This window comes from Hakea prostrata, chromosome 4, assembly GCF_041222555.1.
Source record: "Hakea prostrata isolate BN-2017 chromosome 4, UWA_Hpros_2, whole genome shotgun sequence".
In the NCBI taxonomy this organism is placed as follows: Eukaryota; Viridiplantae; Streptophyta; class Magnoliopsida; order Proteales; family Proteaceae; genus Hakea; species Hakea prostrata.
The window spans coordinates 31,766,047-31,910,225 of NC_142603.1; the positions used below are offsets into that span (position 1 = coordinate 31,766,047).

At 39.5% G+C, this 144,179-nt stretch overlaps 1 protein-coding gene across 2 annotated transcripts; it reads left to right on the forward strand.

The window, feature by feature from the left end:
• The first annotated feature begins 17,448 nt into the window (after window positions 1-17,448).
• LOC149018692 (CemA-like proton extrusion protein-like protein) lies at window positions 17,449-98,428 on the forward strand. Of its 2 annotated transcripts, XM_089152848.1 has the most exons (9): window positions 17,449-17,565; window positions 17,669-17,719; window positions 17,973-18,600; window positions 22,265-22,350; window positions 28,033-28,206; window positions 64,786-64,900; window positions 87,382-87,479; window positions 95,495-95,630; window positions 97,922-98,428. In XM_089152848.1, exons 3-9 carry the CDS (start codon window positions 17,998-18,000, stop codon window positions 97,988-97,990), a joined length of 1,281 nt encoding a protein of 426 aa, XP_089008974.1. In that variant the 5' UTR covers window positions 17,449-17,565; window positions 17,669-17,719; window positions 17,973-17,997; the 3' UTR covers window positions 97,991-98,428. The 2 variants fall into 2 exon arrangements, with proteins under 2 accessions (XP_089008974.1, XP_089008973.1); XM_089152847.1 differs by lacking the exon at window positions 17,669-17,719.
• Window positions 98,429-144,179: the final 45,751 nt, after the last annotated feature.

Consider the following 144,179-nt stretch of genomic DNA (forward strand, 5'->3'; position numbering starts at 1 on the left):
GCAACCTCATATTTGGTCTATTTTGGATGTTTTGATATCTTTCCTTCTAGGTATTTTTCCTAATATGTTGTATATACTTGTTTAGGACTTTCTTCCCAAGTTTAGTCAAGGTCTTACTTGATTCCCTAAGATCCTTTGCGAGTTATATAGGTAAGGATGGTTATTTCCTTAACTACATAGATTGCATATCCTAGTTTCTATATTTAAATCTTGTTAGTTTATTTACTTAATTAGATTCTTACAATGATATACTACTGTTGCATAGTCTTGATTACAGTAGCATTACTCGTTTATGTTAACTTGACTCATGTATGATTTACTTACCAATTATATGCAAGTTGTATGTTATTATTGATTTCTTTCCATATAAGAAGTTACCATATATGTGATGTTATGGATTTATGTTTGTGAATGATTAAGTATGGTTTGGAAAGGGGAGGTGCCCTTTGGACACCTTCCTAAACTGTTGGATGACATATTTAGGATTGTCTAGTAGTGTTTGGCTAGGATGTCCTGTTATGTCAGACCCTAATCGGAGGGGGTATTGAGACCGAACGACCCGTGGTAGCAATGGGGATTCATGGGTGCTCAAGACTGGTAACCAACCCATGAGAGGACAGGAATCACATTGTGGGGACCATTTATTGGTAGGGTTGCATATGGATAAACTTGGGCTCACGGGCGCTCAAGACCAGTAACCAACCCGTGAGGGGATGTGAGAGCTTCCCGTTTACCATATGTGGATGACCTATAAGGTTGATGAGTCCGTAGTCAGGGACTATGAGGACTCTAGTGTGAAGGATCGCCAGGGGCGAGGAATGAACGTATCTGGATCTGACTTGATGTTGTCACGCCCTCCCAGCCGGTACCCTATCTGGCATACCCGAGAGTGTGATCCACAGCCCGAAGATCAGGTATCGAGTGATCAACCTCCCACATAAACAATAACATAATCATGAACAATCATAACAAGAGTGCGGAAGATAAATCATAGATCCAATAAAGAAAGAATGAATCATAAATGAATCAAAATACTAAATATAATCGAGTATCCAAACAGATAAGTAAAGCGAGGCAAAAATCCCACTTTACAACCAGCGGAAAAGTAGCTCTAAAAGAATAAACTAGACAAAACCTAATCCCAGTAACAAGTACATTGGGTAACTAAATTGTTCTCCACTTTATAGACAACATCCTTGTAAGTGTAAATCTCATAAATAGCACAAGGACGCTTCCACTCAATGGTCGGACTAAGCATCGTACGGAGCATAACCACCCGCGGAATCTTCGAGTAATTGTGGTAACCGCAATCACCTTCCTGGAGATATGCCTCTTCGCCTTGCGCTTCTTCATAGGGACCGTCATAGTACTCGACACGCAGGATAGTCTAACAAACATTGTACAATAAAGGAATGAGTTTCATAGAAACTCAGTAAGGCAGTTAAAAATCCATAATAACATAAATGGCAGAATTCCAGAACAAACATGAATGCAATATGATATGAGACAAACAATGAATGAATGAGCCTAACTCTATGTATCTGGTCTCTATTGGCGACATGCTTTAAGTCATAACACCGTACTTCTTTAGGAAAGTCCACTCGCATCCTCAACCATTTAAGATATCTTGGATTCTCTCACGGATCATTTCACCGGTCTCGAGCAGCCGATTGGTAATGGGTCCTTCATCCCTCGGGACAAACCTTGGCAGGGGGTTAAGTCAACACACTCTCTCACAACCATTTGGTATAAGTATCGGCGCATGTCGGGGTAAAACCTAGCCAAATGCAAGTCTTCTACTTAGTTACATCAAGTCGGATCCGGGATACTTCCATTCCTCGTCCCCGACGATCCTTTCCGGTATCCTTCACACTAGAGTCGGCGTATCCTATGGCACCGACCAACTCGGACTACGGACTCATCAACCCTATTGGTTATCCACATATGGTAAACGGGAAGCTCTCACGTCCTCTCACGGGTTGGTTACCGGTCTTAAGCGCCCGTGAGCCCAAGTCTAATCATATGCAACCCTACCAATAAATGGCCCCCACAATGTGATTCCCTGTCCTCTCACGGGTTGGTTACCGGTCTTGAGCGCCCATGAATCCCCATTGCTACCACGGGTCGTTCGGTCTCAATACCCCTCCGATTAGGGTCCGACATAACAGGACATCCTAGCCAAACACTACTAGACAATCCTAGATATGTCATCCAACGGTTTAGGAAGGTGTCCGGAGGGCATCTCCGGAAACATCCCATAATATTCCCGTAGTAGTCCAAGGACGAAGTGTCAAAAGGACACCTCTCCTTTCCAAACCATACTTAAGCATACACATGCATCAATTCATATCATCACATATATGGTAACTTCATATATGGAAAGAAATCAATAATTACAATCATTTGTATAACATTGGTAAGTAAATCATACATGAATCAATTTAATATGAATAAGTAATGCTACTGTAATCAAAGTTATGCAACAGTAGTATATCATTGTAAGAATCTATTTTAGGAATCATATCTATGATATTCAAATATAGAAACTAGATTCATGCTATCTATGTAATTAAGGAAATAACCATCCTTACCTTTTATAACTCGCAAAGGGATCCTAAGAAATCAAGTAAGATCTTGGCAAACTTGAGAAGAAGGTCCTAAACAAGTATATACAACATATTAGGAAAGATCCCTAACAGAGAAAAGATATCAAAACATCCGAAGCGGACCAAATCTGGAGTTCTTTGTACTCATTGGTCGAGTGGATTGGTCGAGTGATCCGGTCGACCAATCGCCGACCAATGCGATGAGATAGCCTATAAAATCAGAGTTTTAAGATATGAAATCCGAATTTGGTGGTTCAAAAGGGTACTAATCAAGGGGTAGACTACATCAGTAGTATTCTAACATATAGGGGACCTCAAAACACTAATCCAATCAAGATATCAAGATCCAAATTAGGAAACAAAAAGTTACCATAATTAAATCAATCATGGATCTTGATGAATTTGAAATAGAAAACAAAGACAAGAACAATAGGAGGATGGATCATTGCTTTCGGTAATGGTATCATGAAAACATACATAGATCTTCATGGAATAAGGCTTAGAAGCATAAATCTAAATAAGGAAACAAAACCTACCATATATGTAACTACCATGCATCATGAAGAACACATAGTATGGTAGAAGAGAACAACTAGAAATCTATAGATTATGGATCATGGAAAGAAAACACAGTAATTCACTACTAACATGATCAACATAGAAGATCCAAAGAGATCAGAATTCAGATTAGAAGTTTAATCAAAGATTAGATCATGGTTTGATCATGATTCCTTCAAAAGCTTGCAATGATCATGGTTAAGATCATTGTTCTAGCCTCAAATCCTTAGGATGATCATGAGAACATGTTCGGAGATGTTTGCAACGAGAGAATGCAGCATCTCTTCTACGTCTCAACTCAAAAAGGAAAGAAAAACAAAGATGGAGGAGAAGAAGAGAGAGTAGACATACCTTTTGATGCAAAAAGAAGAGTTTCGACGAAGATCCGTCAAGAAAACACCAAGGATGCAAGAGAGATGACTTGCGAGAGGTCTTTGGTTCGCTCCAGAGAGTTTGGAGGCAGCAAATACGAAGTGGACTCGAGATTGGACTTAAATAGAGCAAGAACACCCTAATTGCCAAAGACAGGACTCATTGGTCGAGTGGATTGGTCGATGGCCCGATCGACCAATCAGCGACCAATGTCGATCAAGAAGACCAAAACGGGGAATTGAAGGTCCGGATCAAATCCAATCTTAAAGGGGTTTTGCACACAAGTCAAGTGACTTACCTAATAGGTAGAAATGCCTTCAAACCAAGATAGAGAGCACTCCAAGTCTATCAACTAATTAGATCTTCATCGGAATTCAGTTTCCATAAATAGAACCTCATCATCAACTTTCATGGATTCAAAGCCGGACACCAAGTCTTCTCTACCTGGGATGGCCCAAAGCTGACTTCTTACTTTACTTCGGGTCATCGGACCACAAAAACAATTTCAAGGTTACTGGGTTTTACATTCTCCCCCCTAAAGAAACCCCGAAATTGAAAGCGTACGTGCTTCCAAAGAGGTAAGGAAACTTCTCCTCATATCTTCTTCCTTCTCCCAAGAAGCTTCTTCAGGGGTATGGTTCTTCCACGAATCTTCACCAAAGGAATGGGATTCGCACTGCTTGTCCTTCCTATCCAAGATTCGGGGTTCTTCATCATAGGTCAAACAGACTAAGTCCTGAGTGCTTGCTGCAAAATGTGTTCGGATTCTCTATGTATTCCGGAGCATCGAAATATGAAACACATTGTGAACGCCAAAGAGGCGGAGGTAATGCTAACGATACGCAACAGGTCCAACCTTTCAAAATCTCGAAAGGTCCAATGTAACGAGGGCTAAGCTTTCCCTTAACATTGAATCTCATCACACCCTTCATTGGTGAGACCTTCAGAAAGATTCTCTCCAACTGAAATTCCAAACGGTCCTTCTCTTATCGATAAGATTTCGCTGATGGGCAGACTTAATCCTTCTCTTATCATATCTACCATAGCACTTGTAGCTTCAATCATCTCAGGACCTAAGACTTTTCTTTCACCTGCTCCACCCAAGACAAAGGTGTCCTACAAGTCGCCATACAAAGCCTTGAATGGAGCCATGCCTATTGTCGCTTGATAACCGTTGTTATAGGCAAACTCAACCAAAGCTAGGTGTTCATCCCAATTACCACCCATATCCACCACACAAGATCGAGCATGTCTTCCAATGTCTGAATTGTCCGCTCGATTGTCCATCGACCGTGGATGATGAGCGACTCAAGTTCAATTGGGTTCCCAAGGCCTCGCAAACTATTCCAAAACCTGAGGTGAACCTAGGATCACGATCCGAGACAATACTCAATGGCACACCATGCAGACGAACCACATTATCCACATAAAGCCTTGCTAGCTTATCCAGAGTATGAGTGATCTTCATAGGAATGAAATGGGCTGATTTGGTCAACCTATCAACAATCACCCACACGGGTCATTGCCTTTACTGTCCGAGGCAAGCTAGTCACAAAGTCCATGGAGATATCCTCCCACTTCCAACTAGGAATAGGAAGAGGCTGAAGTAATCCAGATGGAGGTTGTCGAACGGCTCACACGTTGGCAAGTCTCACACTTGGCAACAAAATCATCAACATCCGCCTTTAGACCAATCCACCAAAAATGTTCCTTCAAGTCCTTGTACATCTTGGTGCTTCCGGGTGTACAAGAAAGAGACGGTGTGCTTCCTTCAATATTTCTTTCTTAACTTCTTCGTTTGGCACACACGGTCTTCCTCTAAACAACAAAGCACCATCCATGGATATACAAAGTCGGGTCCGATCAGATTCGAAGAAATCTTCTCAACTTTGATCGAAACTCTTGATCGAATCAGAGCAACAATCTTATCTCTAAGACGATCTTGCCGTCATGGCGAAAGAATAAGATCGAATTTCGGGGACGATTTCCAAATCAAAACTCTCAATAGAAGACCACAATGGTAAACTCAAAGCATTCAAATCCAAAGTCTTCTTGATCTTCCTACTAAGAGTATCAGCAACAACATTTGCTTTCCCAGGATGATACCGAATATCACAATCATAATCGGAGACTAGTTCCAACCATCTCCTTTGTCTCATGTTCAACTCCTTTTGGGTAAAGAAGTATTTCAAACTCTTATGATCCGTGAAAATGGCAATCTTCTCACCGTAAAGATAATGTCTCCAAATCTTCAAAGCAAAGACAACGGCGGCAAGTTCTAGATCGTGAGTGGGGTAATTCCGCCATAATCCTTCAATTGCCGAGAAGCATAGGCTACGACCTTGCCATGCGCATCAAGACACAACCCAAACCAATCTTTGACGATCGGTATAAATGTCATACCACCGGAACTATCGGTATAGTCAAAACCGGGGCACTTGTCAATCTATTTTTCAACTCTTGGAAATTCTTCTCACAAGCGTCGGACCAAACAAACTTTCTTCTTTCCTGGTCAACTTAGTCATAGGAGCAGCCAACCGAGAAAAATTCTCAATAAACCTTCGGTAGTAACCCGCCAATCCAAGAAAACTTTATTCCGATCGACCGGTCTTTCCCAATCAGCCACAGCTTGGACCTTTTCAGGATCGACACGAATACCTTCGGCTGAAACTACATGACCTAGGAATACCACTCTCTTAAGCCGAAATCACACTTGCTAAACTTAGCGAACAACTTTTTCTCGCAACCTTTGCAAAGTGAAACTTAGATGACTCGCATGCTCTTCTTCGCTCTTCGAATAGATCAAGATGTCATCAATGAAAACAATCACAAACTTATCAAGCACATCATGAAATACTCGGTTCATGAGGTCCATGAACACCGCAGAGCATTGGTCAATCCGAAGGGCATGACTCTAAACTCGAGTGACCATACCGCGTCGAAAGCGTCTTGAAGATATCACTAGACTTCACTTTCAATTGGTGATATCCGGACCTTAAGTCAATCTTTGAGAACACAACTGCACCCTTCAACTGATCGAAGAGATCATCGATTCGGGCAGCGGATATCTATTCTTGATAGTCAACTTATTCAACTCACGGTAGTCGATGCACAAGCGATACACCGTCTTTCTTCTTGACGAACAAGACCGGAGCTCCCCAAGGTGACACACTAGGCTGCACGAAACCTCTATCAATGAGCTCATTCAACTGATTTTGCAACTCTTTCAACTCAGAGGAGCCATCCCGTACGGAGCTTTAGATACCGGAGCAGCACCAGGGACGAGATCAATAGAGAATTCGACATCTCTCGTCGGAGGCACTCCCGATAGATCATCGGGGAAGACATCAACAAAGTCGCAACAACTCGACTCATCGACTTTTTCTCCACTATACCCTTGCCTTCGATGAAGCATCATCCACTAGGGCATAGACTTGCATCGGGCAGAAAGACCTTCTTACAAACCCTTCTCTTTTCACCCCGAAATTCAAAGACCGGACTTCCACAAATATGGAACTGAATCTTCTTTGAGGAACAAAGGAACACAGCTTTGTGGGGTCAACCAATCGATTCCCAAAATAACATCGAAGTCCTTCATGTCAAGAATCACAAAATTGGCTTCCAAGTTCTTCTCACCAATCAACACAGACATTTAGATAACCCCTTATCTAGTTTCACAACAGACCAAGAGGTGTACTAATCAATAAACAACTAGACAACTTCTCGGGGATTAGGTTAGTCTTCTTGATGAATGCAGATGACATGAACGAATGAGATGCACCCGTATCAAATAAGACAAATGCAGAAATAGAAGCGACTAACAATGTACCCGAATCACATCATGGCTTGGATCCCGCTCAAGACCGGAAATACCGAAAACTCTACCGGAGGGAGGAGCAGGAGCACTCTTCACCACGGGGAGGCGGGCCGCTTCGGACAGCAAGAGCGAAATGACCAGCTTGTTGCAGTAGAAGCAAACGGGATTGCTGGATCCAACAGGTGGCTGCAACAGAGGGCTTCGAACAAAAGGCCTTGCACTAGCACTTGCACTTGCACTTGCTGGTGGTCGATTTCCGCCATACCCGTCTAAACCGGCCGGGCTGCTGAAAACTCGTGTTCGACCTACACTCTTTGCCCGAAAGGTAGGAGTGGGGTAGGGTGTAGGTCTCACAAAACGACGGTCATTGCGATCCACCAAACCGAATTCCTTGATCGCCAAGGCTTTTGCACACGAGCACTTTCCTTCTCTCGTTTCTTCCAACTTCTTTGAGTTCGCACCACTTGAGCATAGCTCACTATAGGCTGGACCGTGAGGTAAGCTTTAATGGCAGGCGAGTCCTTTGAAGAACTTCTTTGCTTTGGCGAGGTCTTCCTTCAAAGAATCTGGAGCAAAGAAATGAAGCTCCTCGAACTTCGTTGGTACTCCAACACAGACGAGTTCCTTGAGTCGAATCATAAACTCAGCTTCCTTCGCATCTTTCACCGCCTCGGGAAAGTAGTTCATACAAAAAGCCTCTTTGAATAACTCCCAAGTTACAACTCCCGCATGCAAACCTTCCAAAACAGACGAGTGGAGATCCACCATGCATCAGCTTCTTGTTGCAACTCGCTCAAGAAACGAATCTTCCCGAGCTCCGAGCATTGCGGATGCCGGAAAGCCTTCTCCAACTCACGAAGCCACTTGTTAGGAAACAAGGGGTCCTTGGTAACTCCAAGAAAAGTGGGTACTTGCATCTTCGTAAAACTCTCCATCAAAGTAGTATGAGGAGTTCCAGCTAAACCTCCCGCATTCAGGATCATGCGGCATGAGGATTCACATTAGCACCAGCCCGGGTCTCATTATGCGAGTCATGAAACCCACCAACATCTGGTTGAACCGAGCCGCTTGTCGTCGCATCATATTGCCCATAATATTGGCAATATCTCCGAAACTTCCAACATTCGGGGCACCAGGGATCTCATGAGTACCCTGATCAACATTTGGTATTTCACCACCCCCATGAGGTACTTCACCACTTCCATGACCACTGGATTCACCACGCCCACTTCTCAAAGTAACCATTCCGAAAACCGAGAACATCAAAATACCGAATTTCAAGATTCAACATAAACCACAAGTCCAAATGATTTGAAAACTTAAATCATGCTCAAATATATCCATATAGTCATCAAACAATATTCCATAAGGCAAAAATCACATTTTCCAAAAATTCAACAGCAAATGAGGTCACCGTGACCATTGGTCGAGTGATTGGTCGAGTGACCCGCCGACCAATGAGTCGACCAATGCAGCACGAATGCGAAAATTCGCATTATAAGCCTCATTTCCACATTCCAACCTCATTCTAACTTCTTCCAAAGGTGAGAGAGCTCTAGGGAAAATCTCCAAGAGTTCCCACAAGTGTTCTTGAGGTGATTTAGTGCTTCAACAACAACACCACAACACACCATCTTCACAAACAAGGTAAACCTCTCAATCTTCCTTCCATTTTCATCTTCTCATGCTTGCATTTCAATAAAACCATGTTTTACTTGTATCCAATGCTAGAAATCATGCTTAGGAATGCTTAGAAACATATTCCCTAGGTTTTAAACACGATGCCATGCATAGACAACAAGTTTTAACACATTGGTGCTCATCTCGCAAAGTTTTATACCGAAATCGATATCTTTAGAAAAATTCCGTTTTCTCTCAAACCGCTTGGAATTTTCGCACGAGATCAAATGCTACATGCTCAAGATGACATTGTAGATAGGTCCATACAATTTGGTTTAACCAATTTCAACTTTTCAAAAATCCAATTTTGACCTAAATTGCAAAATCCTCAAATTTCCTTCTTGCTGAATTTTTCGCTTTAACCCAAGTTTTCGATCGATTTTCATCAAACAAACTTCATAGACATGAAATTCCAAGTATTGCGCACATGCTAGTATGTTCAAATCAAATTTCCCCCAAATTTGAAATTTTCCGAAAAATTATGAAAATACCCTTTTGGCTCAAATCTTAAAATAGCACTAATTGGAATTGTCTCTTGTCTCTTTCACGGATACACTATGCGAGGGAGGGCGAGGACGAGGTAGAGGTCGTGGTCGCATCGTAGGTGCTCTTAGGGGCGAGGTCGGTTCCTTCCGAGCCTAGACAGGAGGTTAGGAGACCGGACATGTTTGACACACCTCGAGCCGAGTTCGTACGAGGCCTACTTCGCATCGTAACATTGAGATGGGACGTCTACTTCACTTACGCCAGCTCGAGCTTTAGGATTCGGCGAGGTTCGACACATTACGGTGGACTCATCTCTTCACCGAGGATCTACCGGTATACCCGGAGCTAGTGAGGTTGTTCTTCAGAACCTTACCACGGAGGAGGCTCGAGGCCAAGGACATCCACTTAGACTTGTCCTCGGGAGCGGGGTCTTCCGGACTCGGATTCGCTTCTCTACCCGGACACCGGCTGAGATCTTGGGGTTCCTTACTATCCACGCAGGTGTGTGGATACCGCAGGAGCGACCGGACAGCCATCCGATGCCGTACGAGCCGCGAGATATGCTCTACGCTATGGGATAGCCGCGATGCTTCACACGTGGACTAGCGGACGGATGACGGTTTTGCACGTATTATCGGTCGCATAGTCGGCCGAAACATCATGCGAAGCCGGACATCACCATCGGGTCACGGTGATGGAGGCCTTAGTCATCTACCGCATCTACATGGGCTTCGAGATCGATCTCTCCTACATCATTCAGCAGGTCATGCCGGACTTAGTTCGCGGCCTAGCATGCGGAACCTTTGCTATGGGAGGCTACCGACTTTGATCTTCGGCATTTCGGGGTGAGTTTCGAGGATACACCGGTGGACACTAGATCACGGGGATACCCTATTGGGACTCGGACCATTTGTCGGATGAGACTACAGCGGGGAGAGATCTGGTCCGGAGGGTGAGGATGATGATGAATCGGAGGATGAGGATCGGGGATCGGAGGATGGAGGAGAGGATATCGGTCCCGATAGTGATGATCAGGCCGGAGATGATGCGATATGCACGAGGCTGAGCCGTGCATCACGAGTTTCCTTCATCACACTTCGAGGTAGGTGGCCCTTCGATGCGTCCGGAGACTTCGGATCTTGGTGCACAGATGAGATCGATGACTTCCATGCTGAGAGAATGGAGGTGACAGAGCAGATGTACGAGAGGATGGAGTCACGACGGATAGGATAGAGCATCGGTGACTCGCTAGCGAGAGGAGTTCGAGCATACGAGAGATCGGAGGATCACCTAGATAGACCGTACCTTAGGATTTCCATTTATGCATTTCGGATGTAATCGTTGTAAAAACTTTTGAAATTAATGAAGTTCATTTTGTTTCTCTTCAATTATTGTATGTTATGCAACTTTCTTTTCCTTGCATTAGTGACATTTGTTCGGGTATAATTATGGTATGTTATTCGAAATGTTCGTTATACCTCAAAGGTCAAGTTTCTAATTCAGTGTTCTATTATTCACTTTAAGAGTAGAAGAGTCATTTCGGATCAATGACTCAGGAATGTTCAGTTGTTGTCTTTTGTGGTTAGGATCTCCTCAACCTTGGGCTCGATACCAACGTCAGCCTCCCGCCGGTACCTATCGGCATACGAGAGTGTGATCCACGCCCAAGATCGGTATCGAGTGATCAACCTCCCACATAAACAATAACATAATCATGAACAATCATAACAAGAGTGCGGAAGATAAATCATAGATCCAATAAAGAAAGAATGAATCATAAATGAATCAAAATACTAAATATAATCGAGTATCAAAGAGATAAGTAAAGGAGGCAAAAATCCCACTTTACAACAGCGGAAAAGTAGCTCTAAAAGAATAAACTAGACAAAACCTAATCAAGAACAAGTACATTGGGTAACTAAATTGTTCTCCACTTTATAGACAACATCCTTGTAAGTGTAAATCTCATAAATAGCACAAGGACCTCCACTCAATGGTCGGACTAAGCATCGTACGGAGCATAACCACGGGAATCTTGAGTAATTGTGGTAACCGCAATCACCTTCCGGAGATATGCCTCTTCGCCTTGCGCTTCTTCATAGGGACCGTCATAGTACTCGGACTGCAGGATAGTCTAACAAACATTGTACAATAAAGGAATGAGTTTCATAGAAACTCGGAAGGCGTTAAAAATCCATAATAACATAAATGGAGATCGGAACAAACATGAATGCAATATGATATGAGACAAACAATGAATGAATGAGCCTAACCTATGTATACGGTCTCTATTGGCGGACATGCTTTAAGTCATAACACGTACTTCTTTAGGAAAGTCCACTGCATCCTCAACCATTTAAGATATCTTGGATTCTCTCACGGATCATTTCAGGTCTCGAGCAGCCGATTGGTAATGGGTCCTTCATCCCTGGGAAAACCTTGGCGGGGGTTAAGTCAACACACTCTCTCACAACCATTTGGTATAAGTAGGCGCATGTCGGGGTAAAACCTAGCCAAATGCAAGTCTTCTACTTAGTTACATCAAGTCGATCGGATACTTCCATTTCGTGACGATCCTTTGGTATCCTTACACTAGAGTTAGCGATTATGGCAGACAACTGGACTACGGACTCATCAACCCTATTGGTTATCCACATATGGTAAGCGGGAAGCTCTCACGTCCTTCACGGGTTGGTTACGGTCTTAGCGCCGTGAGCCCAAGTCTAATCATATGCAACCCTACCAAATGGCCCCCACAATGTGATTCCTGCCGTCTCACGGGTTGGTTACCGGTCTTGAGCGCCCATGAATCCCCATTGCTACCACGGGTCGTTCGGTCTCAATACCCCTCCGATTAGGGTGCATAACAGACATCTAGCCAAACACTACTAGACAATCCTAGATATGTCATCCAACAGTTTAGGAAGGTGTCCAGAGGGCATCTCCGGAAACATCCCATAATATTCCGAGTAGTCCAAGGGAGTGTCAAAAGGACACCTCTCCTTTCCAAACCATACTTAAGCATACACATGCATCAATTCATATCATCACATATATGGTAACTTCATATATGGAAAGAAATCAATAATTACAATCATTTGTATAACATTGGTAAGTAAATCATACATGAATCAATTTAATATGAATAAGTAATGCTACTGTAATCAAAGTTATGCAACAGTAGTATATCATTGTAAGAATCTATTTTAGGAATCATATCTATGATATTCAAATATAGAAACTAGATTCATGCTATCTATGTAATTAAGGAAATAACTATCCTTACCTTTTATAACTGCAAAGGGATCCTAAGAAATCAAGTAAGATCTTGGCAAACTTGAGAAGAAGGTCCTAAACAAGTATATACAACATATTAGGAAAGATCCCTAACGGAAAAGATATCAAAACATCCGAAACAGACCAAACGGAGTTGTTGACTCATTGGTGAGTGGATTGGTCGAGTGATCCGTCGACCAATCACGACCAATGCGATGTAGCCTATAAAATCGAGTTTTAAGATATGAAATCCGAATTTGGTGGTTCAAAAGGGTACTAATCAAGGGTAGACTACATCAGTAGTATTCTAACATATAGGGGACCTCAAAACACTAATCCAATCAAGATATCAAGATCCAAATTAGGAAACAAAAAGTTACCATAATTAAATCAATCATGGATCTTGATGAATTTGAAATAGAAAACAAAGACAAGAACAATAGGAGGATGGATCATTGCTTTTGGTAATGGTATCATGAAAACATACATAGATCTTCATGGAATAAGGCTTAGAAGCATAAATCTAAATAAGGAAACAAAACCTACCATATATGTAACTACCATGCATCATGAAGAACACATAGTATGGTAGAAGAGAACAACTAGAAATCTATAGATTATGGATCATGGAAAGAAAACACAGTAATTCACTACTAACATGATCAACATAGAAGATCCAAAGAGATCGAATTCAGATTAGAAGTTTAATCAAAGATTAGATCATGGTTTGATCATGATTCCTTCAAAAGCTTGCAATGATCATGGTTAAGATCATTGTTCTAGCCTCAAATCCTTAGGATGATCATGAGAACATGTTCGGAGATGTTTGCAACAGAGAATGCAGATTCTTCTACTGTCTCAACTCAAAAAGGAAAGAAAAACAAAGATGGAGGAGAAGAAGAGAGAGTAGACATACCTTTTGATGCAAAAAGAAGAGTTTCGACGAAGATCCGTCAAGAAAACACCAAGGATGCAAGAGAGATGACTTGCAGAGGTCTTTGGTTCGTTCCAGAGAGTTTGGAGGCAGCAAATACGAAGTGGACTCGAGATTGGACTTAAATAGAGCAAGAACACCCTAATTGCCAAAGACAACTCATTGGTCGAGTGGATTGGTCGATGGCCCAGTCACCAATCTCGACCAATGCGACATGAAGACCAAAACAGGAATTGAAGGTCCGGATCAAATCCAATCTTAAAGGGGTTTTGCACACAAGTCAAGTGACTTACCTAATAGGTAGAAATGCCTTCAAACCAAGATAGAGAGCACTCCAAGTCTATCAACTAATTAGATCTTCATCAGGATTCAGTTTCCATAAATAGAACCTCATCATCAACTTTCATGGATTCAAAGCCAGACACCAAGTCTTCTACTGGGATGGCCCAAAGCTGACTTCTTACTTTACTTCGGGTCATCGGACCTACAAATAACAAGGTTTCCGGGTCAAGGTTAGGGCTGGGTTTTACAGATGTAACTGAGTAGGAGACTTGCATTTGGCTAGGCTTTGACCCTGACATGCGCCAGTACTTAGACCAATGGTGATGTGAGAGAGTGGTGACTTAACCCCCAGCCATGGAATGTCTCGAGGGATGCCGGACCCACTACCAAAAGGCATTGTGTGATGAGACCTTCCTAAAGAAATACAATGCTATGACTTAAAGCATGTCTACCAATAGAGACCAGCATACATAGAGTTAGAATCATTTTGCATCATATGTTTCATATCATATAGCATTTTACTTTGCTTTGAAATCCTGCCATTTATGTTGTTATGGATTAACTGCCTTACTGAGTTTCTTTGAAACTCATTCCTTTTGTGTAATGTATTGTTAGACTACTCTACAGGTACTGATGACTATGAAGGTCAATTCGAGGAAGCGCAAACTGAAGAGGCGTACTTCACGCAAGGTGCTGGCAACCATGAAGATTACATTGAGGATTCCTCAAGTGGTTTTGCTTGTTACCAGGATTAGCCCTACTGTGGAGTGGGAACGTCTAAGCGTCATTAATGAAGTCTATGTTTATGAAGACGTTCTTTATAAGATAGAATAGACTTTAGTTTAGTTTGTTATTTCTTTCTTTCTTGTCTTAGAAACAGATGTAATCTTTCTTCTGACTTACGATCTACTTTCCGCTTGTTGTAGAGTGGGATTCCGCCTCACTTTACTTATTGATTTAGACATTCTAATGATATATGATTTAATCTTTCCTTATTTGGATCTTTTATTTATCTTTTGCACATTGATTATTATTGTTCATGATTATGTTATTGTCTATGTGGGAGGTTGATTACCTCGATACTTGATCTTCGAGGCTGTGGATCACACACTCGAGTATGCCAGGTAGGGTACCGGCTAGGTGGATGTGACATAGATGAAGTGGAGAGGTGCGTCCGGGGTCTTGTGTGATCAATGTATTCCATCAAAGCTTAAATGAAATTTCTATAGGATCATTGTTTAACTAACTATAATATATAGTGCAAAGTGTTGGGCTATTAAAATAATCATATTGATAAACTTAGTGTAGTAAAAATGAAGGTGCTAAGATGGATGAGTGGCAAAACTAGGAAGGATAAGATAAGAAATGATCGGTATTATAGTTGGTCTGGGAGTTGCTCCTATAAGTGATAAACTTCGAGAAAGTCTTTCAGGCGGCACAACCACGTTCAATAGAGACCTATAAATGCCCCTGTATGGAGAAGTGATATAATCCAGATTGAAAGAATTAAAATAACTAGGGGTAGACTTAAGATAACCTCATGAGAAGTGGTGAAAAAGGATATACATAGCTAGGGATGTCAACAATATGGTTTGGGGCAATTTCTAGCTAGGCTTAATGGTTTTGGGCTAAAAAACACCTAGCCCAAACATGGCCGGTTAATAAAATAACTGTTTCGGGCCAGTTTAGGTTTGGTGCGGTTTGGGTTTGGGTTTGGGTTTGAGTTAACTAATGGTTTGGGCTAACGGTTAATACTCGAGTTGGGGTAACAGTTAATACTCGGGTTAACTAACGGTTTGGGCTAACAATTTATGGTATGCAAAAAAAAAAAAAAAAAGAACAAAAAGAAATAATTGAACATCCTGCAACAAGAACCAAAATTCTATGGAAAACAAGATTGCATTTGATCAACTTTCATTAAAAAATGAAAAGTCATTCCACGTTGTAGAAATCCTACCCACCTGATAGAATCAAGAACTCAGATGGTAAGTAATACCATGGAAATTGCAAGTTCATTCCTCAGGCTCCACCAGATAGTCCTATTGAAACAAACCTTCATTCCCAAAACCCTTTTAAATTCCAACTTGAGTTATGATTAATGTTTGAAAATTGGGTTCTTGTTTTGTGAGAATGTTGATTTTCCCCCCTTCTATGAGATCCGTCTCTTTTTTGGGTTGGTATTTAGTTGATATGCGAAAGAAATACCTCTAGATTGGATAAATATTTTACTTAATTTAAACAAACTACCAAGTGGTAATATGATGATTCAAACAATATTTAATGTAAAATAATAAAACGGATTATAATGGTTGCGGTTTGGGTTCGGGCTAGTGCGGGCTTTGCACCGTTAGCCCAAACACAATCCATTAAAGTGCAATTCGGGTTTAACGGTTCGGATTGAAAATTGACACCCCTATGCATAATTTAGGCCTTATATCTAGCATGATCTCAAATAAAACTGATTGGAAGGCAAGAATACGTGTAGTTGACCCCATTGAGTTGAGATAAGGTTAATTGTTATTATTGTTGTAATATAACCCACCGAAGGCAAAAAGAGTTTCATCCCAAATTAAGTGACATATACCCATGGAACGAAAGTTCGTTTGTTTCGCTGGCGAACTGGGCGAAAGGGCGAAAAATCGTCGAAATTTCGGTGATATTTCGCCCCAAGTTGCAGTTCAAATTTTAAAAAATGTGAAGTTTGTACTTGTCGTTGTCAACCACTTTAAATAAATTAATGCAAAACATCACACTCAGTCAAATAAATTAATATAAAATTTGAAATATCCTGCAAAACATCCCAATCAGTTAAATAAATTAATATAAAATTTGAGTGGTGTGTCAGGCATTTAATGCTTTAACTATTTTACTCATATTTTATAAATAAAAAAATAAAATATCATCAAAATGTGTGTGGTTACAAACCAAGCAACTGTCAAAGTGTCAAATCACTTTTTAAATTTTACCAAAAAAATTATTTTTTAACGGTGATGGAACATTAGAACTCATTGACGACTGACATCGTCTTCTTCGCTTCTTCTTCTGTTCTTCAGTTCCTCTTCTGGATTTTGCCGGCGAGATTTCAAGTTTCATGAAGCGTCTCATCTTCACCCTTCACTTGGTTCTCCGTCTCAGAATCGCCGAGATATTGCTATATCACCAAGAAATCGCCGAGATTTCGGAAATCTCGGCGATATAATGTTAATCTCATTTTGTCCCGTGGTTTCGTTTTGCCAGGGGGCGAAACTGGCGAATATTCGCCGAAATAACTTTCCATGCATATACCTAAATAAATAAAAAAACTCTATAATTTAGGGGAAAAAAAAAACTAAGACGTGTTTGATTTGTTTTAATGGTGCGCAAATATTTATAATAATAAGGGGTATTTAAGTACATTAACCCGCAACGGATGATTTCGTACTTTACGGATAGCGATAACAGGTTTATCTAATTGCATAGACAGTTATCCCCTCCAGCTTCTGCTCATCTTCAGTCTCTCCAGTTGGTGTTGGCCGAGTGTTGAAGACTTGAAGAGGGATAAAGCAGCAGTTCGGGTAAGAGGAATTTTTTCTCAAGCATTCATTTCTAGGGTTCTTAAGATTCTAAGACCTCAAAGACGGATAATTCTGGTGCTTTTGTTTGTTCAACAAATTATAGAAGAGTTTCTAAAGCTTTCCATTCTTGGTTCGTACTTCGAGGGCGACATGCGTAAGTTATTTTCGATTTTTTTGCTCCCAAATGCATCAAGGGCTTTAATATTTTTGGAATTCAAGGACTTTTGATGTTGTCTTTTCTTCCTGGGCTGTTTGTGCTTCCTGTATTTTGTAAGCAATGGTTATTACAGTTTTGTGAGTTCGAATGATGCGGATTTTTTCTGCTGGTAGCAAGCCGTTCCATGGTTAATTTCGTGGTAGATGTGAAAGTTAGAGTGCATAATCTTAAGGGCTTTACCGTTTTGCAGAGCTGAAAAATGTGGCTTCTTATTCATGTTCTTAATGAGCACTTCCATTGTCCATTGTGAGAGCTTTATCCGCTTAAATCGTGGTGAGTTTCGACAGCGTATTCCTTGGCACAATACATCGAGCTCTTTGGTTTCATTGTGTTGTGGAAGGAGAAGGCTTTGTGTGTTTATTCCAAATGCAAACAAAGGAGATTCAAGGAAGCGAACTTGGTGGCAGAAGTTCTTTTTTGATGAGGAAGGTAATTGGCTTGGATTGAAGGAAGATGATATGCTTGAGGATTCTAATGACCCGAGCGAAGACGAACTCTCAGAAGGGGACAAGTTTGAAGCATGGAAGAGGAGAGCTGAGGCAATCACAGAACTGAGGCAGGCACAAGAAGAAATGACAGAAGGAGAGAGTCGACAGTGGGAAGATTGGCTAGTTGGTGGAACACAGGAAGTCAATGGTTCACCATGGAGTCAAGATTGGGCTGATGGAATTGAGGAATCAACAACCAATGAAAAATCTGATCCAGATAAGAAGATGCCTGAGAAGAGTTTGGTTCAATCTGTGACCGATTTGGTCCTTGGGAAGGAAGATGATTTGCTATATGAAGACCGTGTTTTTCGATATGCCTCTACAAATTCAGTGAGTCCATTTAGATCTGATTCACATCTCTGGACTATGATAGCTAGCATTTTCGTCTATTGTTTTGTATACCCCGCTCCATCTTTCCATTGTGAGGTTTGCAGCTCAGAGTTGCATTATACTTTTCTATTTTTTGGGGTAAATTACCGTATATTCACTCTTGGGTAATTATGATCAAGTGTTGATATCTGTACCAGTGACAACTTTTCCTTGAAATTTGATTAAAAGTGATTCATTGATTTGGTAGGACATTTTGGGGTATCACAGTTATGTTGTTTAATGTCTTTAATATCTGTAGCCATATTTTAAATATTCTTTCTTGAAAAGATAACACATGTTATCTTGAGTAAGTTAGTTTTTGTGTGTTACATCAGCCTGTGGTGAAAGAAAAATGTGATGAAATGAAAATCAGACCCTAACTGATTAAAGAAAGCATTGCAGTCTAACCTGTTCAGAAGAAAAAGTCATAAGTCATCATTTATCATTAGGTTCATAGTCTGGTAAGAAGCTAGTTTTTAATTTATAATTCACCTTCTTCAATGGGTATTGTTAGTCTAACTATATCTGCAAACAATCAAACTGTCTTGTACTATTTTGTTGATTGTATACTGTTGTGTTAAGTCCTATGGGTTGAGATGTAAACAGCTTGAATACGGATAGGATACAAACCATAGTTGGTCAGATCTAGATATTCTATAAGTGAATACCCATATCCCTAAATGGCTCATGATGCAACTTGAATAAGGTTTTTCGGCTATCCATTTTCACCCCTGACTTGTGTAACCAGATCTTCATGATTCATTCTCAATACGTGTCTCTTAGTCGTCGAAATCTCATGATTCTCATTTCCTCACTTCTTAGAACTTTGTTTAATCTTCAACTACCCTCTAGATCATTAGTTGTTTAAAATTTTATTTATAGGTCACTGTGTAAATGTCATGTACCCCCTTTTTAGATAGCAAAATATAGTGTATCCCATTAGTTGTGAAGGATTATGCCCAAATTTATGAAGTGGACTACCTGGATAGTTTTTTTCCTTCTGGCGAAGGTTACTTTTATTCGCCTCTTGATTTCTCTACCCACTACTTATTGGTGGACTTTGTCCCAACTTTATGCCAAAAATACTTTTTTGCATGATACCCTTCAAGAGGAGCTGTATATGGAGCAACATCTAGGGTTTGATGCTCAAGAAAGACTAGTGGGCTGGTATGCAAGTTCAGGAAATCCCTATATAGCCTTAAACATCTCCATGTGCATTGTTTGGCAGGTTCATGAGGTGGTACTTTGGGTTATTTTGATGCATTGGTGATCATTTAGTGTTCCATTGACACTCAAATGTAGTGAAGATTCTATTGATAGTATATGATAATGACACACTATTACAGGGGATGATTCTGTTGGGATAGATGCACTAAAAACATATTTCCAACAGGCTTTTCAAGCTAATGACTTGGGTGTGGAAGTTTGCCAAGTCCTCAAAGGGAGTGTTTTATTTCTCACTGGAGATATATTCTTGATTTACTCATTGAGACATGGATGCTTGGGTTGATACTTCTCGACTCTCCTATGGACCAGAATGTGAAACTTGTTCCTAAAAGAGGTGATCTACTTGATGATCCTTAAAAATATTGATGACTTGTGAATTACTTAACAGTTACTCGACCAGACATTGCTTTTTCAGTTAGTTTGGTAAGCCAATTCCTTTCCTCTCCTAGGACATCTCGATGGGAGGCAGTTATGCGTATCTTTGATATCTCAAGAAAGCATTGAGCAAAGGAAATGTTTATCAAAATCATGGGCATAACATGCTGGGAGGATCTTCTGATGCTGATCTCTAGTGGACAAAAGATTGACCATTAAGTAATGTGCTATAGGGGGAAATGTTGTTTTCTAGAAAAGTAAAAAGTGGGGCATTGTTGTTCATTTCAATGCTGAATCTGTCTATAGAGTTACGACACATCTAACTTGTGAAATGATGTGGTTGCAGCCAATGTTTGAAATTTCATTTCATTTCGCTATTTCCCTCTAGGGCGAAACTGGTGAAACACCGAAATTTTGGCAAATTGTGGTACAAAATTGTACCAGATTTCAATGGTAGATTTAAGTAGTTTTTGGTGTCTTTTTGGGCGGGTTTTCGGCGTACAGCCGAATTTATGGCAATAAACACAATGGAAGTGTTATTTTTGCCTAAAACCTAACCCAAAAATGGTGTTCTTGATCGGCACATGCCTGACTGTATGTAGGCAAACCAGAAAATTTGAAACATGTATTTAAAAAAATGTAAATATGGATTTTATGCAAGACAACACCAAGATTTTCATTAAGAAGCAGCAACAAATACAACAACTAGATATATCAATATACAAATAGTAGTGTCGAACACAATATGCGGTTAATAATTACAATGGATGATGTATAACATAACAGCAGATGAATGAATTCCAATTTTACAATGAATGAATGAGGAGGATATATATAAGAAGTCTACAATAACAATACACAATGAATGGGACCTACCATAATCTAATAAAAGCTACTGTGGTGGGCTGGATCCATCCCTAAGCCATGGAGGCTCTCTAGATATTGGATATGCTCAGGCCATCTCATGCTATGCCTATAGTTGTTGATGAAGTCATTCGTTTTCCCTTCTACAGCTAGCATCATCCACATAAAGTATAGCTTGTACAGTACAACCCTTTGAATTTTCAATGTTTCATCGAAATTTTTGAGATTTCGATAAAATTTCCTAAAATCACTGAAATTTCATTGATATTTTTGAAACTTTGTAGTTTCGGACTTTTACCTCTATTTCATTTTAGTGACTACTGAAACTACTGAAACTTGGCAAAATGTCTCCTAAATTTCGTGAAATCTTGAACTATGGTCTCAGTAGCTTCTTTCTGAGTTGGGCTTCAAGTTTCCAACTCTTATGCAGCTGTTGTGATAATCAGGTTGTGATTCATATTGCTTCTAATCCTATGCTTCATGATAGGACAAAGCATATTGAGATAGATTGTCACTTTATCTAGGAGAAGATACAGGGTGGATTGGTTGCTTGTAGTCACATTAAAACTGGTGAACAACTACCTAATATTTACACCAAGTCTTAGGGAACAAGCCGGGCATGTTTAATATATATGTTCCAGCTGGAGGAAGAGTATTTAGCAAATATTTCCGAAATCTGGGAAGTAGTGGAGAGACAAACAGTTGCATTACCTGACTGAACTAGAATAGCAGTGGAATAAGTAAGCTGTGAAACCTGAAACTGATTATACCTAGCTATTTCCTTTGTCATGTATATCATCTTTCCCATGGAAGTGTTAAACTTTGGAGTATCAGTACTAGTTACTGAATTGGCATACTGCTGCTGCCCAGGTTTCCCATGTAGAAATCTGAATATGGCCTGGCTTACCACAGTAATGTTACCATGCCAACTGAAAACAATTCCTTCAGTATCCATCCAAATAAAATAACTGCATCACTCTTCACCCTCCACAAAGTTGTATGTCAAATTTCTACTTGACAATTAGTTTGAATCATATCAAATGTGCTGGAAGGAAAGTCCAATTAGTGCAATTAAAATCAGCCTTTTGGATTCCCTTGTTAATGTTGAAATTCTAGGCCAGATTTGCTTCTTGCCTTATATCTTATGTGTTCTTTACAGGCCAAATTCTTGGCATTGTTGGTGATTATACCATGCACCTTGGATTTTGTGGTTCATGACTACGTCCTAATGCCATTTTTAGATAGGTAATCTTTCAACTTGTTGCTTTTTTAACAAATCACAAGTTTGTTTCAATTTAACAAATACCCTTGTAGCTTTTCTGAAATGATCCAATGTTTCTATTTTTTAAATTGTAAGAGTATTATATGGTATACTGTTCCCTTTTCTGATACAAATCGTAGGCATTTGAATCTTGTAATCATTCTTGAAGAGCCCAAGCTCATGGTACTAGTAGTGAATGAGCAGCAGTATTAGTTATCAAACTTGCATGATCCTTGCATGCTCGATTCCAAATGATCTAAAACCACTCTTCTCTTTCCCCATCTTTTGTCTGAATAGCATGTAAAATATTTCTAAAATCTTTTTTAGTCTAAGATTGTATTTGTCTGATCATTTCTCCTAGTTTAGTTTAAGAACAACAGGCTTCTAAAATCTATTCCACCAGGACCCAATGTTCATGCAATTTAGTAGGTTAGCAGGTTTAACCATATACAAAACTTAGTCAATGGTTTTCTGGGATGCTCTCTGTGGCAAGGAGCTAAATAATAAATAATAAATCAGAGAAAAGAAGATTGAGAAGAATAGGACAAAGAAAAGGGAAGGAGACATTGCTACTAGGAACCTATTGGTTATGCATCCCCTAGCAAATTAAGAACTTCCTAATCTGATTAGGTATACGAAGAAAATAGAATAACGATAAACTAAGCAACTAGTTTATGGTAGATATTCTGAGGACAAGAGAGTAAAGACAAAATCTGACTAAAACATATGCAATTATGCACGAAACATATATACCCCTATGTTACCTATGGGTTATGCACCCCCTAGCAAAATAAAGTTATACTCGCTAGGTACATAATTGACATTCCCCTCAAGCTCTAGCATGCAAATCACCCCTGTACACCCTAAAACACCCTTTTCTGAAAGTAGGGTTAAACTAAGGCTCGGTAAAGATATCACTAAGCTGATCAGAGGAGGGAATGGAGGGAGTGGCATTAAGCTTCTTTACAATAGTATCCCTGGCAAAATGAGAGTACACTTTAATATGCGTAGTATGCTCATAGTAGACTAGATTGTTTGCAATGATGACAACTGCTTGTTTATCACAGAACATCTACGCATGTACAGAAAGGCTTCAACCACTTTAATTTAGCTAAACTTTGTACCATGATTTGATACTCTACTTCCGCAGTTGAGTTTGCAACTGAAGTTTGTTTCTTGATCCGGCAAGTTAACATGTTACCTACCGAAAAAGTATGATATCTAGCAGTGGAATGTATGTTACCCACAACCTTGCTTAATCTACATTCAACTATTTCAATACTTTGATGCTAATGATATAAAAAGCCTTTTGCCTGGAGCTCCCTTGAAAGGCCTCAAGATATGACAAATAGCCTCCCAGTGGACTTTCTTAGGAAATGCATAAGTTCACTAAATAGCACAACAATGTAGGAAATATTGGTCTAGTGATAGTTATATGAGCAAGTTTTCCCACTAGTCGTCCATGCCGGTTTTGATTTTCAAAGCCTTCACTAATAGTAGAGACAAACTTTTAAAAGGATCCATCATATGTTCGAAAATGAACATTGTCGAATCCAAAATTAATTTTCTTTTAAACAATAGAATGTGAGGAACATAAGAACATTGAACGTATAAACAACAACAACAACAACCAGATACATGGATCTTTGCATTGGAGTCAGCTCTATTTGAGGCCATACTAGATACCATGCCTAAACATGCATATCCTTTCTCACCACTACCACTAAGGTTATCTTTTGGTCTGCCCCTAGCTGTCATGACCCTGTTTCCCTAGACCTAGTAAGGCCTGTAGCACTATAGTCTAACTAGACATGTACAGGTTATCCTTTAAGACATCATTTAACATAACATGCAGAAGCTTACAATATTAGGGCTAGCTATAAAATTTTTCTTTATTCATTAGGTCCATCATTAACTAAACATGCATTGTCTTATTCTGAACATTATGTAATCAATAACGTAGGTATAAGCCCTCATAAGGTGCATACTGAGTGACACTGTTGGCATCTAACATCACTTTAATTTCATTGAAGGTCATTCATTCTTACCTGCAACAGTGATCCATTTTCTCTCTATAAACTTTATAAACTTTATCACCGGTGTCTAGGACAATCAGAGACCTCTAATTAGCATTAGAGCTCGGTAAGTGAAATCATCCCTAGGCTAAGCACCCAACTACAAACACCATATCAAAGACGTTAAATCATCACAGAGGTTCAATTCATAGGGGATGATTTGCCATATAGAAGAGTTAAAGGTATTTCTAGTTTATAAGTTTTTGTACCTTGTTCCTTATTCTAACATTTTACCCTGGTTATCACAAGGGACATTCATCTAACCATATAACCCATTAGGGCATTTTTGGAGAAGGATCTCTACCCTTCCTACACTTTCCAGTATGACTCTATACAATCGTTTATTTTCGTATTGCTCTTATGACATCCATTGTTTTTTATTTATGCTGGAATGGAGTTTGTTGCATAAACATCCCCTTCCTATAGCGGAACGAATCACTGTCGTACCAAGAGGGTTGGAGATGCACTGTTTTATTTGTTCATCTTTCCGCTGTCCTCCTTTTCTCTTGGATTTTTCCCTTGTCTCAGTTCATGCCAGAAAGTACCCTATCGCATAAACATCCTCTTCTTGTGCTAGAACGAGTCACTGTTGTATCAATAGGGTTTAAGACTTTCTATCCATTCACTCTCCTCTATTTATCACCAACAACCCTTGTAAGCGTCCTACTATCTCAACTCGAGCCGGAACCTATCCCATCGCAAGGGTATGCCCTCTCACTGCACTAGAAAGTGTTGCCATCATGCAATGGAGGGTTAAGAGTCTTTAACCTTATTGGGGTTGATATTTTCCTTGCATCCCACATGGGGTCCTATTTTGGGGGTGAGGCTACATCATCTAAACCTTTCTTTGACTTCTAACCTTTCAGGTGTAATGTATGAAATTATCATTTAACCTCGAAGGACCCTATCAATCTTCCCTTCCTTGGTCCTTTTTAAGGTCTCTCCATTATTTCTACAGTGTACCTAGGGTTACATTCCTTTTGTAAATATATAAATGTTTTCTATGCGTTGAGCTTAATTAGGTCATAACCATATCGTTGTCGTTCTGTAAATATGGCCCTATTATATCCATGCCGTCAACATGGTCATATCATTCTCATTCTTATATCATGCCAATTTTTATTCACTAACATGGCATTTTTGTTTCCATTCCATTTACATAACCTTTTATCCATCACTCCATTAACCTAGCATATCATTGCATTTCATGAGCACATTCATATCATTACCATTACATATCATAGCCTTACCATTTCTACTTCATATGCACAACATATATACTCATTCCATGAGCATAACTGTAACATGTTCATGCCATAAGCACGGGTATTTCTATTCATTTTTATAGGGATGGCTTTTACATTTCCATTCTATGAAAATGCTAATTCTCTTTCCATATGTATACCATAACATTTCCATTTCATACACATGAACATACATACCATTACTGTCACATCCCCCCAGTTAGTACCCTAACAGCGATACCCGAAGGTGTGATCCACAAGTCCTATGGTCAATTTTAGAGAAAATACATATCCACATTACACAATAATCATGAGCAAGGAATATTCAATGTTCAACTTTATTAAGAAATCAACCAAAGAAATAATCTTGAAGTATAACTAAAGTATAATCAGAATGTAATCAGAGTGCGGAATAAAATGATACCAAACAGAGAATGTAACTGTAGAGTATATCGGCAAATAACTCTATAGATCATAATGCGGAGAAGTAGATCAAACTCTAAAGTAGCTCTAAAGTATTACGAGTTGAAATAAAAGTATTGAATAAAACTAAGGAATCAAAATCCAATCTACGTCTAATCATACGACTCTTTTAACTCAAATAAAGTATGATTATATTCGTAGACTCTCGTAATCACAACCGGACGCACTAGCTCCAAGATAGGACTAATCTTGGTATGATTCATAGCAACACAAGGAATCTTCACCGTTATCTTCGTAACAGCCAACACCTTGCATAGAGGGCCGGTCACTCGCTGTGGCTTCGTAGTCTTGGTTCTCGAAGTCATCGGTACCTGCAATAGAATCTAAAAACATATCCCCCGAAGGGTGAGCTCAAAAGAACTCAGCAAATAGTTCAATCACAATAAACAACTACAAGGAGTTCATAGAAAACATGATGCAATGATATAAGACAATGAATGCATGTATGCTTCTAACTCTAAGTATGCTGGCAGACATGCATTAAGATAAAACACCATACTCCTTTGGGTAGGTCCAGATCATTCTCCCTCACGGCTCTGATGCACGTCTTTTGGGTTCTCTAATGCTAGTTGGGTCTTGCATTCTTCTCGGACATTCCATGGCTGGGGTTTAGGGCAACACTATCGCTCAGGTCTGAGTATTGGCGCATGTCAGGGTTATACCTAGCCTAATGCAAGTCATCTTCCTTGTGTCACAGCATATCCCCTCCCCTACACTAAACAATTTCAGACCTAAATCCCCAAGTCCAGCCATCATTTGAGCCTTAGAACTACCCAAAACCCTTCGGTTATGCCATTTCCCTTGCTGGACTTTCCTGGGCTAACCCTAAGTCTAGGGAATTTATCTTATTGCCCCTAACGCTATACCCTGGTTACATTATCCCATCACCTAATCTTTTAACATCAATCACATCATTCTTTAAATCTTTATTTTTCTATTATGCCTCCTCACTTTTTTTACTTTTATCCCCAATGTACCAAAGTTTAAAGTTGGATCCTCCTTAGCTTTTTTACCTTTCCATCTAGTCTCTTGATTGCAACCTATATTAATTATTCTTTTGACTATTAAATAAAAGCTTTTTACAAAAATGTTCAGGAACAAAAAGAATGGGAGGAAAGTTTATGGATGAGGTGGGAGAGACTACTTCCATGACTTGTTAGCTTTGTAGCGGATCCATCAGCGAGCATACAAGAGAGGAGTTATTAATTTACGAGGAGAAGAAAATAAGTCAAGATTTGCAAGTGGTAGAAACTGCATACATAATTAACACTCTCCAGTCCAAAATCATTCTATTTCTAAATAATAATGTAAGGAACATAAGAACACTGAATGTATGAATACTAGAATATACCAATGGAATTACCAGCAAACTAATAGCATTATGCTTGTGACTAACTTGAAGCAAAAGGATAAATGTACAGAAACACACCTTCCGTCACCCCCCCCCGACCCCCAAAAAAAAAAAAAAGAGTTTGAATTTATATGCAGAGACAGGCTTTCTTGTCCCCATGTTAATGATTAGTTCTATTTGACAAGGCATAAAAGAAATTCTGATTTTTCATGGCAGCAAATTTTTATGCTATGTAAGGGTAGCTGAAGTCAAATTCCAATTTTTCATGTTGTCACCATCTTATGCTATGAAAATTAGTAATGCTTGTATTCAGGATTCCTAATATTTATGATTCGAGGAAGCCAGTTCTAGAAGTTGAATAGGATGCATCTCTATCTCTCTCTCTCTCTCTCTGCCCCCCTCCCTCCCCCCTTAGAAAGGCAACAGCAGAATAGTCGTCTCTTTTAAATGACAGAAGGCCGACTTTGTAGAAGTGCCACTACCTTCTGAGTGCCAAATCTATGCTATGAACAGGTATGTGAAGACAGTACCTCTTGCAGCTCAATTGCTTGATGTTAGAAGGCCCCAAAAGCTCGAGATGGTGAAGGCATTAAAATTGGAGAGGGCTAGATTCCGGTTTGAAGTGGAGATTGGTAAATCTCCTCCTCTTTCTGATGAGGAGGTTTGGTCAGAGTTGCGACATAAAGCGTAAGATGAAATTATCCGATTCAATTTTAGATTTTTTGTTTGGGTGATTCATCAGTTATGTTCTTACCCTTCTTCTCCAGCTGTCTTTTTGATATTTCTCTTAAGATGTTACAATTGCTTGGTGCTTAAATAAATCCTGTACTGAAAGAATTTTAACTTAAGAGTGTAGTTGACTAATCCTTCAGATATTTCTCCCTGTTGACATATAACAAAAGTTAATAGTCAAGTCTCTACTGAACTGTCTAATATGATCAACATATTGTCCAATTTCATTATGAAGTTCTCTGCATCTTGGGCTCTCTTGTATCATTTAAGGAAGAATCTAAGTTTTTCTAGAATAATCTTGGTATCTGTTGAAGTGTTTTTTCCTTACCTGTCACTTTTCCTTCCATTTTATTTAAATGATGTAAACTTCTTTTGGGTTATTAAGTGAAAATATCTGATTCATTTGATAGGGGAATGCTTCTGAAGACATGATAAATTAGTATATCATTCCTAGGTTCTTGTACTATACACCATAAACATAAGCTTAAAAATTATCAGTTATAATCAAATACAAGAGGGATTTCCCTTCTGTTTTTTTTTTTCTTTTTGGTTTAAAAGGGGGGGGGGGTTTGTTGGGGGTTGGTTTTGGGGGGTTGTAGATTATGCCATATTTCCTTGTACCCTCTATGTACTTGCTAAATTTTCCAAGATGTCATAGTTTTAGTTTATAATTTGGTTAATAATGTGCAATTAATTATTGTGGATTATATCTTGTGGCCTAATAACGAAGGAAGGTTCAATAATTACTAACGAGTGAACCTGCTTATATCTCTTGTTTTGGGGTGTAGTGTAATATATTTAGGCAGTTGTATTTGAGGATTTCAAGGCATTTCTGCTGAGTGAGAGTTGTGGTCTTTTGATTTTTCTAATCTTGCTTTCTATTGTAGAATTGAAGACTGGAAAGAATAAAACCATGGAACTTGGACCAAGTGGACTAGAAATGGACCAGGCCTACTCAAAGCCAGCCCATTGAGTCCAGATGGTCTTTTGAAAAGGCCAAAACAGGGTCCAAAAGATTATTCATCTTACTGTTCACGTGAACAGTGTAACAGACTCACAGCCCATTATTTGGCATATTGAAAATATTCATAGAGGATTTTGTGGGGCCAAAGTTCAGATTACAGGAAGATTTTGTTCCTGGGAAATTTAGGAACTTAGTTTTTTTTTTCTATTTTGGTAGTTTCTATTTCAGTATATGTCCATGTGGCTGAATCATAAAGCCTAGTAGTTTCTAATTTTAATTGGCTTTTATTTTCACAAGATAAGAAAATTCGACTGAAATTTCGACAATTTCGGTCGAAATGTCTTCATTTTTCAAAAATGAAACGAAATTCCGATTATTTCGGAGAAGTGTCAAATTTTGACAATTTCGGTGGTTTCGACTGAAATTTTGACCGAAATTTCAACCAGTTCAACATTCCAACTTGTTTTTCCTTAGTTTTTGTTGATTTCTATCCTATTTTCACCGAATTTCCACAACTCTTTTGCCTCCAAACACCTCCTAAGCCACAACAACTACAAAGGAAACTCCAGCAATAATAGAATGTGAAGCATGAGCCATACCCAACAGTTCCAAACTTCCCCTTTTTTTTTTTTTTATTTTTGTTTTGTTCATGCCTTAAATGATCTTGTATTGCCTTGAAATTAACATATGTTTACCCTAGGTCTATGATCTATGATTGTATTTTGTTAAACTTATCTTTTTATTATTTGCTACCATTTTTTCATTTTCTGATTTTAATAATTATTTTCTAAAATTATGTATTTTTATTTTATGTATATATGATATATAGGCTTCAACTTAATATATGTGAGACACCATTACTTGATCTAGTCGGTCATTTTATTTTGTTGACTTGTTGTATATGTAACCATATTACCAAACAATTCATGTATGCTGATGATTCTATGCTTGTATGCAGTACAATTTACACTTGTCGAAACCAATCATTTGTTATTATACTTGAATGATAAATTTTCAATGGTTTTATTTTTTTTTAGAAAATGCTAGTTCCATTATGTTTATTATGCTTGAAATAGGTAGTATGCAATAATCGAAATCATTTTTTGAGTCCATATGAGGTCTGAAATTAAAGTTCCAATTTCCAGAAAAAAGTGTTCAGTTTCGACCGAAATATTGAAATTTTGGCCTTTTGCAAGGTTGAAATTCTTGTTTCCGTTGAATTTTCTTCCTTGCTAGCTACTAGGTTATTACTTTCCTTTTTTTTTTTTTTTTTTTTTTTTTTGGGGGGGGGGGGTCTGAATTAGTTTTTATTTTTAGTTTACAGAGGTTCTATTCATTGTAAAGCTTTAGCTAACCTATAAATAGGCCTTTTAATTGCAATATAAGAGGAGATTTCGGGAGAAATTGATTTATGGCATAGTAGCCTCAGTGATGGAGTAAAATCCATGTTCAACAGCTGAGATAGCTTCGAGCGAGAGACCCAGAGCTGAGCTAGCCTATCCTCTACCCCCTCTATTCTATATATCCTTCTCCTGTATCTCCTTCTTCTTATCTTTTTAATGTGAAAAACAAAAAATAAAGTTCTAATTAGTAAATTTTCTCTTCATTATTGTGTTGATCCTGGTTGCAATTGATCTCATGTTGGTTTCACCGATTTGAGGTCGAGTTTTTGCATTACTTTCCAATATTCATGTAGTATAGAGTGTCTCTCTCTCTCTCTCTCTCTCTGTCTCTGTATCTTTATTTTTTAAAAGCAAATTATATTTACACCCCTTGTGTTTGCAAATAGTTACGTTTACACCCGTTGGAGTTCATTCTATTACAAACGTCCCCTTGTGCCTAACACCGCTAGTTTTAAATATTTAAAAAGACATATTTAAAGGTGAAATTTGAAATTTAGAATTTAAATGACCATAACACCATTGATATTGTGATCTACCCTTGATTAAATTACCCTTTTCCTTAGTCCCAGCCACATTAGCAGCCTCCTTTTACTAACCCTCGTAAGACAACAACTCAACCCTAACTTTTGTCTCATCTTCATTAGTTCGTATATCAGTGGCAGGATCTCAGTCTTTGCTGATAATGTCTTCACCTTCTCTGGTTGTAACCAGGAGAAATCTTTATCTTGGCAAAGGACACCCAAAAAAATCCGGTGTAAGGAACAATGAAGTTCACTTCCTGCAATGTGTTAAAAATCTAATGGAGTGCTTTTTCAAGAAAGAAAACACTACAAATACATCGCAACAATTCATAAAATAGGCAATTGGAAACAAAGATACAAAACATCACAGCCAGGGGAAAGAATTATAAAGAATGCCTAATGAAGCAAGATCTATGAAAACTTATTCAATAATGTTATTTTTCACAGAACTTAACTCAAACTGTGGGCTATCTTCATTGACGAAGATGTTGTGTTTGCTTCACACATTCATGGTTGTCTATGATGCAGAGGTTCTTAACAGAAGTATGACAGAAAGGCTGAATGTACTGTATGCACCGTTAAAGTGAAGGCCAGAAGTTCAAGACAATATGACATCATCATATGCAAGGTTGGGTTTACTTTCGGCTCAGAATAGAAATGGTCTGTTAGGAAGTCCAAGTGAGCAAAAAGAATTGAGCGGAGATATCCAAGTTGAAAATTTCTTATGCTAGGTCCTTCTGTATCAGAAGGAGACTTTATATTTTGTTGTTCCATTGACTGAGATTGCATGTGTTGTCATTGTTGGCAATCAAAATACAGTGTGTTCTAGAGTACATGGGTTCTATTGAAGTGAAGGTCCCATAGAAGGCTTTGGGCATTTTCTATGTTTTTAGAGGGTGATTAACACTATTACAATAGTCTTGAGTATTTGTGAGAAGATTTAAGTGTTTTGGGTGAAGCGAAGATTCCTTAGAATGGTGGATTTCATAGGTCACTGCACAAGGGTCATATTGGATAAATTTTTGGGTAGTCATCCAATTGTTTTATGGGTTCAACTTCAACTGCAACAATGTAGTTCATGAAGTCTTCTTTCCAACGCACTTTTCAGATTGTGCTTCTGATATCAAACAAGGAAGTTATGAGGTTTCTCATGAGAGTGTGATATAGAAGCAAATCTGGGCAGTATAGAAATAAGATGAAATTTGGCCTTTATGATGAAATTTGCTCTCTGTGATGTAATCTACATTCGGGGGTTCAAAAATAATTTTTAAAGAGTTTGGGGGTCTTTGTGAAAGAAGTTTTGTATCTTAGGGAGGAACATGTAATTTTGAAAGATTGAATGGTGCAAATCTAATGGTTATTAGAAGGACATGGATGAAGATCTGATTTTAAGGGACGAGATTGATGCACTTGGTTTTCAAGTGTCCATGACTGAAAAGATTCCATTGCGAGGTGTTTGGTTGGCTGGGGGTATGCATATATGGTACATTGCGAAGTTAAGTGATTAAAATGATCCAGTGTGTTGCATGTTTAAGATAGAATAAAAAATATTCTATTTGAAAAAATCTTGTAAGGTCTCATATAACTTGAGACATCCAACGGCCTAGATCTCCCCGCCATTTTAAGGTGGATGTCCAATGGTTGTGTGATTAGTTTTTCTTAAGGACTCATCTAGAAGATGAAATCCAACGGTTCCTGTACATCAACGTTTATCCTCTTTAAAAGACTGAATGTGAGCGAAACAAAAGCGGATTTTTGAGGTTTTTGTCTTGTGGAGACTAAGAAAATCAAGGAGAAGAAGTCCAGAAGCAAGATTGGTATGGAGAACAAGCTCGAATGCATATTTTGGTAAAAACGTTGAAGGAGGTGAGTAATCTATTGTAATCTCCCTCATTTGAAAAGTTTCACCTTTCAAGTTGTTGCTTGTTAGGGTTGAGTTGTTTGAGGTTGTGGCTTTATACTTTTGTGGGTGCTTTTTGATCATTGTATTGATCAAGATTTTAGTTGGAAAGTATTGAGTAAATACAATGCTCTGTTTAGGGCATTACTCTGTGGATGTAGGCAATTTGGCCGAACCACGTAAACTTGGTGTCTTGTGTTTCTAGTTTATTTTTCATTGTTTCGGACGATTACACTTTTCACCAAGGCACCAAGGTCCGAACTTATATACGTAGAATTTCGATGTCCGAAGTAAAAGAAGCTTTAAGGAGGATGAAACTCGGCAAGACACAAGGTCCTGATGAAATCCCAATTGAAGTATGGAAGAGCTTAGGAACCCATGGACTAGTTTGGTTGACTAAGTTGTTTAATAAGATTATGAGCACAGGGAAAATGCCAGATGATTGGAGGAGAAGTGTTGTGGTTCCAATTTACAAAAATAAAGGAGATATTCAAAGTTGTAATAACTATAGGGGCATTAAATTGATGAGCCATACGATGAAATTATGGGAGAGAATAATTGAAACCCGCTTGAGACACTTACGCGAGAACCAATGGGTTTATGCCGAAGATCTACAACGGAGGCTATTTACTTAATTAGGAGACTTATGGAAAGGTATAGAGAATGTAGGAAAGATCTTCATATGGTATTTATTGACCTAGAAAAAGCTATGATAGAGTCCCCAGAGCGTAATTTGGCAAGTACAGAGAAAAGAAGTGTTGCAAGTAAAATATAGATATAGTTAAGGATATGTATGATGGTTCGGTGACTAGTGTTAGAACAGTGGGGGACAAAGTAATGAATTCCCGATAACAGTGGGCTACATCAAGGGTCAACTTTAAGCCCATATCTATTTGCACCGGTAATGGATGAATTAACCAAAGACATTCAAGATGAGGTCCCCCGGTGTATGCTTGCGGATGATATTGTGTTGATTGATGAGACCCAAGTGGGGATTAATACCAAATTAGAATCATGGAGATTAGCTTTGGAATCAAAAGCTTAAACTAGTAGATCGAAGACAGAATATTTAGTTTGTAACTTAGTCATGATCGGCCAGATGATGAGGTGGTGATACTGACGATAAAGAGATTTCTCGAGTGATTGTTTTAGGTACCTAGGTTCAATCATAAGTAAAAGAGGTGATTTGGAAGATGAGGTTTCCCAAAGAATTAAAATAGGGTGGATGAAGTGGAGAGGTGCGTCCGGGGTCTTATGTGATCGGCGGTCCATTAAAGCTAAAGGAAAATTTTATAGAACCGTGTTCGACCAGCATGATGTACGGTGCGAGTGTTGGGCTGTTAAAAGAATCATATAGATAAACCGGGAGCAGAAATGAGGATGCTAAGATGGATGAGTGGCAAAACAGGATGGATAAGATAAGAAACGATCATATTAGGGGAGTTGCTCCCACAAGGATAAGCTTAGAGAAAGTCGTTGAGGTGGCACGCCACGCCAACGGAGACCTACGGAGAAGTGAATAATCCATATTGAAGGAACTAGAAGAGCTAGGGGTAGACCTAAGATAACCTTAGGAGAAGTGGTGAGAAAGGATATGTATAGCTTAGGCCTTGTATCTAGCATGGCCTCGAACAGAACTGATTGGAGGGCAAGAATCCATGTAGCCGACCCCATTTAGTTGGGACAAGGCTTATTGTTGTTGTTGTTGTTGTTGTTGTTGTATATATTGGAGTACTTTGATTGTAGAGTGGTGGTGGTGCACTATCTAGTAGACCTAGCCACATTGTGGTGTGTGGTGGACGTGCCTTTGTGTAATTGATAACTACATGGGTATCTTGACCAACCTTGTCTTGAGCTTAAACAACTATTACATCAAAGAGAATTTTATAAGACATGATTCACCCCCCCTTAGTATCAACTTGGGAATAACATATTTGGAATGGTGATAGTCGGAGGAGAACTTTGCTTGTGATGTATCATCGTTCTTGGGCGCCCTTTCTTTTTCAATCGGATGCTTTGAAGTGATGTGCTTTCTTCCTTTCAACACTCTTGAGTTTGGTTTTCTGGATTGAAAAAAGAGGAGGTTTTGTTTCTCAATGCAAAGTAATGTGCTTCTCCTTTTTGTCTCTCCGAGTCTAGTTTTCTGGATTGCATAGGAGGTTTTTTTATTTTTATTATATAATTAATTACTTTCTTTCTTTCTTTTCCTCTTTATTTGGGTGGTTATTTCTTGATGGAACTCCTGCATTAGAGACTTGAAATTAAGTTTAGAAATTTGTGGTCCATTGTTTCTCCCACTTATTTCAATTCTCATTTCCCTACTTCTGCTTCTTGTTGGGTTCTTAGCCCTTTCTTTTCTTTTTTCGCCCTCTTGTAATCTTAGTTGGCATACAGCTTGAGTCTTTCATTGATTATTAGCACCAAAGGAGTTCAACAATGGTCACATTTATGGATTTGAAGAAAAAACCAAGGAAGGATGTAGAAAAATGCATGCCAAGATTCTCGGCATGCCCGTGTGGGGGGAATGATTGACATTATGGTTGTCAAGGCGAGAAGCGATGCTAGGTGATAGAGGGCATAAAAAATTAAGGTGACACCAAGCAAGGCAATAAGGTGTTGCCTAGGTGGGAAGGCGGGGTTGCCTAGGTGGACGCTTTGAGAACATTGATTGAGATGCCTTTGGCTAACTTAATGGTCTTCTATTTTTCTTTGGTAGATGTGGAGCATGATCATGGGATTGTTGACATTGAGAATTAACCAAGGTTACTGCCATTTGGCAATGATGATGGGTCACTTAGGTTTTGCGGGGTATTTTGGATATGCCAATTTTCTTAATAATAAGTTACTTAGGTTTTGCGGGGTATTTTGCACTATTATTAATAGTGGCATTATGGGTATTACAGATTTCTTTCGTTACACTGTCAGTCAGGGGATGCAGGAGTCCAGATCCTCCGCCCACATGGAGAGGAAAAATTCCAATCCACATGGGTGGATGCCGGACAATTGTCTAATCTAAAAACATGATCCAACATTTTAGGAAATTAACTAAAATTGAATGTAACCCCATTAACCACCATTAAGATTTATTTATAATAAAATTTGTTATTTTTAATTTTCATATTAACTTAATTAAACCAAAACAACATCCCAAAAAATTAGCAATCAATCTTCTCTCTCCCTCACTCACCCGTCACGGGTCCTCATTGTCTCTCTCTCTCTCTCTCTCTCTCTGCTTGCATTCTTTGTCTCTCTTTCCTTCTCGTCCCTAATTCCATTAATTCTCTCTCTAGAAAAATTAGAATGTTATCCCCGTCTTATGAATATCACTTTGAACAGGACAAGACTACAATAGTACAAAATAGATTTCTATGGTTAAGCACATTGTGATGACTTCAGAATTTGTCTCTTATTCTGTTTTGATCCAGATATCCTTTTCCTCTTGGTATTGTTCAGAATCTTCGTTTTGTATTCTCATTACAATTTGAACGAGAGAGAGAGAGAGAGAGGGTTGTGACTCATGAATGAGGGGGAGAGAAGATTTGAGAAGGAGAGAGAAGATTGATTGCTAATTTTTGGGGATGTTGTTTTGTTTAATTAAGTTAATATGAAAATTAGAAATAAATCTTAATGGTGGTTAATAGGGTTATATTCTATTCTCGTAAATTTCCTAAAAAGCTGGATCATGTTTTTGAATTAGACACTTGTCAAGCATCCACCCATGTGGATTAAAATTCCTCTTCATGTGGTTGGAGAATCGAGACTCGGGATACAGTAGTAATTTTCTAAAACATAGAATATGGTCATGGGCTTGTAAGATAAGTGAGGGATGTCGTAGTAATGTACTCTATTTTAGTCTATTCTTTTCAAAATCTACTACACCCCACTCCATGGCAAAAAATAAAATAAAATGTTGTTTTTTTTTTTAAAGTTCTTCACTTGGACTTCCTGAGGTTTATCAAATTCAGGAAAGGTGCCTCAGTTTTGCAAACTTAGCAAATGTACCCTGAGGTTTGAAACTGTTAACAGAAATACTCATGCCATTAACTTGAGGTAGTAATTACTAATGGGGGAAAATTTTGAATCCTTTTATAACCATTTTCCCCTTGGTAGGATAGAATGACATCAATGCCCTCTTCTCACCTGCATCCCAAACCGTCTTCCTGCTGAAATAGAGGACAAAAATGCCGGCTGCGATGAATGTGCTGTCCTTTACAATCTGAATCTCATTACAAGTAAATCAGATCTCATCTCACACTCTACAATGCTTTTTCATGTAATCTAGAACATGGAACAAAATTCGAGCGATATGGTTGAAATATCGCTCGAAATGCCTGCAAAATTTGAAAACGAAACGAAATTAGTGGATAGGCATGAAAAGTGTCCTGTATCGTGTCGTATCAACCGATATACGACACGATATTTCGGCCCAATACCATATCGAGCCAAAACGACACACTTGTAGCCTTTAAAATGTCCAATTTCGAGCCATTTCGACCCCTATCACTAAATTTACATGTTTCGACCCCCATTGCTAGAGACATTTCGACCCTCTTTTGATTTTATTTTTTATTTTTCTTGCTTTCATCCCTCTTTTCACCTAATTTCTACAACTCCATGTCATTCAAACACTAGATTTGCTCCTGCATTTGTACATTTTCTCAAATCTTGCAAGGTGAGTAACCAACTTCCTCATTTTTTAATTTTTGTTTTGTTTGTGCCTTAAATTATCTTAGATTGCTTCCAAATTTAAGTATGTTTACTTTAGAGTGTTGATCTATAAATTTGTAGTGTCAAAATAATTTTTTTATTCTTCCTACTATTTTTTTATTTTATTTTTATATGTTATTAAAAATATATTTAGTATAAATTATGTATATTGTTAAAATATATATATATATATAGTACATGTATGAGCTTCAAATTAATGTATGTGAGAGTTGAGACACCATATTGCTGTTATGGTGTTGAATTAATTTTTTTTTCTTCTGTTAATTATGTAATTTTACTGTATTTAATATACATTTAAATAATTAAAAAAATAATTAATTTCTGGTTTAAACTTAAAAATAGGAGAGTATTAGTTGAAGCATGTATGCAATTTTTGGAGCATGTTGTGGATGTTTTTAAGATAGTGCATTTTATGTATTTTTAAATTATTTATTTATATATTAAAAAATGCTTTATATATATATTTAATATTTAAAAATAGGAGGCCAAGCACAAAGATGCAATTACTGACTACGTCCAAAACTATATGGGGCGAACGTCATGGGACTTATATTGTCATTTGTATGGGGTGCAGACGGAAGAGGGAGACATTGAATAGAATAGACTTGTAAAAACCAAACATTCTCGCTTCTTCTCATATGTAGTATATGCTTGGAAAGTTGGATGTTACATTTTCAATGGTTTTTTTAGTAAACTAGTAGTTCTATAGTGTTTATTATGCTTGAAATAGATAGTATGCAAGAATCCAAATCAATTTGAGTGCATATGAGGCCCGAAATTGAGGTTCCAAGTGTCTGAGAAAAAGTGTCCAGTTTCGGTCGAAATTTCGACCGAAACATGGGAATTTCGGCATTTTGCAAGGTCGAAATTCCCATTTCGACCGAAATTTGTTCCTTGCTCTAGAACCCATCAAGCTTTCCATATCATTACCATCTCTGTAGATGCTTTTATTTCTGCTGTCGAGTTCACATAAATCATAGATGAATAAACCAATTTCCTATTCTCAATATCCCTGAATGATTAATCTCAGAAAATTAGCATATTTGGCTCATTGTCTCCAAAAACTGAGGATTATTACAAGAATTACAAACACCACTAAAACTATGATATTCAGTATTAAAAGATATTATCAAAAAGTAGAGTTTACTTTTTACAGTTTCTTGGTTGTCAAGGCTAGGCATCCCAGGTACAGTGTTCTCACTTATTTGGTCCAAATTCTTATGGGTCTAACTTAGTAGAGATAGATATAGGACAGATGTGATTTGATTTGTTCCCAAATTCCTACAGATTTCCTAAACTGATGACTCTCCTGGTCTAATATATTCTATACGTGAGGCGGAGAACTGCAACTTTTGCAGCTCTCTCTCCTTTCTTCTTCTTATCGACTCTTCTGTCTCTCCTCACACCATCTCTTCTCTGATTTTTATTTCTTCTTTTCTTCAGACTGCTGTGTTACATTCGACATCAGATGAAGAACTTGAGCTCGTAAGGCTTACTTGCCCCTTCAAAAAGTGAGTTGGCTTGAGACATCGGCAAGATGATTTAAAGTTTTTCTTCTGAACTTGATATCCATCTTGAGGGGTATTATGTGCCATTTAGGGCTGATACTTGCTGTCCAGCCTATTAAGGGCCTTTTGACCATAGTGGTTCCCTTAGATAAAATGGAAAGTCTAGCATAAATGAGAGTTCCATTTCAGATCCCAAGTAGGAAAACTTTGCTGAAGTAAAACCTAAATGTTATTCTTACGCTCAGACAGAGCCCTTAACTCGTATATCAATGTGCAAACAAGACCATTTATTACAGTAAACATGTTCAAAGTTCAAATTACAGTACGAAGGGAAAAACTACCACTCGAGAGTTGAGACCCTATGTGCTAAGCACTAAGTAGCTCCACAGGCTCAGGTAATTGGTGTGCTCTACTTGCTGCACATTGTCAGGAACTTGGTACATGTAGATGTATCCACCTAAGCCCCAACCAAATGTTTCTTCAACCATGTTTTTACCTGTACTATTGAGCAACTTCCCACAATAGTGGAACACTGTCTCCCGTTTGTTTGCCAACATTGGCACTCCATGTTGCATGCAATGTCATTGTCCCTAATTATGTTGCAAGCAACCTAAGTAAAAAGTTGTGAACCATCACAATCAGACAATTATTTGATAAACAATAGAAGCTATACGCATAATATACTCATAAAAATTAGAAAGTAATGAAATCATACATTTAGGACCAAACAAATTTGTGTTCAAACCTCAAAATGGAAAACCGTGACTGGTTACTGGTGTGTACAACACTTGGCATTTCAAAATAACTAGTTTTTGGGTTTGTACAAAGTAGGTTTCCCATTTCATCATGTTGTTGTATTACTTCTCATGTGTATGTGTTGTATAAATATGGGCTATGTCCTGAATCAGCGGTCAAACCAGCCAGATTGAGCCAACTTGGTGAAAACAAGAGTTTGACCTCGTGTCCCTGAAGCAAAAAGGTGACATATGATTAAATGAATGGGGAAGGATTGGTAAAACCAGACTATCCAGATTCCTAAAGATACTCCATGGTAGTAAGCCGTTATCACTAGCTAAGCCAGCAGGGATGGCATCTCCATCAGGGTAAAGTACGATATGGATTGGAAAACTGTGGATATCAAGTTGCAACCAACCCAAGAATGGATTTGTATATGCCTGGATCAGGTTGATTTGTGGAAGACCTGACGACTAGGACTAAATCAGGTCAATACTGGTGCGTTCAACTCTTAGCTTTGTAACTCTTCAGTTTAGGGCTTGTAAACCCTATTTGTTGGGGAAAGGTGTTGCTTTGACTTACTGACTCCATCGTCAGAGGTGGCTTCTTGATCCTCAAGATCAGGCCGTTCTCACTCCTCCTTTGTGAATAGGTCTAGACTAGGTTCGTGGAGATTCACCCGCAATTTGCCCAGATTGTTTGTTTTGGACACAACATCTTTTGGTGTGGTTTGTGGGAAATAAACATCAACGGAAGCCATTGGCAAGGCGTGCAGGATCATCCCAACTATCACGTCATAGTGCATTATATGGAAGTGGAAAACATGATCCAAGGAGGGTCTCTGCAGTCCTCGAATCCCCATCTTAGTCTAAAGAAATTGACACGTGGAGAAAACAAAACCGAGCTTCTCCAGAGAGCTATCCTTCAAGGTCAAAGGCCCTTTTGGAGGAGTGATGTCAACCTGAGAAGTAGCCTAGGAGAGACGGCTTTGAATACCCCATGCGCCATCAACGTACCTGATGATATGGATGAGTAAAAGTTACAAAGAGGAGAGCCACTCGAGTAACTAGAGTGAGTGCAACTACACTCCAAAGTCTCCTCTCAGTGGTCTATGATTCGGTCCGAGCAAGGGTGTCACTTCAAAGCTCGCCAAATTCCTTAACAAGAATGCGTGTTTGCATGTTCGGCAATAGATATGCCAGGAATTGATCGACAAGTGTCAAAGCACAACTGTTGGACCTGAACCTTTACCATCATTCAAAGACCCCATAACTTGTCATTTGAGAAACATGTGACAATTTATGTAGAGGTCAAGAAGCTTGAACTCTCTAGGTTCATAAGACTAATCCAATGTCAAGGTTCATAAGACTAATACAATGTCTAATGTGGATAGCTAATCTAGTAATGATTAAGAAGGCAAACGACAAGTGGAGGATGTTACCGATTTAGATACTACTTGCTTGTAGGACTGCTGCCTTTTGCTGCGAATTGACCAACTCATTGATGCCACAATAGGGCTCAAGATATTGAATTTCATTTTTTTTCTGGTTCAAAAGATATTGAATTTCATAGATACATACTCATGGCATAATCAAATTTGAATGAAACCAAAGGATGAGAAGCATAGACCATCATGACGGATCGAGAGAGTTACCACTACAAGGGTGATGTTGTTCGTGCTCAACAATGCGGGGGGGGGGGGCTACATGCTAAAGGGTGGTCAACAAGATCTTCAAGGAATAGGTTGGCCGCAATATAGAGGTTTATGTAGACGGCATGCTCGTCAAAAGCACAGCCCGAAGAGACCACATCATTGACCTTGTGATGCCCTGAGAAAGTACTGGATGAAGCTTAGTCCTGAAAAGTGCACATTCGGTGTGTCATCGGTTAAGTTCTTAGAATTTGTGATTTCTTAGTGGGGCAGAGAAGCAAGTTTGAAGAAGATTAAGGTCCTTATAGAGATGGAGCCTCTGAAGACTATTTAAGATGTCCAATGCCTCACGGGACAGGTAGCAACTCTAAATCGGTTCTTTGCATGTTTTGGTGAGTAGTGATAGATGTTTGCTGATGAGCAGATTTATGTGTGAAATTTTAGGGCATAAAGCATACATTTTACACACTTAGAGTGGAATTACCTTGGGTTTTATGTTGTTTTTGTAGATTTTAGGATTTTTCAAGATTTAAATGAATATTTGGAGTTTTACGTAGGAAACATGCAATTTTACACGTAAAGAGGTCCGTTCAAATTCTCAAGTGCGAAAATGGGCTTGATTTGGAGCATGATGGGCTAGAGATGTGATTATGGGCCAACTTCAAAATATTTTAGAAATAAATAAAAACATGGAGAAAAAGAGTCCTTGCATACTTCAATATTTTATTTCCTATTTGGGATCTGATCAAAGACGGAAAAAGAGGAAAAAGAATTATATTTAGAGAAGGAAAAGGGAAAAATCCCGTTTTTTAGTGTCTTTGTCCAGTTTCAATCAAGCCCTTCATCGAATGGTCATCTGGTGTCCGATCAAGCTGATTTTTGGACGAGAGCTTCATGACTTCTTCATCCTCAAATCCAACGGTGAAATTGTGCATTTGATCTCTCTAAGTTAGTCCGATTAGTACGCCAAAACCCTCCTTGGTTGAGTCAGATTGGAACTCTGAGTTTGATTCAAACCTTGTCAAGAATCATATCCCATGTAAACTCTATAAAAGGAGAGCATAATCTAGCTAGGGAGAACATTTTTAGAGCTTAGGAGAAGCACACTTTCTTTTCTTTTTAGTTTATTTAGGCTTTCTCTAGTTTTCTTTGATTGCTTTTGTGAGATTCTAACTTCTAGATTGAATGTTTAGGTTTAATTTTTCTATGTAATGCAACTTAAATTTCAATTTCAAGTTCAAGTTTCAAGTTTGAGGATTCGTTTTTCTCTGGGTTTAGCAATTGCAGATCTAGATCATTCTAGATCTGGTTCTTAGGGTTGGTTGAGATTCGAATCGTTCGAAGATGCAAGTAAGTAACCTTCGTCAATAATCTTCTCTCCCCCTTCCATTCCTGCTTCTATCTACCCCTCAATATTCTCAGCTTAGAAGTTACTTTTCAGCATTTTTTTATTGTTCTCCCTTCCCCCTAGGTCTTGATCAAAGATACCTACAGTCGTGCCTCTATTTAGTTAAGGTTTCCCTTTTCCTTTATTGCTTTGTTATTTACTTTATGCAATTTATTTTTCAGCATTTATTTATTGTTCTCCTTCCCCCCTGGGTCCTTGATCAAAGATGTCTTCAGCCGTGCCTCTCTTTGGTTAAGGTTTCCCTTTTCCTTTTGTTGCTTTGTTATTTACTTTTTGCATTTCTTTCTCTAATATCCGTTCCCCCGATCAGTGGACTGTAAGCTATGGCAAAGGGTCCACGGTCAAAGTCATCCTAATTATACTCCCCTTCCCTTGATCTAGAGCTGACACTTAGATCACTTCCCACTTATTTATTTATTTATTGGTCGCATTTTTTGCCTGCCTTTTATTTATGCGTTGATTATATTTTTGTTATCTTTAGTCTCAATTTGGTTCGAATCAGCCTCTCTGCGAAGCAGGGGTAAGGCTGCCTAGAAAGTCCCTTCCCCAGACCCCACAGTGTGGGAGCTTCTGCACTGGGTACGCCCTTTTTTTTTTAGTCTCAATTCGATCGCATTAGATGTATGGATTAGGACCGCTCGTTTAGTTTTAATTAATTAGTTATGAAACTTGAATCATTGCACTCTCGAATTATTATTAAGAGGTTAAATTCTGAAGTGGCATATCTCCTTGAGATCGACCCGTTAGCTACACGATACCGTGCGTTTGTGGTTATTTTTATTTTGCAAACAAGTTTTTGGCGCCGTTGTTGGGGAGGGGTATTAGTCCATTTTATTTTTCTTATTCTTAGGTAAATCAGAGTGTTTTTTAAAAAAAAATTCAAGATATTACTCTTAACTAGAGTAGAAACAAAAACGTATAATAATCTCCACTCTCTGCCAGAATCTCTAGGATTCGATTGTAGGTGGCTCCAAAGACTATATGGATTCCTTTGCTGTCAAACCTATACAACGCTCAGCTATACGGCAACCTTACAGTTTTGGAATCATTGTTTTCATCTTTGTGGTCGGAAATTCACTACTTTCACTTCTGTTTTTGTTATTCTCTTTTCTTTTATTCTTTAGTTACTTTATTAAAAAAAAAAAAAAAACTCATTGTTTCATAAGAGCTTTTAATTGTATTAAGTGGTTAATACATGCATATCTGGACTCGTGATTCCACAAATCGAATTGTTCGAGTATCTACCTTGACCATGGAAGACATACCTCCACCTAAGAGTCTTAGAGATAAATTTTATCCAACTAGATTTGCACAACCCTCTTGTATACGTTTACCTGACGTGAGGAATAATAATTTTGAACTTAAACCTAATTATCTGTCTATGTTACCCTATTTTCATGGGTTACCTGATTAAGATGCATATTTGTTTCTTAGGGAGTTTGAGGAGGTTTGTGTCCTTATGAAGGTACAACAACTCACTCATGATGCCGTAAGACTGCAGTTTATAACATTTGCATTAAAGGACCAAGCCAAAAAGTGGCTTTATAGCTTACCTTTGGATAGCATTACCACATGGGAACAATTCACTGTCCTATTCTTGAAGGAAATTCTTTCCTTTTTCCAAGACGTATAAAATAAGAAATGACATTCTTCGATTTCGTCAAAAACCTAATGAGTCATTTGCTAAGTTAATGGAGAGGTTCCAAAGCCTTCTTCAAGAATGTCCTCACTACGGTATAGAATTATGGCATTTATGCCAAATAATATATGAGGGTATTGATTATCAAACTAAGCAACTTTTGGAATTTATGTGCCATACATGATTTACATCATTCATTGATGATTCCAAAGCTTGGGAATTTCTTTTAGACCTAGCCGATAAAACTAGAGAATGGGAGTCAACCCAAGAATCTGAAAGGACTAGTAGGGGATATTTTGTCGACAACCAAGTTCATAAGGATGCACAAATAGATTGTCTTTTGAAAAAGTTAGAAACTTTGGTAGTAAAAGCTGCACCACCACCACCACTAAGTCAAGCACATTTTATTGACAAATCTATTGCTCTGTGTGCATGGTGTCAGTCTCCTACACATGTAATTGAGGAATGCCTTAGCTATTCTGGAGGCCAACATGAAAATGTCAGTTTCCAAACCCGCGCTATAACACGTATAATCCTGGGTGGAAGAATCATCCTAATTTTTCATGGTCTCAAGGGCAAAACCAAATTGGATTAAACAATTATCTCGCACAAAATCAATTTGGTGCCCCTAAAAAACAAAGTGCACAATTTTCTCACAATCAAAATGTTCAGTTACCTAAAGCCCCAAATTTTCAGAATGTCAATTTAGCTAGGCCTGTCAATCTACCTATTGTGCCTCATATGCCTTTCATTGCACGAAATCAATCATGACTTGGTTTCAGCAAAGGTAATAATCCAGAGTCTTCTCGACTCTTTACATTAGAGAAGAATATGAAAGTACTTTCCAGCACCTTCATGACTTCTATGTATAATATGGAAAAACAAGTTTCCACTCTTGCAAATGCTTTGTCTGAGCGAGAAAAAGGTAAAATGCCTAGCCAACCTGAATTAAATCATAGGATTCAGATTCAACAAAAACCATCAAATTTATCAAATCAAGTCAACCAAGTTGAATCCTCCCTTTCTTCTTTAGCTTCAATTAATTATGTGTCTGCACTGAGAAGTGGGAAAGGGTATTTAACAAGTGAGTCACATATTAATGAAAATAGCAAGATTAGTGACCACTGTGATGAGGAGAATGTTTAAGTATCTCCTAATAAGTGTTTGTCTGAGAAACTCATAGAAGTTGAGGATGAGCCAATTGCTGTAGCGGTATCTAAGTTTGCTAAACCACTATCTAAAACTATGAGAAAAGAGAAAATTTCAAATGAGAGTCCTTATGTTCCTAAGGCCCCTTATCCCAACCGTCTAGTTAATAAGAAGAAGATTGCAACTATGGAGAAAATTTTTGATGTCTTCAAAAAGGTAGAAGTGAATATCCATCTTTTAGATGCCATATCCCAAATCCCCGCTTATATGTAAGTGTTGAAAGATTTATGCACTCATAAAAGAATTACTAGCGTTCCCAAAAAGGCATTCTTGGCAGGTAACTTCAGTTCCATAATTACTCAACCGATAGAAGCCAAGTATAAGGATCCAGGGAGCCCTACCATAGCTTGTGTCATAGGCAAAACATACATTGAGCATGCTTTACTTAATCTTGGTGTTAGTGTGAATCTTTTGCCTTACCATGTTTATAAGCAACTGGGATTGAGAGAATTGAAAGCAACTAGAACTACTATTCAGTTGACAGATAGGTCAATTAAGATTCCTAAAGGGATGGTTGAAGATGTTTTACTGAAGGTGGGAGAATTTATTTTTCCAGTTGTTTTCATTGTATTAATACTAAATCTTTTTCAATCAAAGATGAAATCCCAATAATTCCAGGAAGATCGTTTTTGGCTACTAGTAATGCATTAATCAATTGTCGAAATGGCCTCTTACGGGTGTCTTTCGAAATCGAACTGTGGAGTTTAATATGTTTAGGATAGGGAAGCAACCACATATAGAAGAAGAGATCAATATGCTTGAGGAGTCTTTGGATTTTCCTAATGATTTGATTACCAACTTTGAGATTGATTTTGATTATGAATTTAAAAATGTATGGATATGTTGGATGATGATAGTGAAACCTTCTTTTTTGAAGTCTTAAATTTTCACACACCTTTGGAGCCTATTAAACCCCTATCCATCTCCATCTCCATTCCCAAGCCTCAATAATTGAACCCCTCAAGCTAGAATTCAAAGAGTTGCCTTCTAACTTGAACTATGTTTTCTTAGGACAAGATAATACTCTTCCTATCATTGTTGCCTCTGATTTAACTTCTGACAAAGCAGAAGAGTTAATCACACTATTGAATGATAATAGAGAATAATTGAGTTGTTTTATGGCTAATATCAAAGGTATAAGCCCTTTTATTGTACAACATCATATTCATCTTATGGAGGATGCCAAACATTTTAGAAAACCTCAACGTATGATGAGTATTTTCTCTGACATTGTGAATGTTTTTGTTGAGATCTTTAGAGATGATTTTTCTATTCATGGTTTTTCTTATTTGGAGTGCCTTCCCCATCATACATTGATATTGAAGATAAGACTAAAGCTTCCCATGATAAGCACATCTTGACTGAAAGGTATACCCCTCTTTTGCATCATCCTTGTTTTGTTTTTCTTTTTATGCATGCATTGAGGACATTGCATTACTTAAGTGTGTGTGTGTGTGGTGGGGGGGGGGAATAACTTCTTTGTGGATTTTAATTTTGGCTTTTGGTTAGTATACATACCCTTTCAATTGTTATGATGTGTGAAATGAGATTGATTTTGGTACCCATCATGAACACATAAAAACCCTGTTGATAGGAAGGTAACTTGTATGTATGTTGAGATGAGACTTTCATTCAAAAAATAAAAAGGCCCTTAGCTTAAGGTGTTGGACCATCTATGGGTTTTGTGGGTCCTTGTTTCTTTGGCTAGGAGTTGAGATCAATTTTTTTCTGTATAGCATGACAAAAGAAAAAAAAAAAAAAAAAAAGAGTAGAAACAAAAAGTTGAATTCCTTGGAACTAGACAGGGCACTCCGACTCAGGAATCGAGGTGACTTGATCGAAACTCTTATGAATGAGATTATTGAAAAAAACTCTCGCATCACTGTCTATGTGGTCATATGCAAAGCAAAACTACAAAATAACTTGGGTTTCTGGTGTTTGCTCCACCATGTCATTCAAGCCAACCGTAGTGGAGGAAAGTAAAGTTCACTACTTAAAAGAACAAGGAAAAAAGAAGAAGAGAGAAATAAATGCAAGTGTCATCAATGCCTTGGTAGAAATGTTTTTGTCAAAAATACTTCAAAACCTTAGTCCTTGGTTCCCTTGCTCTATGAGTGGTTTTGCTTAAAGGAGAGGTGTACTTGAAAGATATAAGGTGAGTCTTTGATTGAGATATATGTCTAGTCTCAAGAATCAATATGGGGTAATATAGTTAAAGTGTGGGGGATCTTAAATCAATGGTGAGAAAAATTATCATAAGCTATTGATTCTGTATAAGTAATTACCAATTGTTAGAGTTGGAATTTGTAATGTTTTATTTTGAGCTAAATTGGAATTTTGGATGTATATTCTTTGCAAACATCAGTGAGGTAAAACTCGTCCTCTAGGGGTAATCTAGTGGTTTAAAGGCTTGTTGCACATGCCAAGTGTAACCGTGACTCCTACGAAAGTGAGTTAGGATTTTATTTTGTTGCATTAGTTTCTTACCTGCATTTGTATTCTTCTTTTATTCTTGTTTGAGGACAAGCTTAGTCTAAGTGTGGGGGAATCTGATAAGCACATTTATGTGTGAAATCTTAGGGCATAAAGCATACATTTTACACACTTAGAGTAGAGCTACCTTGGGTTTCATGTTGCTTTTGCAGATTTTAGGACTTTTCAAGATTTAAACAAACATTTGGAGTTTTGAGTATGAAACATGCAATTTTACACGTAAAGAGGCCCGTTCAAATTCTCAAGTGCGAAAATGGGCTTGATTTGGAGCATGATGGGTTAGAGATGTGATTATGGGCAAACTCCAAAATATTTTAGAAATAAAGAAAAACATGGAGAAAAAGAGTCTTTGCATACTTCAAGATTTTATTTCCTATTTGGGACTTGATCGAAGAAGGAAAAAGAGGAAAAAGAATAATATTCAGAGAAAGAAGAGGGAAAAATCCCATTTTTTAGTGTCTCTGTCTAGTTTCGATCAAGCCCTTCATCTAATGGTCATCCGGTGTCCAATCGAGCTGGTTTTTGGAGGAGAGCTTCATGACTTCTTTATCCTCAAATCCAACTGTGGAATTGTGCATTTGATCTCTCTAAGTCAGTCCGATTAGTACGCCAAAACCCTCCTTGGTTGAGTCAGATTGGAACTCCGAGTTTGATTCAAACTTTGTCAAGAATCATATCCCATGTAAACTCTATAAATGAGAGCATAATCTAGCAAGGGAGAACGTTTTTAGAGCTTAGGAAAAGCACACTTTCTTTTCTTTTTAGTTTATTTAGGCTTTCTTTAGTTTTCTTTGATTGCTTTTGTGAGATTCTAATTTCTAGATTGAATGTTTTGGTTTAATTTTTCTATATAATGCAACTTCAATTTCAATTTCAAGTTCAAGTTTCAAGTTTGAGGATTCGTTTTTCTCTGGGTTTAGCAATTGCAGATTTAGATCATTCTAGATCTAGTTGTTAGGGTTTGTTGAGATTCGAGTCGTTCATTCAAGTTTTTTTTATTATTTGAGATTCAAAGATGCAAGTAAGTGACCTTCGCCAATAATCTTCTCTCCCCCTTCCATTCCCGCTTCTATCTACCCCTCCATATTCTTAGCTTAGGATTTACTTTTCAGCGTTTATTTATTGTTCTCCCTTCCCCCTGGGTCCTTGATCAAAGATGCCTACAGTCATGCCTCTCTTTGGTTAAGGTTTTCCTTTTCCTTTATTGCTTTGTTATTTACTTTAAGCAATTTATTTTTCAGCATTTATTTATTGTTCTCCCTTCCCCTGGATCCTTGATCAAAGATGCCTACAGTCGTGCCTCTCTTTGGTTTAGGTTTCCTTTTTCCTTTTATTGCTTTGTTATTTACTTTCTGCATTTTTTCCCTAATATCCGTTCCTACAATTAGTGGACTGTAAGCTACGGCAATGTGTTCACGGTCAAAGTCATCCTAATTATACTCCCCTTCCCTCGATCTAAAGCTGACACTCAGATCACTTCCCACTTATTTATTTATTGTTCGCATTTTTTCCTGCCTTTTATTTATGTGTTGATTATATTTGTGTTATCTTTAGTCTCAATTCGATCGCATTAAATGTATGGATTAGGACCGCTCATTTAGTTTAATCAATTAGTTATGAAATTTGAATCATTGCACTTTCGCATTATCATTAGGAGGTTAAATTCTAAAGTGACATATCTCCTTGATATCAACTTGTTAGCTACACGATACCATGCGCTTGCGGTTATTTTTATTTTGCAAACACTTGCCTTCCTTTACTTAAAAAATCTTGGTGCAGGAATGGAGTTTGTTTGGTGTCTGGACTGAGGAGCGCTTGAAAGCTCTTGAAGACTTGAAAACAAATGGGAATCACCACTTCGTGTCAGATTGTTGCCAGGGGGCAACTTATACTTGTATTTGGTCCACATCTCCGCATCTTTAGCATAGTAATGGTGAAAGGAAGAGGGTTCCATTCAATGACCCATTTAATATGTGAGCCATTTGTTATTGAATGCCGAGACTGGATATCTTAAGGTCGAGAAGCAAGCCTTGGCTTTGTTGATAGTGGCCATAAAGATAAGACTGTACTTCCAATCCCACATCATCATAGTGTAACCAACTCCTTTGAGAAAGATTTAGCATCGTCTTGACCTTTTTAGGTAGGATAGTAATATGGGTGGTAGAATTGAGCGAATACCAATTAAAATTTCAGCACTAGACAATAATCAATAGGCATGCCCTAGCTAACTTTGTGGTTGAATCTTGCTTATCCACAGAAGGGCTAGGTCCTAGTAAATCAAATGAAGAAAAGTTTATCCTCTATGTGGATGAGTCTTAACTCATTTGGAAGCGGAGCAGGCAGTTGTGGAGCCTTGTAGGTTTCCATTTGACACTTCGAAAAACAAAGCGGAGTATGAGGCTCTACATGCATGACTCAGATTAGCGAAATCTTTGCGTGCTTGGAACTTAGAGGCACAAAGTGACTCATAGCTGGTCGTGACTAAGTGAGGTGAAGGGAAGAGCCAATGGAAAGGTATTTACCGAAAATCAATCAATATCGACCACATTTCAATCGGCTAGATGTGGTCTTAATCATGTGAAAAGAGAACGGCTTGGGCGATGTACTGTCATGACTAGTGTCAACGGGATACTTAAAACTAGAACCAGTGGTCTATGTGGAGGTATTAGCCAACCAAAGTACAGAGTGGGTAGAAGAAATGGAGGTCAATGCAGATTCATGCTGGATGGACCCGATCATAGCCTATCTTAAGGGTCATCCACTCCCAGATGAGAAGACAAAGGCTCAGACAGTAAAAAGGCGTGCAGCTGTGTACACTCGGAAGGATGAAGTTCTCTGCAGGAGGTCGGTGACAAGGTCACTACTTCGCTGCTTGTGTTAGATAGATGCACAATATGCAATCCAAGAAATACACGAAAGAATCTATGGAAGTGATATGGGCGGCCGAGTGTTAGCCTACAAAATCCTTTGATAAGGATTCTAGTAGGCAAAGATGCAACAAGACGCAGTTGAGTACATCAAAATTTACAACTCTAAGTCTCATGCATTCGTCCTGCACAATTCCCTTTGGGATGTGGGAATGGACATACTCAGGAAGTTCGCCATAGCACTAGGAGGACAAAAATTCTTTGTAGTGGCAATCGACTACTTCACAAAATAGTTTAGGCTGAATCACTGGCCACGATTACTAAAATGCAGATTGAAAACTTCTTCAAGAATAAGATTATCTGCTGGTTTGGCCTTCCAAAGTTGCTGGTTATTGACAACAGGAAGCAGTTCGGCAACCTTGCCATTAAAGAGGTCTGCTAGTTATACCACTTTGAGCATTGGACCAGCTCGGTAACTGACCTGCAAGGTGATGGGCTAGTGGATGTCACTAACCAAACATTGCTAGACGGGATTAAGAAGCGGCTCAAAGATGGTAAACCATTATGGGTGGAAGTGTTACCCCAACGTCCTTTAGTCGTATAGGACCATTGTTCGAACACCCACTAGAGAAACTTTGTTTAGGTTAGCATATGGGGTAGAAGCACTAGTACTAGTAGAGGTTCTAGTTAAATAAATTCAGATCGAGGAGTTCGACAAAACGGCTAACGAGGAAAGGGCTGTTATCCAACTTAGAGTATCTGAACGAGGTACGAAAGGCTGCGATATACAAATATATCAAGTTTTAGAGGAGAAGGCTACCTATTTCAATTCATGAGTGAGATCGATGACATTTTGACTCTGGGATATGGTATTACAACATGTGGAGGAGCATTGCAAAGCTATCACCTAACTGGGAAGGACTATTTGGTAACTGGAGCAGTAAGGAGTGGCTGAGTGGGGCCTGTAAGTTAGAAGACCAACGAAGGTGAAGGACCTCTTGATAACTTGAAACTCTGCCAATATGAAGAAATTTCATTAGTAGATCAATCGTGTAGCCTTACAAAGGCATTATTCTAAATAGTGTCCATTTTTGCTCTAGCTAACTAAGTTGATGCACTCGGGTAAAAAGCTCCTCATATAAGGACCCTTTATGCTCGATCTCAATCTTCGAGTTTGCGCCATTCTTACGGACATAGCAATTCACACAAGGACCCATTGAGCCCATTCACATGGTTTGGGATCGATCGTTCTTAAAGACTTGGCAACTTGAAAGATGACTCAACATACCCAACTTCATAATTGGAGTTTACACCATTGACGAGGACTTGGTGAGGAAAATGCTTTAATGAGACAAACAAAACAAGACTAGCACACGGAATTGAAAATGCAAATCACCAAGGAACCATGCTCGGGGCCCCCCAACTTATGAGCCGTGATAGATGACCATAGTCCCTTAGTTCATTTGTAACGTAAATTTGCACTTTTTTAAATGGTTAAATTTTCTCAAGCTTCAAAAGTTTACGGACAAGAGATGCGACAAGAAGAAACTACAGACACTTAGTAATAGACCACACACATAAGTATTTAAAGTTCAAAACTTATTTCCTCCAAAAGTTTTTTTTTTTTTTTTTTTTTTTTTTTTTTTTTTAATGTCCAACTAAATTCGTACAATGTCTCTACAAAATATTTAAAAGTGTACCAACCAAAAAGAATAACCATTTAAAAGGACACTACAACCAAGTAAAGGAAGTAGATACAAAGGAGTCAAGCTCGAAAGAGTGGTTAGAAATGCAAAAGCTAGGAGGCAGGTATCAATTTGAGGATGAGTCACATCCAACCCTGGAGGATTCATTAATGCATACTCTACCTCAAAGTACTAAGACTGAAAACAAAGCCTCCTGATTTACCACCATCTCGGTCTCTCCCTTAGTGTCAATAGTTCTCCTTTGTTTCTCATCAATTATGTTGCCGCTTTGTGTTTCCTCCTCAACCTGCACATCACTTGATGGGACTCTAGAGCACTAAGTAGGCTTGGACACACCAATCTCGTTGAAGATCTTAGGCCTAAGGATCTCTTTGAAGATCAAAGTGTCGAAGTCACGAACCTTGGCAAGAAGATGCCTTAGGAGACCCTTCATAGTGATGAAGAGGCTTTAGCCTCCACAACGCAACCTTGAGGTCTAGACCAACTTTATATTCACCAATGATTTCTGTGGAGGACTTTTAAGATTGCTTAAGGTAGTTAACTTCCTTGATGGTTATGTTAGTGACCTCCCAAAAATGCTAGACTTCCTCTCGAAGATCATTGTTCTCTTGCTAGTGGGTCTTGATCCAACCTGAGTTCCAGGTGATACCTTGGAGGCTTCATCCCTCACTCCTCGGAACTGATCCTTAGCTTTGACAGCCCTCTTCTCAACCTCATCCTAGAGTTTCCACACCACTTCAACCTATTGGTAAAGCTTCATTATCATCCACATATGCCGAGAGGCTTGCTTGGAGAGGTTGTTGTGATGGTAGAGAAGTTCGAAGCTATAATAGAAGTCCACACTCGACCTATGAAGACAAAAGAAGAGAAAGAAGGGTCAAGTAAGCAATCTATAGAGCACTAGAGAAAGGAGATGGAGAAAAAAGCAGCACTTAGCGCAATGGTGGGGGAAACACCAGCCATCACTTTGGAAATCTCCTCCCAATCTTTGGAAGGGATGCTCTCAAAGAAGTCTTAGGCCACCCTAGAATCATGATGAACCGAGGTGCCAGTGGTAATTTTCTTCTTTGTTATGAATACTATGGCCTCTGCTTTAGATGCTTCAATCTCAAATCAAAGGGGGAGGGGATTCAAGTCTCGCCCTCTTGGCAACATGGCTTGAAGACATTTCTCTGGCATCCTTCACCTGACCTACAACAACTATTTTTCTACCTAGAACCTCAAAAGCAGAAGTGCAAGGAAGATGGCCCTGTGGCCTACGGGAACACAAAGTCGCAGTTCCCTCTTTGTAATTCCAGGCTCCAGCAACAAAAAGTATGGATGATGGAGCCTTAAAGAAGTAACATGGGAAGGTTGTAGAATGGAGGCAAAAGGTCAACTTGAAGAAACACCCTCACCTTTTCTTCAATCAGAGAAGGATTAGGATTAACTCCTCCTTTGTCAATATGCTTGGAAGCAAAATTACATGTAGAGAGGGGAAGGAGTAGAACAAGCGAGTAAGGTAAAGGAACGAAGAAGCAAACTCCATGTGTAAGACAAAAATGTGTGGGATTCAAAAGAAATCAACAAGGGATGAGCCTGTACGAATGCCTTTGATTCTCTCGACTGTTCGTGTGATCGAGGTGATATATGAGAAGGTGCCATGTGGCATGGAGGGACAGTTATGAGGACTTAAAATGACATATTGAGAAGATCAATAGGCGCATCGTAATGATGGTAGTTGGCGTGACGTTTCTCGTGCAAATACCCTTAGCTAAGACCTTAGATCAAGACATTCACTTAAAAAGTGTATCATTCCATTGGCCGGACCCTTTGGAAGACGACCTAATGGATTGGGGGGCTCGTTGTTCTTATAATGATGTGAACAAGGCTCAAAACTCTTACCCAAAAGGCCCAATCCAGAGCTGGCTGAGTGCCTGAGTGGTAATTTGGTCATTTTCCTGCTCCTTTGGGGCTCAAGAATGGTCTGGCTGGTCATTGATCTATCTTCAGTTTTTGGATTGGAGTCCTCTAGTGTTAGTTATTTTTTTTTTGGGGTCAACACACTTGGTCAAATTTAGAGGGTCCCAATTGGAATATATTTTAAATTAAGATTCCTTTTGGATAATTAGGTGTTATTTTCCAAGATAGTTTCTTTTATTTGTGGTTGAGTCTTATGGGGAATCTTTTTTAAGGAGATTTCATTACATCTTTAATTATTTATTTGGACAGCTGAAATTATTTTTAAGGGGATCCTGATCTATAAAGGAAACCATCTTAGGATTGGAGTCTTTTGGTATGCTATAAATAGGCCTATTTTTTCTTTGTATTGCCTTAAATCTGATTACTTGAACAAGATTAATTGAGGTCAGGACTGTGGTCCCTGTTGAGGGGGCCATGGCGGAGTTAAGAGTTAAGCTTCTTCTTCAAAGATCAGCACCTTCTTCAAGCTTCTTCAAGTTCTTGCATCTTCCTACAGCATTCAACAATTTCCAGCAGCAGCCACAATCTTCAAATAAGTACAGCCCCTCCCCTACACTGCGATCAAACCAAGAACCCTTCCTCTTCCTTCCTCCTCCTTGCGCAAGCAGCCCTAACCCTTCCCCCATCCTAGCAGCAGACAAGAAACAGGTCCCTACCTTGTGGCAGCAAGGAAACTCTCCCTCAACCCTTGTTGCAAGGAAACCCTCCCCCCTTCCTAACTTGCAGTGCCCTCCCTCCCCCTTTCTTTCCTTTTCAGCCCCTCCGCTCTGTTTTATTTGAGTTGCGGCAGATCTGAAACGGAATACAGAAAAAAGAAAGAAGAAAATAAAATAAAGAAGAAAGAAAGAAAGATTCACCCAAGATCTTCAAACCCTTATCCTGTCTCATCCATGAGTTGAATTGTTTTCCATCCTAGAACCTTCTCCATACCCAACCGTCAGCTTTCCCAGGGAATCCTTGATACACCCCATATTTCTTTTTTTCCATATTGATTCTGGACATCTCAAATTCATCCCAGGGGAATTTGTTAACAATCTGAGGCGCTCTCTCTCTCTCTTCGCCCCCTCCCCTTCCCCATCATTCCATAGAACCCATAAATTGTTTCCTAGTGTTTTCCTCCAATTCTCATCTATTTCACAACGAACCATAGGCATCCCATAGAAATGTTGATTTATTTGCTGGAAGATTCTGGGCAAACCCTTAATTATAGGGGATTCTTCCAAGAAACCCTATGAAAGGACCCTCTCTAGCATGCCCTGAATCCTACCGAAACCTCACCGACAGCAATAGAGGACAACTGATTCAATATAGGCAGCAATAATATATAACCCTGTTCATTTATCCTTTACTTCTAAGAGACAAACAGGAGATAACACTAGAAAGTTATGAACTCAGATTGACATATTCATCAGGATAAACTTGAAGTAACAATCGATTTCATTTAAGAACTCTGATATGGAAATAGCTGCTGACTACAGATTGAGATTCTAAGAACTGATAACTCTACTGAAATTAAACAAACTAAATTGAAACACAGATAAACGAAAGCAACACCATGGCTAGGCCATTCCCAGAGGTCTTCCCTCTCCCCCGCAAGCTCTGCTTGCTACTCCTATTTTCTCCCCTTTCCTTCTCCCCCCTATCTCCTTTTTATACTCCCTTCATTCCCTAACAAACTCTAACCAATACTTACTCTTCTTTCCAATGTTCTTCTGCCAGCTGGAATGTCTGTCTGCAGCTCTGGTTACAGCAGACTCATGGGTGCTGTCTAATAGAGACTTGCCACCTGTCCCATCCCCTGCTTCAGATGCTAGGGGTGCTATGTTCTCTTTTGTCCCTGCTGTAAGTAATGCTGCTTTCCCTTGATTATCCTTGAGTTTGTATACCTGAATAACAAGGGGCTTATCACCCTAACCCTAAAATTGGGTTTTACATCATATAAATCTGGGCTTTACATCATATATATTTGGGCTCAGTCCTGAATCAGATATCAAATCGACTGGATCGAGCCATCCAGATGAAACAAGGGTTCGGCTTTGTGTCCCTAAAGGAAAAAGGGGGCATAAGATTAAGAATCTGACCCATAATGGGAAAGGATTCACAAGAGCAAAGTTGCTGATTCCTAAAGATACTGACATAACAGAAGCCGTAATCCACTAGCCAGCAGGGATGGCATCTCCACAAGGGAAAGTACAATATGAATTGGCAAACCAGATATCAAGCTGTAAGTCTGTACCCCAAAAAGGAAAGTTGCTGGGTTGGAATGATTTGTGGAAGATCTGATAACTAGGACTAAATAAGGTCAATCTAGAAGAACCTGAGACCAACCTCAAGGAAGGTAGCTCGCTATTCACTTCAATACTATTGCATTCAACTTTCAGGCTTTGCAACTCTTCAGTTCAGGTTCTGTAACCCCCATTCTTTGGGAAAAGGTGTTGGTTCAACTTACTGACTTGATTGTTGGAGGCAGCTTCCTGATCCTTGAGATCGGCTTGCTCTCACTCTTTTGTCTCTTTGAATAGGTCCAGATCAGGTTTTATGGAGATTCACCCATGTTTCGCTCAGTGTGTTGGTTTTGGATGCACCAGTACCCATTCTGTAAATGTGTGCTATCATTTGAATACCAGAGGAACAACAACCTAAGTAACCACATCAGAGACTCAATGCTACTAACACTAGGGTCTTGAGTAGGTGCATATGGAGCATTGAAGTAATCACTTAACAAAAGTCCTCCATCAGTGTATCGGATTGGAACTAGATTACCTTCATAATTGGATCTACTATATGTGTTTGCTAGATATCAATAGGGATATTGCATTCTATACTGTCTATAGCCTCAGCGCTTGGAACTGGTTCTCTGTTCACTGTAACCACTGCAGTACTACCCCCCAGGTGTATGCCTAGGCTATGATGCTTAGTGGTATTTATGCTCATGCTTCCCATGCTCTCGACCAAGTAATGCATACTTCGATCATCAAGTTGGGAACGATTCCAGCTCGGTCCTCACACAAGTAATCTGGTCACAATAGTCCTTTGTCTTGTTTGACATGCATAAGTTGAGTCTTTTACCTGAAAATCTCATCTACTTCTTCACCCTTTCACTTTTGACCAGACTAGCTCTTTGGACCTGATCCCAGACCACCTCTCGTTGATGTCCTCATCTAACCACCACCATTATTGACACGATTACCACCATCTCAGCAATACTACCACCATCATTGGCTCTAGGACTAGGGGCAAACTAGCGTCATCTTCACTTTATCCTTCTCCTCATCTTCAAGTTGGCTAGGTGGCTACTCAAAAGCCAGAGGTTACTGTAATGCACTGAAACCCCTATTTGATGAAATATGAGCTTCCACTTAAACGGGGTAGTTGCAGCAGTAATGGTGGGATCAAGCCTCCCCACTAGTTCATCCATCTTTGGTGCCCCTTAATATACCTCACCAACTGATATAGCACATTCTCTTCTTCATCAGAACATTGATGGAAAATGCCAACTCAAGTTATTCTTGTGTAGAAGCTTCCAGCTATTGATGGATGTGCTTTAGCCTTGATCTCATGTTTTATGTATATACACCAATTGCTCAACACTTCTAGTTCCTCACTTGTTAGGTCTTTTATTATGGATCGAAGTGAACGTGCTGTTGTGCTGCTCACATCTAGAGGATGAACAGGTCTGCAATAGCACATGAATGGCTATCCTTCTCAAGTCTGGTGTCCTTGTTCCATAGAAGACTCATCACTCAGCTGCTAAAAAGACACATGGAATTAGGAAACTGAAGTCCATGATTTGGTAAGTAGTTGGTTGTATTGAACTTACTAGGGTCTACCCTTTGTCTACCCTGTATGATAACCCCTCAACTGAAACTCATGTCATAGCTGAATGCCTTGCTTTGCAGACCCATCACTTGAATTAGTATTTACTAATATAACTAATGCATTACAAGATAATAATGAATATATAATTGAAACTCAGTGTGGCATCCCTGAATGCCTTGATTTATAGACCCGTCTTCCATTAGTACTTAATAATATGAACAATATATCGCATTGATAATAATGAATTCTCACTTGTTCATTCGCAATTCCTAGCTCCAACTTCGCAATCATGCTTGAAACACATTAATAGACCGATATCAAGGCCAAGATTTTGCTTGTATTTAATTTTGAGTCCAAATAGTAAGCTGGTGATGACGAAATGTAAATAAAGTTATATGACTTTATGCAATGAATGACTCAAGTGCTTCCTTGTGTGCTTATCAATGATTTAAGGTATACTTTGTACTTCTCAGGGCCAATAGGGAACGTGAGCTGGGTTTAGACCGTCGTGAGACAAGTTAGTTTTACCCTACTGATGACAGTGTCGCGATAGTAATTCAACCTAGTACAAGAGGAACCGTTGATTCACACAATTGGTCATCGCGCTTGGTTGAAAAGCCAATGGCACGACGCTACTATGTGCCAGATTATGACTGAACGCCTCTAAGTCAGAATCCAAGCTAAAGAGGCGACGCATGCGCACGTCGCCCTCTTGCCGACCTGCAGTAGGGGCCCTCCGACCCCTAGAGGCACATGTCATTGGCTAAGCGCCCATGACGGACAGGTTAGGGGGGCCACCTTGAAGCGTAATTTCTGTCGGGCGACGGGTAGAATCCGTTGCAAACGACTTAAATATGCGATGGGGTATTGTGAGTGGCAGAGTGGCCTTGCTGCCATGATCCATTGAGATTCAGCCCTGTGTTGATCGATTCGTCCCTCCCCCCCTCCAACCCTCCAATTCCATCGACCTCGTCCCCTGGAGGCTGTCCCCCCCATGTCACCATCCACGTGCCTCCCTCCCCCGGACCTGGATTGTCCTGGATTATGTAGCAACTCTGATCATTTCCCTCACCTTTAGAAAGCGGCATATATGACCAAGTTAGGATTTTTTCTATGTCAACTGTCTTTGTAACAGCCATCGCTAGCTTTAATTTAACTATGACTTTATTTAAGTCTTGCAAATGTGATCTCTTGAAATGGTTAGTTGGGCTGCCTCCTTTAATCAGTGTTTCACTCTCTCTGCTCTAACTATGATTCAGTGGTAAAAAAGGACTTCAAAGGTCAAACTCACCACACTAGCTTGGAGGCTCTTTAGTGCAATGTAGGTGGTACCAAATCTAGTGATACCAGACCTCCCTTTTTGCTGCCACACTTTACCCCCATAAGTTACAAGGCATAAACATTAGGGTCAGTGGCCTTGCTATTTGAATTGCACTTTGTATAGCCTTCTTCTTCCTCATGTCCTTCAACATAAGAACAATAGAGTGTGTTACACAGGATGTCCAAAACAAATGAATCCAACCACTCTTCTTATTCATCCACTTCCCCCTAACCTTCTTATAGTTTGAACCATTATCTATCAAAAGTTGGATAACATTGTTTGCCCCAATATCCAATACCACTTGTCTCAATTCTCAATTACGAAGATTCTGCATCCTTGGTCTCATTTGATGTATCTAACTTCAAGAGTTACTGTTTTCCAATTACAACTCACCGTGAAGTGGATGATGGACCATCTTGTATGTGTAGTCCACCCATCAGCCATAATGCTATCACAATTCTCCTACATTAGCTTCAAAGTGTGGATTTATTCTTCTAACTCCTGCTTTGGCAACTATACATTCATCAACTCCTATGGGGTGGGTATTTTCATTCTTGGACCGGCCTTCCCTTGTCACCTGAGCTACATTGAAGGGATGTTATTGTAGAAGAGGAACTTGCTGAAAGCATTGCTTGATGTTTTTCATTACTATACGTCTGAGAAAGGATTGGCTGGCAGTAATCTTGTTGTTTGAATCTGGTGGGATCTTGTCAAAGTGTTGCATCTGGGGATGGTAATCTCTCAAAAGATGGTCTAACCATCATCTTTCCCATGTCTAGTCCTTCTCCTTCTCTCACTTCATTCATTAGGTGCATGGGCAGCTGAGCCAGATCCTAGCTCCTATAGCTTGCTCATATTGTCATATGCTATCAAAATGTAAAGACTATCAACTTGCAGCTAAACTCACTTGCAAGTCTTTCCACTCAACCATTTATTGGAAATCGGTACTTCTTTACTCCCTTCATTCTGCTCAGGATTTTATTGGCTACCTTCCTAAAAAATTGCGTCATCAACCTCTCTTTGTTATTTTTCGCTCTCTGCAGTTTTTCAATCTCTCTCCTTTCATGTGCTTGCTATTACTTGTTGCACTTCATGGGGAACTTCCACACATTTCACAGCACTTCCATGTCTCCCTACCAATTGTTGCCTCAACCTTGTTGACCCCTTCAGAATCGATCAACATTGACATTAGTGACATTTGGATTTCCTTTTATTGGCTGAAATTGGGTCTCCATATTGCCATGCAATCTCATGGTCTCCCCTTTACACTGTTACATAATACGTTACATCAAACAATAGTAATGTGTAAAGCATAAAAGAAAAAGTGACATTCAAGTGTTGTATTCATTATTCAAAAACACTATGTAAATGTGAGTATGAGGTACTAAATCATTATATCAACATATTAAAACATTCTAATAAGTAAATCATTTAGGCCCTTAGGCCTTAACTCATAATATGTTTTGGTCAATTACACTGAAATATGATTTTTAAAACAAAGCATGCTGTAGAATGATGTGTTTGACATCATTTTCATTTTTTAAATAGAACTTAAGTCAAATAGAATTTTAAGAGAAAAAAGAGTTAATTTTCCCTAATTAAATGTATCTTTTATAATAATTTTAATTAATATAATAAATCTAACAAATACATTGGTTAAAATAATAGATAAAAAAAATTTGATTCCGTGAAGCTGTAGAGTTTTCCATGGATTCCAACATATATAATTTCATTTCCAAAGATTAAGTATCTGTGCTAATTATTTCGTTTTTGTTTTCCAGAAAATCCATTTGTTTTCAAATAATTTTTTTAAAGATTACTAACATGAGAATGCTTTAAAAGCACAAACTAGTAGGTCAGGCAAATTTGTTCAGCTTATATTGAAAGCATACAAATCTATGAACATTTGAACAAATTAGGGGGAAATGGTTTTTTTATCTTGTAGATTTAGTTGTAAACATGCAGTAGATGTGCTAATGATCAGTGGCAGGCTTGAAGCAGCTTTCCCAACCAAAAATCCAGTGAAATACCCATATGAAATGCAAGATTTGAGCTGGTAGCAAGCTACTGGGCAAAAGTATCTCCAACTTGAGTGAGATCTCTCGAGTTTATCACTCGACCTAAACTTGGTCTTTCTTATTAAGTGGTCTGGTTAGAGATTTGAGATCTCAACTCAACTAAGATTTTGAATCAACCAAGATCTTGTCTGAGATAGTGTATTATTTTATTATGCTATTTTTTGCATCTCAATCTCATGAGATCTTTTTACTTCTTTTTCCATGTTCAGCATATATGGAATGACACTGATTTCTGAGGAAAGCCGTAAGACTAACAAATAGGGGAAAATAAAAACCATCTTAGTAATTTCGTAATTTGGTTCCTATTGCATGGTATAGCTCAATGATCTGCCATTTCCATGAAAAATAAAACCACACAAAACGTGATTCTCGCTTTAAGATGATTGCCTTTCTTTCAGTTTATGGTGGCGGTACTAAGCCAGATAAACTGGATCTGCTGAAAAGCGAATGGTAGAGGCATCAGAGTGGAAGCTGATTGTTCACCAACATGCGGTTTGATTGGCGGACCACTACATAAGCAGTCATCAGTCCAGGATAAGCTGGCTACAAAGGCCATGCCGCCTTTTACGGACCCTTCCGTCTAAATACTCTCGGCATTCGAGACCACGCCACCTTTCTTGGTCGGTGCCATGGTGGACTGTCCTTTTGCTTTGAGTGTCACGCCTTACCAACGGAATGCTAGGATGGCTACTGCTCGAAACAAATATAAAAGTTAAACAAATTTCTAACTAACCTCTTATCAAAGCATCAACAACTCTTGCCCTGGACTGACAATACGAATATAAAGATATTATACCCACAAGAAAAGTTGTTCTCCTAAATTTGGCTTCATTAGGACTTTCCAGGTGCTGAGAGGTTGTGGCTGCTGTGGTTTTATTCTTATTCTTCCTGTTGGACTATGCATTTTTTTGGAACAGAATAGGAGGAGGATTGAGAATAAGAAGAGGAAATTAGAGATTGACAAGGAAAACAGTATAGCTTCGGGTTTAATGGTAGGTATGCTGGATCTCAGTAATCAGTGGAAATTAAAGGAGACAAGGGGATAAGATTGCAGCAGAAACTTACAGTCTTCAAATCATAAGTGATGGATATGATTCGGGAAGATGATGGGGAGTATTCCCTGCCTTTTTCTCTTTTCTATTAAAGGAAAAAAATATCTGTTTTTAAATTTAATAAAAGGGTGTTTGTAAGGATAACTTGGTTGAGAAATATATTAAAGCATAGAAGAAATTTCGGTCAAAATTATCGAAATTTTGACAGAAATGCCTGCATTTTTTAAAACTGAAACGAAATTCCAATTATTTCAGAAAAGTTATAGGTTTCAACTGAAATTTCGGAGATTCTGACCATTTCGGAGGTTTCGACCAAATTTCAACCATTTCAACATTCTAACTTGTTTTTCCTCAGTTTTTGTTGATTTCTATCCCATTTTCACCTAATTCCATGACTCCTTTGCCTTCAAGCACTTCTTTGCTTATCTTTTTCTTCCAAACACCTCCTAAGCCACAATAGCTACAAAGGAAACTCCGACAACAATAGAATGTGAAGCATGAGCCATATCTAACAGTTCCTAACTTCCCCTTTTTTTTTTGGTTAATGCCTTAAATGATCTTGTATTGCCTTGAAATTAATATATGTTTGGCCTAGGACTATGATCTATGATTGTGTTTTGTTAAACTTATTTTTTTATTATTTGCTACAATTTTTTTTCATTTTCTGATTTTAATAATTATTTTCTAACTTATGTATTTTTACATATGTATATGTGATATATGGGCTTCAACTTAATATATGTGAGACACCATCACTTGATCTAGTTGGTCATTTTATTTTGTTGACTTGTTGTATATGTAACCATTTTATCAAACGATTCATGTATGCTGATGATTCAATGCCTATATGCAGTACAATTTGTACTTGTTGTAACCAGTCATTTGTTAGTATACTTGAAGGATAAATTTTCAGTGGTTTTTTTAGGCAAAATACTAGTTCCATTGTGTTTATTATGCTGTAAATAGGTAAGAGGCAAGAAGTCAGATGAAATGGACGTCCTTTTAGGCCCAAAACCTAGGGTCGAAATTTGAAAAAAAAAATCATATGTTTCGACCGAAACTTAAAAATTTTGGCCTTTTCTTGAATCAAAATCCAGGTTTTGACCGAAATTGTTCCTTGTATTAAACTACCTTTTTTTTCTTCTTCGCTTTGAGTAAACAGCATGGATGCTTTTGTTATCTTTTTGAAATCTCAGGGGTGCATTTGTAACAATGCAAAACTTTGATATCTATTCTGTATTTTAATAAACCTCTGGGGGTCCACTAAAAAGATCCCTAAGAAAACAACCTAGTAATTAATGACTGTAAATTAATAACCAGTAGACTATGATATAAATATTTAAGATAATTTTTAACAAGCAGAGCCTACCCTGGCTCAGTCTTATGAGCTCAGGCTTTACTTAGCTGGGCAATAGCCCTAGCTGTGCTTAAATTTTCCTCGGAAGGCATTACGTTTTGCTCTTTATTATTTTCCTTGAAACTTTCAAGTATTATATGAAATTACTAAAACTTGCTTATGAATTCTGGATTTGTTCTGATATTGTCTTGTTCCAATGGGTTCTTCTATCAGGTTAGAGCTGAGAGATGAATGGAGGTTAGAGAATCGGAAAACATTTGCCAACATTTGGTCGGACATGGTATTTGGGATATCATTGTTCATTCTTTTATACTTCAATCAGAGCAAAGTGAGTTCAAGATTTACATTTTAATTACTTTTTTTTTTCCATTCTTTTGCAGTGTTTAATCTTCTAATACTTTAATAATGTGGACACAGCTTTGGGTAGTGTTGCCAGCACGGGTATTTGTAATGAACTGATGTCCAAAAAAACTTGAAATAATGTAGCTTCAATTCAATGAGGGCCAATCTTCCAATGTCTGTAGGGAAAGTATACTCTAAGCTCCAAACAATGGCTATGATGAATCTTGGTGTTGCTTATGGGGTGAACTCTGGAGGGATCCCTGTGAATTTGATCTGATAATTTCTCAAAAATCCTGGTTGGAACAGATGGGTGGTGTTAGGTTTTTTTAGGGTAGTTTTGCATGAATTTGAAGGGTTTAGGATATGGGTCATATGGGTTGATTTGAGAGAAGTTTCTTGGAATAACTTACAGTGCTCAGATATGAGACAATGGGATGAAATGCGGATTGAGTCTAGAGATGGCGGTCTTGAAGATGCTCACCAAGTTTCTTCAGGGTTGGAATATGATGTTATGATGAATATTGATTTTGGAGGTAAAAGGGGGTGATGCCTAGATTAAATATTGACAGATTCAGGTTTTTGCTGGATATTTTGAGCTGTGATGGTGATATGTTGGCTGGAGTTTAAGAGGAATGTGAACAGTTAGTTGATAACATGTGAAGAATCTTGATATGGTGCTGAAAAGAAGGGCTTGAACCAGGGTTTGGGAACTCCAAACAGAATTTAAAGGGGAAAGAGAAGGGGGATAAGGGCCTTGTAGGTGCTTAAATCAGGTGGATATGGAGATGTCGAAGGCTGTGCTTTCAGGTCTCCCTGGCTCTTTTGGTTCCTTCAATCTGAATTAGATTACTCCTCCACACTAAAGCATCCAACAGCTCTTGTTATTGCCATACCACTTTAACGACATCCTCCTAGCGTGTCATGTTTTAGAGATATTTCCAAGCCAGCTTTGATATGATTAGTCCTTTATTCTTCTCATTTTTGCCACTCATTAATCCTAACATCCTTGTCTTTGCTAGACTGAGTTTATGATGCTTCTTAACTTCCCATGGTTTGCACCATACATCATAGCTTGTCATAGGACTGTCCTAAAACTTTCCGATCAGTTTTGAAGGAATATATGCTGACCACAAAGAGCTCTAGATGTGCCTCTTCTCTTTGCAACATATGTTATATTTTGTCATAGGATTGTCCTATACAACTTTCCTTTAAGGTTTAAAGGAATATGCCAACTGCAGAGAACTCTAGATGCGCCTCTTCGCTTAATCTCCTATTCTAATTTAGTGTGACACTGACCCTATATCACCTTTCTTGTTTATGATTGAGCAGGATACCTAAAATTATCACCTGACAGAATCTCCCTCTCCTTAAATTTCACCAAGTCATTATTCATCTTACTATAACCGAAGTTCTAATTGGATGTGGGCTTTATAACTGTACCTTTGCAGGGACTCTTACAACTCTATTAAGGACAAAATAATAACATGCATCAGCTCTGATTAGGGCTAATGAATAATATGTATCAACTCTAATAAGGACTAGTCCCAAATAAATATATACAATAAAGATAAGTATAGGGAATTTGCATACTTGAGTCATGTAACCATCTTTTAGGTCCATTAAGTTGGTGACTTACGAAAGAAACCCATCTAGTGATATCTATATGAACCAACCCTAGGCATATTCCTAGACAAAAGAACCTGATTTGGGGTTGGATTTGCATCATATAACCTCCAATTTCCTTTTACAGTCATTTGATGGGGTGTCATCTGACTCATCTGATATCTTCCACTTCCATGTCACAAACTCAAACAATAAAAGTAGAATGGGAAGGTAATGTCTTTGATTTTAAACTGTTTTTTCTTCCTCTTTGTAGAGTCCTATTCTTTTTCAGAATGACTTAATTCATCATTTTCATAACCGAATATTTTGAATATATATATTTGTAATACTCAAATAGACATGACCTTATTATGGTTTTTCAGTTATTCTTGTTTAAAAAAAAAAAAAAAAAGATCCAAAAATGATACCATTTGCCTGAGAAAGTGTGTTATGTCAAAAATGCAAAATTAAAACTATAGTGAAGAAAGCCTAGACAGGCTTAATTCAAGTGCCAATGGGTTAAATGGGCCATAGGCTTTATATTTTTGGATCTGCTTTTACAATGGGCCAATTCTATGAGCCCATGTGTTATGGATTTAAGTCTTATTCGGGATTACTTAGTTTCAAGTGTTGTAATGTTCTCGAAAAGCTTCTATTTTGAAGAGAGACTTAGCTTGCGAAGGATTATCCTAGAATAATCAAAACTTTCCTGGTTTCCTTAGTTTGATGGATTTATAATTAAAGGGTACGGGATAATACCCACTACTGTCATCTAAGAAATAATTTGTCTTTAAGCTTGTGAGTTCTCTGAGATAAGGAGCATGATTTTCAGAATTGGAAACTCATCTACTCTAGGATGTAGTAGGGTAACCTTGGTAGGTCCCATGCTGGAGTTGGTGGGGTCATGGTAGAAGATCTCGAGAGAGAGAGAGAGAGATCTCGCCACCTTGAAAAAGAGAGATCTCGACCATCTCGGTGAGATCTCGGTCGAGATATACAATTTTTTGACGTTAACTCGGTGGCCCATCTCGGTGGGTTTTAGGGTCTCAATTGGGTTGAAACTTGGTATTTAGCTTATTTAAGGCCTTTTGAACACGTTGGTGGCCTTGGATTTGTTAGAAACAACCCTATGTATGATTTCTAAGTCTACCCATAGTGTGAAACCGAAATGTAGTAGGATTAGGGAATGCAATGTTATACAACATGTAATATAGAACCTTTAAGGTATATAAATGAAAAGCAAGTATATCAAATGCATCAACTAACTTAAATGTTATAAAATTCCATCCATATGAGTATTATAATCTCAATTTTCAAGAATAAAATAATTATACAACCATTTAGAAGTTCTATATAAGTCATTAAATCATAAATTCATAAGACAAGTAGAGAATTTGATCTTCCTTGTTGTAGATGTGCTAAGAGTTGTTGCAAGTGAAAATTCAGCCAAAATCCACAAAAAAAGGTAAAAATTGAGAGTTCTAGCGAGATCCAGGGTGAGATATGGCGAGATATGGCGAGATCTCGAGCGAGATATCCCAACTCTCTGCTCTCACCCTCCATCTCGTCTCGCCAAGGTGAAAAAACGAGATATCTCGTGAGATCTCGGCGAGATCTCCCACCATGGGTGGGGTTCCTTCTTCAAAGTTAGGTGAGGGGCCTGACGTACTTTTTTTCTGCACAATCATTCAAGGTTGTCAAAGCGTCTGCCTAGGAGCGCCTAGGCAGCCGCTTTGTCACCTTGGCCCATTTTTAAGTCAATGCGACCTAGTGTCACCTTGTCGCCTAGGCGACACCTTATCGCTTTGCTTGATGTTGCTTGTTTTCGTTGCCCTCTATCGCCGAGCATCACCTTGTCGGCTTGACAACCATGCAATCATTCCTTCTTCAATTTGTTTATTGAATCTATCTAGTAATCAACTGACTTCCCTTTCTCTGACCTGATTTTGGTTTTAGTGTCATATTTTTATCTCGATTCTGATCCCTAACAGGTTTTGAGATCTTGTGTTGACTTCAATCCTATTCTAGAGTTCTATGTTGTGTCTTAAGCTATGCAGTGCAGAACACATACTACTGCAGTTCAAAACAGGATTGAGGTGCAGCTTCTAAACTCTTGATTTTCAATTATTGTTTCAGCAGTATATCTAATTTCTTAAATCTGCTCCTCCAGATTCATAATCTCAGTTTTTAGTTCTGATTGTGACCATATTGCCTGATCATCTAAATGCTGGAATTAGTTACTGGTATATGTTGGTTTCTCTTCCTAAATATCCACTTCTACGTCTACGTGTTATGTTGTGACCCGAATTCTTGTACCCGTTTGGGAAGATGGACCCGCACAACATTTTGGTGGGCGACCGAATGACTTGTTTTTAGAGATATGTGATGGAAGCAGAGCAGGGCCCAAGCCCGGAGCCCACCACTGATCTCGTTTACGGAGGGAATGGAGCCCCTACGGTACCGTACGACCCGATGGATCGACTCGTTTACCTGATTGGAGTCTATATATATGTGTCTTATGTTTGCCTGCCATATCATTGAGAGATTTGGGATTTTCGGTTGGGGTTTTGGGTGAGAGTTCTTGTAACGCCGTTCTTGGCGATTGGTTGTGAGATCTCCTTCTGTATTTCTTCTACGCAGTGAAAGCTTTTCCTCTTCTCTTGTGGATGTAGCACACCACATTGGTGTGTGAACCACGTTAAATCTCTTATGTGTTTTCATTTTGGTTCTTTTTTTATTCGTTATTTCGTGTTGTTTGTTTTAGCAAACTGGTATCAGAGCTCTTGGTTGTTTTCGATCTATACATCCATGGCTTCTATATCAAGGAAATACGATATTGAAAAATTTGACTTGAGCATCAAGTTCGGATGTTGGCGGTTCTTACTCAGCAAAGAGTGAAGAAGGCCATATTTGGGAAGATGAAGAAACCTGCGGCTATGTCTGAAGACGATTGGAATGATATGGATGATTGAGACCTCGCCGCAATTTTGTTATGCCAATCGAACAAAGTTCTCTTGGAGAAGACAACAGCAGAATTGTGGTCGGTGTTGGAAAGTTTGTGCCTCACGACATGGTGGGAGATCTTGCGAGAGATCTCACTAAATTGGCCCAGCGAGACGAGATAGGGGTCGAGATGGAAGCTAGTAGACAATCTTTACATTTTGATAATGTGAGGCAATATGAACAGACAAGAGGAGTAGATGGTTTGGGGCATCCATGCCACCTATACATAGTTTTCATGGAAGTGGGGGAAGTGAGAGACTGAAAGGAGGAAGATTGCACATTATGATGCCACATTTGACCAAGACCCCTCCCTCTTCAAGGATCAAGATACCTATTAAAAAGCATTCCATATATGTTTGCTAGAGGTAGAGAAGGTAGTAGGGAGGAGGAAGTTAGGTTGGGGATTAACAAATTCATGCTCTACAACAACATTGCAGCCAATGTAGCCAAAACACCATACTATCAAGGGATGATCAATGCAGTTGCTAGGGAAGGTGTAGGGGTTAAAGACCCAACAACTTGGGAAGTAATGAATAAATATTTACCAAAGGTGTAGTAGGAGGTGGAGGAAATCATTGGTTCATTGAAGGAAAGATGGACAACATATGGAATTACTGTGATGGCTGATGGATGGACTGGTCCTACTAGATAGTCCATCATTAATTTCATGCTGAACTGCAATGGAAAGACATCCTTCCTTAAGTCAGTGGATGCCTAAAAAAAAATCAAAGATGCTAACTACCTTTACAAGCTTCTTAGTCAAGTGGTCCTTGAGGTAGGGCCAAACAATGTTGTCCATATTGTCACAAATAATGGTGCTAACTTCAAGAAAGCTAGTGAAATGTTGATGATGAAGAAGAAGAGCAGCAAGATCCACATCTTTTGGACACCATGTGCAGCACATTTGATTGATCTTATGTTGAGGGACTTAGGGAAGAGAAAGTCAATCAATATTGTGGTTGAGATGGCTAGAAGGGTCAATAACTTTATTTCTAACCATGATTATGTGTTGAAGATGATGAGGAACACTGTAAGGGTGATCTAGTCAGACCTGGATTGACTAGATTCAACACCAGCTATGTAGCTTTGAAAAGCTTCCAGAAGAAAGTGGTGGGTCTATGGCACATGTTTGCAAGTGCAGAGTGGTTTAATTGGCGTGGATCTAGCCATCCTAATGCAGTAGTAGTCCAACAAACCATTGTTGATGATTCCTTTTGGAGGCAGTTGAATAGGACAATGGGCATTTTAGAGCCTATTGTGTTTGTTTTAAGGATGGTGGATTTAGAGCCCATAATGGCTCCTTCAAATCCTACGAGAGGATCATCGATGATAGATGGGTGACGCACTTGATGCATCCTTTGCACTTGGCTGGTGAGTCACTTTTAAGTCTTTAAGTTTTTGTTGTATATTTTAATTTACATTGTTAATTTGATATAACTTATAATTTATAAACAAGTAAACAACCAAATCACTAACTAAATTTTTTATTTTCACAATACAAGCTCACTACCTCAACCCAAAGTACAATTACAAGAATAATTTGGTGCTTAATGTAAGGTTGATGAATGCAGTGTAAGATGTGGTGGAGAAGCTTGTGCCAAATCTGTTATGCCAGGGGACAATTAATGTAGAGGTGAGAACTTATTCAATTGTTTCTTAAACTTCTTGCATTACAACATTAGTTTATATACAATAGTAAAAGTACAATAATTGAACAATTAATGTACAGATCTGGGAGTTCAGGGATGCCTCTGGGAATTTTGGAAAGCCTTTTGTAGTTGCAACTAGGCAAAAAATGATCCTAGTAAGACTCTATAAGTGATAACTGATAAGTCCATAAGACTATAACCTATAAGTTATATAAGTATTAAGATTTACTTGCCTAATGCATTCTTATATTTGGTTATGCAACTGATTGGTGGGTGTTATATGGAACTAGTTCGCCAAATCCCAGGGATATAGCAATTAAAGTACTCTCACAGACTTCTCATCCTCTGGTTGCGAGATGAACTAGAGCACCTTCTCGCTCATCCATAGTAAGGTACAGAACATATTGGGGAGTAAAAGGCTTGAGGACTTTAGTGTATGTGCATTACAACATGAGGTTGAGAGTAGGACACATACAAGATGATATGGATGACGAAAATTGGGAACCGATTAAGTTGACTGATATATTCCATGAGCCCCCGCAAAGGATGAGGAAGATGATGTTATATATTATTGGGTTAGGGATCAAGGTGGCCCAATGCTGGATGGGCCTAGAGGGCATTCGGATCCTACTATTGATGCTGCCATGGGCCCAGATGTTGTGGCTAACCACATGTCTTTTGATGAGGGTCAGGCTGTTGTAGCTGCATCAGTAGGAGTGTAGGACCAAGTGTACCATTTGTGGTGCCACCTGGTCGACTTGAAACAGCTGAGGTGACGTTTGGTGGTGGGTGTTCAAATGATGCCAATGATACCATCCCTCCAAGTTAGCCATCGAGTCATGGAGGCAATCAAGTTGGTGGAAGTTAGGGTTAACAAAGGGAGTCACCTCCACCGGGTCCAAGTCATCCGACACATGCGAGCCATGTTTTCCTTGTCCCCCAGACTTATTTTAGGAGTAGGAAGAGCAAATCAAACCAGGGACAAACGAATGATGATGCGAGCATGCAAGATCTTGAATTGAATATGGGAAGCATGAGCCTAGATCATGGTCACAGTGGTTCACAACAACAAAGTTTGGCCAATTGGCAGTCATTGAAGTACTTATATGGGGATCACAACACCGGGTATTCTTCTTATGGAGATCATGCTATTCCTCAAGACCCTGCACCTAGAGAGTACACATATGGGAGTGAAGGTGGGCTATTGAATGACTGGTTTACAAACCCTGCCTATATATTCAACAGCAACAGGAATAGCAAGAGCAACAATAGCTCTTTCACCCACCCACGATTGATGGTTACCCCAAAGTGCTATTCCTCCAATATTCTGACATGGAGACAAATTGGTCCCACATAAACCGATATGTGACATACTGCAGTGATGAGTTGACTTGGGAGTCATACGTGGCCATCGTTCAGAATCAGTTGATGCAGAATGCTCCGTGATAATCTTGCTGTTTGGTGAACTTATGGATTATGATTTATGACTTACTAAAACTTCTTATGGTTGTAAAATTTTGAAGACATTTAAGTTCTTTGATAGTTTGATGTATAATGTATTTGATACTTAATAGTTAATAACTTGAATCACTTGAAATCTCTACATTGCATGTTGTCTAACCTTACATTTCATAGCATTTTGGTTTTACACATAGGGTCGACTTAGAAGACATACTTGGGGTTATTTTCTCTCAAATCCAAGGCCACCAGTGTGTTCAAAAGAACTTAAATAGGCTAAATACCAAGTTTCAGTCCAACCGGGGCCTTAAAATCTACCGAGATGGGCTACCGAGTTTACGCAAAAAAAATAGTATATCTCGACCGAGATCTCGGTATTTTGAGGTGGCGAGGTCTCGCTTGAGAGCAAGATTTCCCATCATGCCTCAGGAAATCCCTCACTAACAAGTTGAGGTTAAAGCAACAGTTATATACTTTGCATATGGGAGAAAGCACTTTTAAATCTCATATTGCCACTTATAACTCTATTGTTAGTGTTTGCAAAAGGTAGATGTTAAAATTGAGGATGAAGATTTAGCCCTATAATTGTTATATTCATTGCCTCTGTTATACTAGCACTTTAGAGATGCCATGATCTATGGCAGAGAAACAATCTCAGTTGCAGATGTCAAAACGAATCTTCTGAGTAAACAAAAAATTGATAATGAATTGACAACAACCAAATCTGAGGGTGTTGGTTTGACGGTTAGGGGTAAAACTACTGAGAGAAATTGGACAGTGACAAGAAGAAGTCCATGTCAATAATAAGGAATAAAAACTTGACTTGTAATTATTGAACAAAAAGGGGCATGTCAAATCAAAGTGCTACAAGCTTCAGAACAAGCAAAAAGCAAGCAGTGGTGCCAACCAACCAAAGAAAGAAAACTCTATAAAGGCTAGTGTTGCTAAAGATGGGAGTGATTCTAAGATGCTATTGTTGTATGATGACAGAATTAGATCATAAGAAGAATGGATCCTTGATTCTGGGTGTTCCCACCATATGTGCCTTAATCGTGAGTTGTTCTCTACTTGTGAACCTTTTCGAAGTGGAGTTGTGTTGATAGGGATCTTCTTGTAATACAGTTGGGAAAGGAAATGTCAGAATCAAGATGCATAATGGTATTATTAGAACTCTAATTGATGTTTGGCATGTTCCTGAATTGAAGAAAAATCTCATCAGTTTGGGCATATTTGATACAAATGGGTGTAGATAAATAGTTGAAGGTGGAATCATGAAGGTCAGTAAGGGTGTCCTCTTATTAATGAAAGGAAAGAAGGTTGGTAATTTATGTCTTATGGGGTACGACAATCACTAGATCCATTGCAGCAGCTTCATTAGTTTTTTATTTAAATACTGCATAATTATGGCATATAAGACTAGACCATATGAGTGAAAGAGGGATGGTTGCATTAAGTAAAAGGGGTCTATTGTGTAATCAAAGTGCATGAATGATGGAGTTTTGAGAGCATTATGTGTTCAAGAAGCAGAAGAGAGTTAGTTTCAGTACTGCTATTCACAGGACCAAAGGAGCTCTGGACTACATTCATTCAGATCTATGGGGGCCATCCAACATTCCTTCAAAGGGAGCTAGTGTTAGGTTTTTATTTACCTTTATTCATGATTTTTCTAGGAAGGTCTGGGTCTACTTCTTTTTGCACAAAAACAAAGTATTTGTCACTTTTAAGCAATTGAAGATTTTGATTGAGAAGCAAATTGGGAAGCAAATTAAAAGATTGAGAACAAACAATGGCCTAGAATTTTGGGAAGGAGACTTCATTGAATTATGCAAAAATGAGGAAATTGCAAGACACCGTGCATTTGTGAAGACACATCAACAGAATGGAGTTGTAGATTGTATAAACAAAAGCTTATTAGAAAAGGCAAGGTGCATGTTACCAAATGCAGGACTTGGCAAGGAGTTTTGGGTGGAAGCAGTAAAAACAACAGCATAGTTGGTGAATAGGTCTCCCTACACGATTGTTAAGCGTAAATCGCCAAAGGTGGTATGGTTTGGTAAACCTGTTGATTACAGTAATTTAAATTTTTTTGGATGTTCTACTTATGCACATGTGAAAAATGGGAATTTGGAACCTAGGTTAAGAAGTGTTTTTTTCTTGTGTGTGGATCTGGAGTTAAGGGATTCAGGTTATGGTGTCCTGATCCAAATAATCGTAAATTTATTATTAGTAGAGATGTAACTTTTGATGAGCCTGTTATATTGAATCAGAAACCCATATTTATGGTAATGAAAGTCAAAAAAGTTCTCTGGAGAAGGTGGAGTTTGAAGTGGATGATCCATCTTCAAAGAAAACACAATCAACTTTAGTTGAACCGCCCACTCTTACCATAGAAGAAGGTTCTCCAAGGAATAAAAACAAAGAGGAGTATAACATTGCCAGAAATAATCCAAGGAGGAACGTTAGGCCACCACAAACATGTGGGCATGCTAAAATTGTTGCTTATGCATTGTCTGTTGCAGATACAATTGATAATAGTGAACCTGCAACATATTTAGAAGCTATTTCTTCAGTTGATTATTCAAAGTGGTTGTTGGCCATGAATGAGGAGATTGAATCACTTCATAAAAATCAAACATGGGAGTTTGTCAAGCCGCCTAAAGGGAAGAAAATTGTTGGTTGCAAATGGGTCTACAAAAAGAAAGAATCCACCACAGGTGATGGAGATGCTAGATACAAGGCACGATCGGTTGGAAAAGGCTACAATCAGGTTCAAGGTGTTGACTTTAATGATGTATTTTCACTTGTTGTTAAGCATAGTTCTATTCGTGTTTTGTTTGCTTTAGTTACTTGCATAATTTGGAGTTAGAGCAACTTGATGCGGAAACTACATTCTTGCATGGTGAACTAGAAGAACATATTTATATGCATCAGCTTGAGGGTTTTGTTGTAGAAGGAAAGGAGGACCAGGTTTGCTTGTTGAAAAAGGCCCCATATGGGTTGAAGCAGTCTCCTAGGCAGTGGTATTAGAGGTTTGGTTCTGTTGTGGCTACTTTGGGTTACAATAGGTGCAAGTATGACTATTATGTATACTCAGAAGACTTTTTGATGGCTCATTCATATATTTCCTATTACATTTTGATGATACGTTGATTGTTGCTAGAGATATAGATGAGATCATCAGGTTGAAGCAAAAATTGAGCACTGAATTTGGGATTAAAGATGTGAGGGTAACAAAAAAGATTCTTAGTATGAAAATTGAGAGGGATAGGAAGGCAAAGAATCTATGACTATCTAAAAAAATATACATGGAGAAGGTGTTGGAGCATTTTGGCATAGAAGATGCAAAATCTGTTAGTACTCCAATTGCATCTCACTTTAAACTTTCAGTTGCTTTATCATCTCAGACAGATGAAGAGGTGAGTTATATGTCATGTGTTCCATACTCTAGTGTAGTTGGTTCCATCATGAATGCTATGGTTTGCACTTGACTTGACATTTCACAGGCAGTTAGTGTGGTGAGTAGGTATTTATCATGTTTAGGTAAAACTCATTGGGAAGAAGTGAAATGGATTCTCAAGTATCTAATGGGGCCTCTGGTGTGTGCTTGAAGTTTGGGAGGAATAGTAACAGATTAATAGGTTATGTTGATTCAGATTATGTAGGTGATCTTGACACAAGAAGCTTACTCGGGGTGTGCTTGGAGTTTGGGAGGAATAATGACAGATTAACAGGTTATGTTGATTCAGATTATGTAGGTGATCTTGACACAAGAAGGTTACTCACAAGTTATGTGTTTACCTTGGGAGGTTGTGCGATTAGTTGGAAGGCTATTTTAGAAGCTACAGTTGCATTATCTACTATAGAAGTAGAGTATATGGCAGTGACTGAAGCAATTAAAGAAGCTATTTGGCTTAGAGGCTTGATTGGAGAACTCAACATGGTTCAGGAAGTGACTGTCGTCCATTGTTATAGCAAGAGTGTTATTCATTTGACTAGAGATCAGATGTATCATGGGAGGATGAAGCACATTGACGTATTATTATATTAAAGAGGTAATTGTTGAAGGCAATATGCATATATTGAAGATTGGTACTGAAGACAATCCAATTGAAATGTTGACAAAGCCTTTATGTACTACTATTTGCTAAGTTCAAGCATTATTTGGACTTGATTGGAGTTGGTCACATTAGAGCTTAGCCCATAAAGGGGCATTTGGAGAAGATAAAGAGTATTCAATTTTGTGGGAGAATTCAGGTCAAGGCGGAGATTTGTTATGTTGTGAGTCTTGTGACCCAAATTCTTGTACCCATTTTGGAAGATGGACCCACACCAACATATTTTGGTGGCAACCTGAATGACATATTTTTGGAGATATGTGGTGGTTGCGAAGGGCTTTGGCCGACCCATTTACCCAATTGGAGTCTATATATGTGTATCTTATGTTCACCTACCATATCATTGAGAGATTTGGGATTTCCAATTTGAGTTTGAATTATCTAAAGCTGCCTAAATTTAGGTGTAAGTTAGTAATACCTATTTTTGTGGTGATACTCTATCTTCAGATCTTACCATAGGATTAGGACGAAGTTTTAAGGATTGAATCTCCACCTCCATACTGTCACTCACCATAGGCTAAAGCCCTGTCAGATTGCGCCATTTCAACTGATCTATATTGTCCTACTTCCGTTTCAAGTTCCGGCATAAGGTCCTTGTTTTAGTTGAGAATCCTAAATTAAACTATTTGCCATTGCTGTGAATGAGGATCCAGGGTTTGACTGAAAGATGTAAAGACATATATCAAGGCCCACTCCAGGATCCTCTTTAGCACTTTCAGGATTTGTAATGCCCTAAGGTTGAGGGAATAGGGCTGATTTGATGGGTTTAGGGTTGTAGAATGGGTTGGCAAGGTTTGGCTAGGGTCTAGGAACTAGAGTTATGAGATTCTACACTAAACTCTTTCTGTATCTGAAAATTTAGAATTGAATGTCAGTTCTAGTGTTTGGGAAAGGATTTCTTAAGAATCTAGGGTTTCGAGGGTTTAGATTAGGGTTGAGTGTTCAATTGGTGCTATGTAATCTAATCCTAAAAGGGCTCAGGGATTTGACGAGAGAATAAGGAGATTAAGGGTTTTGAAGTTTTTAGGGATAGGGTTTCTAATGAAGAAGATACATTGCAGAAAATTCTAGGGTTTTAGCGATGAGGAGGGGCCAGAAGTTGGAACCGAGGGTAGGTGACTGTGGTTAGGGTCTTAAATTCTAGAAGGGGAAGGGTTTAGGTCACAAGGGGATAGGGTTCTATTCATATTAGAAGTTTAGAACACTTGCTGCAAATCGGGATTTTTATATTCTGCAATTTCAGATGTGCTGCAAGCTGGAAAAGAAGAAAGGAAGATGAAAAACCTAAAGGGGAAGGGCTGGAATGATAGACTAGGATTTGGGGAGGGTAGGGGATTAACGATTTTAGTAATACTGATGGGAGAGGGTTCCTAAGGCTGCCGCACGGGTTGGGAGGGGCTGGGTTTGACCTATGATGGAGGGGGAGGGGCTGGAATTCCAGAAACTAGGCTTAAGAGGGGTGTGGGAAGCTTGCGGTTGGGAGAGAACATGGGGGAGTTGGGCTGGTACGTGGAATTGAATGGGGTTTGTTGGATTCTATTAGGAGTCTAATAAGAGTTTGTATAGGAATTAAATTAGAGTTTGCATTCATGTAAACTTCTATTCCTTGTAATAATCTACTTTCCACTTAATTATAAATAGAGGGCTTGAGATCATGGATCAATAAGCCATTCTACCAATTTCATATTTCTCAACATGGCATCAGAGCCTAAGTGCGATTAGGAAAACAAAACGAAGACCTACCTCCTTCTGAATTTTTTCAAACCCATCGCAAACCACTTCAATTATCTGATTTTCTTCAAAAACATCGCAGTTCTTCAAACCGGTAGCAATTTCTGATTCTTTCCAAACATCGCTGCTTCCTGCGCTATCGGAGAGAAAAAGGGGGAGAGAAAGCAGAAGTTCTTCAGTTCTGGAATCTGCTGCTTCTACCGTAGCAGAAGTTCTTCAGTTCCGACTGATATCTACTGCTGCTACTGTCATTGCTGCTACAACTGCTGCTTCCTGCGCCATCAAGAGAAAAAACAGGAAAAAAAGCTAAAGAAAAGCCACTGTTTCCTGCGCCTCAAACTGGTATCTATCGTTCTTCAGTTTTTCTGCCACCAAACCAGACGGAAAGGAGAGAGAGGACGAGACCACTTCCGCGCTGCGTTGCTTCGTTTTCTTGCTACTTCAGGAGAAGCCGAACATAATCACCACTTCCGCTGCCTGTTGCTGCTGTTTTTCTGCTACTTCAGGAGAAGCCGAACAGAATCGCTGCAATTCGTAACCATCGCCATCTCCAAGAAACCAGGTACCCTTCGTCTGAAACAAAATCCCTCTGGTTCCTTTACACCCTTTAAACCAAACCAAACCAAACCAAATATTACACCATTTGTCTAAAAGTCTTTATATTTAAACCAAACCATATCATATTTGGACCAAACCAAATTTGGACCAATCTCTTTACATTTAGACCAAACCTGACCATTGTATATTTGGCTGAACCATATTATTTTTTTTTCTTTCTTCTAATCTACTATTCTGCTAAAAAAAAAAGAAGAGAGAGAAAGATTTGTTTGAGTTGTTTGGCTAATGCATTCTGCGACATTTCTGTTACTTCGAAAGAGTGAAGACTGAAGAACTGCAGATAATTTTGTCAACATGACAACTATTGATGCTTCCTTTACTCCCCATACAAACTCCTACCTTGCTACTTCAGGTAAAACATTTACAAGCTTTCAAGCTTCTTCAGTTTCTACTCCTTGGATCATTGATACAGGAGCCACATATCATATGACAGGTTTATCCTCTTCTTTCTTCCAAATTACATCCATCATATGACAGGTTTATCCTCTTCTTTCTGCTACTCAAAAAGGGTACAAATGTTATCATCCTCCCTCCAGGAAAACCATTGTATCCATGGATGTAATTTTTCATGAGTTGTGCCCTTACTATACACCTCTCCAGGGGGAGAGTCCTAGAGGAGAGGTGTTCTTTCCGACTCTAGATCTTCCTATCATAAACCAACACAACTTAAGAGTCCCAGAAGATTTTCCTGACCAGGGGGAGACTTCGGCCAGTATAACTGAGGACTATAATCCACCCCCTTCGTTTTCTGAACCATGTGAAGAACCTAGCCAGGGGGAGACCACTCCTATGAGACACACTGTTGGGGTCTTTCAAAACCAGATTGACCAGAATAAGGAGGTGCAGACTTATCAGAGGAAGAAATACAACCTGCTAAAGCAGGTGGAGAAAGGTGATACGTTACCACTTCGGTCTCCCCGCTCCAGAATCAGATTCTACTGAGGTATCTTCTTCCCATCTTCCTATTGCTGTTAGAAAAGGGGTCAGATCTTGTACTCAACATCCCATAGCTAAATATGTTTCTTATAACTCTTTGTCTGACTCCTACTGTGCTTTTATATCCTTTCTGTCATCTGTATCTGTTCCTAAAAGTTGGCAGGAAGCCTTTGTTGATAAGAAATGGAAGGAAGCTATGGTAGAGGAAATGCAGGCAATGAAGAAAAATTACACTTGGAAGCTGATTACACTTCCTCCAGGAAAAAAACCAGTGGGCTGCAAATGGGTATTTGTGGTTAAACAAAATATGGATGGATCAGTCAACAAGTTGAAAGCTAGACTAGTTGCAATGGGGTTTACCAGGACCTATGGGATTGATTATCAGGAGACCTTTGCCCCTGTTGCAAAACTAAATACTGTCAGAGTTTTGTTGTCTATAGCTGTGAACAAACACTGGAACTTGCACCAACTAGACGTAAAGAATGCCTTCTTACATGGGGAGTTAGCAGAGGAGGTCTATATGGAAATCCCACATGATTTTTCCGATGACAATACTGCAGGGAAAGTCTGTCGGTTGAAGAGGTCAATATATGGGTTAAAATAGTCTCCTAGATGCTGGTTTGGACGCCTTCTGAAGGCAATGACTTCTATTGGGTACAAGCAAAGCAATGCTGATCATACACTATTTGTCAAGAAGTCAGGTACTAACATCACACTTCTCATTGTTTATGTAGACGATATTGTCATCACAGGGAATGATGGTGAAGAAATTCAAAAGTTGAAAGACTTTCTTGGCAGAGAGTTTGAAATTAAAGATCTAGGGAAGTTACAGTATTTCTTAGGGATTGAGGTGGCTCGATCAAATAAAGGTATATTCCTATCCCAAAGAAAGTATGTCCTAGATCTATTATCAGAAGTGGGAATGTTGGGGTGTAAACCATTTGATACCCCTATTGAAGCTGGAGCTAAACTTAAAGAAAAAGAGGGAGAACCAGTGGACAAAGGAAGATACCAAAGGCTGGTAGGGAAGCTTATTTACTTATCCCACACCAGGCCAGACATCGCTTATGCTGTAGGGATAGTGAGCCAACTCATGCGTGATCCATATTTAGCTCATATGAAGGCTGTTACCAGAATACTACAGTATTTGAAGGGAACTCCTGGAAAAGGAATACTTCTATTACCCACCGATAATCTAAAAGTAGAAGCATACACTGATGCAGACTTGGCTGGATCTCCAGACAGGAAGTCAATTTCAGGTTACTGTACCTTTGTTGGAGGTAATCTAGTTACTTGGAGAAGTAAGAAACAGAATGTGGTAGCTTTATCTAGTACCGAAGCTGAATATAGAGCTATGGTTCATGGAGTTTGTGAGCTACTATGGTTGAAAGGCTTGCTGCAAGATATTGGAGTCCAAGTTCCAAACCCTATGATGTTATATTGTGACAACAAGTCTGCTATTAGTATTGCTAATAATCCAGTGCAACATGATCGAACTAAGCACATTGAAATTGACAGGTTTTTTGTCAAAGGAAAGTTGGAACAAGGGCTTATCTGCATGCCTTTTGTAAGATTTGGAGACCAAGTAGCAGATGTTTTCACTAAGGGTTGAAAGAAAGAGATTTCCTTCTTATTGTAGGCAAGTTGGGCATGACTAATATCTATACCTCAACTTGAGGGGGAGTGTTGGATTCTATTAGGAGTCTAATAAGAGTTTGTATAGGAGTTAAATTAGAGTTTGCATTCATGTAAACTTCTATTCCTTGTAATAGTCTACTTACCACTTAATTATAAATAGAGGGCTTGAGATCATGGATCAATAAGCCATTCTACCAATTTCATATTTCTCAACGGTTGCTGAAATTGAAGAAGAATGCTGGAATTTGAAAAATTCTGCAGAAAACTCTCTCATTCAATGGCTGGCACAGGTTCCCTCCGTGGGAAACCGTGATTTCTCTCTGTTGCTCCTTGAAACTCGGCTTTATTTTATTAATCATAATCTGCCATTTATAATCATCTTCTCCTTCTTTTTTGATTCTCTGCCATTTACTGTCTAGAGAGGTTTATTTATAGCCTTTAAGAAGGGACTCACAATAGGACTTCACTCTAGAAAAGATACCAAACTAGGACTTTACCTTGCAATTCAAATCAAACTAAACCTCCTACTTGTCTAAAGACTCTTACACAGGGAACCTTCAATTCTCACTCTAGAAGAGTACAAATGGAATTCTAAGAGTAGATATGGAATTCTTGCAAGCAGTAGGACAAAACTAAGGATGGCTTCTCAACCTAGGAATCCTAACCTAACAAGGACTCTTTAAAAACTCAAGAAATATGAACTCAAATTCAAAACAAAAGTAGATTTAGGGTCCCACAAACATAATGGACCCAATTAAACCCTAATTTGGACTCAACAAAAAAGTGCAAAATTACCGAAATATCCTTATGTTTGGACAAAATTGTCTGGGTTCCTGATAGGGCTGTAGGGTCTTGGTAAACCCCGTAGGCCCTCCTTGGTTGGTCCTGGATCTGGTTTACATCAGGTATCCTCGGACGCCACATGATGAACACAAGATTATGATTGCCATGTAAACTAGGTTAGTAATTGGTATAAGCTTCTAAATCATCCAATTCCTCACCATTTTCTTTTGACCCAAAACATGGTCATCTACAAACTAGCAAGTGGAAGGCTAAGAAGAAGGGGGGGGGGTGCAAGGAGTTGCCTTATCGCACAAATTGGTGCCAGGAGAGTTGACCTGATGACCTTGGGGAAGATGCTCTTCAACTGGCAAGCCACCAAGCAAGCCGCTCTTCACACTTTGAGGCTTTTTTGGTGTTTTGAAAAAAGCTCTCATATCTAATGTGTTTGGTATTGCAAGCCAATATTACTCTATTCTGTTGATAAACTTCTGTTGGAGATCTTCCAAGCAACAACTATTAAAATCCGAAACTTCAGATCAGATCCAAAGTGAAAAGGATGCCTGATTCACTCGTTCCTCCACATGCAAGGTACTGAAATCCACTGCTTGCTTGAATGGAAAATCCTTTTAATTTTATCTAGAAAATGCATTTATTCAGAACATTTGACAAGTGAGTTTTGGTAGCTGATTGAAGAGGAACCCCAAAGAAATCCATACTTTTAATCAGGTCAGAAGGTAAAAGGATGCTCAACCCATACATCCTTCAACATAGGGGGTCCCCCAGCCTAACCATGATTCAGGGTCTCAGTTTCAGCGGACATCTTTCTAGGCCAAAAAACTAAGATGTTGCCAAGTTGGGGAAAAAAAATTCTCCCAGCTTGATGCCCAACTCAGTGGGTTTTAGGTCTCTTTTCGAGGTGATATTTTCCGTTCACCTATTATAGGCCTTCAAAATACAGAGGTGTACTCAGATTTATGAAAAAAGTACAGTAGATATGAGTTCCATTTAAGGCCCAAGTTTGAAACTATGCCAAAGTTGTACCCTGAAATGGCTTATTGTGCATATCCTACACTCAATATTATGAATTTGTTGGTGTTCAAAACTTCAAATGCCTGAAAAGCCTTCATTCCTTGCACTAGATGGAGTAGGACTGGTATTGATTGAATAGATGGGAAAAATCCAGTGGAAGTAGAAGGTTTCAAGAACCGAAAGTAAAAGAGGCGTAAGTCATAAATTGCATTCTAGTTTTGTGGAGTTCCTGTTTACTGATGACTCAAGCAAAGTATATGAATCATATAGGGGTTGGGTTGTTCAAATCCTAGATCAAACCAAAATGCCTGTTCATGATCTCGACTTGACCAGGATCTCAGACTGTTACTACTTCTGAGTCTTATCCCTTCCAAAAATAGAGATATCTCACTAGAGATCTCGAACCATGAGCTTGACAGCTGACACATGATTGAAAAGAACTTTATTTTAATTTTGTGAAAATAGAAATACAACATTGGGAAGATCTGATAACTAGTGTAACTTAGGTATGAGGTTGTTGATACGAATGAGTGTTGAAACCTTGAGCATTGGATGCACCCTTAAGGAGTGGTATAGTGCCAAATTAATTAGAAGCACAATGGTAATGTTGATAAGACCACGGGAGACATGAGAAAAAGATCCAGATGGCATTTGCTAAATATAAATCCAAATAGACTTCTAGTATTAAAATATTAAATTCATAAAAAGTATCGTAGATTAATGTGCTTTGGTTTAAACATATTAGTCTATCAAGTAGACCTTCGTCTTCTTCCTTTTTTTTTTTTTTTTTGGGTGGGGGGGGGGGACATGTAATAGAAAACTGTATTTAAAATGTTTTGCAGCTTTTGGTTTAATAAAAAAAAATTAATATGGATTGTGTGACTGTTTCTGAATACTGGACTAGCTGCATTTTCTTCTTACAAAGGCCCTTGGCTCTCCAACGCTTAAATTGTTGTAGATTTTCATATGGCATTCATTATTCTAGTTGATCTTGTGGCACCTTTTGTATACGGGGAAACCTCTGTTTGTACTAGTCACTAAAGTTGGGTAATAATTTGCATAGGTGACTCAGCCACCACAGAATTTTATTGCTTGTCTCTTTGTGCTTATCATGGATAATTTAACCACATTCAAGATGAGATTCCTAGAGTAAGTTTTTGCTGACGAGATATTTTTTGCTGATTATACAAGAGCATGGATTAAGGTTAACACAAGTTGGAATTTAGAAGATCAACCTTGGAAATTGGAATTAAATGGTTTTAAGATAAGTAGAATGAAGAGTCTTGAAGACAGTGTGTCTGCTCTTTACCTTTGATACACTTGGACAGAAATGAGGTGGTGGAAGTTGATAATAGGAAGATTTTGTAGAGTGATTATTTTAGGTATCTAGGTCATTGTTGAAAAACTCAGCAAGATCTTCGTTAGATCTCAGAAAACTCGAGAATATCTACGATCTCTTGATGAGAGGACATAAGATACCCCAAAAGGGAAAAAAAAAAATGAATAACTAGGCATTTTGAGTATTTTGAGAATATCAGCAAAATCTTGTGAGTTATCAAATGTGTGGTGAATATAGACTTCCTTGGTAAGAAATTACATACTCATAGTATTGTTTGTTAGTTTTAGGAGTTAGACGAGAAAGACTATGCATAAAGTGTACATGACTTATGTACTGTTCACTATACTTTGGTTGAGTGCCTATGATATGTATCAAGAATTTTTCATTGGATCTTGGGGTTTGTAGTTAAAAATTTCAAGTTTTTAACTCTTTCTTAAGTAATAGTGTGTCTTTATATATAAATTGTGTAGCTATATCTCAAAGCACTTAACATGGTGTAGTGTAGACAATTTCAGGCATTCATGTTTACTACTAAGGATGCAAAACCAAAACACAAAATTAGGTGCTTTTCTTTTCTTAACAATTTGAACACTATGATAGTCTTACAACACATAAAAGTTAGCTGCCTGGGACCATTGGAGCTGAATGAGTCTTCCGAGAAACCAGTTGCACGAGGCCATTGGAGTTGGAAATGTTGAGATTCTTGAGTCACTGGGCTGCATGAGTCTTGATTGAGTCCTCTATGTAACGCTAGAATTTGTTCTGGTTTGGTTATAAACTTGTAATCGCTCCTACAATCTCTCTCAAGTTGTTTCTACCTGTTATTTTTCCATTACTAGCTTTCTTATTTAGGGCCGCATTGGCCATGAGTTTGGTTACCATTTACCAACTATTCTTAATAAAATCTGGAGGTTGAGTCCCCATGAAATGACTCTTATCCTTAGATTTCTCCATTACTCTCTCTCTCTCTCTCTCTCTCTCTCTCTCAAGTCTCCAACTCTCACTTCACGTAACACCATAGCTGGATTCTAAACCCCCCCCCCCAAAAGAAAATAATAATAATAAAATAAAGAAACACTATAGGCCTTGATTTGGGATCTAGTTCTCCGTTTTGAGGCTGGTATTGGACAGCCAGAAACCTTGATGCTAGGGTTTTTGGTGTAACACTTGACATGTGATGGGCTGGTCAAAGCTAGTGGAAACCATTGAAGCTGTTCAAAACTACCCTAAGTTGTCGAGACTTGTTGAAGCTTGAAACTATCCGAAAACTGTTGAAATTGGGTTCAGTGAAATTGGTTAAAATTGGTCATAAGTTGGCATCAGTGGTCGAAAGTCGAAACTATCAAAATATTTGAAATATTGGTTGAGGCTACTGGAATTCTATTGAAACTTGTCAAAACTTGGGATTTTAATACTAACCTATTGTCTTGCTTTCTTGGTAGTATTAAGTTGTTGTAGGTGGAATGTCCATGTTCAGTACAGTCCTTTAGATGCCCTAATATAGGGGCTTATTTGATTTAGAGTAAAGGAACTAAAAGAGTCAAAAGGCAGATCAATAATTAGAAGTGGTGAGAAGGGACATGCATACTTTAGGCATTATATCAAATATGACCTCAAATAAAGCTGACTGGAGGGCAAAGATCCATGCTCCTGTTCCTGTTTGGTTCAGTAAAGGCTAAGTTGTCATAGGAGATGTAGGAAATGGTCTGGATTTTCTATGATTGAAACTTTTAGAGTCAAATCAAGTCACATGCCTTTCCATCTGTTTGTCCGAGTCCTAATTGTTGGGGAATCGTTGGTATTCACCTTCAGATTTGTCTGTACTTATTTGCCCTATGAGCTTCCTTTGTTTCCTGGAAAATTGTTATGCTTGGAAATTTTACTTCATATATTTCTTTCATTTGATATATTGTTTTGGTTGGACATTACCATGAAGCATATTTGAGCATGATCAAGTGTAGGAAAGAATCCAGCCATATGATAGTTCTGCAATCATTCATTGGTACCACCAGGAATACCAATGATTCAGATAAAATTACTAGTCCAGGAACCAAAATCATGAATTTTTAGATAGATATTGTATCCTAACTATTTGTATTGCATTTTAGGTCAAAAAATAAAGAGTCCCCCTTTCCTAATCTGTATACTACTTTATACTACTTCTGGCAAACCTTAAGAATACTTATGAAATGCAGCCTTAGAAAACTCTGTTTGCACTGAAACCTGAAATTTAGGCAGGTAAACCTCATGTCTGCCTGTACATAAAGATCCAATGGCATCTGAGTTACCATGTGGAAAAACTAGGTTGCATTCATGTATTCTATTGAGTTGCAGCAGGACCCAATCCATAAGCTTATCAAAACCTCTTCTATATGTTCATTATGTGTTGGTATTTTTTTTCCCCCCTTAGTTTTTGATTTTTGGTTTTGGGAAGAGAAAGGGGGAGTTTGCCTGATCTGCATTACCTGGTCATATTTATGATTATATATCTTCATCCTATGTGGGAATTTGCTTTGAATGTTCCTTCCATTTTGACTGCATATATTTTGTAACTCCCTTTCTGCAGGTAGCTTTGCTGAAATTTACAGGATATAAGATATTAAATAATATGTCAGATACTGGGAAGGCATTCCTTATCATTCTTGTTACAGACATTTTCCTGGGGTAATGTTTCTGTTCTTTTTTGTACGAAGTGCTAAGTTGCAAATTCTTACAGTTGAAGGATGCTAATATGCAAGAAAATTGGAAAATGATGTCAGCACCATCCAATAATCATATGCATTAATCAGCTAAATCTCTTGTTCAGCAGTTTTGTGTTCTTTCGGAATTGTATTGTCTTTGTTTACTTATCTCATTTATCATGAACTTTTCCAAGAAGATCAAAGTGTTTACTGTGTGTCAAAGACAAGCCTTTGCCAGCTCTTTATACAGTGTTGGACTGTGGCTTCCATGGCTTAGGTTAAGCATTTCACCTCTGTTACTTCTGTATGGGAATGATTCTATTATAAGTGTGGTGAAATAGGAACTGGATAAGGTAATGAGAAGATAAGAGAATGCAGGAGGAGAGAAGATGACAATGGGAGAGACTGCTAAGAAAACACAACTTCTTTACCATCTATTCCACTCAGACTTTCCTTTTGTAAAATTTGGAAGCAAAGCAAAACTGTCCTAAGCTAGTGATGTAGAACTGGGACCAATCAGAAGCAGCTACGACCAATTTGAACCAGCATTAGTGGCCAGCTCGAACTTGCCAGCTGTTCCAACTAGACGGTCTCTGTGCTTCACAATTTTAACCAGTCAACTTGGACTGCTGCAATAGGACAAAACATGAAGAAAGGGGGCCAAAATAGTGCTTACAACAACAGTGTCACAGCCCATTGTTTGGCATAGGGTTCATAGAGGATTTGTGGGGCCCAATATCAGATTATATGAGGATTTCATTATTGGGGTATTTAGGAGTTGTGTGGTTACTGTTAACAAGTTTGGATCATAACCATGGGTGTACACGGGTTGTGACTCAAAATCTTTGACCACTTGTCTTTCACATGTGCTTTCTATTCTTTTTATTTTTATTTATTTTCTTTTTCTTGTGGCTTGAGTATCGAGCAATATTTAGGTAGATTAGATTATATTTTGTTATGGAGCACCTCTATATTTGAAAGATTGGATATAACTAGATCTAGGATATTTCCCAGATCTGGATTCTCAGTAGAAAAGATGAAGCTGCAAGCTGAGGGGAAGAGATGCGTGGAGTGCAGCTCCTCTCCTCTGCATCTACTCTCATTCATCCCTGTTTTCTGTTCTCCAATGGTTCTGATGTCCTGAATCTGAGATGGTAGCAGTGCCAGTTTGAACCTGAACCATAAGTTGCAGTTTGTCCAAGAGTGAGGCAGAAGTTACTGTAGACGGACCAGCCCCATTTAAGTAATAGAATCCTGACTATTCAAGCCTTCCATCAATCGTCCTCCTGGTCTGCAAATCCTAGAAAACACAGAAGGAAGTAAACTAAGTAATGGAGCAACTATTACTCTTCTTAATTTGACTCACTGATAACAAACTTAAAAGAAGTTTAGGAATACAAAGGACAAGAGGCAAATCTATGGAGTTAGTAGGAGAGACCACACTATGGCTGGTAGCCTTGTTAAGGAACCATCAGCAAGAATAACTGGAGATGAGTTATTACAACTAGATAAGGTGGAAAACATATTAGATTTACCAATCATATGGGAGGAAGCACCTGAGTCAATAATCCAAGGAATGGATGTGGTTGTAGTGAAGGCATAGTTACCTGTTTGGGCTAGGGTAGCAGAGGAGATGTTTTAAGAGACTTGCATAATTGTCACGAGAGACATGAGCCCCAGTGAACATACTTCCAGGTGGAAGAGTGGTGGTGCTGGCTGAAGTTGAATCACTCGTAGAGTCAGTTTAGCTAGTATTGGCCAATTCATGACCCTAATCTGGTTTCCATGTTTCACCCAACAAATGTTTATATTGTGATTTAGTTTGCCACAAAATGCGCACTTACAGGAAGACTTATCAAATGTTTGCCCACCAGAAACGATTTTGCCCTGAGAAAACCTTATTAAGGGAAAGCCCTTTTCCCTAGTAAACCAACTGGCTTTTGACAGCTGGATAGTCAGGATGAAGACCGGCCAAGAATTTGGCAAAGCTCTTTGTTGTTTTAATTAAGGTAGTGAGGGTCTGGCATATCTGAAGTTCTTCAACGTACTGTTTATAGGTTCTGAAAATAATCACTCTTTAAGTCTTATCCCCTTGGGAAAACTGAAAGATTGTTTCAAACAATTTGTAAGTCCAAGAAATATTATTAGTTTGATTGCTTTCACGGAGGTCTTCCCAAACCCCCTTAGCTAAGGTGTGGAATATTACATTAGCTGCAATGGAGGGTTCAATACAGTTCCATAGCCAAACATTGCCTAGGGAGTTTTCATGCCTCCATTCATCATGTGGAGAAACAGAGGCAGGATTGTTTGAGATCAGATTAGGAGGATCATCTTTAATGTATTTCAGTTTCCCCTTGGCATGAGCTTAGGCCTCAATAGCTTGAGCCCATAGAAATTAGTTAAAAGTACCTTTTAATTTAATAGTGGTAATTGGAACGTTCAGTAGTGTCACATGATATCTGCAAATATACAGAATTGTGACAAATTGATAAGTAGAGTATCATTTCCCACGAGTAATTGAAACCAAAATTGCTTACTAACCTTGATGTATCCCAGGATTTGGGCCAGACTTCAGGATCCTCTTGACTATAATTCAGCAGTAGTTTAGGGTTGCAGACTGGTTTTAAGGTTTTTGATGGATTTTGGATAGGGCAGCAGCTAATTAGGGTGTTCTAGCCTGCGGCAAGGGGGAAATAGGCTTAGAACCCTGTGTCTGGTTTTCCAGGGCTAGGGGGAGGGGTTAGGGTTTCTGTAGGGTCTATTTAGGATCTGCTAAGTTTGATTTCAAAGTACTTCGCTTGCTGTTATGGAGTTTTAAAGTGACAGCATATTTTCTAGGGTTTAGGGCTTTGCGTTTGAGGGAGAGTTCAGAAAGTAGGGTTAGGGTTCCACTTGGAGTCGAGGGTAGAGGGGAAAGGTGTGATGGGGTTTCTAGGGGGATTTGGGTTTTGGTTGGGTGGTTGAAGGGTTGTTGATATTTTAGTTTTTTTGGGTTTCTCTAGGTGCTGAATGGCGTAGGCACAAAGCTGGGAGCTAGGAGAGGGGAATTGAGATGGAAGTAGAGCTGGGTATTGAACTTATTTGAAGGATAATGGATGAAGATCAAAGCTTGAGCAAGAAAACACTTCCACTAGGTGCAGCAGGGTTTCAAAGCCCTGAAGCACTTATGTGCACTTCCTGGCTGAAATTCTCACCATTTTAATTCATCAAAACTGAATTGAATTACACCCATAGAGCTTAATTTATAATCTAATACTGAGCCTCCCACTTGGATCTTAATAAGAAACTCAAATTGACTACTAACTAGGACTTCCATTGAATTATCAACTTAGGAATCCTCAACTAATTAACTAAAAGGACTTCTACATAAACTAGGACTCTTAAGTAATTTTCTCTACTAGGACTCCAAATAACAAAACAGAAGTAGGTAAGGACTCCCCAAAGTTGGTTGGAATTATCCCAACTTAATAGGGCTCGAACTAGGGGGTGAGTAGTGATCAAAATACCCCTATAAGGGTTCGGCCCCCTCTGGTAGTACCGAATGACTTCCTCTTCCCCAAATCTTCAACATGAGATCAATCGAGTGTGCTGCACATGGTGTCCAAAAGAGGTGGATCATGTTGTTCTTCTTCTTCATCAACATTTTGCTAGCTTTCTTGAAGTTAGCACCGTTATCCGTGACAATTTAGATAATGTTGCTTAGCCCTACCTCGAGGACCACCTACCTAAGAAGCTTGTAATGGTAGTCAACATATTTGATTTTCTCTAAGGCATCCACTGACTTAAGGATTGCTATCTTTCCATTGCAGTTCACCATGAAACTAATGATGGACTATCCATTAGGAGTAGTCCATCCATCAATCATCACATTAACACCATATGTTGCCCAATGTTTCTTCAATAAACCAATGTATTCTTCCACCTTCTTCTTCACTTTTGATAAATATTTATTCATCACTTTCCAAGCTATTGGGCCTTTAACCCTTACACCTGCCCTAGCAACTACATTGATCATCCCGTGGTAATATGGTGTATGCTACATTGGTTGCAATGTCATTGTAGAACATGAATTTGCTAATCGACAACCTAGCTTCCTCCTCCCTACTACCTTCGTTACCTCAAACAAACATATATGAGATGCTTCTTTGATAGGTGTCTTAATGCCTGAAGAGGGTGGGGTCATGTGGCATCCAAATGTGTAGTCTTCCTCCTCTGAGTCCTCTCACTTCCCCCACTTCCTTGAAAACTATGTCTAGGTGGCATGGATGACCTTGACCCTGAACTTCCTACTCCTCTTTATTGTTCATATTGCCTCACATTCTCAAAATGTAAGGATTGTCTGTTAGCCTCCATTGTAGCCTTCATCTGTCTCCATTCGGACTTTGATTTAGTACCCATAATCCTCTAATCTCATCATCGTCTTCTGACTGCTAATCAACATCAACAAAAGGTGTTTGTGGCACTGCATCCTCAATTTTCCTTTGCTTTTGTGCCCTCTATTCCTTTCCTTGTCTCCCTCCCTTTAAACTTGTTGCAATTACTTGTTGTACTTCATAAGGAACCTTGGCACACTTTGCAACATCTTTATAGCCACCAGCCAATTGTTGCTTCAATTTAGTTGAACCATCAGAATTCAAGGTCTTAAGGCAATACTTCCATCAGCATTTTTTCTTGTCAGGAGTTAACGGATCCCCTTGTTGCCAAGCAATGTCCTTAGCCCCACTGCCAATGCCGTCCCACTAGTAGCCATTTAAGCTACAACATTCAAATGCATGCATGAATTTTCCCATATAATCATTAGAATAACTTTTATATAATTAAAAACTTGTAAAAACAATTTATAGAACAACTAAACACACACTTTGTTTTAAGGTAACAGACATACAATGCTCAAACAGACGTGTTTGTGTTTTTAAAATAAACTACATAACATAAGCATCATTTTTAAAAAAATAATAAATAAAAGTATAATTTTTAATAAAATATTATTTTTCATAATTATTTAAATCTGAAATTTAAAAAAAAAAAAAAAAAAAATGCAGCAAGCATGAAAATCAAAATATGACTACATGGGGTTGTAGCCCTCTAAATGTAGTCCAACATAAGTTAGAATCACACTCATATCATAAGTATTTTTCTATATATCTTTTTTAATTTTAATCTATTAGAGATTATATTTTTATTCAAAAATTAACTAATAGATCAACATATATTTACATCACATGCATACACCTATTGTACAACATAGCATTTGAAAATTTCAAATTTTGGGCAAGAATCTTACTTTTGTTCAAGATGAAGCTGAAATGAGCTTTAATGTTGCTAATTGAACCTTTACATGTGCTAAACGTGCTTAGAAGTTGAAATCCAGCTGTATCCCAAAAAAAAAAATTCAGTTTCCAGGGAGATGGGTGAGATGGCAGCAAGAGAGAGGCGAGAGAGGAACGAGATTGAGGCTTAAATGACCCCCTAAACCAGCTGGATGGACCAAAATAGGAGAGATCTTGCCATCTTGTGAGATCTAGGGGGCAAGATCTCGTGAGATGGCGAGATATGAAATCCCTACAGTCTCGCCTCCCATCACGTCTCGCTACACTGAAAACTGGGATATCTTGCAAGATCCCATCCATGATTGGGTGAACCACTTCTGATTCAGAATTGAACCAAAAAATGGTTTTACCGAGACCTCATGCCTACTCCTTCACTGATACTTCCCTCCTTCACCTACTTCTCCTTCACTGATACTTCTGAGTACCCATTTTCTTCATCAACATGCCTCGACTTGAAATCACGCATCCTTAACGAATGCTTAGGAACAGCTAGCATCCATAAGTCTCTGTTATAAGCCTTTTGCAGTTGTTGGTGTGTACCCACTTGCAATCAGATCTCAAATGGCCCTTCCACTTGACAAGAAAGGAGTGGAACCACTTTCCTTGTTAGTGGAAGTGCATTTGTTATCCAAGACATCTGCATTCTCATCATCAATGGGCAGCAACAAGTAGTGCAACTGCAAGGTTTGCTTTATAATTCTGCTGGATTTATGACTGAAGTAAATCATGACAAATGTGTGCTATGCACAACCTTGAAAGATTTGTGATTCTACAGCTGCCTGTTCTTGACAAGGCTGCAGCACTGAAGGGAGTGGCAATGGCACTGAAAAACAGATACATTTGTTCTTCCTCTCTTTTTTAATGGTAGCAATGGTGTTGTGGTGGCTACTGTAAGTCTGTAACTCCTCTTTGTCAGCAGCAATTTCTGTGGGTGTCACCGCTAGTGTTTTTCTCAATCCTGTTCTTCTTCCTCCTGCTGTCTTCATCTTCATCTACTGATTACACTGCTGATATGGAGGTGGTGGTGGCAGAGGCTGTGTTCTGATTGTGTTTCCTTCTTATCAATGATAGGAGAAATTGAGTCACAGAGGTGGCATTTGGCACTGATACCAAAGAGCCCTGGATAATAGCACAACTTGCCTCTGCATAGATTCTTCCACCTAGACACCTAATTGGTGCTATTAGATGTCTAGGTTGTCTAGGTCATCTAGGTGATGCTTTGACGTTGATGTCCAATACCACATAATGCCATTCAATGTTCTAAGAATCTGGAAGCAAGAACTCTAGGATTGTTATAGAAAGTCAACAGACCCAGTATATATGATCAGTTAGAGAGAGAAATTTATTGTCTCAATATCCAACAGCCACATCTAGTCGAGTGTAGGTTTTAATCAGGCCTATGAATTGACCCAAGAATCATGATATCTTGTATGAAATCACAGTGATATCCAGGCTCCTTGCATATGAAGAAAAGTTGAAGAACTATAGAATCTCATAAGATTCAGGTGAGGAAAATTGAACCGTTTGTTAAAATGACATAATGGATCACTGATAATCATATTTAAAGGGATAAATTCAGTTTTTGCAAAGATATGATCAGATCTAGAGATAGGCATAGAGAGAGAGAGAGAGAAGGAATCCGGAAAAACTAGAAGAGTTAGAAGAACAGGAACAAAGAACTTAAGGGATAGCACCTAATTTTCTGTAGACTGAGAACTAGAATAAGAAAAAAAGAAAAGCAACCAGATTTATGTGGCTGAGTTTAACAGCTCAAAAATTCCAAAGAAAGAAATGACTGTTGATCCCTCTCTCTTGCACTTACTTGACCAAATAGACTCAAAAACAAAAACAAAGCTCCATCTAACTAATTAGTATTTTAACTGTTGTCAATTTTTAACTTTAATTGGAGTTTTATGCACCAGCTTTAGTTACTTTATTTGCTTGTGACTTTGGTACATTATAGGTGAAACCCAGGAATATAAAGGGCCCAACCTATAAAATAATTACCCAGAGCATGTTTTTCAACCCATTTGACTGCCATCAGTACCCTGTTAGCATTGTACACTTGCTTTTCCCATCCACGTGTAGCCATAGCCTTACATACTGCAAGAAGGCCAACTTATTTCCTGCACCACCCTCTCTTCCAATTTATGGGTTAAGAGCATTCTTATCAAATTATTTAACCATGTGGTGAGCCAACTTGACTGTCCAACCGTGAACATTATTAACCAGAAAACATTGATCATTTTCGGCCTTTTTTTTCTTTTGGGTGAAGGATCTCAATGCCAATCCATGATCAGCCACTTTTTTGATTGTCCTTAAAACACTGGGTGCACTGTGGGCTGGGGTTAGGACTGTTGGGTTCTGGTTCTTGATGATCACAAAAGAATTTAAAACCTGGACATGTTGCCAACACTGGAATTTCCACATTCATATAGCTGACTTGCTATCAGGTAGTGTGGTTTGGAGTACCTCTTCCATAATGTTCTATTGGATGATGTCTCATATGAATTTCTTTCGCATAATTAAATAATAAAATGAAAAAAAAAAAAAAAAAAACAAAAACAAAAACAAAAGAAACCATAGGAGATTGCGAGTGGTTCATTATATCTACTTAATGTTTTAGTTGACCTGAAAATAGTAACTGGAACGCCTTGTGCATGTGCAGGTATCATTCTGAATCTGGTTGGCAGACACTGTTAGAAGTAATTGTTGAGCACTATGGGCTTGAGATTGATCCATCTGGGATAACTATTTTTGTGTCTGTCGTTCCAGTTGTTATTGATGCATGCGTGAAGCTTTGGGTATGTTCTATCCTTGAACCTTTTAGAAATTTAATAGTTACTCCCTTAATTCTATTGCCTGCATTAAAAACTAAATCATACTGGCATCATCATTACTCAATACTGTACAGCTATGAAAGAAGTGGTAAAGGCACAAGGAAAGACGCCTGTATAAGAAGAAATTTTTTGTGTCCGAAAAAAATTAGAAAACACAAGTTGTGCATCTATAGTTTTGACTTTCCAAGAACTGAAAACTATCACATAATGATCTGAATAATTTCAGAAATGAAATACAAAAACAAAATAAAGACTTTGTAAACAACAACTGGAACCACTGGAACTGTGTTTGGGTGGTCCATCGTGTCCTTCCCTGTTCATAGAACTGATTTCCATGTGTTTCCGTGTGACTTTCATGACCATTAGTATAACAACTCCCACCTAAGAGACCCTATTGTGCTGCTCATGCTTTTTTGTCTATGCTTTCTGCTTGCAATGGGATGAGCAGAGAAATGTTGGAGAACCATCCATCCATGCAATCTGAAAATTCAGATTATGGATCTCAGATACAAGCAGGCCCAGTGACCACTTCTATGATCAGATCTGAGATAAAGGAAGCAATTGTGTTGTTAACAGTTCAAGTCAACTGAAGGAGAAGGAAAACAAATGAAATTGGTCTGCTTGGGAAGAAAAAGAGAGTATAAATCAGGCATGGGACATCTATCTCGGTGCACTGCTCAACATCCCCTAATCTCTTATCATTGATTTCATTCTTTATTCAAGTCATCTTCAAGTGATTGGGAGTTTATTGTATTACAAAACTGACTTGGAAATGACTCTTAATCACACAAACGCATTTAATGGAGTACAGAGTCTCCAAACAGAAGTTTAAGCTTAATTGAACTCTATGCTACTATTATAATTGAATCCATTATAAATGATGCAATCTTGAATTGACATTACCCACGCTTGGAACATAAAGCAAGTTGATATGGAAAGCCTTGGATGAAATATGTCATTACCGTGTATTTAAAGTATTAATATATTTACTATCTACCCATTTAGGTAACTAATATATTTACTATCTTCCTATTCAAATAACTAGCATGTTTTCCATCCACCTATTTATATAAATAATTAGTATATTAGCAATCTATCTAATTAGGGCATTAGTATATTCTCTTTACCCTAAATTAGAAGGTTACATAAATTTGTTACTTAAAATGTAATGTTTCTTTTCTCATACATTCATAGCCTTTGTGGCCTCTTATGAATGTAATGTAATAGAAGAATTATTTTGCTCATTATTGAGTTGATTAGGACCTTGAAGAGTCTTATTTTTTTCTGTAGCCTTGAAAAGCTACTCGTCATTTTGAAGAATGACGCCCCTATCATTATCTTTTATTTCCTTTTTTTGTTTATCTTTCATGTTAATCCTAGTGATCCGAGGATTGCATCATTTGGTATCTAGAGTTGGTGCCGTTGTCGTTTGTTTTCTGTTGATCACACATAACAGAGCTGTGACGTTTTCGTTCGTCAGTTGCTGACTACACATACGGGAAAAAAAAAGTTCACCCCCTCTGTAACCAAAGCTATCCATTTCGCAGCCAAATTTGCCCACACTCATGTCTTCCGTCATCAATTGATGTTTAACGTGTTGGTCTGAGACTAACTAAAGTGTCTGCTCCTTCTCCTGGTAGCCCCATTACATAGATCCTAGAAGAATTCTACTATTGGTGTTCTCAAACAACCCGCAGAGCTGCCTTGAAGATTTGCTGCTAGCATCCTTGAAGAGTCATCCCCACGTCTGTCTCTAACTTCTATTATCCAGCTTTAGTTGATGGCTCGAATTCAGAGATGAATTATTTTCAACCTGGGGAGAATGATGCAATCTTGCATTGACATTACCTTAGCTTGGAAAGAAAAGCAAGTTGACATGGAAAGCCCTAGATGAAATATGCCATAACCGTGTATTTAAATTATTAGTATATTTATTATCCACCCATTAGGTAACTAGTATATTTACTATCTCCCTATTCAATGATCTAGCATATTTGCCATTCACATATTTAAGTCAGTCTCCTATTATCACTTGAAGAAGTGCGTAGTGTCCTTTATGCACTTATATGTTTGTATAAACAGCAGTAGCCAGAACATCTATCTCGAAATACACTGCCCTTCAGATCTATAAGAAGGCTAGCATTTGGTATACTGGATGATCATTGTTGTTTCTATTGACACTTATGCTTAATTTCCTTAATGAAACTCTTCTTCACTGTACTGATCATCTGCTCCCTTTGGCACAATTGGTACAGTTATTCAAATTCCTTCCAAGATTATCGCCAAAGGTTTCAAGTATCTTCCAAGAAATGAAACGTCATTAGTGAGGTCTAATGTTTGGATTTTGTCTCACCAAACGACGCTTTACCAAAGCAATTCATGTATTAAGTTATTTCCCCAATCTATGGTGATCTTTTTGTTCTATTAAACTCTCTTTAGTTGTAATTATATTTGGAGGACATCAACTTCATTCAGCATATGTTCCTTGTAAGTCAAAGCACTTTTGGCTTACAGAGAGGAAAATTTCAATAAAATTAAGGGCATACCCATGTACACGCAGCTTCCATTACTAGAGTCTGGCTAAGGTTTGCAGCCGTATCCCAGCTTTCGCAGAGTGGTCGTTTCCAGACTCAAATTCATGACTTCACAATGGAGTAACCTTATCATTTTATTATTTTATTGACTTTATTCTCTAAATCATATGGTATTCATGTGTTACATATTTCTTAAATGTATATCATTTGACCGAAGCTGCCTTCAAATGATCTCTTGATTTAATTATATGTCTTGCATGTTTATAACCCAAAAGATGTATTATCATAACTGAGATTGATTCAGGGATGAGACCCAGTTCTGATGATTTGCTTTCAAATGCATTTTATTTTCTCAGAGCCAAATCTAGCTGTGATATTTTGCAGGAGTCAAAATTCAAAAGAATCCCTTAACTGGGTTCCCCGATTTTTTTTTTTCACCCTTCGCTAAAAGAGTTCCAGGGTTGAATAGCTAAGCTTTAATTTAGATGCTAAAATAAGCATTCTTTGAGATGCTACTGAACAGCATGTTTATCAAAAGTATGAAAATCCATCCTGGAACTATGAGAACAATAGAGTTCCACTAACTCTTCCCAACAGCATCTGTTTCAAAATAGATTTGAGTTTGTTACAACTCGTTGAAATTAACAAAACCAGTTGAAACTTAGAAAGATGCTCCAAGTCATGAATCAACCAATCCTGGAATTATTTATTTGAGGCATTTCTTCTGATTAGTTTTCTTTGTACTTCACTTATTTCCTCGGCTTGGTGTCATGCCCTCATACATAAAACAACTCAGTTTTTCTTTGTGATATGGAGAAAATATGATCAAACCGGGTTCATACTTGGTTTGATCCTCGACTCCGGTCGAGACAGAAGGAATCGACTCGCTCCCGAGCAAACCGAATCCGTAAGATGGCTTGCTGAGGAAGAAAACTTATTCAGCTACAAGCACGCCCTAATCCAACTTATGGATTAGGTTAACTACACTAATGATGGCAGACTCAAATTGACGGCTGCGGCTAATTATTATCGAAGGGATAATCATCGCATAACCTAGAGGTTATCTCAGGAGTCCTCTACTAGTCCAAATTAGTAGAAGTCTATCGCTCAACGTATCTAAGTGTTAAAATCCAACGACTACCCGAAGAAGGCTCAAGTGCATCCAACGAAGGAGATTCGAAGGTACACTCTAGATAAACCTCACTGCAATACGAGGTGAGGGACTCAGATTCACACACACTGGTAGACATAAACTATCTGAGGCTTACGATCTAGATCACCTTTCACAGTTCTTCATTCCTTAGCTCTATGATTCTAGCAGAGCCGTTTGTGATTAAGTTCATCAACTGACTTAGCCTTTGGAGGTGGACTCCCGACCCCCGCGGTCGGGCTACATCTGAAGCTTTCGTTTTGCAGGTCATCACGAGGAGATCTAAGGGCTGAGCAGATTTTGGACGCATCATTTGGCGCCGTCTGTGGGAAAGACTTGTAAAGCCATGGTGACTAGATCGGCAGCAGCTGCTGCACAGCGTGATTCCGGTGTTCAGATCCCTGGAGTGAATAATCCAAATGTTCCCCAGGGAAGCCAAAATCCTATCGAAGTAGATGGTGGTCAGGGAGGACGTAATCCTCCTGATACATTCCAAGATCAATTGAATCAGGTAAATATTCAACTCTTGGAGGTGAGCCAAGCACTCCGCATGCTCACCAGACGAGTGGTGTTACCACAAGAACCTGATCATCGCGATTCAGGGAGGCGCGCGTTACCACGTGATCAACCGAGTGATCAAAGATTGGCTGAAGACCAGAATATCGGTCAGAACTTTCGTAAAGGCGACCGAGGACCTAGATGAATTGACGATCAACCTAGGCAAGACAATCGGTTCGACAGACCGCAGGATAGTACAACCGATTCAAATACAAGGTTGGACACAGGGGTGAGAACTCACTCACCAACTGTCAGAAGAACAGGTCGTGATGATCGAGCAGTTCGCAACGAGCAGAATGTTTGGGATGGACGGGTTGTTCGTGATGATCGAATAGCTCGTGAAGATCGTGTTAATCGAGGTCGTGATCATATCGCTGAAGATCACCCGACCCAAATTGGTCAGGAATTAGCCAACATCAATCAGAAATTAGGGCAGTTGGCTAAGGGAAGGATAACTGAGGATATTTACTCAGTCATTCGGAAGAGCCCCTTTGCCGAGCCAATTGCGGGATATCAGTTTCCCCATAACTTCCGTTTACCTACCTTTTCTACATTCGATGGCTCCGGAGATCCAACGGCCCACATTGGCTATTATCAGCAGACCATGGCAGTTTCAGGTAATTCTAATGAAATTTTATGCAGGGTTTTTGGTTCATCTTTAACTGGAGCTGCACAAAAGTGGTTTTCAAACCTCCCCTCTGGAAGGATCGTAAACTTTGATGAATTGGCGCGCAAATTCATAGGGCGATTCTAGAGTGGAATACAGGTCAAGAAAACAGAAGAAACCTTGTTTACTGTCAGACAAGGAAAAAGCGAATCAATCAGAGAGTTTCTGAAAAGACTCAACAAAGTAACGATGGAGATAGAAGATTTGGATGAGCAAGTAGCCAAAATTGCTCTATTCACTGGACTCACTAACCGGAAACTCCTGGAGTTATTACTACAGGATATGCCTGCAACTTATGCTGAGTTGGTACAGAGATGCCAGAAGCAGGCCGAAGTCATGGAGATCCTAGATGCGCGCCAAGGAGATAACAAAGTCTCCAATAAGGAACAGAAGGCTCCTGAGCAAAAGCAGAAGCCAAAGAAAAATGTCCGCGATCGGGTTGGAAAATCTCAGGCTTGGCGCCAGAGGTCTCCCGGTAAAAGTGAGTATACTCCATTGAATGCTCCTCGGGCTGATATTTTAAATATCATCAAAAGGCGAAATATTTTGAAGTGGTCACCTAAAATTCTTTTGAAGCCTGGAGAGCAGCAGGATCGAGAAAAGTATTGCCGATTCCACAAGGACTATGGTCATTATACAAATGACTGTCGTCATCTGAAAGCAGATATTGAGAGATTAATATCTCAGGGACACTTGTCCAAATTTGTTAGCAGAAGAAGGGAGGAGCCACGTGAGCCACGCGCGGCTGCCCCTAAAAGGGATCGTTCGGTTAGTTCAGAACGATCAAGGGAGGCTCCGAAGTCTAAGAAGGGCAAGGAGGTGATTGAAGCTACTCGGTCACCGATCCTTACCATTTTCGGAGGACCAGAGCCCGAATCACTCTGAAGTTTGAAGACAAAATCCAAATTTGTCGAAACTAGAGAGACGCAGAAGCGGAAGAAGCCGAATGGTGAAGATTCTATCACCTTTGGCGAGGAGGATGAAAGAGGCGTTTGTTTACCTCATGATGATGCCATAGTCATCAAGGTAGAGAATGCATGCCAGGAAGTGCATAGAGTTTTGGTTGATACAGGGTCTGCAACTGACCTAATTTCTTATGAAGTGTATCAAAAACTGAAGGTGGATGAGGACTTGATGGAGCCTTCATCCACGCATCTATATGGTTTTGCAGGGTCATCTGCGGTGGCGGAAGGATCTGTCCAGTTGGACTTATCTATTGGAAGTTTTCCTAAGGAAACAACCGTCCGAATCAATTTTTTGGTGGTTCGGGAACTGCCAGCTTATAATGTTATCCTCGGGTAACCATCTTTATCCAAGATAGGTGCTATTGTTTCGACAAAACACCTGAAGATAAAATTCCCGACTGATATGGGAATCGATCAAGTTTCCTCGACCCAGAGGATCTTTTGGCAATGTTACGTTGCCTATTTAAAAGACAAGGAGGGCCTGAGGAAGGTGACTGCCCTACCTATAGAAATTCAAGATGATCGGGAAGAAGCAGAAATGCAAAGGCCCGAACCAGTGGAGAAGCTGGAGCAAATCCAACTGTGTACCGAGGATAAGAAGAAGATTACTTATATCGGGTCTGAACAGCTGGAGGAATTCAAAGATGAGTTGAAGTTATTTCTTCAACAGAATAATGACATATTTGCATGGTCTGCTGAAGACATGCCTTTGATCGGGATGTCGCAGAGCATTAACTCTGGATAGATCCGAAGGTGAAGCCGGTGATACAAAAAAGGAGAAATTTCTCCATTGAAAAGTATGAAGCCGTTCGGGGCGAAGTTGGAAAACTAAAGAATTCTGGTTTCATAGAACCAATTGAATGCCCAACTTGGTTGGCTAATGTGGTAGTGGTAAAAAAGGCGAATGGGAAGTGGAGGATGTGTACAGACTACACAGATCTCAACAAGGCTTGCCCTAAAGATTGCTATTCGACACCTCGGATTGACCTCTTGATAGATGCGACTGCAGGATATGAAACTCTAAATTTCATGGATGCCTACTCAGGGTATAATCAGATCCTTATGAATAAGGAAGATGAGAAGTTTATGGCTTTCATGACTGATCGTGAAAGCTACTATTATAAAGTCATGCCATTTGGCCTGAAGAATGCAGGAGCTACATATCAAAGGGTCGTCAACAAGATTTTCAAAGATTTGATAGGGAAGAATGTTGAAGCTTATGTTGACGACATGCTTGTGAAGAGCTTTACAAAAGCAAATCATATTGCAGATTTGACTGAGGTATTCTCAGTACTGCGAAAATATCAAATGAAGCTGAATCCAGAAAAGTGCGCCTTTGGAGTTTCCTCAGGCAAATTTTTGGGCTTCATGGTGTCACAGAGAGGTATTGAGGCTAATCCTGCCAAAATACAGGCTCTGGTTGATATGAAGGCTCCCAAAACTGTTCGTGATGTGCAGTGTTTAACAGGGAGAGTTGCCGCTTTGAATCATTTCATCTCCAAGTCTGGAGAAAAGTGTTTGTCATTCTTCAAGGCACTCAAAGATTTGAGGGGCAACAAGAAAGCAAAATGGACTGAAGAATGCCAAAAAGCTTTCAAGGAGTTAAAAGTAGCACTAGAACAACCACCGATCTTGTCCCGACCAGAGAAGGGAAATATTACAGCTATATCTAGCGACGTCCCTTTTAGCGGTCAGTGCAATACTTGTTCGTGAGAAAGATAAAAAACAATGGCCGATCTACTATGTGAGCCACGTATTGCTAGATGCGGAGACACGATATTCATAGATTGAGAAGCAGGCTCTGGCTCTCATGATGGCCGCCAGGAAGCTAAGGCCATACATTCAGGCTCATCCAATTGAGGTATTTACAACTTTTCCTCTCAGTAAAGTTATTAATAAACCTGATTTATCTGGAAGGATGGTGTTCTGGTCGGTTGAACTCAGTGAGTTCCAAATGAGCTTTAAGCCCAGAACCGCAATCAAGGCTCAGGAGCTAGCCGATTTTGTAGTAGAAACTACTGCACCAGTGGAGTCCACCATGGAGGATCCCATTATACCAACCACTTGGGAGGTATATGTGGATGGTTCGAGTAATAAAGATGGAGTAGGAGCTGGAATTCTATTGAAAAGTCCAGCAGGATTTATTATTCGATATGCTTTGAGATTTGCATTTGAAGCAAGTAATAACGAAGCAGAATATGAGGCTCTGATAGCTGGACTTCGGTTGTCAAAAGCATTGTCTATTGCAGATGTTACTATTTATAGTGACTCTCAATTTATAGTCAACCAAGTCCAGGGGGAGTATGGTATTAAAGAACCACGCTTGCAGAAATATCAAGAGATAGTGCAGGCATTTCAAAAGCAATTTTGGAATTTGAAGATATCTCAGATTCCGAGGACTGAAAATTCAGTGGCAGATGAGCTGTCCCGACTAGCCAATGCCAAAGAAAAGAATCTAGACCCTTTGGTATACATTGAAGAGATAACATTTCCAAGTTATCATGAGAAAGAAATTTCTTATATTGAAGCAGAGCGTTGCTGGATGGATCCGATAATCGAGTATCTAAGAGATGACAAATTACCTGAGGATCCAAAAGAGGCAAGGTTGATCAAGATACGATCCGCAAGATTTGTCATTCAGAATGGGAGACTATACAAAAGATCTTATTCTGGACCCCTTATGAGATGTATAGGCCCTGAAGGAGCAAAGTCAGCTTTGGCTGAGGTTCATGAAGGAATTTGTGGAGCACACATGGGTGGACGAGACCTGGCCCACAAAATTCTAAGACTTGGGTTATATTGGCCTAAGATCCAAGAGGCTGCTATGGAGTATGTTCATCGATGTGGCAACTGTCAAATTCATGCTACAGTATCGAAGCGCCCAGCGGAAACCATGACTTCAATTCTAGATCCCATTCCCTTTGCGATGTGGGGAATTGATATAATGGGCAAATTCCCCAAGGCGTCAGGCGGACGGGAATATCTGATAGTAGCAATTGATTACTTCACAAAATGGGTTGAAGCCAGCGCCCTGGCAACAATTACTGAGAAAAAAGTGGAGAAATTCGTGCTTGAGTCAATCATATATCGCTTTGGGATTTCAAAGATTATCGTCACTAACCATGGTACTCAGTTCGACTGTCCGCAATTTGAGCAATTTTGTGGAACATATATGATCGAGCATCGTATGTCCTCAATGGCATACCCCCAGAGCAATGGACAAGTAGAGGTTACTATCCGAATGCTACTGGAAGGAATAAAGAGAAGACTCGAAGTTGACAAGGCTTCTTGGGTCGAAGAACTTCATAATGTACTGTGGGCCTATAGAACTACGATTCGAACACCCACAGGAGAAACCCCATTCAGGTTAGCATATGGGTCCGAAGCATTGGCACCGGTGGAGATAATGGCGGGGACATTACAGGATCGAGAGTTCGAGGAAAAAGCAAACGAGCAAGGACTGCTTGATAGTCTTGATCTATTGGACGAAGTTCGGGCAAAGGCAATAGCACGAACTCAACATTATCAAAGAAGGATAGCGTCTCATTATAATACTCGAGTGAAGAATCGTCGGTACTTAGCCGGAGATTTGGTGTTGAGAAACACTATAGCTTCCGACCCACGTCACCAAAAAAATTGGACCCTTCCTGGGAAGGACCTTATATGGTTGTAAAACCGGTCGGTTCAGGAGCTTACAGGCTAAAGAACATCAACACCCCTAGAGAGTTGGATCGTTCGTGGAATGCCAGGCATCTCAAAAAAATTTATCCTTGATGATGATTTCAATTTTGTTCGTGATGTAAACATTTTCAACTCAATCAATGCAATTTTTGGCTTTCAACAAATTATCTGTTGATTGGGGGGCATCATACACCACATTCAAGAACAAGATCCAACTATAAGGCATCGGATGAAAATCCGTGTGGGTCCTTCAACACTTATGGAATTTTTTTCGGAATTTCTTAAGTCAAGGCATCGGATGAAAATCCTAGTGAGTTCCTTCCGCAAGGTGTCGGTTTGAAACCCGAGTAAGTTCCTTCAAGACTTATTGAATTTTCGAATTATCCTTAAGTTAAGGCATCGGTTTAAAACCCGAGTGAGTTCCTTCTCAGACTTATTGTATTTCTCCGGAAATCCTTAAGTAAAGGCATCGGTTTAAAACCCGTGTGAGTTCCTTCTCAGACTTATTGTATTTCTCCGGAAATCCTTAAGTAAAGGCATCGGTTTAAAACCCGAGTGAGTTCCTTCTACAAGGCATCGGTTTAAAACCCGAGTGAGTTCCTTCTCAGATTTATTGTATTTCTCCGGAAATCTTTAAGTAGAGGCATTGTTCTAAACAACTAAGACCTAGTGCAACAACGATTCAAATGACTAGCAAAGTTCATGATGAAGTTAACTTCTTATTTCTTCAAAAGACCAAAAGAGGCCAGACTCAATATCAAAACATAAGATTACAAGGGCTGGATACAACCTTCAGTCAAAAAAGAAAGTCATCGTCGATGATTATTAAGAAGTCATACAAGATCGGCACAACTTTGCTAGAACAAACACATGAGTCAACCATTGGTATGGATTCAAGGAAAAGAAGAGGAGAAATGAGGATTACAAAAAACATTTCAGTATGTATAAAATCCTCCGCAATTTCATACTCTTTGTCCAGCTTGTCCAGGAGAAGTATGGTCCTCGACCAAACTTGCATTCAAGGCAAGCTCGTCATAATTGACTCCTTCCAGGGGAGAATAAACAGGAGAATCTTCCAGATAATGCATAATATCTGGATCGGAAGGCGGAGGATCAATCTTATTTTTAGTCAAGTCAGGAGGAGGAAGGCCTAGGTTGGTAAATACTTCAGGATGGCAAACAGCACTGTAGGGAGTCGCATCAAAATGAGGATCCTCCCTTAATATTGATTCCCATACTTCGTTCTCACCATCCCGGTACGCCTGCAAGTTATAAGCATTCAGCATACCAACAAAGGGCTTACTGTGTAAATACTTGAAGACGCAGGCTCTGCGAACATTAGTTGGAAGGGATTCGAGCAAAGGAACGACAGCTTGCCTTTGAGGTAACGCTTCAGATCCTTTGGCCTCCGACTTTCCAACTCCTCGCTCCAGTTGTCGGATCTTCTCCCTGGCATCATCCAAGTCTGACCGAAGACGATCGATCACCGAATTCTTTTCTCCTATAACCTCCCAAGCTAGTTTCCTAAGGCGAGCAATCTCGGCATCTTTAGCTTCAGAGATTTTCCGAAGCCTGGAAACTTCATTGCTCAACCTATTGAGCCTAGAGACTGCTTCCACTTGGTTGTGGAAGTTACCAGTAAGACTCCTGCAAACAACTTCTGAGTTAAAAGGAGCAGAAGAGTAATATTCATAATCAAAAGATAATGAAGAAAGACTTACATCACCATTGACTTCATAAAGACCTTGTTTGGAAGTTTGGAAAGAACTGCGCCTGTCGAAGTCATTCGAGTAGTAGTGCACCATTCCAATGCTTTGTCGAACTCGTTTGACACTAATTCGGGCGAAGGATGAGAAGGATGAGCTACATCAAGAGAAGGATGAGCTGCATCACTTGTCACCCGACGGCGCTTCCTGGTGGCAAAATCCTCCAACTCCAAAGGAGAGGAGGAGGATGTCAAACAAGCACTAGAATTGGAAATAGGAGCAGCACCTGCTGGGACCACACCTACATCAGACGCCAACATAGTTGCCTCAGATGCCCGAAGAATCTCCTTCGGGAGTGCATGAACGGTCTCTGCAGCAGGGGCGTAAGCAGCGCCATCAACAACGGAGTGATCAAGATCTTCATGGGAAGAACGAGCGATCACTTCAAGCAGAAGAGGCGTAGGGGCGGCATCAATAGAAACTGTGGGAATCTGACTTGAAGATTCACCAACAGCATTCGCTTTACGCTTGGAGGATTCACTAGCTGAAACCACCTCACTGGCCCCAACCACCGCCGACGGAACGATTTTCTTACAAGATTTCGCTCTGATAAAGTTGGGATCGATCCTGGGAGCCACTGTATACACAGAAAAGTCGTATCAGTAAAGATATCCAACAACGAAGGAAAAGAGGGAAAACCCTAGTTCTCTATCAGCTATGAAAAACCGATTAACTAAACCCCAAGTAATACTACTGTGCAGTTTACTCAGGTGGAAAGGGGAAAGAGATGAGCAATCAAAAAACTCACTTGTTCAGAAGTTGATAGAGTTATTGTTGGAGTACGAGGAATACAGAAGCAAGCAGGAGGACGGAATGTCGCTTTAGCAAATCTAACTTGCAGATAGCAGGATAGATGGAGAGTACCCATGAAGGCTTTAAATAGCCTCAGGTATTAAGACGACTGTTGAGAGCTAAAGACAACCAATGGCCCAGATTGAAATGACGCTTTGAAATCCGCAACAAGCAAGATCAACAGTCAGAGGGAGGCCACATGGAAACATGTGGAGGTGAGCACCCGATGCAGGGATACCTCCAATCGTCGCACCGCCATTGTGATAATGAATGTATTACCAATTTATTGGAAACAGTGAATGGTACACCCAAGGAAGGAAACGTTTGGCTTCGCAGATACCAGAAGGGAAGTGTGTGGACTTTGCAGTAAATGAAGGGGCGGGAAAGATTAATGCATCTTTCCAAAACGTATCTTCATAATATCTTTACAAGATTATTATTCGTCAAAGAATGTGAAGTTAAGTGATAAGTTTTATCATTTATATTTTGATATTCAAGACAAGATTTCGATAGGAGACGAGGAAATAGTAAGGCCAACATGAAAAAGAAGTGTCTATTCATTAGCAAGGAGGTCAATCTTTACAAAAAAAGGATAACTCCCTAAGCCTCTTCTTCATTGTTGCCCGAGGAGCCCTGGGCAGGAGGACTTCTCTCAAGATCTTGAGAAGAGCCTTCCTCAAGATTGACGTTGTCAGAACCTTCTTCAACAGCAGTTTGTGACTCGGCTTGTGACTTTTCCTCTAGAAGCGCCGGCTCGTCAGCAAGATATGCCTCATATTGTGGGTCAGCTGGAAAAGGATCATCTTCTTCCTGAGCCCAGTTTGGGAGATCCATGCCTAATTTCCCGAAGACCTCTTTATGGCACACCTCACGAAAGGGAGTAGTATTGAAAGAAGGGATTGATGCGAGAGTTCGCTCCCAAACATCATTCTGCCCCAAGCGATAAGCTTGGATGTTGTAGGCACCCAGCAATTGGAAGAAAGGTACGCTGTTCAGGATACTTCCGAACACAATCCTTCCGAAGCTCTGGCTTGATGTGCTCGAGCTTGCTAGGAATCGCCAACTTCAAGTATTCTTCGTTCTCTATATATTTAAATTCAAGTCTGTCACCGAACAACGTGGCAGCTTCTTTTTGCTTCTTGGCCTCGCGCTCGGCAGCAACGGCACGAGCCTTTAAAGAATTAAGGGCCTCTTTGAGGGAGTTTACTTCTTCCTCTTGCTTTCTTTGCAGCTCCTCGGCAGCTGCAATAAGCCGGTCTATCTCAGAATTGGCTTTGGCCAAATTCTCTTCACAGGTTTGCAGCAAGGAGCTGTTGCGGCCAACCCGGCTCAATGCTTCCATGTGTTGATAGAAGCTCAACACAGCATTCCTGGGAAGGCAGAAATTATCAGAAGAAGTCATAAGAAATTATGAAAAAATAAGTAAGCAAGAAGACCGGTACCTTGTGGATTGACTAACAAGGGTAGCGTCGTCTAGGGTTTCAAATTCCTGGCGATCAGAAGGAATAAGACTGAGGGAGCTCCACTCTGCAGCTTTCTCAGGATCTTGTGTCACCCTGTTGGTCAACTTCAGGGTCCACTAGGGGGTGAAGACCTCCTCATAATCCGCAGAATTTTTGGATTTTTTATGGGAGGAAGCATCAATTGTATCATGCCTCCTTTTGGTTCGGACGGAGGAGGAGACATTAGTCCTCTCCACCATCGGCTTCTTCCCTTTACCCGAAGCATCAGCCATGGGCCTGATATTCCTGATACCCCTGTAAGAGGGGTCGGGAGAGGGAACAGAAGCCTCTTGATCAACGGTCAAGGTTCTAGGCGATCGTTGCTCGGCTGTCACAACGGCCCTAGCAGCCTTCACTCGCAGGTTCTCGGGGTTCATTCTTGGAGGCACTGCAAAGAAGAGCAAGAGTCAGAATTAAAGACGTATCACTTCAGTAAAAATAAAGGATGATGGTTAGAAGCTCACAATGAGCCAAGCCCCAATACTGAAGAATGGAGTTATACTCCACCTTAAGTCCATGTATCTCTTGATACCATGGAATGGATTTGATCTTCCTGATGGCCGCCTCGTCTTCTTTGGATAAGGGAAGGCCTCGGTTATTCTCAGAAGAAGAAGTACACTGCCTCCAGACGGTCGGGAAGTTAAGATCTAATGGAGGCGCTCGACAGAAAAAGTATCGTTTGCGCCATCTTTTGTGGTTAGAAGGGCAAGTTCCTTTGACAAGGATGTTGCCCCTCCAATCAAGTTCAGCCTTATTGAGTTTGGACAGAAAAACCCAGCCAGGAGGATGGGAGATAGAAAGAGTATGAAAATGCACAAAAAGAGAAAGAGATGGCGTAATGCCAAGTTCAAAACACAAACCCAAGAAGCCGACGATGAGACGCCAGCTATTGGGAAGGAGCATTCCAGGGCAAATGTCCTAATGATTCAGAACGGCTGAGAACAAAGGATTAAAAAAGGGAGAGTGAACCCCGCTTTCCGGTGCATCTATATACAGAGAAAACTCACCCGAAAGGGTTGAATCAACCCTCTAATCAGGATGGGGAGCCCTAACTTGATAAGAGGAAAGAAAATCAAAATCTTGGATTGCTGAAAGAAGGGTTTCCTCCTTGAAAACGGAGGGAACAGAGCCAGGTCCGCCATCGGACCTAGAAGTTTGAGGCTGCCTAGAAGACTCGGCAGTTACCCTAGAAGTCTTGGAAGATCCAGACTCAGGAAGGACGGAAGAAGTTTTGGTTTTTCTCTCTAAACTTTTTTGAGAAACTTCAGCAAACTCGCGCCAAAGGACAGTTAGGGTTTTGTTATCACTATCTGACTGTTTGGAAGGAGGGGAAGCAAAAGCTTCATTACCACTACTATTACTAACACTGGGTACCAGAGAAACCCTATTATCCGCCATTACTTGTTTCAGTAAGGTACAAAAAGAAAAAGACCAGTAAACTTACTGATTCAGTGAGGCAAAAGCTTGAGAATAGGAAGGCGCGAGGCAGACGACAAAGGCTCAAATTCCAGACAAAAAGAATGAAACCTATGAAGACAACGAACCGCTTTTAAAGCACCCGCAAGAGTGTTCGGGAATCTGAACGATCGAGATTGATTCAAAATCGACGATCGAGATTAGAAAACGTTTTGAAAGTTTGAACTCACGGATCCGAAACAGGCATTCGGAAACCGTCGCTTGAGTTACGTGAGCCACGACAGATCAACTGCAAGGAGACACGTGGCATTACACTCACAACGCTCGAGGAAAAGTGACCACCGCATTAAATGTGATATGACATTTAATGGAACACGCAAAGACTATTGCTTGATGAAGAACCCAGTTAAAAACCAAGCCCTCGGGATTGATCGAACCGCTTGGTCCTGGGGGCTCGTGATATGGAGAAAATATGATCGAACCGGGTTCATACTTGGTTTGATCCTCGACTCGGTCGAGACAGAAGGAATCGACTTGCTCCCGAGCCAACCGAATCCGTAAGATGGCTTGCTGAGGAAGAAAACTTATTCAGCTACAAGCACGCCCTAATCCAACTTATGGATTAGGTTAACTACATTAATGATGGTAGACTCAAATTGACGACTGCGGCTAATCATTATCGAAGGGATAATCATCGCATAACCTAGAGGTTATCTCAAGAGTCCTCTACTAGTCCAAACTAATAGAAGTCTATCGCTCGCTCAACGGATCTAATTGTTAAGATCCAACGACTACCCGAAAAAGGCTCAAGTGCATCCAACGAAGGAGATTCGAAGGTACACTCTATATAAACCTCACTGCCATACGAGGTGAGGGACTCGGATTCACACACACACTGGTAGACATAAACTATCAGAGGCTTACGTTCTAGATCATATTTCCCAGTTCTTCATTCCTTAGCTCTGTGCTTCTAGCAGAGCCATTTGTGATTAAGTTCATCAACTGACTTAGCCTTCGGAGGTGGACTCCCGACCCCCGCGGTCGGGCCACATCTGACGCTTTCGTTTTGCAGGTCATCACGAGGAGATCTAAGGGTTGAGCAGATTTTGGACGCATCACTTTGCTTTAGAACTTCACAGAAATTAATTAATTCCCAAGTTATTTTCCTAGACCAAATAATCCTCAGTGAGAAAGTTGTAATATAACAAGAACCCAAGTAATTTCCATCTGATAATCACATTACCAAATTCCACTTTGGATTTATGTGTCTGTTAAACTTAGGTTGTTAAACTTAGGTGGTTTAGGGTTGGTTCATCTTCTATTGTTTACTCGTTTCATATAAGTTAATGTTATCACACATGGGATTCACATCCTCTATAATTTCCTTTCCCTACAATTCAAGATGATGTAAAACCCTTTATTATTTTACCGAAATGAAAAAGAGAATCGGCAGGGCCTTATGATGTTACCCTTCAGGTCTGTTCCTCTCTACTTTCGGCAATACACCCTTCCAACCTCAGATACCTCTATATGTGCCATTTCTTCGCAGCTTTGATCCCAAAGGCAATGGTGTCATTGGAGATTCCCCTCCCTCTCTCACTCTGGCCCGGCTTTACACCTTAATAGAAAGTTGCAATTTTTATTATTATTATTAGGGAAGGGGTAGCGGAACAGCCGTGTTATTATGTTGGCTGAACATCCCTCATTCTCAACCGTTCATTTTAATCAGTATAATCGCATTGGTCGAAAAGATTTTTTCTTTTTTTATTAACGAAAGAAAAGAAACAACTTTCATCGTTAATGGAGGTTTCCCCGGTGGGTTCTAGCTGTCATTTGGTCTTCTCATCTTTATGTTTTTTTCTATTGAAATATAATTGTTACTTCTCTGTTGAAAAGACTGAAACAGAGTTTGAATTCCCTGGATCAACTGGATCGACTTGAAAGTGAGCTGTAATTTGTGGAGGATTCTCTTGTTTTAGAAGAACGGAGGGCAATCATTTCTTGTAGACCTCTGTGATTAGAGGACAATTGGAAAAGAGTAAAACAACCTTTGAAGGAGATGAAAAGGAAAGGTTCTTGGATTCTCATTTTGGTTTTCTTTCACTGAAGATCCAATGAAGAAAGCATGTCCAAAAACAAAAACCCACGACCAGGGGTGGGAAAACAACAAAGAAGAAGAATACGCGGAAACAGAAATAGGGAAAAAGGATAAAAAATAAGAACGATTAACCCGAAGGAAAAAGATAAAGCGAGGGGAAACAGAAACGGAGCAGAAGAAGAAAATACAAACTGAACCTACCTCTTATCGGAGAATTACCAGAACAGAATCTAGTAAGGCTGTTCCTCCTACGAATCGTCGGAACCAAGAACTTTGTCGAATGGGGTTAGGGTTCAGAGGTTCAGCAGTTGTGAAGGGTTAGGGTTCAGAGGTTCAGCAGTTGTGAAATTTGAAGTAAATGGCTCTAGTCTTCTATTTTAACCTCAACTCTGTCTATTCCTTTTCTTCTGGATTTTTCAAGTTTTTAATTTATTTCGCGAATCGTGGCCACTCTGGTGTTTTGTTACCTTCCTGCAAATTTTGCCCTGTTCTTTATTTATTTATTTTTTAAACTCCGCTGTATCTGGTCGACTTCTTCAAAGACGCCATTCGGGCCATTCTCAACATTCTCGTTCGTTCCGTCACCTCCATCATTTCTTATTTGTTGCCTTTGGTGATGAAAAATCCCAATCATTGAATAAGCGGTTCAGATTTATTACAATAAATTTAACGGTGGGATTTGTATGAACGTTCAGCCAAGCAAATCTCACAGCCGTTCAGCCACATTTATGCCTTACTATTATTATTATTTGCCAAAATGGGAATGCATTCAAAAAAAGGCTTCCAAGCAAACTCTGCTAGAATTGAAAACAAGTTCTCAGTTTGGTGGGTACCACCAGACTCGATGTAAGCCTAAAAGTTTGGAAGTTGCAACTTGATGCGTCCAAAATATGCTCAGCCCTTAGATCTCCTGAGAATGACCTGCAAAAACGAACGTCAGATGTGGCCCGACCGTTGGGATCAGGAGTTCACCTCCGAAGGCTAAGTCAGTTGATGAACTTAATCACAAACCGCTCTGTTGGGTCACAGAGCTAAGGAATGAATAACAAGAATATGATTCAAATTGTATGTATCTGTGTATGTGTCCGTTCGTTTTCTACCTTGTGGGTAGGTGATGTCTTATATAGAGTGTACCTTCGAATCTCCTTCGTTGGATGTATTTGAGCCTTCTTCGGATAGTCATTGGATCTTAGCAAATAGATCCGTTGAGTGATAGATCTCTATTAGGTTGGACTAGTAGATGACTCCTTTGATAATACGATCGTTATATGGTAGTTATCCATATAATAGCGATGAGTGACAGTTGCCAAATACTGCTAGCCGTCTTTAGGTTGATTAGCCTATTCCGATCGTATCGGATTAGGGCATGCTTGTGACTAAGTTAGTTTTCTTCCTCAGCAAGCTATCTCCTGGACCCGGCTAGCTCAGAAGCGAGTCGATTCCTTTCGTCCTGACAAGAGTCGAGGGTCGAACCAAGATTGAACCAAGTTCGGTCATATTTTCTCCATATCACGAGCCCCCCAGACCAAGCGTTCGGACGATCTCGAGGGCTTGGTTTTGAACTAGGTATCTTGTCGAACAATATTTTGCATAATCCCCAACCCATTAAATGTCATGTCACATTTAATGCGGCTGTGTCGCTTTTTCCTCGAGCATTGTGAGTATTCTCACTTTTTGTGGGGGTGACGCCACGCGTCCTTTGCAGCCGAAACTATCGTTGCTCACGAAATCAAAACGACGGTTTCTGAACGCCTATTTTTGATTTGTGAGTTCAAACTTTCGAACCGTCTCCAAATCTCGATCGTTGATGTTGAATTCATCCCGATCGTACACGTCCTCGAACACTCGTGCGGGTGCTTAAAAGAGATTCATTGTCTTCGTAGGTTTCATTCTCTTTGTTTGGAATTTTGAAACCTCGTCGTCTTCTTCGTGCCCTCACGATCTTCTTGCTCTCGAGCTTTCTGCCTCAGTGATTCAGTAAGTTTACTGACTCCTTTGCAAAGTTTACTTTCGTCTCTCGGTTTCTTTTTTCTCTAGAAACCACTATCAGACTTTTTAGTAATGGAGGGCGGTAGGGTTTCTTCTGAAATTTCCCCTGTACTCAGCGCCAGTAAGGGCGACTCTGGTGACGAGGCCTTTGCCTCTGTCCCCTCTGAGCCTCGGATAGCGACAAGAAAACCCTAACTGCTCTCTGGCGCGACTTCGCAAAAGTTAGCCAACAAAGAAAAGCAGAAGAAAATGCTGAGGCTTCTTCTGCCCTTCCTGAGTTTGGACCATCCAGGGACTTCGAAGGTGACTGCCAAATCCTCTGGGCAATCCAAACAACCTACCAGGTCCGCTGATGGACCTGGTTTTGTTGCTTCCTCCTTTACCGAGGAAAACCTTCCTTTAACCGTCCAACGCTACGACTTTCCTTCCTCGTACCATCTTAGGGCTCCCACTTCTGATGAGAGGGTTAATTCGATCCTTCCGAGAGAATTTTCCCTGTTTATAGATACTTTGGAAAGCGGAGTTCGCTTTCCCTTCTTTAATACTTTGTTTTCTGCTATTCTAAATCATTGGGACTTTTGTCCCGAAATGCTTCTTCCCAATAGCTGGCGTCTCATCGTCGGCTTCTTGGATTTATGTTTTGAGCTTGGCATCATACCTTCTCTTCCTCTTTTTGTACATTTTTATGTTCTTTCTCTTTCCCATCCTCCTGGCTGGGTTGTGCTTTCCAAGCGCAACAAAGTTGAGCTTGACTGGTTGGGCAGCATTCTTGCCAGAGGAACTTGCCATTCCAATCACAAAGGGTGGCGCAAGCGGTATTTTTTCTGCCGAGCATCTCAATCAGATCTTAACTTCCCGATCACCTGGAAACTATATACTTTGTACTCTGAGGGCAACCGGGTCCCTCAACTATCCAAATAAGACAGAGCTGCTGTCTAGAAGATCAAGTCAATTCCATGGTATCAAGAGATACATGGATATGAGATGGAATACAACTCCATTCCCCCAATCTGGGGGCTGGCTCAACGTGAGCTTTCTAACTGCCACGTTTCGCTTTCTTGAATTTACTGCGAACTTTTTCAATTTTCTGACTTCCATTTTTCTTTGCCTCCAAGAATGAATCCAGACAGCCTTCGGGTGAAGGCTGCCAAAGCCGTTGTGACTACAAAGCAATGGTCTCCTCGAGCATTGACTGCAGAACAAGTGGCCTCTATGCCACCTCCAGACCCTTCTTACAAGGGTATTAGGAACCTGAAGCTAGTGGTTGAGGCTTCAGGGAGAGGGAAGAAACCGATGGTGGAAGAGGTCGAAATTCCCTCTCCCGTCCTAACCAAAAGGAAGCATGACTCGGTCGATGCTTCTGCCCCGAAGAAATCCAAAAAGAATAAAGAATCTGAGGAGATCTTCGTCCCCCAATGGTCGCTGACGCAGACGGACCGAGTCACGCAGGATCCTGAGAAGGCCGCTGAGTGGAGCTCTCTCGGCCTTATGCTTGCCGACTGTCAGACCTTTGAGACCTTGCAAGACGACGTTCTCGTTCATCTTTCCACAAGGTATTATTTTTCTTGAGCTTTTACTACTTGCCCCGTAATCTCTCCTTGGATTTTCTGATAATCCTCCTGCCTTTCTAGGAATGCTGTGTTGAGCTTCTATCAACACATGGAGGCATTGAGCCGAGTTGGTCGTAGCGGCTCCATGTTGTAGACCTGCGAAGAGAATTTGGCAAAGGCCAATTCTGAGGTGGACTAGCTGAAGAAAGCAGCCGAAGAGTCACAGGAGAAGAATGAGGAGGACATAAGTTCTTTGAGAAAAGAACTTGACCTGTTGGTCAGTCGTGCTGCTGCTGCTAAGCATGAGGCCAAGAAGCAGAAAAATGTTGCTACCGCGTTCAATGAGAGTCTCGAGCTTAAGGCCCTGGAGAACGAACGCCTGTCGAAGATGGCAGTTCCTAGTAAGCCCGAACATCTTTCACAAGCTCTTCGGAGGGACTGCATTCGGAAGTATCTGAATAGTATTCCTTTCTCTGACCTGTTGGGTTCCTTCAACCTGCAAGCCTATTGAGAGGGGCATAATGATGTCTGGAGAAAGATTCTTGAATCTAATCCTACTTTCGACACAACTCCCTTTTGGGAGGTGTGTTACAAGGAAATCTTCGAGAAGCTTAAGCTGCCTTTCCCCGAATGAGTTTTGGAAGAGTAGGACCCCATTCCAGTGGATCCAAATATCAAGAATTATCTTGCTGATTCGCCGCCTATTCCTGAAGAACCTCAAAAGCCTGCTTCGGACAAAGATTCTTCGGCCGACAATGAGGAAGAACAATAGGAAACCATCTCTTTCTTTTTTTTTTTTTTTTTTTTTTTTTCATTTTGTAAGGGTTGGCCCCCCACGGTCTTCTATAATGAAATAGAAATCTGTCTTCTTTTTCTCGAATTCTTCCAATGATTGCCATAATACTTTCTCATATTGTACCTAGAGAAATGTCTATTCCCTCATGCAAGAGATTTTTAAGAACGAGATAAGTTATCACGTAGATTAGCTTGTACCTTTATTGAAGACAACGCTCGGGACATCAGATAAATGTGTTCGGGAGAGGTGCGTTCGGCCAATTTGATTCTTTCGAATCTTTTGTGACACTCGAACTTTATCTCCCAACTGCTCCTCCTTTATGATGAAGCCCAAACGTTTCCTTGTATTCGTGTACAAGTTGCTCTTCCCAAGGAATTGGAAATACTCTATTATTTAATACTGGTGCAACGGTTGGTATTTGGCAGTATCCTCGTATCAGGTGCACACTATTCCACGTGGAAACCTAGTTCAGCCTTCAAGTTTTTCCATCATGTCCCTTGATTAACTTGGGCTTTCAACCGTCGCATCACTCCTTGAGGCTATTTAAGTTCCTTAAGGGTGCTTCATCCTTATCTCGCCATCTGCAAGTTATTCTTGTCTGTCAGATTTGCAAAGTAGTATTTTGTCTTCCTTTGCCGTCTCTGCACTCTTGTCCTCCAACAATATCTTCGATCAGAACCTGAACAAGTAAGTCTTTTGCTCTGTCATTCAGTTTTATAACAAACTTCTCCTTCTCCCTGAGTAATCTCCACAGTATTCATACTTGGGGTTTACTCATTACGAAAGTTCCCTGATGGGTGTTCGTTACTTCATTTGTTCGACAGAAATCTAGGGTTTTCCTTTTCTTGCTATAAATTGTTGGATTCTCGTACTGATGCTGTTTGCTTTTCATTTGTAGTGCCTCCAAGAATTAACATGGATACTATTAGGGCGAAATCTTGCAAGAAGACTGCTCCAGTGCCGACGGAGGTTGTTCCCTCTGAGGTGATTGCCGTTGGTGAATCTTCTAAACGTGTGGAGATTGCTGTTGGTGAATCTTCAGATCAGATTCCCACAACTTATACTGATGCTTCTCCCACACTTCCTCTGCCTAGAGAGACCGTTCGGTCTTCTAAGGAGGACGTGGCTCCCTCCGTCGTTGCTCGCACTGTTGAAACCCCTGCTGGCACTACGCTGGAGTCCTCTTCCATGATGAAGACCCTTTGGGCATCTGAGGAAGATGAGGTCCCCGCAGCCGTCGTTCGTATTTCCAACTCTAGTGCTTGTTTGACATCCTCCTCCACTCCTTCCCTGGAGTCGGAGGATTTTGCCACTAGGAAGTGCCCTCGGTTGGCCGATGACGTGTTCCATCCTTCTTGGTCGTTGAAGAGGTCTAACTTGGTGACAGACGATTTTGACAAGGCACTAGAATGGTGCACTGCTGTTCAAATGCCTGCCGAGAGCAGAGCCCTTTCTACGGTCCCAGATAAGGATTTTATGAATTCACTGGTGATGTAAGTTTTTCTTCATTACCTTTCGTTCTGAAGATTTTTCTTTTTCTCTTGACTAACTCTTAAGTTGTTGCAGGAGTCTCACTGGTAACTTCCACAACCAAGTGGAAGCAGCTTTTAGACTCAATAGACTGAGTGATGAGCTTTCCAGGCTTTGGGAAGAATCCAGAGCCAAAGATGCTGAGATTGCTCGTCTTGGAAATCAAGCTTGGGAGATTGCCTGAGAGAAGAATTCCGAGAACGAGCATCTTCTTTCGGATTTGGATGAGGCTAGGGAGAAGATCCAGCAGCTGGAGCGGGAAGTTGGAAAGCTTTCAGTGGGGGCGAAAGGGTCTGGAGCTGTGTCAACGTCCCAAAGGCAAGTTGTTACCCTTTTGCCCGAGTCCCTTTCAACTGATGCTCGTAGGGCTTGCATCTTCAAATATTTGCAAAGTAAGCCTTTTGTTGACATGCTAAACGCTTATAACTTGCAGGCACATCAGGATGGTGAGAACGAGGTATGGGAATCGATACTAAGGAGAAATCCTTATTTCAACATGACTCCCCACCGCGCCAATTGTCATCCTAAAGTGTTTGCAAAGCTGGGACTTCCTTTTCCTGCCTGGGCCAAGGATGCAACGGACCTTCCACCTCCCGATCCGGATATAATGCATCATCTTGATGACTCTCCTCCTTTGTCTCCTCTGAAAGGATTCAGCTATGAAGAGTTTGCCTTGAATACAGGTTTGATCAAAGATCAGGCTTCTTCTAGAAAAGCTGGATAAAGAGTATGGAATTGCGGAGGATTTTGTTTTTACAGAATGCTTCGTAATCCACGAGGGAGATAAACAAATGATAACATATGTTTTCCCGACTCTATTCTTCTTCTTCTTCTTGAATCTGTGTTGCTTCTTGACTCTGTGTTACTTCTGACAAAGCTGCTTCGATCTTGTTTTAAATTCTTGATGATCACTGATGATGACTTTCCTTTTTGACCGAACGAAGATTGTATCTCAACACTTGTTATCTCATATGTATGTTTGATGTAGAGGTTGGCCCCTTCTGGTTGTTTAAAGGAATAAAGAATTAACTTCATCTTTGAACTTTGTCAGTCACTTGAGTCTTTGTTGCAGTAGGTCTTAGTTGTTTCCAAACAATGCCTTTACTTAGAGATTTCCGTAGAAATTCAATAAGTTTGAGAAGGAACTCACTCGGGTTTTAAACCGATGCCTTGTAGAAGGTCCCACACGGGTTTTAAACCGATGCCTTTACTTAAGAATTTCCGGAGAAATTCAATAAGTTTGAGAAGGAACTCACTCGGGTTTTAAACCGATGCCTTGTAGAAGGTCCCACACGGGTTTTAAACCGATGCCTTTTAGAAGGTCCCACACGGGTTTTAAACCGATGCCTTTACTTAAGAATTTCCGGAGAAATCCAATAAGTTTGAGAAGGAACTCACTCGGGTTTTAAACCGATGCCTTGTAGAAGGTCCCCACACAGGTTTTAAACCGATGCCTTTACTTAAGAATTTCCGGAGAAATTCAATAAGTTTGAGAAGGAACTCACTCGGGTTTTAAACCGATGCCTTGTAGAAGGTCCCATGCGGGTTTTAAACCGATGCCTTTTGATTTTGTCACTGGATCTGATCTTGAATGTTGTGTGATGCCCCCAATCAAAAGACAGTATGTTGAAAACTGAGAATTGTATTGATTGAGTTGAATTTTGTTACATCATGAATGAAAATGATAATCTCCTCAAGGATAATATTTCTTCAAATGTCTGGCATTCCACGAACAATCCAACTCTTTCTGGTTTGTCATGTTATTTAGCTTATAAGCTCCCGAACCGACCGGTTTAATAACCATGTATGGGCCTTCCCATGAAGGGTCCAATTTCCTCTGATGCGTGGATCTGAAGCTAAGGTATTTCTCAATACCAAGTCTCCTGCTATGTATTGACGATTCTTCACTCGGGAATTATAATGTGATGCTATCCTTCGTTGATAATGTTGAGTTCGTGCTATTGCTTTTGCACGAACTTCATCTAACAAATCAAGGCTATCTAGCAATCCTTGCTTGTTTGCTTTTTCTTCGAACTCTCTTTCCCGTAGTATTCCAGCCATTACTTCAACAGGTGCCAACGCTTCAAATCCATAAGCCAGTTTAAAAGGAGTTTCTCTTGTTGGTGTTCGAACTGTAGTTTGGTAGGCCCACAGTACATTGTGCAATTCTTCAACCCATAAGGCTTTATCAGCTTCGAGTCTTCTCTTTATCCCCTCAAGTAATGTTCGGTTTGTAACCTCTACTTGGCCATTGCTTTGGGGGTATGCCACTGATGACATACGATGCTCGATCAAGTAAGTTCCGCAAAATTGTTCAAATTGTGGATTATCGAATTGAGTGCCATGATCGGTCACGATTATTTTAGGCATCCCGAACCGATATATGATTGACTCGAGCACGAACTTCTCCACCTTTCTTTCAGTTATGGTTGCCAGAGCGCTAGCCTCGACCCATTTGGTGAAGTAGTCAATTGCTACTATAAGATATTCTCTTCTGCCTAACGCCTTGGTGAATTTTCCCATGATGCCGATTCCCCACATTGCAAAAGGAATGGGGTCTAGAATCGAAGTCAAGATTTCAGCTGGGCTTAGATACCGTAGCATGGATTTGGCAATTGCTGCACCGACGAACATATTCCATAGCAGCTTGCTGGAGCTTAGGCCAATATAACCCGAGCCTCAAAATTTTGTGTGCCAGGGCCCGACCGCCCATGTGAGCACCACAAATTCCTTCATGCAGCTCGGCTAGAGCTGATTCTGATCCTTCGGGACCCAAGCATCTTAAGAGGGGTCCGGAATAGGATCTTCTGTATAGCCTTCCGTTCTGCATAATAAATCATGCTGATCGCACCTTGATTAATCTTGCTTCTTTCGGATCTTCTGGTAGTTTATCATCTCTCAGATATTCTACGATCGGATCCATCCAACAACCCTCCGCTTCAATATAGGAAATTTCCTTTTCCTGATAACTTGGGAATGTTACTTCTTTTATATAGACCGAAGGGTCTAAATTCTTTTCTTTGGCATTGGCTAATCTGGATAGCTCATCTGCCATTGTATTTTCTTTTCTTGGGATCTAACATACTTTCAGATTTCGGAATTCTTTCTGCAATGTTTGCACAATCTCTTGATACTTTTGTAATCAGGGTTCTTTAACGCCATACTCCCCTTGTACTTGATTGACAATAAGCTGTGAGTCACTAAAAATAGTCACGTCTATTATCGCCAATGTTTTTGACAATCGAAGTCCAGCTATTAGGGCCTCGTACTCTGCCTCATTGTTACTTGCTTTGAATGCAATTCTTAATGCATATCGAATGACAAAACCTGCTGGACTCTTCAGGAGAAAACCAGAGTTCTTCAATTTTTCAACTTCGCCCCGAACGGCTTCGTACTTTTTTATGGAGAAATTTCTCCTCTTTTGAATAACTAGTTTCACCTTTGGATCTATCCAAAGTTTGTGCTCTGCAACTTGCAGATCAATTCCTGGCATGTAGTCCGCAGACCACGCGAACACATCACTATTTTGTTGAAGGAAAGACTTCAACTTCTTTTTGAATTCTCCCAGCTACTCAGACCCGATATACGGAACTCTTTTTTCATCGTCAGGATACAGCTGGATTTGTTCCAATTTTTCTACCGGCTTGGACCTTTGCATTTCTGCCTCATCCCGATCATCCCGTACTTCTATTGGTAACGCCATTACCTTTCTTGGGCCCTCCTTATCCTTTAAATATGCAACATAACATTGCTGAGAAATTCTTTGGTCAGATGAGACCTGACCGATCCCCATTTCTGTCGGGAATTTTATTTTAAGGTGCTTTGTTGAAACTATAGCACCTAACTTTGATAAGGATGGCCTCCCGAGGATGACGTTATAAGCTGGAAGCTCTCGAACCACCAAGAAGTTCACATGAACAGTAGCCTCTTTGGGGAAACTTCCAATCGACAGATCCAGCTGTACTGATCCTTCCGCTATTGCGGACGATCCCGCAAAGCCATATAGATGTGTAGATGATGGTTCCATCAAGTCTTCATCCACCTTAAGCTTTTGATAAGCTACATAAGATAAAAGGTCTGTAGCAGACCCGGTGTCAACTAACACCCTATGTACTTCACGGTGCGCGATTTCTACCTTGATGACTATGGCATCATCATGAGGTAAACATATGCCTCTCTCATCTTCCTCGCCGAAGGTGATCGAACCCTCACCATTCGGCCTTTTACGCTTCTGCATTTCTCCTGTCCCAACGAAATTAGATTTGGCTTTTAGCTTCCGGAGTGACTCAGGTTCGGGACCTCCAAACATTGTTAGGATGGGTGACCGAGTGGCATCTATCACCTCCTTATCCTTCTTAGATTTAGGAGCCTCCGTCGGTTGTTCTGGGCTAACCAAATGGTCCCTTTTGTTACCTGTGTCTCGCTGTTCCGCTCATCTTCCCTTGACGAAGTTGGACAAGTGCCCTTGAGATATTAATCTCTCAATATCTGCTTTTAAATGTCTGCAGTCATTAGTATAATGACCGTAATCCTTGTGGAAACGGCAATACCTTTTTCGATCCTGCTCCCCAGGCTTGGTGGGAAGCTTTGGAGGCCACTTCAAGATATTCTGTTTCTTGATAATGTTTAAAATATCAGCCCGAGGAGTATTTAATGGAGTATACTCACTTTTACTGGACTCACTAACCGATGACTCTTGGAGTTATTACTTCAAGATATGCCTACCACTTATGTTGAATTGGTGCAAAGATGCCAAAAAGTAGGCAGATGTCACGGAGATCCTAGACGCACGCCAGGGGGATAATAAAGCCTCTACCAAAGAACATAAGGCTCCTGAGAACAAGCAGAAGCCGAAACAAAATGTTCGTGATCGAGTCGGAAAGCCTCATCAGGCATGGCGGCAAAGATCTCCCGGTAAAAGTGAGTATACTCCATTTGGTACAAGTATTGGCGCATGTCAAGGTAAAGCCTAGCCCAATGCAAGTCATCTACTTAATCATATCATGTCAGTTCTAGATACGTCCATTCCTCCCCTCTCGGGATCCTTTCCGTTATCCTTCACACTAGAGTCACGAATATTACTCACCGGACTCATCAACCCTATTGGTCATCCACAAATAGTAGACGGGAAGCTCTCACGTCCCCCTCACGGATCATTTCACCGGTCTTGAGTGCCCGTGAGCCCAAGTCTAGCCATTTGCAACCCTACCAATAAATGGTCCCTTTCGGGTAACTGCAATGCAATTTATGTCCTCTCACGAGGTGGTTACCGGTCTTGAGCGCCCACAAATCCACACTACTACCATGGGTTGTTCGGTCTCAATGCCCTTCCGATTCGGGTATGATATGGTAGGGACATCCTAGCCAAACGCCACTAGACGAATCCTATGTATGTCATCCAATGACCCGGGAAAGCGTCAATGGACACCTTCGAAGAACATCCCATACTATTCCCTCTGATGTCCAAGGACAGAAGCACCAGTAGGGTACTCCTCAATCACAAGTTATACTTAAGCAATCACAGGCCCAAGTTCATCATATCAATTCACAAGATACAACATTATAGTAAACATTCAATTCATGATATTGACATAATTCATCATATATTGAAATTGATAAGCATAATAAGACATTGAAATAAAACTAATGTAAACACAAAGCTACAGTTGAAAGACATATGTAACAAGTCTAACATGATAATAATATGAAATAGAAACTATGTTCACCAGGTTAGGAACACCAAGTCAAAATCTCATGTCCTATGTAATTATATCGATAACTATCCTTACCTTGAATTGGAGAAGAGAATGGTCCAAGATCACAAGCAAGTGGCCTAAATAGTCTTAAAATCCTAAACAAGCATATATGAAAGGTTAGAGAAGAATTCAGAACAATCGGAGATCGAATGAATCAAAACTAGGCAAAAGTTGCTGACAACATCTCTGTTGGTCGATACATTTGGTCGATAGTATCGACCAAGAAGCATCGACCAAAAGGATTTCGGACAGCAAGTTGGCTTTTTGGGTTTTGGCCCAGATTTGGTCTTCCGGGTCTCGGATCGATACGAAACTTGGGGGATAGTCTAAGAATAATATATGGACACTAATTATCAAGGAATTACATAATCCAATGGTCCATTTAGAAATTCCCAAATTGGTATATCAAGGTCAAGAGTTGTTAATCATGGTATTGGCTATATCTTAATGTAAATTGGGGGAAAACATAGTGGATTAGGTAGGGAATCACTTAAAAGCAACATTGAACTCATATACAAGGTATAGATTAGGTTAATCATAGGCTTCACCTCAGTTTTGGTAAATAAAGCAAGTTGGTGAGTAACAAATCATGGAAATGCATAGTTAATGATCAAGAGGTAAGTAAATCATAGCAAGATCGGAGAAAACATCAATGTATAAGGTATAGAAGGCTCATGGCAAGGTGTTTGCAAGGTTGCAGCACCTTGGCCATGGTCCCAACAGTAAAATAAGAGAAAAGATGAGTGAGAAAGTGATTAGGAGAGAGAGTCATACCTTGAGAGTAGAGCAAGAGAGTGGAAGTGAGTGGTTGGCAATGATTAATGGGGAAGATGCTTCACCATTATCAAGGAGGAGTTCTTGAGAGGCTTTTCCACGTTCTCAGATGTTGAAATCGCTGGAATAGGGCTCCAGTCTTGAGGAATAAATAAATAGAGAAGAATATTCCAGAGAATCTTTAACTTGGGTTCAGCAATCCTGTTGGTCGATACATTGGGTCAATAGTATCGACCAATACATTTTTCTGCAGAATTTTACAGAACAGTTCAGCAACTTTAGGTGTGGATTTGGAGGGCTATACAAGGTCAAATTGCATGAGGTTTTCTCCTATAGTCCACTCAAGAGGTCTAGTTTCAGGGAGTACCTTTGGATTGTGCACAAGAGTCCGTTTGATATCTCAACTGTCTCACTCTTCATCAGTGCGCAGATTCTAACTTAGCACTGATAATGTGCTCAAGGAAGGAGCAGCATCATCAATGTCCATAGACTGGAGTTCTGACACCACGTCATCAACTAGCAGGGTCCATAAGTCCCTTCTATTACTACTTCGGGTCTTCGGACCTACAAACACAACAATGTCCAGGTCGGGTCAAGGTTAGGTAAAAGCTTGATTTTACAAAGACCTTCCTCACAATCAAAACAAATAGTAGAAACAATAGAGAGAATATAAATGAATACTAACCTTGTAGAAGAAGAATCAATGGAGGAACTTCACTTGAATGCTTGGAATCAACTTTGGGCTTGAGGAGGAAGCTCTAGAGTTCTTCTCACATTGTCCGGAGGCAAAGTGGTACTATCACACCCCACCCAGTCGGATTTGGTCGTACTCGAATACCCATGGGGGTGATACACCGCAAGACCTAGGTTCAATGAAAATTCCATACAATACATGATATAGCATAATTAAATAAACAAGAATAAATCAAGTTCAAGTATTAAATTATCAAATCTGACTAATAATTACAATCGTCCAAAACTTCCAATCAAAAGATAAAACATCAGAGTTCTAGGAAAGAAAGAATGTCTGCAACGGAAATATTCAAAAGTATTGGTAGAAGATACCCTCGCCTCTCCCAAAAGAAATCAATGTATAAATATAGAAAAGGGACATGAGTGATGTTAAAGATTTCCTAAGCATGGCAAGGTCTCTATCCCTAAAAGCCTACTCCATAGGAGCAGTCGAGGCATGAGCATGTAGTTTCACGTGCTTCCACTTCCTCCTCATTTGTACCTTCCAGAAAGCTTCCTTGCGTCGAATCATCCACTTGAAAGGGGGTCTCATAATCTATGGAAAAATCTAAAGAAACATATACAAATAAATGAATGAGTTCATAGAACTCAGTGAGGATAACTAATATTCATGTTATGCATTCAACCATAATTTCCATATCATACTCACAAGAAGATGACAAAATATAATAATGCGTGGTTATGATGATGTGTACTTAACTCTACTATGAAGTCTCTAAGGTAGACACGCATTAAGAAAGTCACCAGTCTCCTTTGAGTGGTCTCAATCACTCTCCCTCAACAAGAGACGTCTATTGGGTTCTTTGCGGTTGTTAGGTAAAGTCCGTCAAGCCATGGTTGGGGTTATAAGTCACCACTCTCTCACATCGTTCGATAAGAGACTTGGCATGTGTCAAGGTTATATTTAGGCCTAATGCAAGGTCCTATTGTCTCGCACTACATATGGTCCTAATATCTCCCATCATGCCTAGTGCCCATTTGGTTCGATACCTTCCCACCTATGAATGAAATCCTCAACGGGAGGCATCTGTTGGATCCCATTCCTTAACCAAGTGGTTATCTACATACAACAAATATGATATTGTCCATGTCCTCTCACGGGTTGGTTACCGGTCTTGAGCGACCAGGAGCCCTTATTTATTATATGCAACCCTGCCGCTCAATGATGATAGTGGGCCTACTTGACACTCAGGATCCAGCCACTAACATCACGGGTTAACCTGTTTCAATACCCCTACCGTAAGGGTAGTAATACTCATAAGGATTCCTAGCCCAACACTTCTAGACACCTATCATTCATGTAATTTGGTCTAGATGCAATCACACAAGGTCACTAGGGCAATGGGCAAACCCACAACCCTAGTTGATAATACAATGTAAGAAGAATAACATCATCCCACCTCTTTCATCTCATACATTGTCATATCATTTTCATATTAATACTATAAAATTCATAAGTAAAGAATAATACCCAAACAATAAACCTTACCTTCCATTCGCTCAAAGTCACACACAAGCATATCAAGATATATATATCAATTTAAAGCCATTTATATCATCCATCATGTAATAACAACATTTTTTTAAACAACAACATTTAATAATACAAAACATGGTTAGCCATTCCTTACCTTTCAATTTGATTCATTTCTCAATTTTACAATTTCGGCTCACAAGAGTCAGTGATTAAACTCACAAAAAATTTCCTATACCATACAAGAAGATTAATAGACCCAAATTAGAATTCAATTGGATTCCAAAAGAGTTCCTAAAATCACCCATCAAAACCCATTCTAACAACTAGGTTCAAACCCGTTGTTCTAAACCTAATTTGATGCAAAGTCCTTATTTCGCCACCGATTCAAGGTTGAATCGAAACGAAACTTTGGAAAAGTCTAATTGGCAGCAATAGAGTTCCAAGAGTACCTTCAATTTGATCCAATTCATTCTAGATAAAAAAGCCCCAAATTTGGCACTCCATAATTGCTTGTGGGCATATCAAAGAGTCAAAATGCGAAAGCTTTTGCAAGGATTTGCACCAGAAACTCTCATACTAAAGGGAATCATTAATTCAAGAAGTAAAGAGCATTCAATAAACCCAACATGCTTCCACTACCGCAATCCAACAAAAGAAGTGAGGAAATCCCCATAGAACCATGTTTAAAGAGAAGGTTTAAGGATTCTTACCTTTCTTAACGTTCCCACAACGATCCGAGTCACAAAGCACCTTTGATTGAATCAGATCTACTCTTTTCCTTGGTTTATCCTCTTCCCCAAGCCTCAGCCCCACTCTAGCATTAGAAAATACATTTAGAGATGAGTTAAAACATAAAATAGGGTTTTAAAACTCAAAATCCCGATTCTATCACGAAGTTGGGAAAGGGATGGGGGGTTGGGATGATCAATCGGTCCAATTTTGGATCCGAAATGGACTCCAATTTTGGTGATTTTTGATTTGAAAGAAATGCCTTTCGGTTATTTACTTTTGGATACTTTTACCTCATCAATCGGATTCTCCATCGTCGGTCTACAGACGTGCCAAAATCTAACGCCATCATGATTGACCTTCTCTCTTCTCTTAAACTCTATAAGAAATTAATCAAAGAATAAATCTTAAAGTATAATTAGAGTGCGGAATAAAATGATACCAATCAAAGAATAACTATAGAGTCTAGAGGAAAATAACTCTATAGATTAATGCGGAATAGTAGATCAAAACTTTAAAGTAACTCTAAGATATTACAACTGGATAAAAGTATAAAAGAATAAAGACTTAAGAGTCAAAAATCAATCTTCCATAGGCTCTTCGTCTTCTTCTTCTTCAATCTTTGTCTTCTTCACCTTGGGTTTATGCACTTGCATCTTCGGGTAAGCATCTAACTCACGATCTCAAAGGCGAACAAGACGATGTCTATTGCTATCAATAGGATCCATCAAAGTGGTCCATATTGATGTATGGGTCGTACCACTGGTCACTAGCTTCTCCCATTGTATCCGCAGCTGTATCAAATAAGGAAGGGTCCTCTGTATTCGTGCACAAGATCTCTTTTGAACCTGCAAAATCATTTACAAACATATACCCCGAAGGATGAGTTCAACAGAACTCAGCAAGTAGTTCAATCACAATAAACAACTACAAGTAGTTCAAAACAAGCACGATGCAAATTATATAAAATAATGAATGCAGTATGCTTCTAACTCTATATATGATGGTCTCTAGTGGCAGACACGCATTAAGATAGAACACCATACTCCTCTGGGTAGGTCTCAATCACTCTTCCCTCACAACTCTGAAGCACGTCTTTTGGGTCCTCTGCAGTAATTGGATCTTGCATCCATCTCGGACATTCCATGGCTGGGGTTTAGGTCAACACTATTGCTCACCACCATTGGTATGAGTACTGGCACATGTTAGGGTTATACCTAGCCCAATGTAAGTCATCTACTGAGTCACATCTACTTGGAGTCGGATACCTCCCTTCCGTGCACTAGACAGTCCGTTCCGGTATTGATAGCCTCTCTTCTGTTCCTAGCTAGTCTGTTCCAGTATCTCTCTTTCTAGAGTCACCATCTCTCTCTCAGCTACGTAGACTCTTAACCCTATTGGTCATCGACATATAATAAACGAGAAGCTCTCATGGCCTCTCACGGGTTGGTTACCGGTCTTGAGTGCCCATGAGCCTAGGCTTATCATATGCAACCCTACTAATGACTGGCCCCCACAATGTGATTGTGTCCTCTCACGGGTTGGTTACCGGTCTTGAGCGCCCAACAATCCCCATTGCTGCCATAGGTCACTCGGCATTAATACCCCGTCAGATAGGGTCAAATATGACAGGGTTTCCCGAGCCAAACTCATCTAGACCAAACCTAGGTATGTCATCTAGTAGTTGTGGAAAGTGCCAAAGGACACCATAGGAAAGTGTCCCATACCACCTCCACTGGTGTCCAATGATAGAAATGCTAAAAGGACATTCCTCAATCTATAACCACAACTTAAGCAATCACATCACATTGTGATTCCATAAATATCACAATATAGTCCAACTCACAATCAAATCAATCACATTCAATACAAGTATGTAAACCATATCACGATTAGTATACTATAATTACAGAAGTATAACAATATAGAAAAAGAATAACTACAATAGCTAACACATGCATATAAGTCCTAACATATCAAAGCATGTAATCGTGCAAATTATGAGTGAAAGTACTCACCTCGTATTCGAATTGTAAACTCCAAAGAATGAGATCAAAGAGCAAGTCCAAAATTACCAAAATTACCCTAAACAAACATGTATAGAGTATAAAGAACAAACCCTAATGATCGAAGACTAAACTAAGACAAGATAGGCAAAAGTTGTTGTCTAGGCTCCCTTTAGTCGCTTGGCCCTTAGGTAGCCTAGGGCGACCAAAGGTACTGTGTACGGATAATAACTTCTAACTTTGATCGGAAACTCTTTATTTGAAGTCTGAACACTCCCAAATTAATAGGAAAATTCTAAAATGACATAGTAAGACTATCTATGAAGATCTAAACATCAATCAAGGTCATTGGAATAGAAATCCAATAAATCACATAATAGGCTTGATCCGCAAATTCTCACGAAAAGATTAGAATGAATGGGGATTCATTCTAGAGATAAAAAAAATAGTAGATCATGCTTAGAAAATAACCTAGGAATAGATCTATCAAACAACTCAAGTAAGTATATACCATGGTCATCATGTTAGGTTAAACACCGAAATCACACTGTATTGTTTACGGAAAGAATAAAGTGAATGAGAATTCACTCTAAGACTATGAGGATTAGAGATTAGGTCATTACAGTAGTGTAAGACCTTCCTCACAATCAAAACAAATAGTAGAAACATTAAAGAGAGTAGATCAGTAAAGTATAGAATCGAATACTAAAATTGTAGAAGAAGATTCAATGGAGGAACTTCACTTGGATGCTTAGAATCAACCTTGGGTTTGAGGAGAAAGCTCTAGGGTTCTTCTCATGTTCTCCAATAGTTAATAGGAAAATGGTACGAATTAGATCGAAGTTTGAATAAACAAGGCTCTTAAAACCTAATTTGCCCAAAATAGACAACTCTATCCCTGGCAAGCTTTGGTTGTTTGCCTTGGTCACTTGGGGTGACCAAAACAATCGACCAAGGCAATCCCTTAGGTCAAATTGCTGAATTTTTGTTCCTGGAAGCCAAATCTACCACTTGGGTCCTCTTCCAACTTAAGAACGGGTCTTACCTGATTGTGCAGGATCTTCCGAAGGTATCAACACTGTACTCAAGATCCATTTCTCAAATCCATCATCATTCAAGTTACATCTCCTCTCAAAATCATTCAAGGTTTCCATAATCAAATCTTTACTATCAATCTCCATTGGTTCTAAGTCAAAGCCAATGGGTTCAATAGAGAAGGTCCACAACTATCTTCTACCTTGACTCCGGGTTTTCGGATCTACAACATAAATTTTTGGATTAGAGTTTGTGAGGAATTTCACATAGAGAGTTCATTACTCTCCTCTTTTTAATCTGATAGGTTCCTCTTCCTCCCAAAGTCCAACACTTTTACTCAAAATGAAATGAGGAAGAAGTCCGCATAAAGTACATACTTTGATGTGCATATGTGCACTCCACTTTCAGCTGGAATCATCGAATTACGCTTGAAATATCGCAAAAATTTCGGCAAGATTTTGTACCTTGGTTTGAAGCTGACATAATTTTGTTGTTGATTATTAGTAATTTAGGCCACTTAAAAAGGTCAACATGAATTTTAATCAACTTAAGTGAGGTACATGTAAAAGACTAAATATAAACATGCATATATGCATTCAACTCAAATAACGAACTTAAACATCTCAAAGTTCAAAGTAAAGAGGTTTCCCTGAAAGGCTCTACTGTTGACTTTGCGTTGAAAATTTAACATAATCTACTCCTTCACAACTTCCAACGAAAAATTAGTGACACGGTTGTCAGATAAAACCATCTAATTATATTCTTTTTGTTGTACACGTAAAACACTATCTAATTATACAATAAAAGACCATTGCACAGAGGCGAAGCTTTATTTTTTATTTTCGGTACAACAAAGGCGAAACCTTTGCACTTCGTTGGGGGTTAATTGAAGCTTTTCATCTGGGCCTTAGTAAGATTCTTGTGGAAGCACACTGCTTGGAGGTAGTGGGCCCATTTCCAAAAGGATCTTATTGGCCCAACTTGATAGTTTTTGGAGTATAAATTTACTTGCTTTCAGACACATGCTCTTTTAGAGAGCTTTTTTTTTTTGGTACAAAGGGGCTTATTAAGCTGGGGGATGGGAATATTAATACGCCTTAGCAAGAGTCAAACCCACAACCTCTTCACTAAGAGGTGTTGGTTTCACCACTAGAACAGCTCTGCGTTGGCCTTAGAGAGCTTTTTATAACGGTAATTTTCATCTAGACCCTTTTTTCCATTTTTAACCCAAAAAAATTACTATTTGCGTCTACTTCCCCAATGGTTTTACAAAAAAATCAATCTAAGGACAAATAGTAAGTTGTAAGACCAAAATGCATTTTTATCACATAGTCATTAGGATCACGCCACGTGTAAAAAGTAATCTAATAGTTGTGAATAAAAATGAGGGAGTTATTTGTAAATATAAACTTTTTATTTGATCATCAAATCCTTCTTAATTTTTTAAATTTACTAAAAGTGGTCACTCCTCCTCAGCATCCATGATACAAAGAGGAAGACGAGGTAGCAAGAAGCGACATAGTAGAGGGAATTAATATGATTGAGAGTGATTCCCAAGATTTAGATCATCACAAAATGTGTGGCTTTGAAGAGAACCGCAGCAAACTTCTAAATTACACCCCAAGTGCCCAATCGCGCTTCACCATAGGCAGCAACGGCACCACCGAACGAGATTGAAGTCATATTCGCCATGGATTCAGTTTGAACATCTTCTTCTTGAACAGAACGGTGAGGTAGATGTAAGCGGAGCTAGAGAACTAGGGGCTGAGCGAATAAAGAGCTCCCATTGGAATGACAAAGGAGAGGTAGAGATCTCCAGATGTGGTGACTGATGTGGTGAATTTGAAGACACGAACAAGGAGAAAAGCTACAAATGAGCAAAAAGACATGAATCATGGTGAGAGAGACTGGGAATGGCCAATCTAGGATGCAGTTGCTGTACACAATTGCAATCAAACTCAAATTACGAATGGGTAAGTGATGCTGTCACATCCACCCAGCCGGTACCCTATTTGGCAATACCCGAGTGTGTGATCCACAGCCCCGAAGATCAAGTATCGAAGAAATCATCCTCCCACATAAGCAATAACATAATCATGAACAAAAATAATAAATGTATAAATATAATAATCAAGAGATCTAAATAAGGGAAGAATAAGATCATATAATATCAAAGTGCAAAAGATAATAGATAAGTATCAAATCAAAGAAGTAGAGTGAGGCAGAATCTCACTCCACAAGTACAGCAAAAAGTAGCCCAAAAGAAAGAAAAGAAATTACAACTGTTCTCAAAAAGAAGTAACAAAACTAAACTAAAGAGTTTTCAACTTTATAAAGAATGCCTTTATAAGTGTAGACTTCTGAAATCAGACACGGACGCTTCCACTCCACGGTCGGGCTAATCATAGTACGAAGCATGATTACACGAGGGAGCTTCACCGTAATCGTCGTAATTGCTATTACCTTGCGTGAAGTATACCTCTTCACCTTGCACTTCCTCATATGGACCGTCATAGTATTCAGAACCTGTAGAGAAGTCTAACAAAAGATATTATACAAAAGGAATGAATTTCAAAGAAACTCAATAAGGCAAGTTAAATCCATAACAACATAAATAGCATGATTATAGAGCATAACATGATGCAATATGATATGAAACAGACAATGTATGTATGATTCTAACTCTATGTATGCTGGTCTCTATTGGTAGACATGCTTTAAGTCATAGCACCATACTTCTTTAGGAAGGTCTCATCACACAACGCCGTTTGGTAGTGGGTCCTTCATCCCTTGGGACAATCCATGGCTAGGGTGTAATATCCAGCCCTATTCTAACCTTGACCCTGACCCGGATCCATTGTTGTATTCAGGTCCGAAGACCCGAAGCGGTGGAAGAAGAGATTTATGGACCATTCTGATTGATGATCATGATTCGGAGACTGAGCCCATGGACATTGACAATGATACCCCTTGCTTAAATGCATTGTCAGTGTTTAAGGAAAGTCTAGGCATTGGAGAAGATTAATATAGTTGATGTACCAAATGACCTCCTGTGCACAATCCGAAGGTATTCCCCGAAACTAGACTTCCAGATTGAATTGTGGAAGAAAACCTCACTCAATTTGACCTTGTATAGCCTTTCAAATCCCTATTTGAAGTTGCTGTTCTAAACCTTAATTTTCTGCTGAAAATATTTTGGTCGATCCTTTTGGTCGATACCATCGACCAAGGACCATCGACCAAAATATCCCAGTCTGCCAAGTTAATGATTCCATGGAATATTCCTTTTCTATTTAATATAACCTCGAGCCTTGAGCCTTTTTGCAATCATTTTCTCACCTGAGAACGTGGGGAGAGCTTCCCAAAGCAGCTCCTTGGTTAGTGTGAAGGGTACCTCATCAAAGACACTTAGTTTATCATTGATTCTTGTCTTCATCTTCCACACTAAGGTATGACTCCTCATTCCACTCTCTACCCTACCATTTTCTACCCTTTTCTATTGTCACCTTGCTGATGAGACATTGGGAATGGTGCTGCAACCTTGCAACCACCACTCCAAGTGTCTACTCATGTTCAATCCATGATTTCCTTAGCTATTCATTGATGCTATGCTTCTATCTCATGCCTAGCATATGTATTCCATGATTTACCTATTAACATCATGCCATTTGATACCAAACTGAGCTATAGAGTGTATTATGTTCATGTTTAACATTGTCATATGATTCCAATCGAATTTCTATTAGTTCCTCTAACTATTACATGCTATTCCTCATCAATGCAATCAATTCCAACTCATGCCATGGTGTTTATCACTTGAACTTGATAGCTCAAATTGGGGCTTTTTATTTAGACCATTGGATTGGGTTAATTTCTTGATTTATAGTGTCCTACTACTGTTGTTAAGTATGTCTCCAAGTTTCAAATTGATCCGAACACCGGAAGACTCATTTCGGATGAAAACCCCCAAAATCCACATTTTTGTCTCGAAGGAAATTTTGGTCGATCCTTTTGGTCGATACCATCGACCAAAGACCATCGACCAAAATGTTGGCAGACAGCAACCTTGGCCAATTTTGATCCAAATGACATCCGATCTTCCCGACTTCTTTTCTAACTTATTATTGATGTTTGTTTAGGGCCTTAACAATTCTATTGGACTATTCTTGGTATTCTCAATTCATCATCAATTCATCCAAGGTAAGGATGGTTATCTCCATAAACATATAAGTCATCAAATATTGAATTGTGTTTTATTTAAAGAATGGAACCCCTTATTTTCTTTCAATCATTATAAGACTGTTACATATGTGTTAGAACAGTAACATTTAAATCTTTATACTCGTGTTGTGTCCTCTTATCATTTTGATTGCTTATGTTTATAATGATTCGTTTCAATATCATGATTTGATTACTATTATGAATATGCATTGGATGCATGAGAAATGATGAGATTGGATATGTGATTGTTTACGTATGACTTGGGATTGGGGGGGTGTCCTACTGACACTCCTATCCTTGGGCATCGGAGGGAATAGTATGGGATGTTCTCCGATGGTGCCTATCGACACTCTCCTGGGTTATTGGATGACATACATAGGACTGTCTAGTTGTGTGGCTAGGTTCATCCTTGTCGTGTCAGACCCGAATCGGAAGGGCATTGAGACCAAACAACCCGTGGTAGTGTATGGTTGGATGGGCGCTCTAGGCCGGTAACCAATCCGGTAGGGGACATAAACCATGCTACGGATACCTGAAAGGGGCCATTTCTTGGTAGAGTTGCATATGGATAGACTTGGGCTCACGGGAGCTCAAGACCGGTAACCAATCCGTGAGAGGACGTGAGAGCTTCCCGTTTACTGTATGTGGATGACCAATAGGGTTGATGAGTCCGAAATTCAGGATTTCGCTGACTCTAGTGTGAAGGATACGGGAAAGGATCGCCGGGGGCGAGGAATGGACGTATCTGAATTTGACTTGACCGACTGAGTAGATGACTTGCATTGGGCTAGGCTTTACTTGTGACATGCGCCCAATACTTGACCAAATGGTGATGTGAGAGAGCGGTGACCGATCCCCTTACCACGGCTTTTTGATGACTTTACCGATCTTCCCCGGGCATTCCCAAGATATGGAAATGGGAGAGTGACTGACGACCCAAAGAAGTACGGTGCTATGACTTAAAGCATGTATACCCTAGAGACTAGCATTCATAGAGTTAGACTCATATTTGCATCATATGTTCCATATCGCATTGCATTATAATATGTTCTAAATGTGTATGATTTCTAATTATGGGATAACTTCCTTGCTGAGTTCTTCGAACTCATTCCTTTTGTGCAAATGTTTTAGATTATATTCCAGGTACCGAAGATTACGATGGCACCTCCTATGAGGCGGACTATGATTCCACATACTACCCTCCAGGTAGTGGTGTCGGTGAGGATCCGTATATTGGAGCCGAGGAGGATTACTATCCGCACCAGGGTTAGCCCCACAGTTGTACGGGAGCGGCAGCGTTGGGTTTACTTCATCCGTACTGTTGAGGAGACTACCATTAGTATAGAAGAAACCCTAGCATAGTGCCCCATTCCCTTGGTGTATCTATGGAACCTTGGGTCTTGTAACTAACTTATCTTTGAGATTATCTTTTGACACTTAGACATGTATTTGACGTTATCACACTTCTTTTCCGCTGCTCTGAGAGAGTGGTTATCATACCTTCTTTCACCCTTATGATTATGTTTATACTTTAATGTTATTGTCTTCCGCACTCTGATTTATTTAATCTTATCTTATTCATGATACTTAGTATTAACTGTTTTTACCATTGATTATTACTGTTCATGATTATGTTACCGTGTATGTGGGAGGCATGGACCTCAGATCATTGATCCATGGACTGTGGATCACATCCCGGGTATTCCAAATGGGGTACCGGCTGGGTGGATGTGACATAGGGTATATGTCACCACTCTCTCACATCACCATTGGTTTAAGTATTGACGCATGTCAGGGTTAAGCCTAGCCAAATGCAAGTCTTCTACTTAGTTACATCATGTCAGATCTAGATACGTCCATTCCTTGCCCATGGCGATCCTTTTTGGTATCCTTCACACTAGAGTCCTCATAGTCCCTGACTATGGACTCATCAACCCTATTAGTCATCCACAAATGAAAATGGGAAGCTCTCACGTCCTCTCATGGGTTGGTTACTGGTCTTGAGCGCCCGTGAGCCCAAGTCTAGCCATTTGCAACCCTACCAATAAATGGCCCCCACAATGTGATTCATGTCCTCTCATGGGTTGGTTACCGGTCTTGAGCGCCCATAAATCTCCATTGCTACCATGGGTCATTCAGTCTCAATAACCTTCCGATTTGGGTCTAATATAACGGGGACATCCTAGCCAAACACTGCTAGACAGCCCTAGGTATGACAACCAATAGTTCAGGAAGGTGTCAATGGGCACCCCCAGAAACATCCCATACTATTTCCGTTGGTGTCCAAGGACGGAAGTGTCAAAAGGACACCCCTCAATCCCAAACAATACCTAATCAGTCACATTCTAAAATCAGTCATCTCATACACATTTCCAGTAACTCATCATATAGAAAATACACAATGACATGATCAATCTCATATACAACTGACAATAAAAGATATTCGTAAACAAAAGAATACATGTGTGTAATGCTACTGTAGTTGAAGTACTTGCATCAGTAGTATAACAATAAAATAATACATTTTTGATAATGAATCCAAAAGAATCCAAATATAGAAACTAAGATTCACGCAATCTATGTAATTATAGAAGCAACTGTCCTTACCTTATATAGCTTCGAAGAATATCCCAAGAATCAAGGAGAATGGTTCCAAACTTAGTAAGAAGATCCTAAACAATTATAGATACCTTATTAGGAAAGGGGTCTAAAAGATAGAAGATCAAACCATTCAAAACAAACCAAACACAGAGCCACTGACTTGCTTGGTCGATTGGTTGGTCTACTGACCCAGTCGACCGACCAACTGAGTCAGTAAGAGACAAAATTGATGTTTCTGATCCAAAACTTGATTTTCATGATCCGAAACATCACCAAACTTGGAGGAGTTAACTATAACAATATTCTAACACTAATGAGTAAGTCTAAACACCAACATTGATCAAAACACAAAGATACAAATTTGGAAACAAAACCTTCCATAATAGTAATAGTTAGGGTTTTTGATGAAAAGATAGTATGATCATGAAGGGAAGTCCAGAGATGAAAGGATTCTCATTCTAGTAAAGAATAATTAGAGAACATACACTAATCTATCATGAAAAACAGATCTAAATATAATAAGAATCGAATCAAAGAATGAATCAAAGGATGGACATTGTTTCATGAAGATTCCACAATGATCATGGCAAAGATCAATATGAAATCATGAGACAAAAGAACACAAGGAGATTTTATAAGAAATGGTTGCAAGAATGCAGCATCCACTTCATAATCCCTAACAATAAGAGATGAAAACAGAAGCAGTAGATTACAAGAGAGACTACAAACCTTAGATGGAGGAATAGGAGATGGAGTGCTTGAGTTCTCGCAAGATCTTCACCAAAATGCAGAGGAGAGGCTTGGAAATGAGTCTTCACACGTCTTATAGGGCTTAGGAGGCAAAGGAGACGAAGAAAACTCGTAGACAATAATATATAGAGCAACCAAGACCTAAACAGCAAAACAAATATGGTTGGTCGATTGGCCCAATCGACCAAGCAATCGACCAAGCATGATAGCAAGGCCAAGATAGGGAATTGAAGGACCAAACCAAAACCAAACTTAAAGAGCTTCTCCACACACATCATATGACTTACCTAGTATGTAGAAATGCCTTCGAACCAAGTCAAATAATACTCCAAGTCCCTCAACTAAACTCATCATCAACCAGGTACAGTTTCCTTTTCAGTTCCAAACAAGTTTATATATATGGAACACCATTGTCAACTTCCATGGGTTCTGGGTCAAACACCATGTCTTCCACTTAGAGGGCCCATAGTTGACTTCTTCCTTTGCTTTGGGTTATCGGACCTACAAACAACAGGGTTTCCGGGTCAAGGTCAGGGCTGGGTTTCACAGATGTGTCCTGTTGGTGCTAAAATTGCCTGAGGCTTTGAACCGTAATCCTTGCACCAATCCATTTAGATCTGGATCGATCTAGCTTGCTCAATCGTCAATCAACCTCTCGCTCCTGAAATATAGAACACCAGTGAGAAACGAAGCCGATTGTCTTGATCGGCCCGTCTTCGACGATCTAGTCAGTAAATGATCAGAAGTGAGCTATCAGAGAGCTTTAATGGAAAATAAGCGAGAAGTGTGTGAATATTCGAATGAGCTTACCTCTCCTAAGAATCTTGGCTCTATTTATAGGCTTTAATACTTTGGCTCTTGTCACTGATGACCGTCGGATGGAAAGTATAGATCGGATGGCTATGATTAAGCCTTTGTTTAACCTTTGGGTGGTCCCTTAAATTCATTCGTCTCATCAGCTGAATCCGGTTGAACCTGGTCAGACCGGTTTAAACCGGAAGTGGATATTTTAGTCACAACACAAGCCCCCAAGCCTGCTGATCAGGTCGAACTTGTATGAGACTCTGGTCAGGAGGTTTGAATCTTTCTTTCAAATGACTTCAAAATATTCTTCATCTTGTATTGGTTGTGAGAATTCTTTAATACTTGAGCTTATCTTACATTTGGAAAATGTTCAGCCCCCAAATCATTTTAGAAAGGAAATAATAGGCGACGGAAGAGAATCTTGAGGATGAAAGGAACATAGAGGGGGCAACAATCTTTGACCTGCTGCACATCTACTATACTTCTGACCACTTGTTGTATTTCTGATCACTTGCTGTATCTTTGATCAGTTGTTGATGAAGTATTCTTAGGAAAGAGTGGCTGATGAAGCTTTTTGAGAAAATAGCTGACGAAAGCCTTAATAATTGATCAGATGCATTCAGAGAAAACTTCTGATGAGAGCCTCAATAGCTGATCAGAAACTTTTAGAGAAAACGGCTAATGAGAGCCTTAATAGCTGATCAGAAACTTTCAGAGAAAATAGCTGACGGAAGCCTTAATAACTGATCAGATGCCTTTTTGAGAAAATAGTTGACGAAAGCCTTAATAACTGATCAGATGCATTCAGAGAAAACTTTTGATGAGTGCCTCAATAGCTGATCAGAAACTTTTAGAGAAAATGGCTAATGAGAGCCTTAATAGCTGATCAGAAACTTTCCAGAGAAAATAGTTGACGGAAGCCTTAATAATTGATCAGATGCCTTTTTGAGAAAATAGCTGACGAAAGCCTTAATAAATGATTAGATGCCTTTCTGAGAAAATGGCTGAAAAGAGCCTTAATAGCTGATCAGAAGTCTTTAGAGAAAACGGCTGATGAGAGCCTCAATAGCTGATCAGAAGCTTTCTGTCCTTTAGACAATAGTTGAAGAGAGTCTTAGCAACTTTGATTAGAATCTTCAATATAATCTTAATAGCTGATTAGATATTCTCAGATAATGGTCTGCAGAAAATCTTTGAGCTTTCGATAAATAATCCTCCATATAACCTGATCCTTGAGTTGTTTTATTGATTAATTCCATTGTTCTCGATCCAAATGTTGTCTTAAAGTGACGCTGCCTTAGAGAGATGTTGCCTTAGAAAGATGCTGCCTTAAAAAGATGGCTACTGGAGCCTGACTTCGGAAAGTCGGGATCATTCCTCGGAAGGAACAATCCGGGATCACCCTCGTGAAAGGAATGATCCGTAATTAGCTTAGCATGACCTGGCTACCTGAGCCTGACTTACGTAAAGTCGGGACCACCCTCGGAAGGAATGATCCGTGATCAGCTTTGGAAAGCCTGATCAGGCCTCGGAAGGCTGGCTACTTGAGCCTAACTCACGAAGAGTCGGGACCACCCTCGGAAGGAATGATCCGTGATCAGCTTCGGAAAGCATGACCAGGCCTCGGAAGGCTGGCTACTTGAGCCTAACTCACGAAGAGTCGGGATCACCCTCTGAAGGAATGATCCGAATCAGCTAGCATAATCACGCCTCAGATGGCTGGCTACTTGAGCCTGACTTCGGAAAGCCGGGATCATCCTCGGAAGGAGTGACCCTGAGTCAGCGTTGAAAAGGCATGACGTGACCTCGTAAGGCTGACCACTTGGGTCTGACTTTGGAAAGTCGGGATCACCCTCGGAAGGAATGACCCTGGATCAGCGTTGAAATGGCGTGATCAGAAGACTAGTTTGCAAAAATGTTCTTTGGATTAATAATGAAGAAGAAATTTTAGATGACCACGCTTAATAAGATGATTTCTCCAAGAATACCAGAAAATCCTGTTTCCTTTCTATTGATTGAAATAAGTCTTCAAGAATAATATAAATCTTCAAGAATGATATAAGTCTTCAAGATAATATAAGTCTTCAAGAATGATGATCAGTCTTCAAGAATAAAAGGAACCTCTGCTCTTGCTATTAATAATATAAATCTTGAAGAATAAAAGGAACCTCCGCTCTATAGAAAACTGCTGGTCAAAAGCCTTCATAGCCGAGATAAACCTTTTATGTGACTGAGAGAAGTCTTTAGAGAAAGTTGCACAATGATCAATGCTTTAATGTTCAGCCTGTTAAAATTGAGCAGAGTGAAAGATCAAAGTTTGCCATAAAGTGCAAAATCAAATAATAAAATGATAATATGAAGTTTGCAATAATTGCAACTCCTCAAGAAATTTTAATTTATGTAGTTTTGGACTGATGAACTCCCAAGATGTATCTCCTCCTTTTTCTGTTTCCACCTGCAAACTTAAAGCTTCAATTCTATACCTGACAATCATAAAAGGAGAATAATATATCATAACACTATAGGGAAGCCCACGGTTAGAAACTTAATAAAAAGACTGATTAATGAATAGTTAGGAACTAAGCATTTCATATCAATTCAGTATAGAATATATGGGATTCCTACCTCATTAAAGATAAAACGTTATCTCATTAAAGATAAGACTATAGGGAAGGATAACTAGACATTCTTTTATGATTAATAATAAAAACAAATAAGACACTTCACAAATGTTTGTTTAGGGTATTGATATCTATATGCAATTAACAGAAACATACAAAACAAAATAAAAACTTCTATGACTCCTCTAAACTTATATTCTATTTACTCAAACTTCCGTCATAAGTTAACTATATACAATACTAATAGAATGCATATTTCACCAATGTCTATTCTTTCTCCCTTTTTTTTTTGTGGTAATCTATTTCACTAATATCAAATAGTAAACTATTAGGCAAGAAAACAAAATTGGCAAGATATTGAATACCCCAATCCTTCAACTATTTTGCAGTTTGCATCTCAGCCATATACATCTAATCAATTATGAGTTGGTCATGTTATAATCAAAATTTCTTTCGACACTTTGGAGGGGAGAAGCGAGGACCAAGAGCCAGTGTATGTGGTGGCATCCCCGCATCTAAACATGAGAAAATTTTGTTTTCTTGCTTCTTTGCAGTTGTACAAATATTTCATCTCCATTTATAAGAATATATAAGATTATCCCAACACTTCATACATCCATACCTTCAGAAGCAGCAATTCAAAGAAATCAAAACAATGTGACTGTCAAACAAGAATCTCCAATGAGTTAAGGAAAACGTCCAGCAGTTTAAAAAATCTTTACTGAACACAAGCATACACAGAAGCTCAATCAGATGATGATCTGCAATAGCAAGTGCAGTATAAACCATACTCTTATAGGCTATGTTGGGTATCAGGTCTTCTTGGTGGAATAGACCATGGGTCCTAAATGAGATATGGTTTTGGGTTGAATTTTGATTCAAATATGCTTATGGATATTAAGTGCATAGGACACAATTGGTCTCTCAGAATCAGTCCCTTACTGAAAAGAAAAACTATTAGAGAACATATAAATTGGATTATCATGGCTAAGTAACTTAAAATGAATGCCAAGCCCAATACTTATGGCTGTTATAAATATACAAATGAATTTTCACTGCCCAAAAGTGATAAAGGAAGCAACCGAACAACAATTGTTAGATATTAGAAAGAAGCAAAGAGATATTTACTTTCAGGAGCAACACTAAAGAACAGTATAAAGACATGATCACAATCAAACATAAAAGTAAATTACTTTTTTCTGAAATGCAACTACCATTAATTCATCCCTAATATTAATGTTAAGCACCATACACTTGTAACGTATATTAAGAAATAGCCTAGAGTATCCTTGCATCAGTGAAATCTGAAACTAAGACTTGAAGTTCTAGAGGACCTGCAAAGTTGAAGTCATGCATGAAAACAGCTACAGGAGTTGTATCCCAGATCTAGGCACCACAATTTCCTCAAGATTTATGGGTTATCAGAAATCCCATCTACAGAACTTGATTTCAGTGCCTCACCAAAAAATTGGTATAGGCAAAAACATGATAAACTTATTCATATTGATCCACAACTCTTCTTTTCGAAGTGGAGGAGAATCCAGTCTCACAATTTCTATATTCAGAATTTGTCTTTTACCAGTAGATAGGGAAGGCAAAGCTTGAGTTATTGCCAACACTTGTCTTATTTTTGTCTAACTTGGTCACAAGAGTCAAAGCTGGCAATTTCCTTTCACTTGCTTTCTCATTTTTCAGTCGTCTAGAATTGACTCCAATGGAAAGAAACGATAAACTCAGAAATCAGAGAAATGGGTAAAGAAATATAAAATTGCAGCATCAAAAGTCATCCAAGGAAGGCATGTAGCAATTAGCAACAAGTATTCTGCTCAAACAAAAGCAAAGATCAAGCCCAAACAGATGTTTCAGATAAATATATAAATAAGAACTACAAAGATATGTAAGAAATATGGCTACTGCAGACCAGAAAACAATTTATACCATGGATTATATGGTTATCGATTCGCAGATCAATTAGGGAGTAATCAAACCATA

Coding starts and splice junctions, on each gene's coding strand:
- LOC149018692 (XM_089152848.1), top strand. CDS start 17,998: ATGTTCTTAATGAGCACTTCCATTGTCCATTGTGAGAGCTTTATCCGC. Junction 22,351..28,032: donor CTAATGCCATTTTTAGATAG/GTAATCTTTCAA, acceptor TGCTATGAACAG/GTATGTGAAGACAGTACCTC. Junction 95,631..97,921: donor ATGCATGCGTGAAGCTTTGG/GTATGTTCTATC, acceptor CAATTGGTACAG/TTATTCAAATTCCTTCCAAG.